General features: G+C 39.4%; 3 protein-coding genes and 1 pseudogene across 6 annotated transcripts; 3 read left to right on the plus strand and 1 right to left on the minus strand.

The window, feature by feature from the left end:
- Positions 1–22,006: 22,006 nt before the first annotated feature.
- Positions 22,007–23,359, plus strand: ERVS71-1 (endogenous retrovirus group S71 member 1, envelope). Its single transcript, XM_027053133.1, has one exon. The coding sequence runs from the start codon at positions 22,007–22,009 to the stop codon at positions 23,357–23,359; it is 1,353 nt and encodes a 450-aa protein (XP_026908934.1).
- Positions 23,360–28,945: 5,586 nt separating this feature from the next.
- Positions 28,946–36,252, minus strand: LOC106978563 (pleckstrin homology domain-containing family A member 1-like; annotated as a pseudogene).
- A 19,467-nt stretch (positions 36,253–55,719) lies between these two features.
- Positions 55,720–116,576, plus strand: MAGED1 (MAGE family member D1). 4 transcript variants are annotated; one of them, XM_053202334.1, is made up of 13 exons: positions 55,758–55,796; positions 110,521–110,594; positions 111,285–112,001; positions 112,658–113,326; positions 113,451–113,514; positions 113,738–113,817; positions 113,991–114,082; positions 114,306–114,385; positions 114,477–114,519; positions 114,783–114,845; positions 115,419–115,533; positions 115,779–116,164; positions 116,367–116,576. In XM_053202334.1, the coding sequence occupies exons 2-12, from the start codon at positions 110,550–110,552 to the stop codon at positions 116,154–116,156; spliced, it is 2,346 nt and encodes a 781-aa protein (XP_053058309.1). In that variant the 5' UTR covers positions 55,758–55,796; positions 110,521–110,549; the 3' UTR covers positions 116,157–116,164; positions 116,367–116,576. The 4 variants fall into 4 exon arrangements, with proteins under 4 accessions (XP_026908938.1, XP_053058309.1, XP_053058308.1 ...); XM_053202333.1 differs by lacking the exon at positions 55,758–55,796 and adding an exon at positions 109,809–109,969; XM_027053137.2 differs by lacking the exon at positions 110,521–110,594 and having other exon boundaries at positions 55,720–55,796.
- Positions 79,048–84,991, plus strand: LOC106988463 (uncharacterized). Its single transcript, XM_027053134.2, is given in 4 exon segments — positions 79,048–80,767; positions 80,770–81,246; positions 81,248–82,694; positions 82,697–84,991. Coding segments are annotated over 4 exon segments (5,313 nt in total). The 5' UTR covers positions 79,048–79,057; the 3' UTR covers positions 84,376–84,991.
- Positions 116,577–144,179: the final 27,603 nt, after the last annotated feature.

Genomic DNA, 144,179 nt, shown 5'->3' on the forward strand with positions numbered 1-144,179 from the left:
CTGTGATTGATTTATTTGGCTTGGCATTATACTCTCTAGCTTCATCTATTGTCATTGCAAATGGCAAGATTTCATTCTTTTTAGGTCTGAATAATATTCCATTGTATATATACACTACTGCTTCTTTATTGATTCATCTATTGTTGGGCACTTGAACTGCTTCCATAATTTGACTATTGTAAATAATGCTGATATAAACATAGGGGTGCATGTGTCCCTTTGAATTAGTGTTTTGGTATTCCTTGGGTAAATATCCAATAGTGTGATTGCTGGATCTATGGTAGTCTATTTTGAACCTTTTGAAGATCCTCCATGCTATTTTGCAGAGAGGCTGCTCCAGTTTGCATTTCCACCAACAGTGTAAGAGGTTTCTCCTTTCTCTGCATCCTCAACCAACACCTGTTGTTTCTTGTGGTGTTGAGTTTAGCCATTGTAACAGGTGTGAGCTGATAGCTCATTGTAGTTTTGATTTGCATCTCCCTAATGCTACATGATGATGAACATCTTTTCATGTGTCTGTTGGCCATGTGTATATCTTATTTGGAGAAACGTGTGTTCATATCTTCTGCCCATTTTTAATTGGATTATTCGTGTTTTGTGGTGTTGAGTTTTATAAGTTCATTATATATTTTAGATACTAACTCCTTATCAGATATGTCATTTGCAAATATATTCACCCATCCCATAAGTTCTGCCGTTTAGTTTTGATTTTTTCCTAAGCTGTGCAGAAGCTTTCCATTTTGATGAAGCCCCAGTTTTTTTTGCTTTTGTTTCCCTTGCCTCAGGAGACATTCTAGAAAGAAGTTGCCAAGACCAGTGTCAAAGTGAGTACTACCCATGTACTCCTCTAGGATTTTTATGGTTTCAGGTCTCACATTTAAGTCTTTCATCCACTTTGAATGTATTTTTGTGAATGCTTTAATAAACTTGTCCAGTTTCGTTCTTCTTCATGTTGCTGTCCCATTTCCCCAACACCATTTCTTGAAGAGGCTGTCTTTTTCCCATTGGATATTCTTTCCTGCTTTGTTGAATATTAATTTACCATACAGTTGTAAGTTCATTTCTGGGTTTTCTATTTTATTCCATTGATCTATGTATCTTTTTTGTGCCAGGACCATACTGTCTTGATCACTACAGCTTTGTAATATAACTTGAAGTCTGGAATCGTGATGGCTCCAGCTTTTCTTTTCTTTTTTAAGGTTTCTTTGGCTATTTGGGGTCTTTTGTGGTTCCATATAAACTTTAGGATTGCTTGTTTTAGCTCTGTGAAAATTTCTGGTGGTATTTTCACAGGAATTGTATTAAATGTGTAGATTGCTTCAGGTAGTATAGACATTTTAACAAGATTTGTTCTTCCAATCCATAACATGGAATGTCTTTTCGTTTCTTTGTATCCTCTTCAAGTTCTTTCATCAGTGTTTTATAGTTTTCAGAATACAGGCCTTTCATGTGTTTTGTTACGTTTATTCCTAGGTGTCTTATGGTTTTTGATGCAATTTTTAAAGAAATTTTTATGTTTATTTATTTTTGAGAGAGAGAGAGAGAGACAGAGTGCGAGCAGGGGTGGGGCAGAGAGAGAGGGAGATACAGGAACCGAAGCAGGCTCCAGGCTCTAAGCTGTTGGCACAGAGCCAGATGTGGAGCTTGAACCCACAAACCATCAGATCATGACCTGAGCTGAAGTCTGGCACTTAACCGACTGAACCACCCAGGTGCCCCTGGTGCAATTTTAAATGGGATTGCTTCCTTAATTTCTTTTTCTGTTATTTCCTTATTGATGTATAGAAATGCAACAGATTTCTGTACATTGCTTTTGTACTCTGTGACTTTACTGAATTCATGTATCAGTTCTAGCAATTTTTTGGTGTAACTTTTGGGTTTTCTATATCATGCCATCTACAAATAGTGAAAGTTTTACTTCTTTCTTGTTGATTTGGATGCTTTTATATCTTTTTGTTGTCTTATTGCTGTGGCTAGGATTTCCAGTACTATGTTAAATAACAGTGGTGAGAGTAGACATCTCTGCATTGTTCCTGACCATAGAAAGAAAAGCTCTCTGTTTTCCCCATTTATAATGATATTAGCTGTGGATTTTTTGTATATGACCTTTATTATGTTGAAGTATGTTCTTTCTAACCACACTTTTTTGAGGATTTTTATCATGAATGGATGTTACACTTTGTCAAATGCTTTTTCTGCATCTATTAAAAAGATCATATGGTTCTTACCATTACTTTTATTAATGTAGTGTATCACATTGATTGATTTGTGAATATTGAACCAGTCCTGCAGCCTAGGAAAGAGCCCAACCACCATTGCAATCCAGGAGTAAATCCCACTTGATTGTGGTAAGTGATTCTTTGAATGTACTATTGGATTTGCTTTGCTAGTATTGTATTGAGAATGTTTGCATTCATGTTCCTCAGATATATTGGCTTGTAGTTATCTTTTTTAGTGGAGTCTTTATCCAGTTTTAGAATCAGAGTGATGCTAGCCTCATAGAATGAGATTGGAAGTTTTCCTTCTTTTTCTATTTTTTTTTAATAATTTGAGAAGAATAGGTATAATCTCTTCTTTAAATGTTTGGTATAATTTACCTGTGAAGCCATCTCTTCCTGGACTTTTGTTTGTTGGGAAAATTTTCTTAACCAATTCAATTTCTTTCCTAGTTATCAGTCTGTTCAAGTTTTCTATTTTTCCTGTTTCAATTTTGGTGGTTTATATGTTTCTAAAATTTATCCATTTCTTCTAGGTTGTCTAATTTGTTGGCATATAGTTTTTCATAATATTCTCTTAGAATTGTATTTCTGTTGTGCTGGTTGTTATTTCTTCTCTCTCATTTGTCATTTTATTTATGTGGGTTCTTTCTCTTTTCTTGTTGATAAGTCTGGCTAGAAGTTTATCAATTTTATTAATTTTTTCTAAGAACCATTTTGTGGTTTCTTTGATCTATTGATTTTTTTTTAGTTTCTATATCACTTATTTCTGCTCTGATCTTTATTATTTCCTTCCTTCTGCTGGCTTTAGGCTTCATTTGTTGTTCTTTTTCTAGCTTCTTTAGGTGGAAGCTTGGCTGTTTATTTGAAATTTCACTTGCTTCAGGTAGGCCTCTATTTCTGTATATTTCCCTCCCAGTACAACTTTTGCTGCATCCCAAAGGCTTTGGACCACTGTGTTTTAATTTGTCTCCATGTATTTTTTATTTCTTCTTTGATTTCATATTTGGCCCATTCATCCTTTAGTAGCATGTTATTTAACCTGCATATATTTGTGTTCTTTCTAGATATTTTTTCTTGTGGTTGACCAAGTTTCAAAGCATGGTGGTAAGAAAATATGCATGGTATGATCAATCTTTTTGTGTTTGTTGAGACCTGTTTTGTGACCTGTTTGTGATCTATTCTGGAGAATATCCTTGTGCATTGAAAAGAATGTGTAGTCTGCTGTTGTAGTATAGAATGTTCTGAATATATCTAATTAAGTCCATCTGGTCCACTATGTCATGCAAAGCCATTGTTTCCTTCCTTATTTTTCTGTTTAGATGATCTATCCTTTGCTGTGAGTGGAGTGTTAAAGCCCCCTACTACTATTGTATTATATCAATTAGTTCCTTCATGTTTGTCATTAATTGTTTTATATATTTGGATGCTGTCATGTTGGATGCATTAGTATTCACAATTGTTATATCTTGTTGTGTTTTCTCCTTTATTATGATATAGTGCCCTAATCATCTCTTGTTACAGTCTTTGTTTTAAAGTCTAGTTTTTCTTATGTAAGTATTGCAACTCCACCTTTATTTTGATGTCCAGTTGCATGATAAATGTTTCCCCATCCCCTCACTTTCAATCTGCAGGTGTCTTTAGGTCTAAAATGAGTCTTTTCTGGCAGCATATAGATGGGTCTTGTTTTTTTCATCCATTCTGACATCCTATGTCTTTTGAGGGGAACATTTAGTCCATTTACATTTAAAGTAATTATTGAATTATTTGTCATTATTTCTGGAGATATTCTCTATTCCTTCCTTGTCTTTGTCACTTTTGGTCTGTCCTTTCCACTCAGAGTCCTCTTAATATTTCTTGCATTGCTGGTTTAGTGGTCACGAATTCATTCTCTTTTTGTTTGTCTGGGAAACTCTATCTCTCCTTCTATTCTGAATGATAGCCTTCCTGGATAGAGTGTTCTTGGCTGCAGATTCTTCCCGATTCAGCACCTTGAGAATATTATGCCACTCCTTTCTGGCTTGCCAAGTTTCTGTTGAGAAATCTCTAGCTAGACTTATTGGTCTTCTTTTGTAAGTTAAGGACTTCTTTTGTATGGCTGCTTTTATGATTTTTTTAAATTTATCACTATATTTTGCAATTTTAATTACAATATGTCTTGGTGTTGTGCTGCTTTGGTTGATTTTTATGGAGTTCTCTGTGCCTCCTGGATCTGGATGTCTATTTCATTCCCCAAATTAGGGAAATTTTCAGTTATTATTTCCTCAAAAATATTATCTGCCCCTCTTTTCTCTCTTCTTCTTCTGGGACTCTTATAACATGAATGTTATTATGTTTGATGGAGTCAATGAGTTCTGTAAGTCTATTCTTATGTTCCATAATTCCTCTTTCTCTCTTTTGTTCAGCTTCATTATTTTGTCTTCTATATCACTTATTTTTTCTCTGCTTCTTCCAGATGTGTGTTCATTTCATCAAGCTTGTTTCTAATCTCAGTTATTGCATTCTTCATTTCTGACTGATTCTTTTTTTAACTCATTTATCTCTATAGTAGGGGTCTCCCTGATGTCTTCCATTCTTTTCTCAAGTCCAGAGAGTATTCTTATGATCATGGCTTTTAAATCCCCTATCAGTTATGTTACTTATATCTGTTTCACTTAGATCTCTGACCCAGCCTTTTCTTGGTCTTTCATTTGGGATTAATGCCTCCATCTTGGTATTTTGTCTAAGTCTCTGCCTTCTTTGGTGTGTTAAAAAAGCCACTTATGTCCTGCTCCTGAGAATAATGGATTTATAAAGAGGAAGTCATGTTTGTCCAGAGCCTGGCACTTCACAGAGTGTCTCTGGTATGTGCTGTATGCACACTCTTCTGTTGTGCTTCAGCTGCTCTATCCTTTAAGCCAGTCATCCACAGAGCCTCTCTTTGCCTGCAGTGGCAGTGTTTGGTCCTTCACCAGAGTGTGATGAGTTTTAAGTAGCTGTGCTCTGGTCTGCTTGTTAAATGAGACCTGATACTACTTCCACTAGAACTGAAGCCCTGCTGAACTCTCTGGTCGGGAGACATAGTGTGTGCCAGAATCTCTGCTGGTTTTCTGGGAAACATGCCCGTTGCTCTGGGACTGAGGCAAGCTTGAATGAAAATGGCAGTCCCACCAGAGCATGAGGTTGCTGATCTTGGTGTAAGCATGTTAGGCAGCCAGTGTGGGCACTGCACTGCTTTCCACTGGTGTCTCTGTGTTTATGCTGAGGGTCAGGGGAGGGAAATGGTGCCAGTCAGCTCTTTTGTTCCCAGAAAGGCATCTCCATGAATGCTGCACTCCAAGAGGAGTGAATAGTCTCCCCACTGTGTGTCCCACTGTTTTTTCAGATCGTTTTTTCTGTAACTGTCTACCTTCAGCTTGTTTGCCTGTCTTCTCTCCAGGAGCAGCGCAGTTGCTTCCAGCCTCTATCCCAGCCAAGCATGCTGACTTTTAAAACTCTAGGGTTTAGGGACATGGTGTGGGAAGGGATTTGTGCCTGTCTTCTGGATGAGGGACCTGCTGTACTGGAACTGGGACAAGCTTGAGCAAGAAGGGAAGTTGGGTCAGAGGGCTGGGGTGTGGGTCTTGGTATAAGCAAGTTAGGCAGCCAGTGTCGGTGAGCCAATTCCTTTTAAGAAATCTCTGGTTCTGTTACTTGGAGAGCAGTTACAAATATACTCTGCAATGTAATTTTTGCACTCCTAACTTTATCTTAGCATCTGTTTTCTGAAATCTCATCTGTGACAGAGATTAATATTGAAGGAGATGAGAAGTGGACAGATTCAGGATACAGTTTGAAGGTAGAGTTGACAGAGTTTGCTGATGGATCACATATGCCATATAAGGCAAATACTTATTAATATTTATTTTAATTAAATATACAGTAAATATTACTACTATTCATTAACCTCAAATCTGAGAAATGCTACGCAATGGGGTGTGTCACATTTCCTTGCCCTCTCGAAATTAGGCATAGCTATGTTCCTTTCTCTGATAAATGAAATATAAAAGGAAATAAAAATTGTCACTTATTTTGGAGGCAATTAAGAATTGATGAATGTTTCTCATGCTTTCTTCTTTCTGCTGCTGTAACTGGTGAGGATTCAGAGGTTGTAGCCTCCATTATCTTATGTCCCCGAATAGGGATAATATAGAGAAAATATCCCATCTGATCCATGAAAAACATGTACAATGAGCAAGAAATAAATGTTAAACCACTGAGATTTTTGTGTATTTTATTACAACAATCTAATATTGCTCAGCCTGACTAAAATAGCTACTAGTACTGGAAGTGGATTGCCACAGAAACAAAACTCACAAAACCCTAAATATATGGCATTGACTTCACAGTCAGATGGTAGATGGTGAGAAAAAGTTGTTTAGAAGCTCAGAGGAGTTAAAAAAATTGTTTCTGTTCACACATTTGATAAATAGCAAAGCTGAATTTGAAGGTAATTTTATTTGACTACAAAATTTATGTCACTTACCAATATGTATAGCCCTTCATTTGCGGCTCAGGTGGTTGGATAGTGATGGCTTGTCTTTAATTGATGCATTTATCCTTTCAGCAAATATTGTATGCAGTAATACTGAGTAAGTACCAGTCATTGTGCAGAATGGGAATAGGAATACATAAATTAATAAGTCAATTTTTAGTTATGTTGCATTTAAACTAACTTTAGGACTATGGAGTGGAATGGTGCAGTAAAAAATAATTAATTAAACCATTCATTCATCCCACAAATCAGTGTCAAACACTTGCAATGGGCCAAAAACTCTGTTATATGTTGGGAATGCAATGATGAGTTGCATAATTCTTTTTTTGCATTTTTGATTTTATTTTCAATAGTTTGTTGTTTTATTTCATTTATGTTCATGAGAAATAATGCTCTGTAGTTTCCTTTTTTTGTACTGTTTTTGTCTTGTTTTGGAATTAGAGTAATAGTTAAATCATAAAATGATTATAGTGAGTCCCCTCTCTTTTATTTTCTGGAAGAGATTATGTAAATTGGTGTTAACTACTGTTTAAGTGTTTGGTAGACCTGTCTGGTGAAACCATCTTGGTGTAGAGATTCCTTTTTCTGGAACTTTTTCATTACAAATTCAAAATCATTCATGGTTATAGGACTAATCAAATGATCAGATTATGTATATTATCTTGGGTTGAGTTTTGGCAAGTTGTAATTTTTAAGGAATATGTCTTTTTCTTTTAAGTTGTCAAATTTATGAGTATAAAGTTGTTTGTAATATTCCTTGTTATGTCTTTAATTATGTAGGATCTGTAATGAGATCCCCTATTTCATTCCTGGTATTGGTGATTTGTGAGTTCTCTCATTTTATTTTTGCTCTTATACTGAAAGGTTTATCAATGTTATTGATTTTTTTTTCAAATAACTTCCTTTCATTAATACTTGTGTATTTTTTCTATGCTCTCACCTTAATGTACCTATGTCACTGATTTGGAAGTTTATTGTAAATAGTAGCATGTAGTCATATCTTTTGGTTATTGTGTCACAGATTCTTTAGGCTCTGGCTTGTTTGTTTTTACTCTATCTCTATGTCTGCATTGGATAAATTCTATTGATATGTCCTCAATTCATTGACTCTATGCTTTGTATTCTCCATTCTACTATTGAGCCTCCCCAGGCAGAGTTTTCTTATTTCAGTCATTTTATTTTATTATTTATTACTGAGAATTTCTATTTTTACATTTAAAAGAATTTTAAACTGCTTGTTGAAGCATTTTTATAATGGCTGCTTTAAAATTCTTGTCATGGATGTCTCAGGCCCCAGGGATGAAGAAGATTCCTGGGTAAAGCTCCTTTTTGTCCCTTATCTCTGGCAAAGGAGGGTAGCCTAGCACGGGAGAAAAGCACTTCTCCTGGCTGCTTATTAGCAACAGGTTTCCTGAAAGATCCTCCTGACCATTGCCACCAGGCCTCATTGGTGTTGGCGATGGTACTTCTATTCAATTCAATAGAGCTTTCTGCTGTTGATAAGTTGGGCTTTGGGAAATGCCAGGCCTGAGTTGCTTTAATCTGTTGAGTTGGGGGGGGTCATAAGACATTCTCCCCACCTTACAGGGTCTTCTTATATATTGTTTTATGTATCATGTGTAGAGTTTTTAGTTGTACTTGGTAGGAATAATAGGGGAAAGTGTGTTTATCTTGTCCCAGAACCATAAACCAATAGGTGATTCTTTTTTTTTTTCAATATATGAAATTTATTGTCAAATTGGTTTCCATACAACACCCAGTGCTCAACCAAAAAGGTGCCCTCCTCAATACCCATCACCCACCCTCCCCTCCCTCCCACCCCCCATCAACCCTTATTTTGTTCTCAGTTTTTAACAGTCTCTTATGCTTTGGCTCTCTCCCACTCTAACCTCTTTTTTTTTTTCCTTCCCCTCCCAATGGGTTTCTGCTAAGTTTCTCAAGATCCACATAAGAGTGAAACCATTTGGTATCTGTCTTTCTCTATATGGCTTATTTCACTGAGCATCACACTCTCCAGTTCCATCCACGTGGCTACAAAGGGCCATATTTAGTTCTTTCTCATTGCCATGTAGTACTCCATTGTGTATATAAACCACAATTTCTTTATCCATTCATCAGTTGATGGACATTTAGGCTCTTTCCAATTTGGCTATTGTTGAGAGTGCTGCTATAAACATTGGGGTACATGTGCCCCTATGCATCAGCACTCCTTCATCCCTTGGATAAATTCCTAGCATTGCTATTGCTGGGTCATAGGGTAGGTCTCTTTTTAATTTTCTGAGGAATCTCCACACTGCTTTCCAGAGTGGCTGCACCAATTTGCATTCCCACCAACAGTGCAAGAGGGTTCCCGTTTCTCCACATCCTCTACAGCATCTATAGTCTCCTGATTTGTTCATTTTGGCCACTCTGACTGGCGTGAGGTGATATCTGAGTGTGGATTTGATTTGTATGTCCCTGATGAGGAGCGACGTTGAGCATCTTTTCATGTGCCTGTTGGCCATCCGGATGTCTTCTTTAGAGAAGTGTCTATTCATGTTTTCTGCCCATTTCTTCACTGGGTTATTTGTTTTCGGGTGTGGAGTTTAGTGAGCTCTTTATAGATTTTGGAGACTAGCCCTTTGTCCGATGTCATTTGCAGATATCTTTTCCCATTCTGTTGGTTGCCTTTTAGTTTTGTTGGTTGTTTCATTTCCTGTGCAGAAGCTTTTTATCTTCATAAGGTCCCAGTAATTCATTTTTGCTTTTAATTCCCTTGCCTTTGGAGATTTGTCGAGGAAGAGATTGCTATGGCTGAGGTCTGAGAGGTCTTTTCCTGCTTTCTCCTCTAGGGTTTTGATGGTTTCCTGTCTCACATTCAGGTCCTTTATCCATTTTGAGTTTATTTTTGTGAATGCTGTGAGAAAGTGGTCTAGTTTCAACCTTCTGCATGTTGCTGTCCAGTTCTCCCAGCACCATTTGTTAAAGAGACTGTCTTTTTTCCATTGGATGTCCTTTCCTGCTTTGTCAACGATGAGTTGGCCATACGTTTGTGGGTCTAGTTCTGGGGTTTCTATTGTATTCCATTGGCCTATGTGTCTGTTTTTGTGCCAATACCATGCTGTCTTGATGATAACAGCTTTGTAGTAGAGGCTAAAGTCTGGGATTGTGATGCCTCCTGCTTTGGTCTCCTTCTTCAAAATTACTTTGGCTATTCGGGGCCTTTTGTGGTTCCATATGAATTTTAGGATTGCTTGTTCTAGTTTTGAGAAGAATGCTGGTGCAATTTTGATTGGGATTGCATTGAATGTGTAGATAGCTTTGGGTAGTATTGACATTTGACAATATTTATTCTTCCAATCCATGAGCAGGGAATGTCTTTCCATTTCTTTATATCTTCTTCAATTACCTTCATAAGCTTTCTATAGTTTTCAGCATACAGATCTTTTACATCTTTGGTTAGATTTATTCCTAGGTATTTTATGCTTCTTGGTGCAATTGTGAATGGGATCAGTTTCTTTGTCTTTCTGTTGCTTCATTGTTAGTGTATAAAACGCAACTGATTTCTGTACATTGATTTTGTATCCTGCAACTTTGCTGAATTCATGTATCAGTTCTAGCAGACTTTTGGTGGAGTCTATCGGAGTTTCCATGTATAATATCATGTCATCTGCAAAAAGCGAAAGCTTGAGTTCATCTTTGCCAATTTTGATGCTTTTGATTTCCTTTTGTTGTCTGATGGCTGATGCTAGAACTTCCAACACTATGTTAAACACAGCGGTGAGAGGGGGCATCCCTGTCGTGTTCCTGATCTCAGGGAAAAAGCTCTCAGTTTTTCCCCGTTGAGGATGATGTTAGCTGTGGGCTTTTCATAAATGGCTTTTATGATGTTTAAGTATGTTCCTTCTCTCCCGACTTTCTCGAGGGTTTTTATTAAGAAAGGGTGCTGGATTTTGTCAAAGACCTTTTCTGCATCGATTGATAGGATCATATGGTTCTTATCTTTTCTTTTATTAATGTGATGTATCACGTTGATGGATTTGTGAATGTTGAACCAGCCCTGCATCCCAGGAATGAATCCCACTTGATCATGGTGAATAATTCTTTCTATATGCTGTTGAATTCGACTTGCTAGTATCTTATTGAGAATTTTTGCATCCATATTCATCAGGGATATTGGCCTGTCATTCTCTTTTTTTACTGGGTCTCTGTCTGGTTTAGGAATCAAAGTAATAGTGGCTTCATAGAATGAGTCTGGAAGTTTTCCTTCCCCTTCTATTTCTTGGAATAGCTTGAGAAGGATAGGTATTATCTCTGCTTTAAACATCTGGTAGAACTCCCCTGGGAAGCCATCTGGTCCTGGACTCTTATTTGTTGGGAGATTTTTGATAACCGATTCAATTTCTTCGCTGGTTATGGGTCTGTTCATGCTTTCTATTTCCTCCTGATTGAGTTTTGGAAGAGTGTGGGTGTTCAGGAATTTGTCCATTTCTTCCAGGTTGTCCAATTTGTTGGCATATAATTTTTCATAGTATTCCCTGGTAATTGTTTGTATCTCTGAAGGATAGGTTGTAATAATTCCATTTTCATTCATGATTTTATCTATTTGGGTCATCTCCCCTTTCTTTTTGAGAAGCCTGGCTAGAGGTTTAACAATTTGCTTCATTTTTTCAAAAAAACAACTCTTGGTTTTGTTGGTCTGCTCTACAGTTTTTTTAGATTCTATATTGTTTATTTCTGCTCTGATCTTTATTGTTATTCTTCTGCTGCTGGGTATAGGCTGCCTTTCCTATTTTGCTTCTATTTCCTTTGGGTGTGCTGTTAGATTTTGTATTTGGGATTTTTCTTGTTTCTTGAGATAAGCCTGGATTGCAATGTATTTTCCTCTCAGGACTGCCTTTGCTGCATCCCAAAGCGTTTGAATTGCTGTATTTTCATTTTCGTTTGTTTCCATATATTTTTTAATTTCTTCTCTAATTGCCTGGTTGACCCACTCATTCGTTAGTAGCCTGTTCTTTAACCTCCATGCTTTTGGAGGTTTTCCAGACTTTTTCCTGTGGTGATTTCAAGCTTCATAGCATTGTGGTCTGAAAGTATGCATGGTATAATTTCAATTCTTGTAAACTTATGAAGGGCTGTTTTGTGACCCAGTATATGATCTATCTTGGAGAATGTTCCATGTGCACTCGAGAAGAAAGTATATTCTGTTGCTTTGGGATTCAGAGTTCTAAATAGATCTGTCAAGTCCATCTGATCCAATGTCTCATTCAGGGCCCTTGTTTCTTTATTGACCATGTGTCTAGATGATCTATCCATTTCTGTAAGTGGGGTGTTAAAGTCCCCTGCAATTACCACATTCTTATCAATAAGGTTGATTATGTTTATGAGTAATTGTTTTATATATTTGGGGGCTCCCATGTTCGGCGCATAGACATTTATCATTGTTACCTCTTCCTGATGGATAGACCCTGTAATTTTTATATAATTCCCTTCTTCATCCTTGTCACAGCCTTTAATTGAAAGTCTAGTTTGTCTGATAGAAGTATGGCTACTCCTGCTTTCTTTTGACTTCCAGTAGCATGATAGATAGTTCTCCATCCCCTCACTCTCAATCTAAAGGTGTCCTCAGGTCTAAAATGAGTCTCTTGTAGACAGCAAATAGATGGGTCTTGTTTTTTTATCCATTCTGATACCCTATGTCTTTTGGTTGGCACCTTTAATCCATTTGCATTCAGAGTTATTATAGAAAGATACGGGTTTAGAGTCATTGTGATGTCTGTATGTTTTATGCTTGTAGCGATGTCTCTGGTACTTTGTCTCACAGGATCCCTCTTAGTATCTCTTGTAGGGCTGGTTTAGTGGTGACAAATTCCTTCAGTTTTTGTTTGTTTGGGAAGACCTTTATCTCTCCTTCTATTCTAAATGACAGACTTGCTGGATAAAGGATTCTCGGCTGCATATTTTTTTCTGTTCAACACATTGAAGATTTCCTGCCATTCCTTTCTGGCCTGCCAAGTTTCAAAAGAGAGATCAGTCACGAGTCTTATAGGTCTCCCTTTATATGTTAGGGCATGTTTATCCCTTGCTGCTTTCAGAATTTTCTCTTTATCCTTGTATTTTGCCAGTTTCACTATGATATGTCGTGCAGAAGATCGATTCAAGTTACGTCTGAAGGGAGTTCTCTGTGCCTCTTGGATTTCAATGCCTTTTTCCTTCCCCAGATCCGGGAAGTTCTCAGCTATTATTTCTTCAAGTACCCCTTCAGCACTTTTCCCTCTCTCTTCCTCCTCTGGGATACCAATTATGCGTATATTATTTCTTTTTAGCGTATCACTTAGTTCTCTAATTTTCCCCTCATACTCCCGGATTTTTTTTATCTCTCTTTTTCTCAGCTTCCTCTTTTTCCATAACTTTATCTTCTAATTCACCTATTCTCTCCTCTGCCTCTTCAATCCGAGCCGTGGTCATTTCCATTTTATTTTGCATTTCGTTTAAAGCGTTTTTCAGCTCCTCGTGACTGTGCCTTAGTCCCTTGATCTCTGTAGCAAGAGATTCTCTGCTGTCCTCTATACTGTTTTCAAGCCCAGAGATTAATTTTATGACTATTATTCTAAATTCATTTTCTGTTATATTATTTAAATCCTTTTTGATCAGTTCATTAGCTGTTGTTATTTCCTGGAGATTCTTTTGAGGGGAATTCTTCTGTTTGGTCATTTTGGATAGTCCCTGGAGGGATGCGGACCTGCAGGACCCTTCCCCTGTGCTGTGGTGTATAACTGGAGTTGGTGGGCGAGGCCACAGTCAGACCTGATGTGTGCCCCCAGCCCACCGCTGGGGCCACAGTCAGACTGGTGTGTGCCTTCTCTTCCCCTCTCCTAGGGGCGGGATTCACTGTGGGGTGGCGTGGCCCGTCTGGGCTACTTGCACACTGCCAGGCTTGTGGTGCTGGGGATCTGGCATATTAGCTGGGGTGGGTAGGCAAGGTGCATGGGGGCAGGAGGGGCAGGCTTCGCTCGCTTCTCCTTAGGTGATCTACTTCAGGAGGGGCCCTGTGGCAGCGGGAGGGAGTCAGACCTGATGCTGGCGGGTTGGCTCCACAGAAGCACAGCGTTGGGTGTTTGCGCGGAGCGAGCAAGTTCCCTGGCAGGAACTGGTTCCCTTTGGGATTTTGGCTGGAGGATGGGCGGGGGAGATGGCGCTGGCGAGCGCCTTTGTTCCCTGCCAAACTGAGCTCTGTCCTCTGGGGGCTCAGCAACTCTCTCTCCCTTTGTCTTCCAGCCTTCCCGCCTTCTGAGCAGAGCTGTTAACTTATGACCTCCCAGATGCTAATTCGCGCTTGCTGTCAGAACACACTCCGTCAGGCCCCTCCGCTTTTGCAAGCCAAACTCAGGGGCTCTGCTTGGCTGGCAGGCTGCCCCTCTGCCCCGGCTCCCTCCCACCAGTCTGTGCAGTGCACACCGCCTCGCCGCCCTTCCTACCCTCTTCCGTTGGCCTCTCGTCTGCGCTTGGCTCTGGAGACTCTGTTCTGTTAGTCTTCTGGTGGTTTTCTGGGTTATTTAGGCAGGTGTAGGTGAAATCTAAGTGATCAGCAGGACACGTGGTGAGCCCAGCATCCTTCTACGCCGCCATATTCCCTCCCTCTCTCCAATAGGTGATTCTTAATGAAAATTTTAGTTTACAAGTGGACTAATGATATGTATCTTTGTGTCTGCATGTTCTCTCCCTATCTACACTGGAAAAATCCTAATGATAAGGTTCCTTGCCGCACAGTAAGCCATAGCTCTTATAAGTTATGATTCTTATGGGTTATGTCAATGACCCTAACATACTCATCACTCCTACCAAAAGTAATTAAATGCTTAAATTTTCTTCTTAATGCACCACTTTCTGGGCTGTGTACTGACAGTCCACTCCCTCTTTGTTTACTAATTTTTCTATAGTCTATGCACAATATAGTTTTTTTAAGTTTCAAGTTTCTTGGATTCCATTCTACTCCTTAAACATTTCACTCTTGTCATTTATATAGACCTATGTATTGCTAAGTTACCTCAGATACAAATTTCTAAACATGAGTGCAAATATAGTGTACATTGTAAACCATGGTATGCTATATAATAGCATCTTATATCTAAATAATTCATGATAAAATTGTTAAACTGAACTTAACATATGTTAGGGGCATTATAAAATGACTTTATAAGTTTAGAAAGAGATAGAACTAAATTATCTAAGTTCTTATGGTCACTAATTTAAAAATATTATAATATGTTAAAGACATAAAGAATATATACAGAGGGCTTGCTGTCCAGTACCACCTGCATCCATAGCCCTGCTCCACCAGCACTAAGAAATAGACCAATTTTGACAAGATGTAGTGCTGTAGTGTGCCTGATGGGATACATTCAGTCATGACATCTGAATTTTCCAAAACGCCTTGCTCAGAAGCTTCCAAACCTTGTGGAAGTGTATTTTCATTCAAATAACATAGTGGTGGTTCCAGAAGCCACTGGGTCCCCTGTAAAGCTCCAATGTTTGGATCTTACTGACAATGCCTTAAACATTACTTGCCCAAAATTTTGTCATAGAGCTTTGTGTCATTTTTGATTAGCTAATAACCAACTGCTACACCTACCTCTAGTACTCACTGTGAACCCAAATCATCTGTGGTGTGTGCCTCACCATCTCTTCCAGTTGCCTAGTCTCAATGAGCTCTTTATGGCTGGAAGCCATCTTGCATGTTTGCCACTTGGCAGGGACAACAAGAACAAAAATAAGCAAATGGGACTACATCAAACTAAACAGCTTCTGCGCAGTTAAGGAAACAAAATGAAACCAAAAAGCAACCTACTGAGTGGGAGAAGATATTTGCAAATGATGTATCCAATAAGAGGCTAACATCCAAAACATATAAAGAACTCATAAAACTCATATCAAATTAGTCAGAGAAAGACGAATATATGACTTCACTCATATGAGGACTTTAAGAGACAAAACAGATGAACATAAGAGAAGGGAAACAAAAATAATATAAAAACAAGGAGGGGGACAAAACATAAGGGACTCATAAATATGGAGAACAAACAGAGGGTGTAAGGGTTAAATTGTAGTGTAGGGCTAATGCTTAGCTTGAAAAATAATAGCTTTGTGTTGACATTGAAGGTTAAGAGATAACAGCCTTGCTTTACTCTTATAAATTACGCCTCATACTCTTGTAAATTAGACTTCACCAATTAAGGAAACAAAAGTTCAAAGAAAAGAGCATCAGAGGCAGGGTCAAGGAGATCCACTGGTTGCAACTTAGAGGCAGAAAGTCTAAAGTAAACATCTCATTAGGCAACTGTTTCTAACTCATCTGGAAACTGTTTCTTTGTTCTGTTCCAAGGTGATGATAAAACGATGTGATCGGTTATAAAAACTCTGTACCCCGGCTGTTCGAGGCCGCACTCTTATCAAGAGTGTTGGTCCTGATTGGTCGGCCTTGCCTCTCATTGTAATAAACTTTGTTGTGACTGTCACTGGTGCCCGTAGCATTCTGTTTCAGGAGTCGTGTGGATGCAACATTTGGTGCATTGGCCGGGAAAGTTAAAGGTCTGAAACAGGGCCCTTTCTGCGGATTGCTCTGCCGACCCCTGGGAAGAAGCTCGGGATTGGGAGAGGTAAGGAATTCTTGGGACGCGCCATTTGGATGACTCAGGAGGGTCTGCTGGACGCGGCTATAGACCCAGAGTCAGGGATCCTACCGGGACGCTGGTGGACCCCATTTGGTTTGGTTTTTGTCAAGAAGGATCCTATTTTCAGGTGGCTGCCACGGCCTACTGGCCTAGAGATCTCAAACTTGTGTTTTCTTCGTGTCTTAATTGTCTTCTTCCTGTTGACTGTCTGTGCGTCCTTGTCAGTTCTGCCTATCTTTGTCATGGGTCAAAATCAGAGTACCCCCACCCCTCTGAGTCTCATACTAACCCATTTCCAGGACTATAGGAGATCTGCCTCAGTTTTCGGCCTCCACGTTAAGAAGTCAGTCCTTCGAACTCTCTGCGAGGTGGAATGGACCAGCTTTCAGGTGGAATGGCCTCCACAGGGGACCTTTGACCTTACATTGGTATATGGGTTTCATGATATTGTCTTTTCTAGGCACGAAGACCAAATCCCATATATTGGGGCATGGAGGACCCTCATCAAAAACCCTCCAGATTGGTTAAAACTTCTCCTTCCCCTTCCCCCTTGCCTCCCTAAAGTACAGGCTTTACCACTCAAAGGAGCCCATCTGGAGCTCAAAATAAGAATCTTGACGGGACTAAGCGGCTGCCCCCTCTATCACCTGCACCAGAGGAAGAAGAAGAAACTTACCGCCCGCCGCCCTATAGTTCTCACTCAAAAAATACAAGTCAGGATGCTTCAGATCAGGAGGCAAGCCCGAGTCAGGACACTCCCCTGAGCCCATCTCATACCCAGTCAGGGACTCCCTTTCATCCCCCTCCCACTGCCCTACCCCTTCGTCCAGGGCCACCCCTGCAGGGTGAAGTCCGACCCTTTATGACTTATGTACCCTTCTCCACTAGCGACCTTTATAATTGGAAGCTTCAAAACCCCTCATTCTCAGAGAAACACCAAGCATTAATTTCTCTTCTTGAAACCATATTTGTGACCCATCAGCCAACCTGGGATGACTGCCAGCAGCTCTTGCAGGTTCTCTTCACCACTGAGGAGCGAGATAAGATCCGTCGTGAGGCCCAGAAATTAGTGATGGGGCCAAACGGGCAACCCACTGTGGATCCTGCTGTGCTGGAGGAAGTTTTTCCTTCCTCGCATCCTGAGAATTGGGACCCAAACACTCCTCACGGTAGGCAATCATTAACCCTATTTCACCAGACTCTACTGGGAGGTCTCCGAGCGGCCGCCCGCCGGCCCACAAACATGTCTAAGGTAACAGAAGTAATTCAGGGAGCTGAGGAAAGCCCCTCAGCCTTCTTAGAAAGGCTCATGGAGGCGTACTGCACCTTTACCCCTATTGACCCTGAGGCACCTGAAAACAGAAGGGCATTAAATCTGGCTTTTGTCTCACAGGCAGCCCCAGACATTTGGAAAAAGTTACAAAAATTAGATGCGTTTGAAGGAAAAAATTTATCTGAGTTAGTTGAAATAGCCCAAAAGGTTTTCAACAATAGGGATTCTCAGGAAGAAAGACAGACAAAAAAATTAAGCAGGGTGGTGGCAGCCGTCCTGGTTGCCTGTGAGGGAAGAGGACCCGGAACGCCCAAAGAATTCTGGTCTGAACAAAAGAAAAAAGATAAACAAAGGGTTAAAGTGTCACTAGGAAAAAATCAGTGTGCATATTGCAAACAAGAGGGACACTGGAAAAAGGATTGCCCCAACTTAGCCCAACGCAAAACTCGGCCACCCCAGGTATCTGTGATGGGAGTCGATTTCGACTGACAGGGCCGTGGCTCAGTGGCCCCTTCTGAGCCGTTGGTTACTGTTAATATAGGGGGCCAACCTAAGACCTTCTTGGTGGACACTGGGGCAACCTTTTCAGTTTTAAAACAAGATCCTGGCCCCACCAGGCAAGGGGCAACCCTGGTGCAAGGAGCAACTGGGTCCCAGACTTGTAAATGGACCACTGAACGACAAGTAGATTTAGGCCGTAAAACTGTTACACATTCTTTCCTAATCATGCCTGAATGCCCCTACCCTGGATTACTAGGTAGAGACCTACTGCATAAACTAACGGCTTCTTTGAAATTCACTGAAGGGGGTATGCATATTAAAGTCGGCCAGGATGGCCCAACAACAGTAATGGTGACTGTGCCACTTGGGGAAGAGGGCCTGCTCACTCCAGTGCCTAATGAAAATGTCCATGCAGTCGATCCCCTCCTTAAAAGCCTCCAGGCGGATTTTCCCCAGGTATGGGCTGAAACCAATCCACCTGGGCTGGCAATTCATCAAGCTCCCATAATAGTGGAACTTAAGGCATCCGCACTTCCGGTAAGACTAAAACAATATCCCATGTCCCGGGAGGCTAGGTGGGGAATCGCTATTCACATCAAGCGTTTGCGCGACTCTGGCATTTTGATCCCATGCAAGTCGCCATGGAATACTCCGCTTCTTCCTGTCCGGAAGCCTAATTCATTCGATTTCCGGCCAGTTCAAGACCTAAGAGCAGTAAACACCAGGGTAATGGACATTCATCCCACTGTACCCAACCCTTATACTCTCCTTAGTCTGCTTCCCCCTTCTCAGGTGTATTATACAGTTCTGGACTTAAAAGATGCCTTCTTTACCATCCCGCTGGCCCCACAAAGCCAGCCACTATTTGCATTTGAATGGACTGATCCTGAAGAGGGAAAAGCCGGACAGCTCACCTGGACGCGACTCCCCCAGGGATTTAAAAATTTTCCTACTCTTTTTAATGAAGCCCTGCACCAAGATTTAGAGCCATTTCAGATCTCCAACCCACAGGTAACTCTATTGCAATATGTTGATGATATCTTGTTGGCGGCCCCTTCTCATTTAGAATGCCTGAATGCCACCAAAGGACTCTTGAGTCTTCTACAAAAACTGGGGTACCGAGTGTCAGCCAGAAAAGCACAGGTCTGTCGTACTGCAGTGACCTATCTAGGTTACAACCTTAAAAAAAGTAAGCGCTATCTTGGTGAACAAAAAATTCAGGCTATACTCGATATTCCTCAGCCTAAAACTCGCAAACAAGTCCGTGAGTTCCTTGGGGCGGCAGGCTACTGCAGACTATGGATACCTGGCTTTGCTGAACTGGCAGCCCCTTTGTATGCCACCCTCAAAGGGTCTCCAGAATCCTTCATGTGGGGAGAGACTCAAACTAAAGCCTTCCAAGCCTTACGAGATGCTCTCATGACCCCACCAGCCTTGGCCCTGCCAGATCCCACCAAGCCATTCCATTTGTTTGTAGCCGAAAAAGGGGGGGTAGCCAAGGAAGTTCTGACTCAGCCCCTAGGACCTTGGCACCGACCAGTGGCTTATTTATTCAAACGGCTGGATCCAGGTGCTTCCGGGTGGCCCCCATGCATTCGACAAATTGCCGCCACTGCGCTTCTAGTTAAAGATGCAAACTAACCTTGGGGCAAGCATTTGTCTGTCACGGGGCCCCATGAAGTGGAAACTTTACTGCGGGCTCCCCCAGAGCGATGGCTGCCAAATGCTCGGATTACCCAATATCAAGCATTGCTACTCGACCAGCCCCGAATAAATTTTTGTGCTCCCACAACCTTAAACCCAGCCACTTTGCTGCCTGAAGGGCAGAATCCCCCTCTACACTCTTGCCCAGAAACCTTGGCAATGATCTCGTCCCTCCGCTCTGATCTTACAGACATTCCTTTACATGACCCTGATATCAGCATGTTTTCAGATGGCAGTAGTTTTGTGTTTCAAGGGCAAAGGTATGCTGGTGCTGCGGTGACGACAGACCATGAAGTTTTATGGCAACAGACCCTTCCCCCAGGAACTTCAGCCCAACGCGCAGAGCTCATCGCACTAACAAAAGCCCTAAAACTTGGAAGAAACAAGTCAGTTAACATTTATACGGACAGCCGCTATGCTTTTGCAACCGCGCATGTACACGGATCCATTTATCAAGAGCGTGGTCTCCTCACAGCAGAAGGCAAGGCCATCAAAAATAAAGCTGAAATTTTAGATCTTCTAGCAGCCATCTGGGAACCTGCAAGGCTGGCAATCATTCACTGCCCAGGACATCAAAAAGGCAACTCCTAGAGGCGGTTGGAAACCGCCTGGCTGATGCAGCAGCCCGAGAAGCTGACCTAACTAAAAGTGAAAGTGCCTTGGAGCTACCGATCTTGACAGAGCCCCTGCTTCCACTGGAGCCCAGTTACACTCCTAAAGATTTGGAGTGGATTTCCAGAAAAGGGGGAAGTAAGATGCCGGGACAAAAGTGGTTTCAGGATCCTGAAGGTAAGATACTCTTACCCGCGGCACTTGGGTGGCTCATGGTGGGTCAGCTCCACCAAGGGACTCATCTGGGAAAAACGAAGATGGTGGAATTAGTGCGGAAGAAGTTCAGGGCACAAGGGCTAGGAAAAGAGATTGAAGAGGTGGTTGAAAGGTGTGTAAGTTGCGCCCAAGTGAATCAGGGTGCAAATAGGAAGGTTTCAGAAGCTAAAAGAGATAGAGGAATTGAGCCAGGCCGCTTTTGGGAAGTAGATTTTACTGAGATTAAACCAGGGAAATACGGCTATAAATATTTGCTTGTTTTTGTAGACACCTTCTCCGGGTGGGTCGAGGCATTCCCCACTAAATCAGAAACGGCTCAGGCAACAGTTAAGAAATTATTAAATGAAATAATCCCTAGATTCGGGCTGCCTCTGAGCATAGGATCAGACAATGGCCCGGCCTTCACGGCGCAGGTGTCCCAGGGTCTAGCCCAGGCATTGGGAATAGATTGGAAATTACATTGTGCATATAGACCCCAGAGCTCGGGTCAAGTAGAAAGGATGAATCGGACCCTAAAAGAGACCTTAACCAAATTGTCCCTTGAGACAGGCGAAAATTGGGTTGATGTCCTGCCTTTTGCCCTTTTGCGAGCGCGTTGTACTCCATTTGTCAAGGGATTTTCCCCTTATGAAATTTTATTTGGCAGACCCCCACCTATCCTGCCGAGGCTAGGAGACGATGTAATGGAACAGTTGGAACAGGACCATTTGCTGGCTTCGCTCATGGCCCTGCAACATGTACAGAAGGAAATAACCAGGGCCTTGAGAGAAGCCTTCACTCATCCTCCTGTTCTTCCCCACCCCTTTCAACCAGGAGACTTAGTCTGGGCCAAAAGGCACGAGCCTAAAACCCTGGAGCCACGCTAGAAAGGACCACACACCGTGATTCTGACTACGCCCACGGCCGTGAAGGTAGATGGTGTCCGAACCTGGATTCATCACTCTCAGGTTAAGAAAAACTGCGTGAAGGCGGGAACAACCCAGACTGATACAGAACCAGATAACAAACAGCAATGGAAGGTTCAAAGGCATCCAGAAGATCCTTTAAAGCTAAGACTGATGCGGGAATAATAATAATTTTCTGGGTTTGTATGGTGATAAGTGTGGGGGACTGTATGGAATTGTATCCCCTATCTTTTTGGCCATACCAATGGGAACTCAGGGACACTGTCACGGGAAAGGTGATAGCATCTAATACCTCTTCCACTGTGCCTTGTTTTTTGTTTGATTTATGCGACTTGGTGGGGGACTCATGGGGGACTTTAGTTACTAATTATAAACAGTCAACGGGCTTTGTTCCTCCGGTCCCCGAAAACCCCTATATGGTTACCTATGGATGTGGACACAGGGATCAAGAACAAAAATTGGCTAACATACCAGGGTTATACAGTTGCCCTGCAAATAGAAAGGTCGAATGTGAAGGAAGAGGCCAATACCACTGTGCAAAATGGGGTTGTGAAACGCTGGCCCCCTGGCTGGCAGGACAGGGCCATGATCCCTTAATCACCCTCCTTAGAACTCCAGATCCCAAATGTAAGACTCAAGGAAAATGTAACCCAACAAAAATATGTTTAAAAAAGGTTTCTAGTTCCGGTACCTTTTCCTCTTCCTGGGACACTGGACACAACTGGGGTCTCAGGATGTATGCTCCAGGAGTTGACAAAGGCATTTCCTTTACTATACAACGGGTTAAAAGAAAAACTCCACCCAATCCAGTAGGGCCAAACAAGGATATGATTTTACACCCCCCACTCTTTCCGACTGTCCCTTCCCAACCTACCTCGCAATCGGGTGCCCCCACAAAGTTGGAATTACCAACTACAGGTCATATCCAGAACCCGTTCTCCCCTGAGACCCATTGGCTAGATGTAGTAGATTCTATGTATGCTTGGCTAAATTCATCTCACACTGAGATTGTACAAGATTGTTGGCTGTGTTTAAACCCTAAACCCCCATATTATGTGGGAGTGGCTACAAATGCTAGCATTGGACAAGACATAGAAAAGCATGTCGTGAAATTGCTAAATCCAAGCACGACATTGTGCCCTTGGGGTTCACAACCAATTTTAACCCTAGGAGACCTTCAAGGGCAGGGTTGGTATATAGTGTCCCCTTACAAAAACTCTTGTGCAGAAGTGTATATTCCAAGTAGTTCAGATACTGATAGCGCCCAAGCTATAGCATACCGAGCCCTTACTGGAGCCTGGTTTGCTTGCTCATCAAGAATTACCCCCTGCATTGCAGCCGCATACTTTGGGGTTGGCACCCAAGAGATTTGTATCCTAGTTCATATTCTCCCACAAATATACCTATATAGCGGAGAAGCGGGGAGAGAACATCTACGTCTATTTGAAGGACATTCCAGGGTAAAAAGGGCAGCACCAGTCCTCATTCCACTCCTAGTGGGACTGGGAATTGCGGGATCCACAGCTATTGGAACTGCTGGACTCATTGTGGGGGACCAAAATTTCAAAACTGTAAGCAAGCAAGTGGACCGAGACCTAGGCTGCTTGGAAACTTCAATTTCTCAGCTAGAACACCAAGTAGAGTCTTTAGCCGAGGTTGTATTACAAAACAGAAGAGGGCTTGATTTACTCTTCATGAAGGAAGGGGGCCTCTGCGTGGCCCTCGGAGAAACGTGCTGTTTTTATGCGAACAATTCCGGAGTAATCTGAGACACTCTCAGTTTGGTCAGGGATAATCTTAGGGCCAGGGAACGTGCCAGGGAAGCCAGCAATAATTGGTATCAGAGTTTATTCTCTTGGTCCCCCTGGCTCACATCACTGCTTACAGCCGTAGCTGGGCCACTGCTATTGTTACTTCTCGGGTTAACTATTGGCCCGTGCATTATCAATTGGTTAGTACAATATGTCAAGAAGCGAGTTAGTGAAATAAAAATTATGATGATCAGGTCCAATTATATCCCCTTAGTTCCTAATGATGAATCAAGGGATTGATTCACTGACAAGAAAAGGGGGAAATGTAAGGGTTAAATTGTAGTGTAGGGCTAATGCTTAGCTTGAAAAATAACAGCTTTGTGTTGACATTGAAGGTTAAAAGATAACAGCCTTGCTTTACTCTTATAAATTACGCCTCATACTCTTGTAAATTAGGCTTCACCAATTAAGGAAACAAAAGTTCAAAAAAAGAGCATCAGAGGCAGGGTCAAGGAGATCCACTGGTTGCAACTTAGAGGCAGAAAGTCTAAAGTAAACATCTCATTAGGCAACTGTTTCTAACTCATCTGGAAACTGTTTCTTTGTTCTGTTCCAAGGTGATGATAAAACGATGTGATCGGTTATAAAAACTCTGTACCCCGGCTGTTCGAGGCCGCACTCTTATCAAGAGTGTTGGTCCTGATCGGTCGGCCTTGCCTCTCATTGTAATAAACTTTGTTGTGACTGTCACTGGTGCCCGTAGCATTCTGTTTCAGGAGTCGTGTGGATGCAACAAGGGTTACTGGAGGGGGTGTGGGAGGAGGGATGGGCTAAATGGGTAAGGGGAATTAAAGAGTCTACTCCTGAAATCATCGTTGCACTACATACTAACTAATTTGGAGTAAATTAAAAAATAAAATTAAACAAAAGACAGTAAAATAAATAAATTAATTAATTAATTAAAAAATGGACAGAGGACCTGAATAGACTTTTCCAAGGAAGACATACACATGGTCAACAGACACATGAAAAGATGTTCAACATTACTAACCATCAGGGAAATACAAGTCAAAACCACAATTTGATATATCACCTCACCTATCAGAATGGCAAGGATGTGGAGAAAAAAGATCCTTCATATACTGTTGGTGGGAATGCAAATTGGTGCAATCACTATGGAAGACAGTATGGAGGTTTCTCAAAAAATTAAAAATAGAACTATATTACGACCCAGGAACTCCACTTCTAAATATTTATCCAAAGAAAATGAAAACACTAATTCAAAAAGGCATATGTACCCCTAAATTTATTGCAGCATTATTTACAGTAGTTAAGATATAGGAGCCACCTAAATGTCCATTGATATATAAATGAATGAGGAAGATGTAGTATATGCATACAATGGAATATTAGTCATAAATAATGAAATCTTGCTATTTGCAACATTGATGGACCTAGAGGGTATTATACTAAGTGAAATAAGTCAAATAGAGAAATTATGTATGACTTCACTTATATGTAGAATCTAAAAAACAAGACAAACTAACAATCTAACAAACTTACAAACTATCTAGGAGTTTTGGTCATAGATGCAGAGAACATAGCTATAGAGAACAAACTCAAACAATGGTTGCCTGAGTGGAGGGGATAGAAGGGCGCATGAAATAGGTAAAGGGGATTAAGGGGTGCATTCTTCCAGTTATAAAATCAATAATGCACAGTGATGTAATGTATAGCATAGAGAATATAGGGATAAAAGGTATAGATGTGAAATTTAGAAAAATAAATAGTATGAGAGCTAGATCTTTGAGCAGGATTTTGCCAGCTAAGTTTTTAATTTGGTTTTGGATCTCAAAGTTTTTAAAATAGAGACAAGAATGTGCAGTACTAGGGAAATCTGGAAGATGTTGTTAGTTGACTTTAAAGCAAAAATCTGGAGTTTCTACCAGTCATAGTTTTCAATAAAGTTCTTCAGTTTTGGGGGAGGGGAGAAAAAAATCAGGTATAAGTCTGGCTAGGCAACAGATCAAGATGAAATTCAGAATGAAGACATTGTGCTCTCCTTCATTTTGGCTATTACAGCACTGGAAGACATGCTGTTGTAATTCCTGAGCCTGTGCTTGATGGTCGGCATGAAGTCTCCTTCGCTAGGACCTTCTCTGAGGGATCTCTTGGTATTTCTTGAGATTACTACTGTAAATCTCTAAGTCAGAGCTACCTCACCAGTTTTTTGATCTTTTAAAGGAAGCACAGGGATATTTTGTTCATGTGTCTCCTTGGCAGTGTCTCCTGACATCATACCTGGATGCTTGGGCACAGCACCTGTCCTCTGGCATTCACAGCATCCATGCAGCTTGTTAGGTAGTATCACCTCCTACATTATGTGGGAGTTCCCTGCTGATATTGAAATGACGTGTTTTGAAAGACTAACATCATGGTGAACCAGGCCAACGTGCTTTTAAATTCCAGCTCTGCCATTCGATAGCTGTGTGATTTGGGGCTTATAAAGGTTATTTAATTTGTCTAAATCTCAGTAACAGGGTGAAATTAATACTAATTCATAGCACTATTGTGAAAACTAAATAAGGTCCATTTAAAATACATCTATCACTCATAAATAAGTCATAGACATGGAGTCAATGTGAATTATTTTTATTGTTTCACTAGACTGTTAGAAAAGGTTGGGACTATGTGTGTCTTCACTTTTGTACCCTAAGCATGTAGCACAATGTCTAGCCTATTGCTCATAATAATTGGTTTGTTACCTGAACTATGTAATAGAAATAGAGATGCTGATGCTTGAATATTTATGCCCAACAGAAAAGGAAGCCGGCATTCAAATTCATTAAAATCAATTTATTTTAATTTTTAAAAAATGTATGCAGAATTGTACAATGTAACCCATGCACCCACCATCCAGCCTAATAAGTTAAACTATATTTATGTTAATGTTTTGTGTTCTTTGAATCATTATTATGGTTCTGCAATTTTTTTAGTAACTCAGTGTGGGACTTTATTCTCTGAAAAACAAATAAGACATACACAGAGCAGAAGCATGAGCCATGCAGCATACATGTGAAAGTTCCTTCCTAAATCAATGCATTTTAATTTTATTGTTTTTTCTTTAAATTTTTTGAGTTTAGTTGACACACAGTTACATTAGTTTCAGGTATAAAACATAGTGATTCAAAAAGTTTTTACATTTTGTTATGTTCACCACAAGTGTAGCTACCATCTGTCACCATACAACACTATTATGATATCATTGACTATATTCCTTATGCTGTGCTTTTCATTGCCATGACTTATTCATTCCATAACTGGAAACCTTTATCTCCCACTTCCCTTCACCCATTTTGACCATTCCCCCCACCCTCCTCCACCTGGCAACCTTTACTTAGCTCTTTGTATTTATAGGTTTGATTCTGCTTTTTGTTTGTTTACTCAATTGTCTTTTTTTAGATTCCTCATATTAGTAAAATCATATGGTATTTGTCATTCTCAGTCCAAAACAATGAATTTTTAAGAGTGAGTTTAGAAGTCCAATGTGCTATCCATTGCGCTATGGAGCCTAGGAGTGAGTTTAAAGCAATGACAGTCAACAATCATGTCCACTAAGAAACCAGTTCTTGTCAACAAAGCCAAATTTGGCAACTTTGCCACCTGAAGATTCAGTCAGCCTAAAGTGGAATGCAATATTCCAATTCCAACTAAGCTGTGTTAAAAGGGGCCTACCCATTTTATCCCTTTATTTCAGTGTATATTCTCAATCAACACTAAGAATTATCCCACATATTTTTAAAAGATAAGAAAATTAAAATACAGAAAATAAAAATAAAGACCATATTTCTTTTTTAATTTTTTATTGTTTATTTCTGAGAGAAACAGAGAGAGACAGAGCACAAGTGGGGCAGGGACAGAGAGAGGGAGACACAGAATCTAAAGCAGGCTCCAGGCTCTGAGCTGTCAGCACAGAGCCCTATGTGGAGCTCAAACTCATGAACCATGAGATCATGACCTGAGCTGAAGTGACACTTAACCAGCTGAGCCACCCAGGCACCCCCAAATGTCATATTTCTTTTTTCATATGAAATTTATTGTCAAAATGGTTTCCATACAACACCCAGTGCTCATCCCAACAGGTGCTCTCCTCCATACCCCTCACCCACCCTCCTCTCCCTCCCACCCCCATCAACCCTCAGTTTGTTCTCAGTTTTTAAGAGTCTCTTATGTTTTGGCTCCCTCCCTCTCTAACCTTTTGTTTTCCTTCTCCTCCCCCATGGTCTTCTGTTAAGTTTCTCAGGATCCACATAGCAGTGAAAACATATGGTATCTGTCTTTCTCTGTATGACTTATTTCACTTAGCATCACACTCTCCAGTTCCATCCACGTTGCTACAAAAGGCCATATTTCATTCTTTGTCATTGCCACGTAGTATTCCATTGTCATATTTCTTTAATTAGCAGAACTCAACACTTTTCACACCTATTCTTTTGCCTGGCAGTCTGACAAACTTAGTTATTCTTCCCTGAATTTCATTGTAACCAATAATAGCATAGTCTTTTCACCTTTCATTTTAATTATATTTATTTAGTTTTGAATATCTCACATATTCACATGACTTAAGATTTTAAATGTAGCAAAGGGTACATATTTTATCATTTATTAAAACTGTGGTGAAAAAAACTTCAGTGAAATAACTATCAGTTGTAAACATTAATTTTAATTTGCTTCTAACTAAATCAAATATAAATATTTCCTTAAATATGACCATTCCAAATGCACTGTCATACAGTTCCTAGTGTATTGTATTTATTTAAGACACTAGTGACTTTGAAAACAAAATGGTACAAATTAACAAAACACAAGATTCCTATGAGGTGGCTAAATTTCACCTGAGATTTAAAACTCCATGCAAACTGGGCGCCTGGGTGGCTCAGTTGGTTAAGCGTCCGACTTTGGCTCAAGTCATGATCTCATGGTTTGTGAATTCAAGCAAGTCCTGTGTGGGGCTCTGGTGCTGACAGTTCAGAGCTTGGAGGCTGCTTTGGATTTTGTGTCTCCCTTTCTCACTGGCCCTCTCCTGCTCATGCTCTGTCTTTGTCTCTGTCTCTGTCTCTGTCTCTGTCTCTCTCTCAAAACTAAAATTAAAACATTAAAAATATTTCTAAACTTCCATGCAAACTATAGTAATGTAAAGTTTATCCAATGCTTATGCATGCATGAGTTTGCACATATTATTAGAACAAAGGTACATTACAAGTGGTATGGTATTAAAAACTTGAAAATACATAAAACATGGAAGTTGAAACTTTAAGGATAATTCAGTAAATTAATCTTTAGAAAACAGCCTAATGTGATTTTTCCAATTAAGAAAGTTGCATTTATTCATAATTTATATTTTTTTAAAAATATACATATACAACCTGATTACTGTAGCGAAATAGTTTGCATTAGTGTTAACAAAGTCAGTTACCATAACTGTTAAAAGGCAATTTGGTTAATTCAACTTTCTATGATCAGTTGTAAGTACTAAGTCCCAGATCTCTAGTAAGAAAGCACATTTGCATGACAACCCACATACATGCTTCCTTCATTTGTTCTTCATGTATAACCTTGTATGCAAGGATTCAACAGTGTCCAGTCTTCTGCATAGAAGATGCTGATTGGCAAGGTCCTTACTGTGCTACAGTGGCAACAGAGATTTTTTTTAATACAACTATGTATCTCTTCAGGGCTCTTAGCCTGCACATAGAAAGTTCAAGATGATATTACAATTTCAAAGAAATTGCCCCTTATCATTACATTGCTTTTCTTACATTCTTGTACTTCATGATCCTCTTTAAGTGGTATTGCCAGGAAAATTTCCTTCTCCAGTCAAGATTTGAAATAGCCTATTGTGTTTTTATCCAATAGAAAAAAAATCCTCTCTTCCAGTTGTTTCATCACTACTCCTTGCTTAACAAAATATTCAGCTTTGATAACTGCACTATCTAAAGGTGGTTTCAGAGTAAAGCAAAGAAAGCTTCATGACCACTTCAAATTATTTGTCATACTTTCACATTTACTTACTTCTTACTGAGTTGGAGTAACGATGGGTACATCACTAACATCAGTTTTCTAAGACACTTACTTCTTCCCACATTCACCCTGGCAACTTAGGTTATCAGAATGAAGCTGTGAATCTGACTGCCTTTGAAATTTAATTTTTAGAGTTTAGTTTAACACATTTACCCATTCTACTAGATCCTGCTGATTGTTAGCTTGTAAGGAAATATTTCCTCATCCGTGTATTTACAACAAAACAGAACTCGGCCTTTGATCTTAGCTTAGTTGCATTGCTAACATTTGAAATGTACAAAATATTAATGGTTCCAATGCATGATGATACAGAATATAGGTTGTGTGTATTATCCATACAAAACAATCTTCTCTGGACAGAGGAAGATGGTGATGGAGTAGGAGGTCACCTTGTCCATGAACACAACTAGATAACTATCAGTTTCTCCTACTAAATACCCAAGAAATAAACCAGAAAACCTACATTAAAAAACTCTACAAATAAAGGAAGAGAAGAGGCCACATAAAAGAAAGTAAGAAGTGTGGAGACCTGATTTAGGGGAGAAATGGATTGTGGGAGCTGCAGAGAGGAGGAAGACTAAGTTATGGAGAAGGCAAGAGATAAAGAGAGGAGCACATGGGGAAGCACATAAAAGGAATGTTTCTCCAAAGCCATTGGCTTGGAAAATGAGAAGGGCTAAATTTCATGAGTTCTTGCAACCAGCAGGGCATAAAGCCTGGAGTCTTAAAGGTCAGCATGTTTGGGGAGGATAGAAGCCAGAGGGCATGGTGATGTTCCTGGAAAGAAGGCAGGCAAACAACACATGGTCAGGCAGCATGGAAACAGAAATCTGAAGAATGCTTGAGAAACATAGTGGGGAGACTGTTCTTCTCATAGAGTGTCCCTGAGAGGCAGCATTCATGGAAATGCTTCTCCTGGAAAAAAGGAGCTAGCTGACACCATTTTCCTATCCTGTCCCTCAACATCAACAGAGAGCCATCTGTGGGAAAGTAGCACAGTATCAATACCCGATGCCTAACTGGCTTAAACTAAGCCTCATCACCCTGCATTCTGGCAGGACTGCCCTTTAAGTCATGCTTGTCTCAGGCTCAACATGGCAGGCCCCTCCCCCAGAAGACTAGCACGAACCACTACCCACACCAAATACCCCAACCAGAGTTCTGCAGGGCTTCAGTTCTGGTGGAGATGGGGCCAAATCTCTTCTCACAAGCAGACCAGAGAACACCTATTAAAACTTGCCACATTCAGGTCAGGGACCAAATGCTGCCTGCAGCAGACAAGGAGAGCCTCTGCAGATGATTGGCCTGAAGGACAGACCAACCACAACACAACAGCAGAGTGCACCCAACATACACCAGAGGCATTCCCTGAAGTGGTAAGCCCTAAGCATTACATGACCTCTTCTTCAAAGGCCATTACTTTCAGGAGCTGTAGACAAGACTGGCTTTTCAAACACAGAAAAGAAGACAGAGACTTAGACAAAATGTGAAGATGGAGGAATTTATCCCAAATGAAAGACTAAGATAAGGCCATTGTCAGAGATCTAAGTGAAACAGATATAAGTAACATGCCTGATGGAGAATTTAAAGCAAAAATCATAAGGATATTCACTCGAGAGAAAAATGGAAGACATCAGGGAGTCCCTTACCACAAAGATAAAAGAGTTAAAAAAGAATCAATCAGAGATGAAGAATGCAATAAGTGAGACTGGAAACAGGTCTGATGCAATGAACAGCAGGCTGGAAAAAACAGAGGAATGAATTATTGACACAGAAGACAAAATAATGGAAAACAACATAGCAGAACAAAGATAGAAAGAATTATGCACCACAAGACTAGACTTAGGGAATTCAGTGACTCCATCAAACATAATAATATTCGTATTATAGAAGTCCCAGAAGAAGAAGAGAAAAGGGGCCAGAAAATTTATTTGAAGAAATAATAGCTGCAAATTTCCCTAATCTGGGGAAGGGCACAGATATATAGATCCAGGAGGCACAGACAACCCCCACCAAAATCAGCAAAAGAAGGCCAACACTAACATATACTGTAATTAAATTTGCAAAATATAGTGATAAAGAAAAAACGTTAAAAGCAGGAAGACAAAGGAAGTCCCTAACTTACAAGGGAAGACCCATAAGTCTAGCTGGAAATTTCTCAACAGAAATTTGACAAGCCAGAAGAGAGTGACATGATATAGTCAATGTGGTGAATGGGAAAAATCTACAGCCAAGTACACTCTATCCAACAAAGCTATCATTTAGAATAGAAGGGGAGATAAAGAGTTTCCCAGACAATCAAAAACTAAGTTCATGACCACTAAACCAACCATGCAAGAAATATTAAAAGGGACTCTTTGAATAGAAAGGAAATACCAAAAGTGACAAAGACAAAAAAGGATCAGGGAAATCTCCATAAACAATGATAAAACAAGTAATAAAATGGCTCTAAATACATATCTATCAATATTACTTTGAATGTAAATGAACTAAATGCTCCAATCAAAAGACATAGGGTGTCAGAAAGGATAAAAAAAAGACCCATCTATATGCTGCCTACAAGAGACTCATTTTAGACATAAAGACACATGCAGATTGAAAATGAGGCGGTGAAGAAACATTTATCAAGTAAATGCATGTCAAAAGAAAGCCAGAGTATCAAAATATTTTTCAGACAAAGTAGACTTTAAAACAAAGCTGTAATAAGAGACAAAGAAGAGCACGATATAATCATAAAGGAGACAGCCCAACAAGAAAGTATAATAATTATAAATATTTATGTACCCAACATGAGAGCACTCAAATATATTAAAAAATTAATAACAAATATAAAGGATTTAATTGATAATAGTGCAATAATAGTAGAGGACTTTAACACTCCATTTACATCAATGGACAGATCATCTAAACACAACATCAACAAAGAAACAATGGCTTTGAATGACACACTGGACCAAATGGACTTAACAGATATATTTAGAACATTGCATCCTGAAACAACAGAATATACACTCTTTTCAAGTTCACATGGCACATTATCCAGAACAGATCACATAGTAGGTCACAAAACAGGTCTCAACAAATACAAAAAGATTGACAACACACCATTCACCTTTTCTGATGACAACACTATGAAACTAGAAGTCAATCACAAGAAAAATTTTGGAAAGACCACAAATATATGGAGATTAAACAACATGCTAAAACAATGAAGAAATAAAAAATACATACAAACAAATGAAAATGAAAACACAGTGGTCCAAAACCTTTGGGATGCAGCAAAAGCGGTCCTAGGAGGGAAGTATATAGCAATACAGGCCTATAAAAAGAAGTAAGTAAAATCTGAAATAAACAGCCTAACCTTCCACCTATAGAAGCTAGAAAAAGAACAACAAACAAAGCCTAAAGCCAGTAGAAGGAAGGAAATAATAAGGATCAGAGCAGAAATAAATGATATAGAAAGTAAAAACAAAAAACAAAAAACAAAAAACAAAAAACCAATAGAACAGATCAAGGAAACCAGGGACTGGTTCTTCGAAAAAACTTAATAACATTGATAAACCTCTGGCCAGACTTATCAAAAAGAAAAGAGAAAGGATCCAAATAAAGAAAATGACAAATGAGAGAGGAGAAATAACAACCAACACCTCAGAAATATAAACATTTATAAGAAAATATGATGAAAAACTATATGTCAACAAATTAGACAACCTAGAAGAAATGGATACGTTCATAGAAACACATAAACTACCAAAACTTAAATGGGAAGAAATAGAAAACTTGAACACACTGATAACCAGCAAAGAAATTGAATCAGTAATCAGAAAACTCCCAACAAACAAAAGTTTGGGGCCAGATAACTTCACAGGTGAATTCTACCACATCTTTAAAGAACAGTTAATACCTATTTTTCTGAAACTATTCCAAAAAATAGAAACGAAAGAAAAACTTCCACATTCATTCTATGAGGCTAGCATTACCCTGATACCAAAAACAGATAAAGACTCCACTGAAAAACATAAATATAGGTCAATATTCCCAAAGAACAAGGGTACAAACATTCCCAATAAAAACAGGGAGGGGGACAAAACATAAGAGATGCTTAAATATGGAGAACAAACAGAGGGTTACTGGAGGGGTTGTGGGAGGAGGATGGGGTAAATGGGTAAGAGACATTAAGGAATCTACTCCTGAAATCATCGTTGCACTATATGCTAACTAACTTGGATATAAATTTAAATAAATAAGTAAGTAAGTAAGTAAGTAAATAAATAAATAAATAAGTAAATAAATAAATAAATAAATAACAGAATCCAACAGCACATTTAAAGAATCATTCACCACAGGCAAGTGGGATTTATTCCTGGGTTGCAAGTCTGGTTCAATATTCTCAAATCAATCAATGTGATATACCACATTAGTAAAAGAAAAGATAAGAACTATACGATCCTTTCAACAGATGCAGAAAAAGCATTTGGCAAAGTTCAATATCCATTCATGCTAAAAACACTCAACAAAGTGTGGTTAGAGGGAATATACCTCATCATAATAAAAGTCATACATGAAAAAAAATCACAGCTAATACCGTTCTCAATGGGGAAAAACAGAGATTTTACTCTATGGTCAGGAACGTGACAAGGATGTCCACTCTCACCACTGTTATTTAATATTGTACTTGAAGTCCTAGCCAGAGCAATCATGCAAAACCAAAGGAAAAAAATGGCATCCAAATTGGCAAAGAGGAAATCAAACTTTCACTCTTCAAAGATGATATGATACTCTATGTGAAAAATCCAAAGATTCCACCCAAAAACTGCTAGAACTAATACATGAGTTCTGTTAAGTCACAGGACACAAGGTCAATGTACATAAATCTGTTGCATTCTTATGCACAAATAATGAAGCAGGAGAAAGGAAAATTAAAAAATCAACACCATTTACGATTGCACCAAAAACCGTAAGACACCTAGGAATAAACCTAACCAAACACGTGAAAGATCTCTATTCTGAAAACTATAAAACACTAATGAAAGAAATTGAAGAGGACACAAAGAAATGGAAACACATTCCATGCTTATGGATTGGAAGAACAAATATTGCTAAAATGCCTATACTATTCAAAGCAATCTACACACTGAATGCAATCCCTATAATAAGCAATCCTAAAATTTGTGTGGAACCACAAAAGACCCCAAATAACCAAAGCAACCTTGAAAAAGAAAAGCAATGCTGGAGCCATCGCAATTCCAGACTTCAAGTTATATTACAAAGCTGTAGTGATCCAAACATTATGCTGCTGGCACAAAAACAGATACATTGTTCAATAGAACAGAACAGAAAACCGAGAAATAAACCCACGACTATACAGTCAATTAATCCTCGACAAAGCAGGAAATAATATCTAAAGGGAACAGGACAATCTCTTCAACAAATGGTGTTGGGAAAACTGGACAGCAACATGCAGAAGAATTAAACTGGACCACTTCCTTACACCATACCCCAAAATAACTCAAAATATATTAAGACCTAAATGTGAGACCTGAAGCCATAAAAATTTTAGAGAACATAAGTAATGACCTCTTTGACATCAGCCATAGCAACTTCTTGCTAGATATATCTCCTGAGGCAAGGGATACAAAAGCAAAAATAAACTATTGGGACTTCACCAAAATAAAAACTTCTGCACAGCAAAGGAAATAATCAAAAAACTAAAAGGCAATCTACAGAATGGCAGAAGATATTTGCAAATGACATATCCAGTAAGGGACTAGTATCTAATATATATAAAGAACTCATAAAACTCAACACCCAAAAAACAAATAATACAATTTAAAAATGGGCAAAATACATGAAAAGACATTTTTCCAAAGACATATAGATGGCCAACAGACACATGAAAAGATGCTGAAAATCACTGATCAGGGAAATACAAATCAAAACTACCATGAGGTATCCCCTCACACCTGTCAGACTTGCTCAACACCAACAGCACAAGAAACTACAGGTGTTGGCGATGATGTAGAGAAGGGAAACCCTCTTGCAGTGTTGGTGGGAATGAAAACTGGTGCCCCCACTGTGGAAATCATTATGGAGGTTCCTCAGAAAATTAAAAATAGAACTGTCCTAATATCCAGCAATTGTACTAGTAGGTATTTATTCAAAGAATAAAAAAATACTAATTCAAAGGGATACATGTACCCTGCATGTTCTATGGTAAATGAAATAAGTTAGAGGAAGACAAATACCATATGATTTCACTCACATGTGGGATTTAACAAAATGAGCAAAGGGAAAAAAACAGAGAGAGGCAAACCAAGAGATAGACTCAATTATAGTGAACAAACTTATGGTTACCAGAAGGGAGGTGGGTGAGGTTAAATAGGTGATGGGTGAGGTTAAATAAGTTAAATAGGTGATGGGGATTAGGGAGTACACTTGTGATGAACACTGGGTACTGGATGAAGTTTTCAATCGCTATATTGGACACATGAATGTATTACACTCTACACTAACTGGAATTTTTTAATGTTTATTTATTTATTTATTTATTTAGAGAACACAGGCAGGGGAGGGGCAGGGAGAAAGAGAGACAGAATTCCAAGCAGGCTCTGCATCATCAGTGCAGAGACTGATGCAGGGCTGGAACTCACAAACCGTGAGATCATGACCTAAGCCAATCAAGAGTCGCTGCGCCACTAAGGAGCCCCAACTAACTGGAATTTAAGTAAAAACTTAAAAAAAAAATTCTTCTCTGATATCCATTATGAAGTACCTTTGAAGAAATTTCACTGTTATCATTTTCCTCAATGTCATATAAAATCACAAATGTGATTCTGACATTTCACTTACGTATTCATGAGCCTGAATATTACACTGGGTGACCTTGTGCAAGTCACTTTCAACTCTTGCACAGGTCATCTGCACCATTGAAGTATGATGATTCTATGGCACGGGGCAGAATCCACTTCTGACTCAGCGAGCCCAGTGCCCGCTGACTCCTCAGCAGACCCACAGTCACCTCACACCTTGCCTGTCTGCTCTTCATGTCAAACTGCATTGCAGTCCTCCGCCCATCCACAGGCTTCCAGCCACCACAGTTCCCATGCAGTTGTGGCTTCGCTTTCACAGGCATGAACTGCTGGCACTGCACATGCATTTCTGGGCTGCCTCAGCCCACACATGGTGACAGAGATTCTGGAGCCCGCATTCCCAGTTCATGGAGTCTCATGGTTCTGCAAATTTTGAGTACAGCATAAAGATCATGGATATTGATGTCAGGCCTAGGTTCTAGTCCACGTTTTACCTTTTAGTTAATTGACCTGGACAAGTCATTTAACCTCCCTGAGTCTCATTTTCCTCATCTGTACTACTGGAGTAAGAATAAGCGCCCATTGTACTAGGTAGTTGTGACAGTTAAATGAGATCATTTTGTTAATTAAGATGCTTTATAACAGTGCCTGGCACCCAATAAATTTAGTTTCTTTTTAAAAATTTTTTAAAATGTTTATTTATTTTTGAGAGAGAGAGAGTGGGGAAGGGGCAGAGAGAGAAGGAAACACAGAATCTGAAGCAGGTTCCAGGCTCTGAGCTGTCAGCACAGAGCCTGACACAGGGCCCAAACCCATGAACGGTGAGATCATGACCTGAGCCAAGTTGGATGCTTAACCGACTGAGCCACCCAGGTGTCCCTTAATTTAGTTTCTATTGCCATTTTTGTGTCATCCCAAGCAGTAGAAGGGAAACAGAAGTAAAACATAGTTCTTGTCTTCAAGGAGCTTGTCAAAACTTAAGAAGGATAAAGTGGATACACAAATAGCTACTCTAAGAGCTATAATATGATAAATGCCATAGGGGTACAGTTACCAAAATTCTCTGAGTTCAAAGACTTGAAATGTAGTAGCTGATGTCAGAATTTTGTATCTAATTGTTACATGTGTGATTTTGTTATGCTGATGTCTGGAAATACAGCGTTAAACCAAAGAGGGCAAGTATGCTACCACCCCCTTTCCCATATCCATTGGCAGACACTACTACTTTAAGATAGAGCCTTAAAATTTTTGACATACTGATTCAGATATCATTACTAATCAATTGAAATTGTCCTTGAAATAAAGTATGGTACCTAAAGTATGATGCTCCTGGGAGGACAGCAAGAAGGGGACATAAGCTCATTGTACCAAATAGTAGAGATAAAAGAGATAGAAAAGTATCAATTTTGAAGAAAATTATCACTGGTGAATGAGACAAATTAAATTGTAATATATGATTCATAGTAAAAGTCATAGAGTTGGAGCTTAAAGTGGATAGAATTTTAGCTGTTGGAATTGTAGGCATCAGGGAGGTTTGAAGCTAAATTTGGAGGGACAATCTAAAGAAATCTTGAAGTCACCCATGGTGATGGTAAAAATTGCGTGGAAAACAAGAACTGACTGCATGCCAAAGAGCAATGACAGAATACAGTAGACTATAACAAGGAAGATTTGTTAACATGTTCACTCCCTCTACGTGATTGTGGTATCTAAAAGCCAAGGAATTATATATATATATATATATATATATATATATATATATATATATATATTTTTTTTTTTTTTTTAAATCCCCGATCTAAATACAGAGTACAAAACATTGAATGAGTGAATGAATGAATGAGGGAATGTTTGGTGATCATCAAGCAAGTAGATGTAGACAATTTATTTAAGAATGAGTTGAAAATACTACCCTAAAAGAGATTAGATTGGGACTAAAGAGAAGTAATGAAAACTGAGTCCATTGAGCAAATCATATCCTCTTTTTCCTGAGTTTTCAACAGATAAGTTACCCTAGTGAGTATTCATTCTTATCTCAATCTATCCAGAGGTTCTTATTTTTGTCTGCAAGTTACCTTAAACTTGTAAAGTTGTAAAGTTGAACTTACAACCCTGAGATAGAGTGGCACACTCTACTGCCTGAGCCAGCCAGGTACCCCTCATCTTCTGTATTTTTAAAAAATCTCCCCAGGTAACTTGTGCTACTGAGATTGAGAACTACTCGGTTGAGATTAGCTAAAACAAGATGCAGGTGTATTAAATAATCTAATTACACAAAAATTCAACATTAAAGGCAGAATTAATTTCTAGTAATTTTCTGTAAGAAATGGAGTATCTCTGTTGTCAACTTCTTACAATGTTTATCCTACAATTACGTGGTGCCTGGAAGCCTACAGATGGTTTGTGTTTGGCCCTCATAATGCTGAAAATTTTTGAATTGACTGCCAAAATTTTAGAAAATCATATTTCACAAAAAAATGAGAATTCGCAACTTCTCTTGATAATTAGAAGCACTGGTAACATGATGTTTGCATTGCCTAGAGGAACAAGTCAAAATTCAGTAGTTGCTGCCCCATTTAGATAGAATGTTCTTTTTTTTTTCACTCTGATTAGAGATTTATCAATTTTACTGATCTCATTGAACCAGGTTTTGGGTTCATTTATTTACTCTGTTGTTTTAATTTTTTTCTCTTTTATCAGTTCCCACTTTGATCTTTATTATTCCCTTTCTTCTGCTTACTTTGGGATTAATTTTTCTCTTCTTTTTCTAGTTTCCTAAAGAGGATATTGATTTGAAACCTTTCTTCTTGTATAATATAGACAGATATTCATGAATTTAGGATAAATTTCATCCTAAGTACTCCTTTTTTTAGATATAATTGAAATATATAACATTATATTATTTTCAGGTGTACAACATAATGATTCAGTATTTAAGTACTTTAGGAGGATCCCACAAATTTTTACATATTTTGTTTTCATTTTCACTCAATTAAAATATTTTTAATTTCCTTTTTGATTCATCCTATAATCCATGAGTTATTTATAAGTTTGTTATTTAGTTTCCAAATATTTACATATTTTCTGGAGTCTTTCCATTATTTATTTCTAATTTAATACCATTGTCATCTGAGACTATGCTTTGTATGGCTTGATTCCTTTAAAATTTATTGGGACTTGTTTTTATTCCACAGAATATGATCCATGTTGGTAAATGTTCCATGTGTACTTAAGAAGAATATATATTCTACTTTTGTTGAATAAAGTGTCCTACAAATGTCAATCAAGTCTCCTGGTTGATTGTGTTGTTCAAGTCTGCTTCATATCCTTGATGATTTTCTGCTTACATTTTCTATCAGATATGAGAGGAGAGTATTGAAATCCCTGACTATACTTGTACGTTTGAATATTTCACTTTGCAGTTGTGAGACATTAGAAAATATATATACTGGTCTCAGCCCCCAGTTTCTGGCACAGAGCTCCTGAAACCATTGTGAACTCCCAAGTGATAAAATAACTAGGAGCATCTTTTGTTCCAATGAGGCGACTTTAGGTGGGATCCTGGATGGGGATTGGTCACCAGAAAGTCCAAGCCAATATTAGAAGCTTAGAGTTTTCAGCACTATCCACCTCCCCCTCCCCCCACTCTCCAGAAAAGGGATAGGGGCTGGAAATGGAGTTAATAATTGACCATACCTATGTGAGAAAATCTCCATAAAATCCCAATAATCTGGCATTCAAAGAGCTTCCAGGTTGTACACATCCATGTACAAAGAGGGTGATTCACCCCAACTCCATGGAGATAGAAGTTCTCATGCTCAGGACCATCCCAGACTTCCTCCTATGTATCTCTTCACCTGACTGTTCCTCTGTATCTTCAATCATATCCTTAATAATCCGGTAAACATAAGTGTTTCCCTGAGTTCTGTGAGACACTGTAGCAAATTAACCAAATCCAAAGAGGAGGTTGTGGGACCCTCAGATTTATAAGCCGCCAGTCAAAGCACAGGGTGCCTGGGTGGCTCAGTTGATTGAGTATCCAATTATTGATTTTGGCTCAGGTCATGATCCCAGGGTCGTGGGATTGAGCCCCACATTGGGATATGTGCTGATACTTGAGCCTGTTTAAGGTTCTCTCCCTCTTCTTCTGCACCTCTCCTCCACCCACTCTTAAATAATGATAAAAATAAGAAGCCCAGGTGACAACCTGGACTTCTGATTGACATCTGAAGTATGATGGGGCAGTCTTGTGGGCCCGGTGGACATGATGCTATCTCTAGGTAGATAGTGTCAGAACTGAATTGAACTGAGTTAAATTGTAGGATACACAGTTGATGTAGCAGAATTGCTTGGTGTGGGAAAATCCCCACACATCTGATGTCAGAAGGGTTGTGAGTGTGGTAGTACCATGAGAATAAAGGAGAAACACAGGAAGAGAATTGTGTTTTGTCCTAACACAGAAGTTCTATCAAGTTTTCCTCCATATATTTTGATGCTCTGTTATTGGGTATGTAGACATAATTGTTATGTCCTCTTATCCAATTGAAAAATTTATCACTATTAAATATCCTTATTTTAATGTGGTAATATTCTTTGCCCTAAAATCTACCTTGTCTCTTCTTTACACAAGAGTTAACATGGTATCTCTTTAACAAACCTTTTATTTTTATTCCATTTGTTTGTATCTTTAAAAGTAAAGTGTATTTCTTATAGTCTATACACAGTTTCACTTTGATCCAGTCTGCCAATCTATGACATTTCCATATTTGAATCTCTGGATCTCCAGTGTCTTGAAACTGATGTTCCATATGGTTTGAAACATTTTTTGGCTGTCACAACTATGAGGGTAAATCTGATTTTTTTATTCCATATTGTCCACCAGCAAAATTATCTGTTCTTTTTTTCTTAATGTCTTTTAAACTGAGGTATTGTACAAGCAATAATACACACTAACATGTGTTATTTATTTATATTATGTATTATTTATATATCTGTGCACTCTCAAGATCAAGATACTAAAATTTTCAAGCACTTCTACAAGGCTCACTCATCCCCCTTCATTGCTCTGTTTTATTGAGCGCTATCTACCTTGTATCTTCATTTTGACCTTGAGGAACCTTTTGCTACATGTAAGCCATGTAATTTTATTGCTGCCACACTTCAACTATCAATCTCTGTCTTCTAGAAGTAGTCTCATTTAAGATATTCTCTATTTTTTTAAATAAATGACCATTACAGAATAGAGTGGCTTTTTTTTGCTTTGTTTTTATTGAGGTATAATTAACATATAGCATTATATTAGTTTCAGGTGTACAACATAGTGATTCAGTATACATATACATGGTGAAATGATCACAAGTTTATTTAATATCCATCATTATACAGAGTTACAATTTTTTTTCTTGTGATGAGGACTTTTAAGATTACTCTTAGCAACTTTCAAATATCAAATGCAGTATTATTAACTGTAATCATCATGCTTACATTATATCCTCATAAATTATTTATTTTATAACTGGAGGTTTGTACCTTTTGGCTCCCTTCACCCATTTTGCCCACCCCTTACCCCCTGCCTCTGGCAACCAGTTTGTTCTCTGTGTCTGTGAGCTTGGTTTTGTTTTGTTTTGTTTTAAATTCCACTGTAAGTGGGATAATATGGTATTTGTCTTTCTCTGTCTGACTTATTTCACTTAGCACAATGCCCTCAAGGTCCATCCATGTTGTTGCAAATGGCAAGGTTTCCTTCTTTTTTATGGCTGAATAATATTCCTGTGTGTGTGTGTGTGTGTGTGTGTGTGTGTGTACCACATCTTCTTTATCCATTCTTCCATTGATAGACACTTAAGTTGCTTGTATATCTTGGCTATTATAAATTGTGCTGCAATGAACACAGGGACATTGATAGACACTTAAGTTGCTTGTATATCTTGGCTATTATAAATTGTGCTGCAATGAACACAGGGATGCATAGATCTTTTCAAATTAGTGATTCTCTTTTCTTTGTATAAATACCCAGCAGTGGGATTGTTGCATCTTATGGTAGTTCTATTTCTAATATTCAAGGAACCTTCATACTATTTCCCATAGTTGTGGCACCAATTTACATTACCACCAACAGCATAAGAGGGTTCTCTTCTCTCCACGTTCTCGCCAACACTTAGTTTCCCCAAATACTGGGCATAAGTATTCAGATTTTCCCAGTTTGATAATGAAATTCACACCAATCTCACTGTTACCAGGTGTTATCAGTCACATAGTAGAATATCAATAGATGGTAACAAAAGTGAGTGGTGCTAATGGAATTATGATTATGACTTTGATCAGGAAAAGCAGCATGATGCTGTGGAAAAAATAATTACTTCCTCTTTTTCATCTTTTTTTTGTCTACATGGTAAGTCAAAAACTTTATTTTTAAATAAGTGATATTCTTTTCTGAGTTTATTATTTTTGTCTGCCATTACCAATATTTCATGTTTCCCATACCTGAACAATTGAAAAATAAAATAATAATTAAAAATGAATATTTCTTTAATTCTGCTCTCATTTAGCCTTCATAAACTTGAGCCCTTGACAAATTCTACCTAAATGGCTTTGAATGAACCTAGGGAGGTTTCTTATGCCCCCAAGTTTTCTTGTCTTGCCCATTATAAAGATTATCTCAGAACTATCTGAGATCCTGTCCTCAGAGAACTGATGTGGTTCCTTTTGTTTTGCATCCTGTTTTATTACGATAACCTCTCCCTGAAACTCAATCTTTGGGTCCCTGGGGCATGGCTGGTGGATAGTCTGAATGACTGGCTGGGTCTTATTTATAATTCCTCTCTTCATGTCTTTGATACACATTCTCCTGATGGCTAATGATGTTGAGCATCTTTTCATGTACTTACTGGCGATTTGAGGAATGTCCATTTAGATCCATTGCCCATTTTTTAAGTTGAGTTGTTTGTCTTTTAATTTTTCCATTGTACAAGTTCTTTATCTATAACATATACAAGTCCTTTATCAGATATATGATTTGCAAACATTTTCTCCCATTTTGAGTATTTTATTTTCACTTTCTTGATGGTATCCATTGAAGCATGAAAGGTTTTAATTTTGGCGACTCCAATTTTACCTATTAGTTTTTTATTTTGTTGTTTGGACATTTGTATCATATCTAAGAGGGCTTTGCCTAACTCATAGTCACAAAGATTTACTCTTATACTTTCTTCTAACATTTGTACAGCTTCAGCACTTACATTTAGGCCTATGATCCACTTTTTGCTAATTTTTGTGTATAATATGTGGTAGGGTTCAGGAGGTTTCATTCTATTCTTAGTTTGAATTCTTTTATTATGAAAAGGTGTTGGATTTTGTCAAATGCTTTTTCTGTGTCTTTCCAGATGATTATGTGGTTTTTGTCTTTTATTTAATTGATATGGTGTCTTACTTTAATAGATTTTCAGGTGTTATTACAAATTTTGCATTTCTAAGATACATTCCACTTAGTCATGGAGTATAATTCATATATATCAGTGGATTTGGTTTCATAGTATTTTATTGAGGATTTTGGCATAAAGGTTTGTGGTTTTCTTGTCATGTTTTGTCTGCTTTTATTAGTAGGAAAATACCAGACCTATAGAATTTGGAAAATATTTCACTTCTATTTTCTATAACAATATGTAAAGAAATGGTATTGGTTGCAATAAGTTACTTAAAAGTTTGGTAGAATTTATCAGTGAATTTGGACATGGATTTTTTTCTTGTGGTAATTTTTTTTAAATTACAAATTCAATCTCTATAGGTGTAATAGGTCAACTTCAATTTTCAACTTCTTGAATTTGTTTCAGTAGTTTGTTTCTTTCTAGTAATATGTTCATTTCACCTACGTTATTTGATTTATTGGCAAACAGTTGTTCATAGTATTCTCTTATATTCTTTGTTTCTTTAATGTCAATAGTAATGCCCACTCTCCCATTACTCATTTTAGTAATTTGAATGTTCTTCTTCTTCTTCTTTTTTTTTTTTTTTGGTCAGTTTAGTTAAAGATTTATGAATTTTGTTGGTCTTTTCAGACAAGCAATTTTTTTTTGTTTTGTTGATTTTCAATTTATTGGGGCTTATTTTATGGCATAATATATTGTCTATCCTGGAGAATGTTCTATGTGCACTTGAGAAGAATATGTATTCTGCCTTGTTGGAGGGGAGTATACTATAGATGCTATTATGCCTAGTTTCTTTATATTGTTGTTCAAATCTTCTATTTCCTTGTTAATCTACTTTCATGTTCTATACATTCCTAAAAGTGGAGTATTAAAGTTTCCAACTATTGCTGAATTCCTTATAACTCTTTTCAATACTGTGACTTTCTGTTTCTTTAGTTTGGGGCTCAGTTTTTTAAGTGCATATGCACCTATGTGGATAATTTTACTTTCTTACAGATGGATAGACTCTTTATCATTATAAAATGTTTTTCTTTATTTGTAATAAACTTTTTGTTTTAAAGTCTATTTTTTCCATTATTACAGCCACTCCAGCTCTACTTAATAGTGAAAAACTGAATTCTTTCCTTTTATTTTCTGGAACAAAGCAAAGATACTCTACTCAGCATTCCTATTCAGCATTGTAGTAGAAGTCCTAAATAGTGCAATTATTCATGAAATACAAACAGCATTAATACTAATTGGAAGGGGGGAAAATCTTTCCCAACTTGCAGACAACATAATTGTCTACAAAAAAATTCCCAAGAAATCTACAAAACAAAAACCTTTAGGAATATCAAGTGAGTTTAACAAAAATTTGGAATATAAGTCAACACATAACATCTATTATATATCTATAAACCACTAATGAATTAAAAAAAAATTACAATAGTTCCAAAAATTAAAATTGAAGAAAACAATATAATTTATGATAACTCAAAATAGGAAAGCAATTAGGTGTGAATTTAACAAAAACATAAACAAGATCTGCATGTTGAAAACTATAAAGCACTGATTCAAGAAATCTAAGGAGATCTAAAGAAAGGAAAGACATCTAGCATTCGTGGATTTGTAGAATCTACATAGTAACATGACAAATATCCCGAAATTAATCTAGATTTAACACAATTTCCACCAAAACCCAATTTTTTTTCTAGTTTTGGGAAAACTGATTCCATAACTTATAGGAAAAATCAAAGGAATTAGAATAACCAAACCAATTTTGAAAAAGAGGAATGTATTTGCAAGAATCATACTACTTGAGATTAAGATTCAATTTATTTTAAAAAAATCTTTTTAATTTATTGATTTATTTTGAGAGGGGGGAAGGGAGAGGTGGAGAGAAATGAAGACAGAAAATCCTAAACAGGATCTGCAGTGTCAGCGCAAAGCCCAATGCGAAGCTCAATCCCACGAACTGTGATATCATGACCTGAGCCGAAATCAAGTCAGAGATAAACTGACTAAGCCACCCTGGCTCCCAAGATTAAGAAGCACTTTAAAACGACAGTGTCATTGACAGAGAGAAGATGGTGGTGTAGGAGGATGCTGGGCTCAAGGCGTCCTGCTGATCACTTTGATTCCACCCACACCTGACTAAATAACCCAGAAAACAGCCAGAAGACTAGCAGAACAGACTCTCTGGAGCCAAGCATAGACAAGAAGCCCAAAGAAGAGGGTAGGAAGGGCGGAGGGATGGTGTGCTCTACTCGGACTGGCGGGAGGGAGCCGAGGCAGTGGAAGGGCAGCCCGCCCTGCAAGGCAGAGCCCCCGAAGTCTAGCTTGCAAAAGTGGAGGGGCCGGAATACGTGAGTTCTGACAGCCAGTGGAACTTAACATCTGGAATGTCATAAGTCAACAGCTCTGCTCAGAGAGCAGGAGGGCAAGAAGACAATGGGAGGGAGAGTTGTTGAGCTCTGGAAGACAGAGTTCAGCTCGGCGGGGAACAAAGACGCTGGCCAGCGCCATCTATCTTCCCCATCCCCCAGACAAAATCCCAAAGGGAACCAGTTTCTGTCACCGAACTTCCTTGCACTGTGCAAACACCAGTGCTGTGCTTCTGTGGATCCATCCCTCCAACAGGTCAGCCTGCCTCCCTCCCAGTGCTGCAGGACCCTCCCACAGCAGACCACTAATGGCAAAGCGAGCTAAGCCTGCCCCTCCCACCCCTATGCACCTTGCGGATCCACCCTGGCTAATATGCCAGATCCCATCGAAGCAGCACCACAAGCCTGACAGTGTGCAAGTAACCCAGTCAGGGGCCACACCACTCCACAGTGAGTCCTGCCCCTGGGAGAGGGGAAGATAAGCTACACACCAGTCTGAATGTGGCCCCAGTGGTGGGCTGGGGACAGACATCTGGTCTGACTGCGGCCCCGCCCACCAACACAAGTTACTCCAGACAGTACAGGGGAAGTGCCCTGCAGTTCCCAAATATTCCAGGGACTACCCAAAATGATGAAAAGGAAGAATTCTCCTCAAAAGAAACTCCAGGAAGTAGCGACAGCTAACGAACTGATCAAAACGATTTAAGCAATGTAACAGAAAATTAATTTAAAATAATACTCATAAAATTAATCGCTGGGCTTGAAAAAAGCATAGAGGACAGAAGAGAATCTATTACTACAGAGATCAAGGGACTAAGAAACAGTCAGGAGGAGCTTTAAAAAATGCTATAAATGAGGTACAAATAAAATGGAGGCGACCACAGCTCAGATTGAAGAGGCAGAGGACAGACTAGGTGAATTAGAAGATAAAATTATGGAAAAAAAGGAAGCTTAGAAAAAGATTAAAAAATCCAGGAGTATGAGGGGAGAATTAGAGAACTAAGTGATGCAATGAAACGTAATAAGATCCTTATAATAGGAATTCCATAAGAGGAAGAGAGAGAGAAAGGGGCTGAAGGTGTACTTGAACAAATCATAGCTGAGAACTTCCCTGATCTGGGGAAGGAAAAAGGCATTGAAATCCAAGAGGCACAAGAACTCCCTTCAGCCATCACTTGAATCAATCTTCTGCATGATATATCATAGTGAAACTGGCAAAATACAAGGATAAAGAGAAAATTCTGAAAGCAGCTAAGGATAAACACGCTCTAACATATAAAGGGAGACCGATTAGACGAGTCATGGATCTATCTACTGAAACTTGGCAGGCCAGAAAGGAATGGCAGGAAATCTTCAATGTGATGAACAGAAAAAATGTGCAGCCAAGAATCCTCTATCCAGCAAATCTGTCATTTAGAATAGAAGGAGAGATAAAGGTCTTCCCAAACAAACAAAAACTGAAGGAATTCATCGCCACTAAATCAGCCTTACAAGAGATCCTAAGGTGGATTCTGTGAGTGAAATGTTACAAGGACCACAAAGTACCAGAGACATTACTACAAGCATGAAACCTACAGAGAACACAATGACTCTAAACACATATCTTTCTATAATAACACTGAATGTAAATGGACTAAATGCGCCAACCAAAAGACATAGGGTATCAGAATGGGTAAAAAACAAGACCCATCTATTTGCTGTCTACAAGAGACTCATTTTAGACCTGAGGACACCTTCAGATTGAAAGTGAGGGGATGGAGAACTATCTATCATGCTATTGGAAGTCGAAAGAAAGCTGGAGTAGCCATACTTATATCAGACAAACTAGACTTTAAATTAAAGGTTGTAACAAGAGATGAAGAAGGGCATTATATAATAATTACAGGGTCTATCCATCAGGAAGAGCTAACAATTATAAATGTCTATGCGCCGAATACGGGAGCCCCCAAATCTATAAAACAATTAACCGCAAACATAAGCAACCTTATTGATAAGAATGTGGTAATTGCAAGGGACTTTAATACCCCACTTACAACAATGGATAGATCATCTAGACACAGGATCAATAAAGAAACAAGGGCTCTGAATGATACATTGGGTCAGGTGGACTTGACAGATATATTCAGAACTCTGCATCACAAAGCAACAGAATATACTTTCCTCTCGAGTGCACATGGAACATACTCCAAGATAGATCACACTCTGGGTCAAAAAGCAGCCCTTAATAAGTATACAAGAATTGAGATCATACGATGCACACTTTCAGACCACAATGCTATGAAACATGAAATCAACCACAGGAAAATGTCTGGGAAACCTCCAAAAGCATGGAGGTCAAAGAACACCCTACTGAAGAATGAGTGGGTCAACCAGGCAATTAGAGAAGAAATTAAAAATATATATGGAAACGAATGAAGATGAAAAGACAACAATGCAAAGCTTTGGGATGCAGAGAAGGCAGTCCTGAGAGGAAAATACATTGCAATCCAGGCCTATCTCAAGAAACAAGAAAAATCCCACATACAAAATCTAAGAGCACTCCTAAAGGAAACAGAAGCAGAACATCAAAGACACCCCAAACCCAGCAGAGAAGAGAAATAATAAAGATCAGAGCAGAAATAAACAATATAGAATCTAAAAACCTGTAGAGCAGATCAATGAAACCAAGAGTTGGTTTTTTGAAAAAAATTTAACAAAATTGATAAACTTCTAGCCAGGCTTCTCAAAAAGAAAAGGGAGATGACCCAAATAGATAAAATCATGAATGAAAATGGAATTATTACCACCAATACTTCACACATACAAGCAATTATCAGGGAATACTATGAAAAATTATATGGCAACAAACTGGACAACCTGGAAGAAATGAACAAATTCCTAAACACCCACACACTTCCAAAACTCAAACAGGAAGAAATAGAAAGCTTGAACAGATCCATAACCAGTGAAGAAATTGAATCAGTTATCAAAAAACTCCCAACAAGTAAGAGTCCAGGATCAGATGGCTCCCCAGGGGAATTCTACCAGACATTTAAAGCAGAGATAGTACCTATCGTTCTCAGGCTGTTCCAAAAAATAGAAAGGGAAGGAAAACTTCCAGAATCATTCCATGAATCCAGCATTACTTCGATTCCTAAACCAAAGAGACCCAGCAAAAAAAAAAAAAAAAAAAAAAAAAAAAGAACTACCGGCCAATATCCCAGATGAATATGGATGCAAAAATTCTCAATAAGATGCTACCAAATTGAATTCAACAGCATATAAAAAGAATTATTCACCACAACCAAGTAGGATTCATTCCTGGGCCGCAGGGCTGGTTCAACATTCACAAATCAATCAATGTGATACATCACATTAATAAAAAAAACTGATAAGAACCATATGATCCTGTCAATCGATTCAGAAAAAGCATTTGACAAAATTCAGCATCCTTTCTTAATAAAAACCCTCGACAAAGTCGGGATAGAAGGAACATAGTTAAACAGCATCAAAGCCATTTATGAAAAGCCCACAGCTAACATCATCCTCAATGGGGAAAAACTGAGAGCTTTCCCCCTGAGATCAGGAACACGACAGGGATGTCCACTCTCACCGCTGTTGTTTCACATAGTGTTGGAAGTGCTAGCATCAGCCATCAGACAACAAAAGGAAATCCAAGGCATCAAAATTGGCAAAGATGAAGTCAAGCTTTCACTTTTTACAGATGACATTATATTATACATGGAAATCCAGATAGACTCCACCAAAAGTCTTCTAGAACTGATACATGAATTCAGCAAAGTCACAGCATACAAAATCAATATACAGAAATCAGCTGCATTCTTATACACTAATAATGAAGCAACAGAAAGACAGATAAAGAAACTGATCCCATTCACACTTGCACCAAGAAGCATAAAATACCTAGGAATAAACCTAACCAATGATGTAAAAGATCTGTGTGCTGAAAACTATAGAAATCTTATGAAGGAAATTGAAGAAGATACAAAGAAATGGAAAAACATTCCATGCTCATGGATTGGAAGAATAAATATTGTCAAAATGTCCATACTACCCAAAGCTATCTACACATTCAATGCAATCCCAATCAAAATTGCACTAGCATTCTTCTCAAAGCTAGAACAAGCAATCCTAAAATTCATATGGAACCACAAAAGACCCCGAATGGCCAAAGTAACTTTGAAAAAGAGGACCAATGCAGGAGGCATCATAATCCCAAACTTTAGCCTCTCCTACAAAGCTGTAATCTTCAAAACAGCATGGTATTGGCACAAAAACAGACACATAGACCAATGTAATAGAATAGAAACCCCAGAATTAGAATTAGTATGATCAAGTAATCTTTGACAAAGCAGGAAAGGATAGCCAATGGAAAAAAGACAGTCTCTTTAACAAATGGTGCTGGGAGAACTGGACAGCAACATGCAGAAGGATGAAACTAGACCACTTCTTACACCATTCACAAAAATTATCAAATAGATACAGGACCTGAATGTGAGACAGGAAACCATCAAAACCCTAGAGGAGAAAGCAGGAAAAAACCTGTCTGACCTCAGCCACAGCAATTTCTTATTTGACACATCCCCAACGGCAAGGGAATTAAAAGCAAAAATGAACTATTGGGACCTCATCAAGATAAAAAGCTTCTGCACTGCAAAGGAAACAATCAACAAAACTAAAAGGCAACCAACAGAATGGGAAAAGATATTTGCAAATGACATATCGGACAAAAGGCGAGTATCCAAAATCTAAAAAGAGCTCACCAAACTCCACACCCGAAAAACAAATAATCCAGTGAAGAAATGGGCAGAAAACATGAATAGACACTTCTCTAAAGTAGACATCCAGATGGCCAGCAAGCACATGAGAAGATGCTCAACATCGCTCCTCATTAGGGAAATACAAATCAAAGCCACACTCAGATACCACCTCACGCCAGTCACAGTGGCCAAAATGAACAAATCAGGAGACTCTAGATGCTGGAGAGGATGTGGAGAAACGGGAACCCTCTTGCACTGTTGGTGGGAATGCAAACTGGTGCAGCCACTCTGGAAAACAGTGTGGAGGTTCCTCAAAAGATTAAAAATAGACCTACCCTATGATCCAACAATAGCACTGCTAGGAATTTACCCAAGTGATACAGGAATGCTGATGCATAGGGGCACATGTACCCCAATGTTTATAGCAGCACTGTCAACAATAGCCAAATTATGGAAAAAGCCTAAATGTCCATCAACTGATAAATGGATAAAGAAACTGTGGTTTATATACACAATGGAATACTACATGGCAATGAGAAAGAATGAAATATGGCCTTTTGGAGCAACGTGGGTGGAACTGGAGCATGTGATGCTAAGTGAAATAAGTCATACAGAGAAAGACAGATACCATATATTTTCACTCGTATGTGGATCCTGAGAAACTTAACAGAAGACCATGCAGGAGAGGAAGGAAAAAAAAAAGAGGTTAGAGAGGGAGAGAACCAAAACTTAAGAGACTCTTAAAAACTGAGAACAAACTGAGGGTTGATGGGGGGTGGGAGGGAGGAGAGGTTGGGTGATGGGTATTGAGGAGGGCACCTTTTGGGATGAGCACTGGGTGTTGTATGGAAACCAATTTGACAATAATTTCCATGTTTAAAGAAAATAAACAGAAATAAATTACTTATAAAACTTAAAAAAAAACCTACAGTATCATATTGGTGAAAGGATGACATATAGATCAGTGGAAAAGAATAGCGTTTAGAAATAGACCAGTACAAATATGGTGAAGTGATTTTTTTTTTTACAAAGGTGCAGTTTCAATGGAGAAATAATGGTCCTTTTAACAAATAGTGTGCACACTACAGCCACAGATTCTGCTACATACCTATTCAAATAACTAACATTAAGAAAAGTGTGAAGGGGCACCTGGCTGGCTCAGCTGGAAGAGTATGTGACTCTTAATCTCGAGGTTGTGAGTTCGATCCCCAAATTGGATGTAGAGATTACTTAAATAAATAAAAACTTTAAAAAAAGTATGAAGAATGCCAAGTGCTTGCAAGAATGTGGAGCAATTATAAATCACATATTTCTGATGGGAATGCAAAATGGTTCAGCCTCTTTGGAAAACATTTTGGTAGTTTCTTATAAACACCCATATACGATAACCATTTATGAACAATCCTACTCCTAGGCATTTCTTTTGAGATATTAAAACTTATGTTCACACAAAAACCTGTACGTTAATGTTATGGCCTCTTAATTCATCCTCTATGAAAGTGGAAACTACCCAAATGTTTCAATTGGTGAATTGATAAACAGTCTGTGATACATCTATACAATTAAATACTATTCAGAAATAAAAACTAATGAACAATTGAAACATGTAACAATTTGGATGAATCTCAAAAGTGTTGTCCTAAGTAAAAGAAGCCTGTCTCAAAAGGTTACTTATTCTATGCTCCCATTTATATGACATTTTAGAAAGCAGAAACTAGATTGAAAGAGAAGAGTCTTTGTCAGACTTTGTGAGTGAGGAAGATTTTATGATGAAAACAGGATATCATAAAGACTTTTGGAAGTTATGGGATTGTTTTGTGTCCTGACTGTGCTGTGGTTACATGAATCTATGCATGTGTTAATACTAAAAGTACTTGTTTATACCGTAAAAAGTAATTTATATATGTAACTTTAAGAAATAACAAATATCCTTATGTAATAAGGTGAAACACATGGCTACATATATAGTTAAGTAAAAAAAAAATCCTGGTGCAAAATAGTTTGTATTATATGTTGCTGTTTGGTAAAAATGTAAAATATATATATACATGTGTTTGCTTGCATATGTATAAAATATCTATGAAAGAATAAGTAAGATGGCTCTTTCTTGCCCCTAGGTGGCTAGAGGCCAGGTACAAAATGAAAAGTTTTTACATACACAAACTTTTATTTACACAACATATAATTTTGTGTAAGTTTTGTGTAACTGTTTAAAATTACTTTTTATTTCTTTATTATAATATATGATATATCCAAAATAATGCATGTGGTTCTAATGGGCACCTAGAATGGAGAACTACTGCTTTATAAGTTCCATATTTATTGTTATTTGTTTATAGCTTGTCTTCCTCTCTAAAATGTGAGTTTCAAAAATGTGAGGATTTTTTCTACTCCTTTGTTTATGCATGTATTTCTACTGTCTTGAACAGTAAAAACCGCACAGTAGTTGACCAACAAATGTTTGTTGGGTGAATAAAATAAAGTGATAAGAACAGGGTACATGGTAGAAGCCGAGAAGAGGAGCAGCTGTCTGATTTTGGTTAAGGAGAGGAAGGAAGGGTCAGCAAGGTTTAATGAAAGATATAAAATAAGAGCTGATCTATGCAAGGTGAATATTAGATAGTAGGGTTTGAAAGTACACAGATTTGAGATCTCAGTGTACTTTCCAAATTGTAAGCACTTTTGTGATACTTGAACTTAGGGTGGGAAAAGCAGAGTGGTGAGAGATGGGACTAGAGAGAGAGAGACCAAGTTAGACAGACTACCAAGGTTTTTGTATACCATGGTAAGGATTGGGATTTGGTTAGAAACATGGAGGGTCTGAACTAAGTGATCCTGGTGATTGAGAGGAGTATATGAAGTCTATAAATATTCATACATCACCTTTTCAGTGAGCTTTTCCATAATGGCATTCTTCTCCCCCTCCCCCATGTACATTGCTATCCTACTTGCTTTATTTCTTCATAGTACTTGTCATTTTCTGGAACGCATTTTCTTAAATATTTTATTATCTGACACAAGAATTTAGTTCCTTTGAAGGCAGAGATTTTTGTCCATTTTGTTTATAGTTCTATCCTCAGAGCCTTATGTGTATTAACAGCTCAATAAATATTTGTTGTGTGAATTTGTCAAAATTTTGAATGTGGATGAAGTCAAGGAAAAATTATCAGGTTTCAATGTCTCTGGATTTATGATAATATACTGGCTATTTTTTCCAGTTCAATTCCTAAATACAATTCATTATTAATAGCATAAGCCTCTAATTTTCTGTATTTATTCATCGGTTAATACAATACACTCTAAATCAACCTCTCTGCGTCCAGATTGCAACAATACAACCTATTCTACATATTCTGGTTTTAAACATTAATATATACTTTATTGCTTAAAATTCTTCGACTTTCTGTTTTCCATGACATGGCTTGCAAGTTCCTTCCTTCTTTGGTCTCTTACGTTCAGCTTCATCTCTCATTAGTGTTGCTTTCACAGTATACTTCAATACTACTACCATTCTTCCCTTTCATTCATCCATTCAATAATGTATTCAACATCAAACAAGTCTTTATTGAGCACCCTCTAGGAGATGAGGTATATTTCATGTTTTTAGTATCCACCAATCAATGGGATAGCCATAGTTCCTACACTGTCTCTTCTACCTATTATTTTGTAACAGTATAGTGCTAGTAGTTGTTTGTGTTTATTTCCCCAACAGTTTCTAAGGCCTTGAAATCCAGGATTGTGTGTTATTCTTCCTCAGATGGGCACTATCAGGAACAGAACCTTACACTGAATGGTTGTTCAGAATCTGCTGGTTGAATGAGAAATTTGAGTTAAAATGTTGAAATGAACTATAAAAAATACCAGCAAAAGTAAGGACCTGTTTGCCTCTGATCACATTTTGGTTATTTATTCATTCAACAAACATTGATAATCACCTATTTTACGGTAGGTTCTTTCTTATGTTTAAAATGTCACCTTTAGCCCTTACACTGTGGATTCCTACTGTAATGTCAGTGGGTGTACCATAGTATTTGGGACATGGTGGATGCTCACTATATAATTGTGGATTGACTGAAAATAACCACAAAAGAGGAGAACTGGAGTACAGGTTTGGGGCCCAGAAGAGATTTCTGGAGATAGTGGCAATAGGTGATTCAACATTGAACTTAAAAAAAAAAATATGTTTATTTTTGAGAGACAGAGAGAGACAGAGCATGAGCAGGGGAGGGGCGGAGGGGGGAGTCTATGCAGAATCTGAAGCAGGCTCCAGGCTCTGAGCTGTCAGCACAGAGCCCGACTTGGGGCTTGAACTCAGGAACTGTGAGATCATGACCTGAGTGGAAGTCAGATGCTCAACTGGCTGAGCCACCCAGGAGCCCTGAGAACTTTTAACCAGAGTGAGGATTATTTTATTACTGAAACTTTTTGTCAGTTGTCATTTTCTTCGTTTTCTTGGGGTGGTGGTGTATAAGCATACAAGAATTCTTTCTAAATGAGTTTACCTTTATTTGTTTTGAAATTTGAATACAGCATGTAACTCTTTGGATACAATTCCGAGACAAAAATGATTCATATTTAAGATTTTTTTTAATCTTGAAATCAAAGTATGCCACTAATAAAAATAAACTTTTTTTTCAACATGGTATGCCAGAAAAACAGTAAACCAGTATAGCAAATATGTAACTATTGACATGCAAGAGTTAAGGGACTAAGGGTTAGGAATGCGAGATGACAAATTGGATAAGTGGGGTTTGACTGAAATACTGCAGTTCCTGGGATGACTAGAACTAGGATTTGTAAAAAGTTACCGAGTCCCCTCCCAGCCGGTTTACAATACTACCCAGTTTCTGATTTGACAAGAGAGCCATAGCGATAAAGTATTCCAAGAACTTGCTAGAGAGGCACGGGAAGTTGCTTGAGTAAAGGGGGCGTGGTGTCGGAAGTTAAATCTTCAGCTCAAAGAAAGAAAATAACACTTCCGGTCACGCCGTCGTTGAGTCGCGGTTTTCTTCACCAAGGTGAGTGTAAAGAAAGACTGATAATTTTCGCAAGTGAATCCCTAAACACCCCGGGGAAGCTTTCCTCCTTCCTACAACGTGGGATGGAACGAAGAATTCATCCCGAGTACATTCTGTGAAAGATGTTTCTGACGAGTATGGCTCTGCTCGCCAATCTTTTCTCCCTTACTCCTAAGATGGCTGGCTGTCATCCCCTCCCCTTTCTGACTCTTGTAGTCCTTTTTTCCCTGGTCATTATTCGCCTCTCTTCATTATTCCAGATCGTCTTCCTGATTTTTCTGAGCCTGAGTCATTCCCTCTACCACAGATTCTTATCCTACCTCTTACTCCCACCTTCTTCCCCGCCCCCCTTTAGCCTCAAAACTTTTGCAACCCAGTTCTGCCACTCTTAATCTACATTCTTCCTTTTCCTTCATCCCCAGTACTTTACTCCCCTCCTTGCTGCACAAGGTTTCTGACCCATTCTGTCTCCCTCCTGCAGAGGCCATTAAACTATATACTTTCCAAAACCAGGTGTGGCTTCAGTTTCAAGGTCAACGCTGTTTTTGTTCTTAAAAATAAACAGTGGCAGAAATTTTAGAGTCTTAAGAGACATAGGGTCTTGTTCAAATTATTATTATTGTGTTTATTTTTACTCTAAACAAAGTTACACATCAGATACTGCACTGATTTTTAACCGTCTATTCGTGACATCAAAAAAAAATTTTGGCATAGAACTGAATCCCCACATTTTTGTCATCTCTTGAGGGTGGAAGCTTTTCCATCTCCTTTAGAACTTGTCATAGATCAGAAATCATTGAAACATATGACATCCAATCATCCAATCTCAAATTTATTTTTTCATTTGAGTTATGCTTATTATGCAAATCCTTTTCTGGTCTCTGATAGCAACATTGAACAGCGAACTGGCAGATTTTTCAGTTTTCCTGGGAACTTTGCAAGTATTATCTATTTGGTGCAAGGTCAAATGTATTTTTCTGTTACATTTATCGTGTTTGTCTTGGGAGAACATTAGTTAATCACAATCTATTATTTCAATTTTTTTACCCGAGAGAGGGGGAATGATCATTAAACTTATAATGAGGGTCAAGGTTTTTCAGGCTCTAAAGAGGAATTTAACCAAGGATCTCCTTGAACAAGTAATTTATTCCTCCCTTCTCCTGTAGCTACTGTGTTACACTTGCCAAAATAAGTGTAAGAATAAGTAATTCATTTTTCTAGGCCAGGAATAGTTTTCAGTTCTTTTATAAAAAGATGAGGCAGAGATGTTGTGATACCAAAACACTTAGGAACTTTTGGGAAGGGTATTGCTGATGTCTCTGTATTCTCTATTCAAATCATAATTACACAGCATTTAAATGTCACATGGCTTCAACCCACTGTGCAACCATTATTCATGCAAGACTTTTTTATTGAATAACTTTTACGTGTCAGACAGTGTTAAACACTGAGAATACAAGTGTAAAATAAAAACTTTTAAAAACTATAATTGAGAGACATAAATGATTAAAATAAATATGAATAGGTTGTGATAGGGAGGGGATGTACTATTTTAAATTGGATGGTTAGGAAGACCTCCCTGGTAAGGCAGCATTTTGACTACAAACCTAAAGGAGGTGCGAGCACAAACTATATAGATGTTAGTGGGAAAAACAGGATGTATCTATGTCAGTGTCTGCATTTGTTGTTCATTTGGCTCCCCCCCCCACACACTTTGTGGTCACTTTTCTGCACAGCTTTAATGCAGCACTCTGAACACTCAAATGACCTAATCCAGTCACATAAACTTCTCGTTCTTTTTCTCCTGGCTAGCTTCTTGCTATCCAGTTAGGTATATTGTCAGTTACCAGCCCCTCTAGGAAGATATCTCTATATCTATCCTCACATCTTCCTCAATCTGTTTGTTTGTGGTGCACTGTGTGCTATCCTACAGCATATTTGCTTACCTTTCTCAGTGCTCTTATTGCTGTGTGTTCATGATATTTTACCCACAAATGTTTGATATGTTAAATTGGAATGAATTTAATACTTGTCTGTCTGTACAGGCAACCTTTTAAATATAGTTGGCCCCCAAATTTCAGAACCACCCTATAAGGTCAGTACTATCATTGTCATTTTACCGTTGATAAAACCAAGACTCAGAGGTGGATAGTAACCTGCTATTGGTGGTGGAATTCATGGAGGTAAGGTCTGTGAGACACTCAGTCCTGGCCTGGTTTTCTTTGTCTTTTGTTTGTGTCTCTTTAGCTGTTTATTAATGAGAAGTACAAAATATATGGACTATTTTATTATTTTATAAGACATAACCTGGGTATAGAAATTTCATTTTTAAAAATTTCCTTTAATAAATCAGATTATATCAGGAGATTGAATTACTTCATAACTATAAATATTAAGAGCTGAGAGGTGTAGTGACTCTTTTTACTTGAACATTTTTTAATTAATTTAAACAAGCATAAATTGAAAGAAGAGTACAATGAATACTTTTATACTCTAAACCTAGATTCAATAGTTGTTAACTTTTGCCATATTAGCTCACTTGTTCACTCACTTGCTCACTCTTAACCATCCATTCATCCATTTATTTAAAAAAAAATTTTTTTGCATTTATTTATTTTTGAGAGACAGAGACAGCATGAGCAGGGGAGGAGCAGAGAGAGAGGGAGACGCAGAATCAGAAGCAGGCTCCAGGCTCTAAGCTGTCAGCACAGAGCCCGATGTGGGGCTCCAACCCACGAACCGTGAGATCATGACCTGAGCTGAAGTTGGCTACTTAACCGACTGAGCCACCCAGGCGCCCCTCCCTCCATTCATTTTTAAAATTAAAGCATAATTGTTTATCTATTTTCTGATCTATGTATTTTGGTTGAACCATTTGAGATTTGCAGGCTTTATTATTTTTTATTTATTTATTATTTTTTAATTTACATCCAAGTTAGTTAGCATATAGTGCAACCATGATTTCAGGAGTAGATTTCTTAATGCCCCTTACCCATTTAGCCCATCCCCCCTCCCACAACCCCTCCAGCAACCCTCTGTTCTCTGTATTTAAGACTCTTATGTTTTGTCTCCCTCCCTGTTTTTATGTTATTTTTGCTTCCCTTCCCTTATATTCATCTGTTTTGTATCTTAAATTCTTCATAGGAGTGCAGACTTTATTTTTAAATAAACTTAAATATACACAAAAAGGTGCATGTATCAAAAATGTATGGCTCAAGGCATTTTCAATGTAAACACACATGTGTAACCAGCATCCAAATTAAGAAATAGAACATGATTAGCATCTGAAGCCCCTTGAATGTATTCCCTTCCAGTCACATCTAAACTCCCAATTAGCCACAATCCTTGCTTCTATCACTGTATAATAATTTTGCCTGTTTTTGAACTTTATAAAAATATGGTAGTAAATCATTATTTTTTTGGTGCCTGACCTCTTTGGCTTAAGATTTTGTTTTTGAGATTCATCCATATTATTGGGTGCAGTAGTATGTTTTTGAGATGCATTCATATTATTGGGTATAGTGGTAATTCCTTCATTCTCATTGGTATGTATTCCACTGTTTGAACATATCATAATAGATGGACATTTTGTATGTTTATATTTTTGGCTTGTAAACATTTGTGGACATTATAGTATATGACTTTTGGTGATATATGTACATATTTCTGTTGAGCATATACCTAAGAGAAGAATTGCTGAATTAAGTTATGTATATGATTAGCTTTAGTAGAGACTGTCAACTAATTTTCCACAATGGTTGTACAGGCATACCTTGTTTTATTGCATTTTGCTTTATTGCACTTTGCAGATACTGTTTTTTACAAATTGAAAGTTTGTGGCAATCCTGAGTCAAACAAGTCTTTCGGCATCATTTTTCTAACAACATTTGCTCACTTCATGTCTCTGTGTTACATTTGGTAATTCTTGAAATATTTCAAACTTTTTCATTACTATTATATTTGTTAAAGGTGATTTGTGATTAGTGATTATGACTTTCTGAAAGTCAGATGATGGTTAGCATTTTTTAGCAATAAAGTATTTTTTCATTACAGTATATACGTTTTTAGACATAATGTTATTACATACTTAATAGACTAAAGTGTAGTGTAAACATAACTTTTATATGCACTGGCAAACCAAAAAATTCATTTTACTTGCTTTATTGTGATATTCACTTTATTGTGGTGGTCTAGAACCGAATCTACAAGTTCTCTGAGGTATGCCTGTACTATAAAACTCTCAGTACAAATCTTTAAGAGTTCCACTTTCTCTAGAATATTGTCAACACTTGTCATTGTCTTTACTTTTTAAGGAAAAAAAGTAGCCATTATAGTGGTTATGAATGGTATCTTATTATTTTAATTTGCAGATCTGATGATAAATTTACATCTGTCCATGTTTGTTGGCCTGGATATCTTTTTATGAGATACCTTTTCAATCTTTGACCACTTTTTCTCCTGGACTATCTTACTGATTTGTTGAGATCTTTTTAATTAAGGATGTTAATATTTTGTTATATTTATTGCAGATCTCAGTTGCTTGCATTTTCAGTTTCTTAATGGTGTCTTTTGATGAACTCTCCCAATTTTAGTATTGTTGTTCAATTTCATAATGTTCCCATTTATGGCTGGTGCTTGTTTTGGTAAAAAGTCTTTGCCTTTTTCAAGGCCATGAAGACATTTTTCTGTGTTGTGTTATTGTTTAATCTCTCATTTGTATTCACAATTTATTTTTAATTGATTTTTGTGTATATTTTCAGTATAAGTTATGGGTATGAGTAAAGGTCCCCTCCCTTTTTTGTATGTCAAAATGGACATCCAATCAACCCAGTATCACTTACTGAAAAGATCATTCTTTCCCTTCTATAGCATCATATTTTTGATAAATCAAATGGTTAGGTTATATATGTGGGTTTGTTTCTGAATTCTGTTCAGTTTGGGTTACTTCTCTATCCTTGTATAAGTACCACTGTCATAATTAATGTCATTTTATAATATACCTTATATACAGTCATTTAGTTCTACAGTTTTGTTCTTTTTCTTCAATAATGCCAAATTGGTTTTTTGAATTTCCATTTGCATTTTAGAATCAGCTTGTCAGTTTCCACAAAAATTCTTCTTGGCATTTTGATTGAGATACCACTTAATATCATGGCATTTTACACCTAAATATCTCAGCGTTCATCTCCTAATATTAGGGACACAATAATTTCCTAATATCACCTAACACTTAATCCATTTTCAAATTTCTTTTTTTCCTCAATGACCTTTTTATAACTGGTATTTCTTTAAAAAAAATACACAAGCAGTGTTTACTGAGGTTCTGTTTTTTATCAGGCAATATATACATATTATTTAATTTAATCAAAACCAGAAAAAGAGTAATGATGTACATATTCTTCCATTTTACAGGAAAGGAAAGGAAAGGAATCATACTTGGTTAAGAAACTTGTTCAATCATAAAGCTTCAAAGACCATTCACATTCAAATGCGTAGTTCTATAATATGAAATCCCTTGCTCTTATCACTGTATCATATCAAATACAAAAGAATAAAAGTAAAACTCAAATCATAAAGAGATAGGGAGAGGAAGAAATTCTGCTGAGGGATCTATTAATTATAAAATGCAGAATATAGTTCTTATGGTTGGTATTCAAAAGCATCACCCAACCTAGATTAATGTATATTTATAGTTTTTGAGATCTTTTGTTGTCATTTTCCCTGTTTTGTTGAACTTGTGGATATTTTTATATTTGGTACTTTTCAATCCATTGCAGTCATTATTTCTTCTGTTGCTCAAACTTTCCAGTTTAGAATGAACCAGTTGGAACCTCTGATATTGGTTTCTTTTTTCCTTTATTACTGAAATTTTCAAATATATTTAAAGTAGGATATAGCATGTATCCATTCTCAGCTTCAACAATTAATACCATTTTGCTGATTTTGTTTGATCTTTTCTCCTCACCCACTTTTTCACTGGGGTATTTAAAAAAAATTTTTAAGTTTATTTTGAGAGAGAGACAGCATGAGTGGGGGAGGGGGAGAGAAGGAGGGAGAGAGGAAGAGAGAGAATCCCAAGCAGGCTCCACACTGTCAGGGAGCCCGACGCAGGACTTGAACTCACAAAACTGTGAGATCATGACCTGAGCTGAAACCGAGCGTGGGACACTTAACTGACTGAGCCACCCAGGCGCCCCTTCACTGGAGTATTTTAAAGCAATCCCAGACATTAGGTCATTACACAGGTAAATAACTCACTATACATCTCTTAACTCTTAAGTGCATTATATTAGTAACCAATAAGCCATTACACTTAATAAGATTAACAGTAATTCTCATACTATGTAATACCCAGTTCATATTCAAATTTCTATGATTTTCTTAAAGATGTCTTTGTATAGTTTCTTTGTTAAATCTATATCTAAACAAGGGCCACAAGATATTTTTGTCCTCAGTCTGTTTTCCTGTTAAAACCTTGTATAGCCAACCCCTCCTCCACATTTTAAAGACCATTGGTTTGTTAGAGAAACTAAGTCATTTATTGTGTCGACAAATGGATTTAGATGATTGCTTCCTTCAGGTGGTATTCATTTTGTTTTCCCATCTGCATGTTTCTGTTCACTGGCATTTAGAACTAGAAGATTTATTAGGTTCACTTTCAATTATTATTATATTTTGTATTTTGTTTTGCTTTAAAAAAATTTTTTTTAGTTTTTTATTCTCATGTTAGTTAACATACAGTGTAGTCTTGGCTTCAGGAATAGAACCCAGTGATTCATCTCTTACATATGACACCCAGTGCTCATCCTGAAAAGTACCCTCCTTAATGCCTAGCACCCATTTAACCCATCCTCCCACCCCTATCAACCCTCAGTTTGCTCTGTGTATTTAAGAGTCTGTTTTTATCTTATTTTTCCTTCCCTTACCCTATGTTCATCTGTTGTTTCTCAAATTCCACATAAGAGTGAAATCATATGATATCCATCTTTCTCTGACTGACTTATTTTTTAAGGGAAAAAATCATTTCAAGTAGTGATATGCACTTTCTATTGCATTTCATCATATCTGGTTTAAATTTTTAACTGATTCTGGGGTTCATTTGTGTTTTCAGGTGTTGTCAGCCTGATCTCCATTTTTTTTTTAATTTTTAAACATGTTTATTTATTTTTGAGAGAGAGCGCACGTGTGCACACACATGCACTCATGAGCCGGGCAAGGGCAGAGAGAGAGAGATACATAATTCGAAGCAGGCTCCAGGCTCCAAGCTGTCAGCATGGAGCCCAAAGCAGGGCTCAAACTCACAAACTGAGGTCATGACCTGATCCAAAGTCAGATGCTTAATCTGATGCAGCCACCCAGGCATCCCAACTCCATTGTAGCATCTCCTACCAACCTTTCTCCTGTTTAGCAGCCATTGAAGATAATTGTCTAAGTTCATTATTTTACTAATAGTTTAAAAAGAGTGGTCTAATTTTATCAATCCTTCTGCATTTATTAGCTGGAATTATTTCAGAAAAAAAGACCTCTTTATCAGCTTTTTTTGGGGGGGGGGTCCCCAAATGTATTCTATAAAAAGAAAGTCAGGATAAATGCTTTTTTTTTTTTTTCATTTATCAGAGTAATGGGTTCGTTCCCTAGAGAATTTCATTGTTTTCTTTAATATTATTAGGAATTCATGGATTTTTATGTATTTTAGGTACCCATTGTGGTTTATTTTTGATGCCCAAACTGTGTCATTTTAGAAATTAGGAGACTTTTCCTATATCCTTTACATGATCTCATTAGATCTTGGCTTCCTTGCTTTCTGACATAAGATATTTTAGGCTCATTCCCTGCCCCAGTCCTGACATCAGCCATTTTGCAAGGAGCCATGTATTCCTTCAATAGGGATTGGTACTTAGAAACCAAGATGTGAGTGCTCAGGGGATTATTACTATTTTTTTAGTAATGCTATGTGGCCTTTTGTTGTGACCGTTTTCCTTACTATTTTGAATATAAGTGAATGATTCCACCAGCATTACATTGATAATTAGCTAAGCATGGCTTTCGTTTGTTTATGTAGGCATTCATTCAGTAAAAATTTATAGACCACACTACCATGTATTTGATCTTATTCTGGGTACAAGGGATGTAAAGGTAAACCTGACATGTTTCCTGTCCTTGATGAAGATTCATTATAGTGGGGGTACGAGTAAATGAACAGACAGTGTCTAAAGAGTATGGTAAGTACTGTAGTGGGCATAGTACACAGTGGGGGCAAGTGATAAGCTGTGGGGTAGCACAGAAGGGGCATCTGAAAATGCTTTGGAAAGGAAAATAATGCTTGATACTGGGTGAATAGAGGAAGTATGAAGGTAGAAGCGCTATGAAGGGTGTTCCAGTCAGAGGAAACTGGAAAGAGGTGGGGGAGATCTTGATATATTCAGAGAAAAGCATATGTGTGGTTGGTTATAACTGGAATGTAAGTTTTATGTAGAGGAAGAGAAATGAAACTAGAGACATAGATAAGGGCCAGGATGTTGAGCGCCCCAAAAGTCAAGTCAGAGAACGAGGATTTCACTCTGAAGCCTGTGAGGAAGAAGCAATGGAATTGTCTTAAGCAGATGAGATACACAGTTCTCTTTGTAATGTACTGATGATGCACTGGGTGAATGGGTGGGAGTGAGACAGTAGGAGACTGATAAGGGGGGGAGAGGTGTATTGGTCCAGGAGAGAGATAATGTCATGTTACACTGCATTCTGCACTCTGTGTGTGTGTGTAGTGTATGGGAAAGTCATGTGTGTATGTATTACATATACTATAATCTATTATAATCCATAATATACATATACACACATTTGTAGGTTGCAGTGTAACATGACATTTTTTGTATATGATAATATAATATAGGCGACATATATGTATATAAAATAGATCTGTGCATACACATGTACATAGCTATATGTGCATATATATCCAGGGGCTGTCCCATTACAACAGGTCTAAAAGAGAGTATATTTCAGTGAAGAAGTATTGCCCAAGGACAACTGAAAAGTGGAAAAGGGCTAATAAGCACTCCCTCCTTGACCAAATGTGAGTCATGCCCCTCGGAGCCCTCTTTTCAACTAGATCTCATCCTTGGGCATTGTCTTTGGCCTGTCTGGTCTAGTTTTAGAAAGTATACTGCTGAATAAATTTAATGAGACTCCCCCCCCCCCAACATTTGATATGTGACCATCCTGGTTTGCCTTCAGCAAGAATTCTCAGTCTGTTTAGCAAGAATTCCCCTATCCTTATGTCTCCTCTTAATTTTCTGTCTACTGACCTCCTGCCCCCTCCAAATCTATTCCTTGGCTATAGATTTCCAGGTGTCCTTACTTAATTCAAAGTAGAGTCTATTTTCTCTCCCCTTTTACAATAGTCTTGACACTTCTCGAAATAGTTCTTATAATCTTACCATTTTAACAAGTGTCAGGATAATTTTTTTTTTCTTTTAACAGGCCACACGAGAATTTCGTTTATTGTGGTCTTCCTCTTCAAAGCTCCACTAGTTGGCACTGCGTCCCAGTTGTGTATCCTTGAGTAATCTGAGAATTCTACTTCCTCCTCTTCTTCCTGGGATTTAAGGGTATGAGGAGGAGATGATTGCTCAGTTTCTCCCAGAGGTTGGAATGTAGCCCTAACAGTTATCTCTGGCGGAGTGGAATGGTAATGAAGATACTCATCTCCTTTTATGTGTTTCTGTGTGCCAAGCACTGTCGTATACTAATGAACATGTATTGCGTTTGTCTTTTAAGACTACTATCTTAAACCTTTTTTAATATAAAACATGAAATTTCTTTACATGGTTATATAAGGTGTAGATTCAGAGGTTTCTGTTAGATTAGGGATTTAGGGGAAATGAGGGCAGTGAGTATGTATGGATTAGAGTTAGTGAAGGCTAATGTGCAGAGGACTAATAATGTAAATGGTGAAAGTGTTGATCAAATGAGTGTAGACTTTGGTGTCAAAGATCCTGTCTATGAAAAATATAATAAATAAGAGGTGGTACATGTATATTTTTAGGATGAGAGATTTGAACAGGTTTATATGTTCTACAGGGGAGGAGCTGATAAAACCAGAGGTTAGAAATAATATGACAGAGAGGGGATAACTGGAGAAGCAAAATGTGGAAAAGATGTGTTGAGAACATGTGAAGTACCAGCCATGAACATGAGAAGGGACATCACTTCTGACTTTGGAGTTACAGAGAATCAGAAGGGGATGTTTTTGAAGTTTTGGAAAGGCAAGAAACAGGAGGAGTTTCTTTCTTGGTGTCCCTATATTCTCTGTGAATAAGGTAGCGAGGGCATTCGGGAGTGTGAGAGGGGATGGCCAGGGCCAGAGGAAAGAGGAGAAGGTTACAACCTTCTTTACTGAATGAAAAAAGATTGATGGGCAATAATGAATACCTATCTAGGTTGGAAATTAAGTGTGTTTAGTTTAGTTTTTTTTTTCCAGATATATTCAGCTGCCAAGAAGTAGGAGCAAGGAAGGCAAACATTGGGCTTGATTTTAGACTTGTAAATGTGCTGGTGATAACTGAGGGGCTAAATAAGTAAGTTGTTGAGGTTACTGATGAGATTTGTTCAGGTTATAGACCATGGGATCTAATCTCATCAGGGAAGAATATATTCTCAGGAAGATTCATTCTGTGGATCCAGAGAAAGAGAAGCTGTGTGAATATATGGTTGGGTGTGGGAGAAGTTGTATAGAAATTTCAAAGCTCAAAGAGTAGAAGTTAACAAGGTGATATGGCAGACAAGAAATTGTGGTCAAAGTAGGTTATTGGAGCTTAAGATTTCAGAGGAAAGGTAGTTCTGGATGATGACAAGGTTTAGTGGGTGGGTGAGTTGGAATAGAAGAGGTCAAAGAACTGTGAAGCTGGGGTGATGGACAGGTTAGCCATGAGATCATCAAAGATACTGGGAAAGAAAAAGTTTAAGGGTTGAGAGGAAGACAAGGGAGATGTTACATTTTGTGGAAGGGGTGAGTATATGATGAGAGACAGATGTCATGGTAATCAAAGGAACAGAGATTTTCACAGCAGGGAGGAAGATTTAGGGAATGTGAGCAGCAATGGCTAGCATGAGTTGTTGCCCTTAACCAGTTTAGCAATAGATCCCTTGGATGGCCCTGGCTTTATTTGTTACATTTTTGTCTTTGTCTCTGCCTTTTTATTGGGGGGGGGGCAATTACCAGGGTTAGATGCCAGGAAAGGACTGGTAGTAAAATCTTGAATGTAAGGGGAGCTAAGATATCCCTCCATATTGATTTCTATTCTTGGAGGGACTTGAACAACTGCCCTTAGCAACTTTAAGGGAAATAATACTGCTGGTAGGACCCTGGCTTGCCCAGGTGTGTGTTTCCAAAAATCCCATTGCAAATGAATATGGATAGCCAATTCCATAGCTTTTACAGAAAGAGGTGGATGCTTTTTATATAATATTCCTCATGTCAGAAAGGTTGAGAACATATGCTTTAAGGGAGTTCCATAGGAAGGCCCTGGATTCTTCCTTTTAAAAAAATATTTCTTGGGGTGCCTGGGTGGCTCAGTTGGTTGAGCGTCTGACTTCGGCTCAGGTCGTGATCTCACAGTCGGTGAGTTCGAGCCCTGTGTCGGTCTCTGTGCTGACAGCTCAGAGCCTGGAGCCTGCTTCAGATTCTCTCTCGCTTTCTCTCTCTCTCTCTCTCTCTCTCTCTCTCTCTCTCTCTCTCTGCCCCTCCCCCACTCGTGTTCTATCTCTGTCTCTCAAAAATAAATAAACGTTAAAAAATATTTCTTAAATTGTGCAGTATAACAAAAATACTGAAAGTTGCATAAACTGTAAATGTACGCTAAAGTGAATAATTATAGGGGCACCTGGGTGACTCAGTCAGTTGAGCATCCAACTTCAGTATAGTTCATGGTCTCACGGTTTGTGGGTTCGAGCCCCCCACTGAGCTCGCTGCTGTCAGCCTGTCAATGCAGACCCCACTTTGGTTCTTCTGTCCCTCTCTCTCTGCCCCTCTCTTACTTGTGCTCTCTCAAAAATAAATAAACATTTAAAAAATAACAAAGTGAATAAATATAAACACCGATAAAAGAACCTTCCAAAACCAAAATAGAACATTGCAGGTTATCCAGAAGCCTCCATTCTTAATTCTGTCTCTCTCCCAGAGGTAACCATTTATCCTGACTTGACTTTTATGGTAATCACTTCTTTGCCTGCTTTGCCTGTGTGTATAGACATGTGTGCACATAAATACCTATTTATACATTTTACTGTTTATGAAAATTTGGATTGCCTTCTTTTTTTGGTTGTTGTGAATAGTGTTGCTAAGAACATTTTTGTACACATCTGTTGCACATGTACATGTGTTTCTCTAAGATATATATCTGGCAGACAGATTACTTGGTAATAGTTTGTGCATCCCTTCAACTTCATTAGATAATGGAAAACTGATTTCCAAAAGGATTGCACCAGTTCTGACTTTGAGATATATGTGGATTTATACTTTGGTATTTTCTCCCCCACAGTTTTGAGGCCAGAAAACTGTGGTTTGGAGTTGATCAGGGTAGCCAGGACCTGTGATTTACTGTGGATATGGGGGACTTGGTTACTGTTTCACATTTCTCCTGGAACAGTTACACTTAGCTGCATCAGAGGGCTTCCATAGGAGAACCTTGGTTTGGTCTTATCTTTCCCAGGATCTTAAGGTCCAAGAATTGGGCCCCAGAATTGAGTGTGTTTGCCCAGCCTCTGAGGCCATTTGAGAATGAAGGAGGCTTGATTATTATCCTGCAATGCTCCTCCTTCTTGGGAGGTCCAAACAATTGATCTTAGCAATTAGCCAAGGGTTGTATAGGGGGACTCTGAGTCAGTTGCCTCTTCTTCAGACTCCAGAGTCAAGAATCAAAACCAGGAAGTTACTAGAGATAACCAGCATCTGTGGATGGCAGAATATAAAGACTGGTTTAGTGGCTTAGATGACCCTGTGTCTTTGGAGGGTCCTTGAACAACTATCTTTAGCCATTTAGCCAACTCCTTCCTTGTTCTTTTTGTCTCAGAGTCTATCTGTTAGGGAGCCTTTTCCTTAGGGAGGGCCCTGGCTTGTTTATTTCCTTCCCAGAGTTTCACGGTTTGGTAGAAGTGCTTGTAGTGATTAAAAATTATGAGTTTATCAACTTTCAGAAAACTGACAAAATGTTCTATGTGAAGATGTGAAATATTATACATATGTATTATTGATTTTTTTATTTTGAAATAAATAATGGAATAACAAATAATTCTAAACTTTAATTACAATTAGTATTTAATGTACTTCTTGGGCCTGACTGTATTTTTTAGTTATTTCACAAAAAATAACATATTAGCATATTTACCGTTAGGAGATGCTTATTTTATATTTTATTTCACTGTTTCTTTACTTTTTACTACTGTTATTATTTTTGCTTTCTTTCTTCATGTTGAGAATTTGAATTTTCAAGATAATGTCATTGAAAACAGTGGCATGTTTGTTGTAGCTCTTCACTTGATATCCTTTCATCCTTTGGCTGCTATTTGTGTCAAGTGGTTTAATGCCTTGACTACAGTCCCTCACATATTCGCAAGGGAAAAATATTCTAGAAAACATGTCATCTTTTTTTATTATTATCATCAGTTGGGCACTATACGAGCCTTGTTACCTTTTACATGTTGTGCTCTGCTCTGTATCACATGGCAGCCTACCTGAGGATGTCCATCTCACAGATACTGCTTAAATAGTGTGTTACTAACAAGTTTGGAATACTAGTGTGCTGTGGTTTACCAGTTGGGAATGTTGACACCAGGGGTGTGGGAGAATCAGCAGGCTTATGAGAGCACTATCTCATCTATGGCTAGGTGAAGGGGGTGTTCTAAAAATCACTGAAGGATATAGGTAAGCTTCTTTTTCAAGGAAAGAGATTCTACAGGTCACAAAGGAAGGATTCCAGGTGGGAAGGAGAACGCTTCCAGGGGAAATGGGCATAGCTCACTACTTTTCATGCCTTCTGTTTGCCTTCTTGGCTATCAGGAAAATATTTTTCCAGGGCCTTGGTAGACAAGAAGTGTGCATGAATAAAGGGGGATGTCATAGAAAGTGAGAGGGGAAAGGTACACAGTCTGAGAATGTCAGAAGTGCTAGGACACTAGTGGGAAATATAGAGTAGCCTTAAAAAAAATAGATACACCATTAATTGATTAATCAATTAAGTAAGCAAAAATGTAGTGATCTAGACTCTGCTGGATACTGAGGACATAGTTAAATTAGATGTATTTTCTACTGAATCTAGTGGGTGAGATAGGCACAGACATTGCAACAGGGAATGCTATGATGGAGGGGAGACCAGGATGTGGTACTTTCAGTAGAAACATGAAGGAGGAGGGTCCTCCAATGCATTTTAGAGGCTGGGAGAAGGTCTCCTGGAAGGCACCAGGTTAAGAAATTAATTTTGCATGCAAGTAGCCATTAATCTGGCAGTGGATGAGAATCGTCTGAGTGTGGGGACCAGAGAGCAAGTGGTCATTAGACTATGTATAGTAGCTGCCTGGGTATGCCATCTAGCCTTGAGCTTGGGAAGTACCTGAAGAAATGGGCCGTTGAGAGGCCACTCTGATATAGTAGAGCTAAGGAAAAGAGTTCAAGTAGGAATGAATATTCTCACAAATGGTTACATTTAGATGTAATATTGATAACCTTAACCCTCATGAAAGAGCAGTCTCTTCCACTTTCCTCAGTATGCCATGAAATTATCATTTTCTACATATGCCATGTTTTCACCTTGTTTAAGGAATTCTTTCTTACCTTGATTTCCTAAAGGTATTCTAGTATATTCCCCTGTAAAACTTTTATAATTTGGTTTTCACAATTTTATGATCCACTTGGAATTTTATTTTTGTATATTGTATGATAAGGAGAACGTACTTAAATTTTTTTTCTGAATGATTTATCAGTGGTTTCAGGATTATTTACTTAAATTTATTCTTTCTCCACATATTAATGCTGTGTCTGACATATACCAAATTGTAATAGATGTATGGGTGTGCTTTTAGGCTTTCCATTCTGTTTCATCGGTCTATTTGTCTATATTTATACTAGTTCTACACTGTTAATTACTATAGCTTTGCAATGCATGTTAATATGTGATAGGGAAAGACCCTTTTCCTTATTCCTCTTCCTCAAAACTATACTTTTTGCTCTTTACTTCTCCATATGACTTTTAAGGTAAGCTTAACATGGTCTTTAAGAAACATGGAAATTTTTATAAGAACTTCTTTCTATATATCGATATGTAGATTTGGTTGCATCTTTACAACAATGAAGGTGGTTCATCTCCTTTTATCTAGGTATTTTTAATGTCTTTGAAAGAAAGTTTTATAGTTTTCTCGATAAGGGTCTCATGCATATTTTGTTAGACATATTTCTGTGTCCCTGATAAGCTTTTGTTCCTCTCACTGATATTTTTAAATTACATTTTGTAATTGATTGTGACTGGTGTATGGGAGTGCTTGATTCTGGTGTATCATTCTTAGATCCATTGTGCTTACCTCTTTCTCAGGTCCAATTGTTGTTTATAGGTTTTGTTGAGTTTTTATATAAATTTTATATAAAATATACTTAAAAGTATGTAAATCATAAGTGTACAGCTCAATGAATTATCACAAAGTGGTTTTGGCTTGTTAATGTGATTTGTGAATAATTGTAATTTTTCCCCCTTTCAATCCTTGTACCTCCAAAGATTGATATCATTCTGTATAAAATAAAATAGAATTTCTTTTCTGAAACAGTTTTTACTGAAGCATCTCTGAGGATTTATACTCTAAATAGTGGTGTTTTATGTATAAATACTGTTGAAGTTATCAAAGAAAGGAAATTACCTTTATTTGGAAATTCCAACAGAACTTAATAGAAGAGCCTTTAGGGTGGTGATATTTCAGTTAATTAACTGCAGTTCAGGATTTGGTGAAATGCTGAAATGAAACTTGGTGATAGACAAATATATACAAATTAATGTACTGAGACTAAAATAGATATAGAAAGAAAAATACACCCATCCTACACTAATACATACTTTCTAGTGACCAGAACACTCAGGTCCTCTCTCCAGGGCATGTCAGTTCCAATATTAGGATACTTGGGAAGCAAACTAAGAAAACAGCTTGTTGCTTACTACGAACATTGAATTAAAGCAAAGAAGGTAGGGAATCTCGCAAACATGGGGTCTTTGTGTCACTGTGGATCATTTGAGGAATACATTTGAATGCGTTGCCCTCTCCATCACACTCCAAGGAGTTTGAGGGACAGCAAGATGTAGTGGAAAAATATTGGATTTTGTTGACATTGAGAGGGACTTGAATCCTAGGTCTTTGCACATTATTCTTAGGTAAGTTACTTCTCAGAGTTTCATTTTTCTCACTGGTGAAACAGAAGTCATGACACTGTTAATTTAAAAGAAATATATTCTTTCAAATTATTTGTTATATAGTGAGTCCTGCAGAGTTGGGAGTTTATATTTGTTTATCCATGTCTGTGGGTGAAGAAGAAAGTGCCATTGATCCTTTCTAATTTGTCAGAATGATCTTAGCAGTATTAATCTGTTTCCAAATATAGAGATTGCAATTACAACTTTATCACCAGGTAATATTAGCTTCCTATTGCTGCTGTCATAAATTGCGACAAACATAAATAGTAAACAAATTTACTATCTTAACAGTTCTGGAGGTCAGTAGACCTAAAGTCAAGGTTGTTGGCAAGGTTGAGCTCCCTCAAGTGGCTCTCAGGGAGAATATATTTCCTTGCTTTTTTCAGCTTCTAGAGGCCACCTGAGTTCCTTTGTTCATGGTCCTTTTCTCTCTCTTCAGATCCAACAGTATAGCATCTTCAACTTCTCTGACTTTGACTTTCTACTTCCACAATTCTGTCTCTTTCTCTGACTTTGATCCTCCTGCTTCTTGTAAAGACTCTTATACTTACGTTGAACCCACCAGAATAATCTAGGATAACTTTTCTTCTTAAGATCCTTGATCACTTAATGCAAAGTCCCATTTGCCATATAAGGTAGAATATTCATAGGGTCAGAACATCTTGGAAAGGCTGCTATTCTGTCTACTACACCTGGTCAATGAGTTAACAAGTAAGATACCTAGTTAAAATTACACATTTCTTTTGTGGGTTATTTTCATTGAACAAAGCATTCATTTCTAAAGTTGTGGGAGTCCTACAAAATGTCTTTAAATAGTACTTCCACGGAATATTTGTATTAACAGAGAATATAACTAGTTGGTAGCAGTTATGATTATTCAAAAGTCTCCATATTGTAAAAGAGAGCTAGATTAACATTCTTGTTAAAATTCTCAATTTAACCTCTTTTAAATTTAGATTATTTGAAATAAGTGTGAAGCAAGATGGTTTCCACCCCTCCACACCTCCAGGAAAGAGAGTACAGAGCCTTCATGTCTCTTTGAGTTTCCTTTTGGTGATTGCAAAGATTTGTATTTGTAAAGTTAGGCTCTGGAATTCCATTAACTAATTTTAAGTCAAAAGCAGATCTGGAGCCCAATTTTGCTTGTGAGAGTAGAGAAAGGGCTGAAAAAATTTATTTGTTATCAATGAAATTGTATGTTTTGTGCCTTATAAAGTAATTAAGATTCAGTGTGATCACTTTCACAAGTCCCTGACACCTATTTAGTGAATGAGAGCAGTTTGAGTCTTTAATACTCTTTTCTGTACCTTTTTCTCATTTTGTACTGTAATAATTTTCACAAATTATTTTCTTAATCTGTTGAGTAAAGGTATTCCTTGGGTTTTTCATTTGATGCACTGTGTTTTTCTTCAAAAAGTTTGATTAGTTTTAATTGTGATATACCACTTGTTATAGTTTCCTGATGTTTGGAAATATTTTCAGGTTTGTTATTTACTTCTTTGTAGGAAAATAGGTATCTTATAGTTTGTGTTTGCTAACCCCAGTGTTTAAGTTTTTTCTATCATCAGCTCATCCTGCTGTTTGGCTTCTTTATCGAATTCAAGGCTCAAGGATCCCCAGGGCAAGTTATGTAATTTAGTCTAAGCTTCAAAATGACCTGCTTCCATTCATCCACCCCTTGGGAACGTAGGCCTTTTGAGGATCCCGCTTATTGTAGGAAGAGTCTCCTGTTAGTTTTCTTCTCTGTGTAGTTCTGGACTTTAATCTGTCTCCTTTGTCTTTGAAACAACTAAAATGAAAGTTAAAATTTTTTTGGAATGGAAAAATGCCTTCAGGACAGAAATGGCCTCCCTGCATATCTATTTCTCTAGATTCCCCTTTCCCTCTGCTGTTGTCCTGATGTTTCCATATTTTTATTTCCCTGTATTTTTATTGTTTTTAAGTAGATGTTGGTTTTTCATTAAGATTTTGTTTTGTTTTGTTTTCAGCTTGAGGGTTTGTCCAAACTACCTCATGGGCAATTACCAGAATTAGGAAAATTTCCTACAACTTTTTCCTACATTTTCTTTGAGATTAGGTTTAGGCTCAGAACCTCTCGTTAGCTTGTGGGTTTTCTTTTCTTTATTTTGTAGAGGAAACATCCAGTACTCAGAAAAGTAAAGATACTTGCCTAAGGTCACATAGCAAGTAAGTAGTAATATTGGAATATGAGCCCAGCTCTGTTCAACCCTGAAGCCTGTGTGCTTGACCCATTCAGTGTACTGCATCCTTTGGATTCCATTGTTTTGTTCCTGGAATATGGGACATTTTTCTTCTAGGAGGAGAGTAAATGTCTCAGTGTGTTTTTCTTACTCGTTTTTTAATCCCTCAAGATCAGCACCCTCTCTCTTGCTCCTGGGGAACACTGCATTTCTGTGTCTTTTTCAGAGATCCATGCCTATTTCTGAGACATCCTAATATATAAGAGACCCTCTTCTACCACCTACCCTGTGCCTTTCAGAACTGAATTTAGGGACAGTCAGTACCCCAGCTTTAACCACAAAGTTTTATTTCCTTTTCAACTGTGGGATTTTCCACAGTTGATCAAAATGCATTCCCAGCTGAATTTGGAAAGAGCTAAGGACAAAGGGATCCAGGAAGAAATTCTCTTAAGTGAGAAAAGAAGGGAGAATGAGACAGGTATGAGCTTGAGAACTTATAGTTTTGTTAGATAGTGTTAGGGTAGTTTTGGAATTTTGGTTGGTTGAATGCCCACAAGACACCTTGACATGGCGGAAAACACAGGAGCTTTGGAGTCAGACACACTTGAATTGACACTCAGTTCCCCTATTTAGTAACTCTAAAATATTGGGTAAGTCAGTTCTCCTCTTTGACATCAGTTTCTTCATGTATACAATTTGAATAATAATACTTACCTCTGTCTCAAGGTTTCCATGTGAAATATAGGTAATATATTTTGGTGAAGTGTATGTAGTTGGTATGTACTTGGTAGATAGTTGCAGTAATTATTATCATTATTGTTGTAACTGTAGGGGCAGAAAAGTGTCCCTTTTTTTCTAGGTGGGCTATTTCATGTATTTATTATCTTTTTGCATTTTTTTGTGAATGGTTCACTCATGTTCTTTGCTTATTTCTGTATATGAGCCTATCTATCATTTAGTTGATGAGATTTTGATGAAGAATAGTATCTAGTTCAAAGAGGGAAATTTCAGAAAAAGTTGAAATTCTTGGATGGAACTGGAAGATATTATGCTGAGTGAAATGTCAGAGGACAGATATTATATGTTTTCACTCATATGTGGATCTTGAGAAACTTAACAGAAGACCACGGGGGAAGGGAAGGGGAAAAAAATAGTTACAGAGAGGGAGGGAGGCAAACCACAAGAGACTCTTAAATACAGAGAACAAACTGAGGGGGGATGGGGGGTGGGGGAGAGGGGAAAATGGGTAATGGGAATTGAGGAGGATACTTGTTGGGATGAGCACTGGGTGTTGTATGTAAGCCAATTTGACAATAAATTATATTCATAAAAATTTTAAATCAAACAGCAAAAAAAGAGAAAGAAAGAAAGAAAGAAAGAAAGCCTAAAGAATGTTATAGATCCAGAATCCAAGGCCAGTTCGTCAGTCTCTTCTGTGGAGATTTGGCATGTGATGACATAGGCTGCAAGAAAGTTTGGCAGGCAAGAACCAAACACATTCATTTTTTTTCTGGGGAAATATGTTGCGGGTACAGTACTGCCACTTATAAAAGTAATCCTACCGAAGAGAAAGACTTTGAGTGCATTGACTGAGGAAAGACTGAGCTAGGTGTTTCTATATGAGGAAAACCCCTGGGAGAAAGATCATAGAGGTATGGTTTATAGGACCACAACTGCAAAGGTTTTAGAATTTGTGAGACACTGGAAACTTTCCAATGGGGAGAAGCCCTACGGGTATGATTAATGTCTAAAAGCCTTTTTGTCAGTGTTCAAGGTCAATGCCTCAGAGTGCCCATAGTAGAGAGAAACCCTGTGAAGGTAATGAGTATAGACATTTTTTGTCATGATGTCAGGCTTATTTGACATCTGAGGATTCACACCTGAGAATTTATTCATATGGCTATGAAAACATGAGGAGACGACCTTCAGGCATGATTTAATTCTCTTTCAACACCAGAGATTTCGTAGGGTAGGAAGACTTTCCCAATGTGAGAGAAATGGCAGTGGGTAATAAGGTGTTTTCAATTATATGAAAGTGCATAGTGGAGAGAAACCCTGTGAATGTAATGACTATAGGAAAGACTTTAGGACAAGCTCAGACTTTTTTAAACCTAGGAGAGTTCATAGGGGAGAAGAACTTTATGCTTGCAATGCCTGTGGGAAGGCTTGGAGATCAAGGTCAGACCTTACAAAGCATAAAAGAATGGACAGTGCAAAGAAACCTTATGGTATGTAATGAATGTAGGAAAGGGATTTTGGTGATATCAGTGCTTATTGAACATCAGAAAATTTGTAATGGAGGTGGAAGGAGACCTTTGTTTATCACTGTAAATTCATAGTAAAGAGAAACTATATCGTAATGAATAAGTCTTCAATTGGAGGGTAAGTCTTAGCTATTGTCAAATGATTGATAAAGACAAGATCTTCTGTGTACATTAAAAATGTGAGTATGCTTTCAGTATGATTTAATCTTATTTGACATCAGTGGGTCCATAGTGAATAAGAATCTTTCAGGTGCAGTGAATGTAGAAAGGCCTTCAGTTTGAACTGTAATCTTACTCAGCGTTAGACAGTACAGGCTTCTTAGTAATGTAATGATGTGGGAAGGTCTTTGTGAGAAAATCAGATCATGCTAAAAATAAAGAAAAGATTCATAATAAAAGTTGACTAAAATACTTTACGCTTATTCCATATAATTATACACCTACCATGTTCCAAGCAGTATAAGAACTTTATGTAGTTTGTTTCATCATTTAACTCTTGCAACTGTCATGTAACGTAGGGACTCTCATCCTTGTTTTACATGTGAAGAAACTGAAGAAATGAGATGGAAGAATTTTCCCAAGGTCACATAGCTATTACTGGAAGAACCAGGATTTGAATCCTAGATAATTTAATTGTTCTAGGTTTATAATGATAATGGCAATGTGTAAATCTTCAGAGATGTGTTAGCCTTTATTCATCATTAAGGAATTCATTCCAGAAATTGGAATTAACTCTTCAGTGCAATGACTTTTGGAAGCCTCTAGTCAGTTTTGGAATCTGATAGATACTCCCAGAAACTCCACATTGGGCTCCATAAATGGAGTAAAGATTATAAAGAGTTTATCCTGTAACTCCCTTTGAATAGGGATTACTGCTAATCTTGGAAGATTTTATTAATAACAAAATTATGCTCTCAGATGCCCATCCTAACCATTTCTTATGGCTTAGGCAATTTGGTGTAGTATGGAGAACACAGAGTCTGGGGTTGGCTAGGACAGTTCATCATCAGGAAGTAAGGAAGAGCGGTCTAATTCTAAAAATGACTGAGTAGGAATGGAAGACAGACAGATGTGCTGACAGCCTTAGAAACAGAGCCAGATCATTTTAGTTATTGTAACTAGACAAGCCAAAATAAGCAGACTCTAGTCCACAAGAAGTAGAGACTAGGGTATATGCTATGATTTTCTCCTTGGATGGGTATAGATACAGGTTGCTTGTCTATCACCCAGTATCCAGAAGAACTGCTACTTGAAATTGCCACAGGAATAGTCATTGTCCTAGCATTCAAAGATTGGTGTGACTTCCAGAAACTCAAGGTATAAAAAATGATAGCAAATTGATTTTTATATCCTCTGACTCTGAGGAGGCAGCATGGTACAGCAGAAAGTATCCAGGTTCTAGAACCAGATATACCTAGGTTTAATTCCCAACTTGACCACTTTCAGCTGTGTGGCCCAGGTTACATTAATAATCTCTCTGAGTCTCAGGTTGTTTTTTTTTTAGGTCAGGATATTAATATCACATGAAGTTGTAAAGATTCAAAGGATTATAAGGGATATAAAGTGTCTAGTACATTGTCTGCCACATAGCACACACTTAGTGAATGTTTGCTATTATTTTTGTTAGTTCTGCCAGGGCTACAACCCTCTACAATACAGACCTCCCTCACCCCAGTGCTTTACAGTGAAAGGGCGGGCCTACGCCAGCCGACTCCATCTTGTTCTGTGTCCTTCACCTAGACCACGCCTCCTCCCCTTGAGTAACCTCCCGCTCACCCATTCAAACTTCCTGATCAAAACACGCCCCTTCCCCAGCCAATCGGCCGAGGCCACGCCCCTTCCCCAGCCAATCGGCTGCCCCTAGACCCCTATAAAACCTTTGTGCTTTTGAAACTCGCTCTCTCTCCCTGGTATCTCACTGCTGCGTCGGTGCGGGTAGGGGATTGAGCTCGAGCTAGCTCGAATAAAGGCTCTTTTGCTTTTGCATCGGACTCGGCTCCCTGGTGGTCTTTGGGGATCATGAATTCTGGGCATAACATTTGGGGGCTCGGCCCGGGATCCCCAAGACCCCCGAGGGACCCCCGACCTGGAGAGCCTGACTGGCCACGGTTAGTGTCTGTTCTGTCTTTTCTGTGTGAGCTCATTTCTGGAATTCTGGTAGTGCCCGACGCGGTCTAAGTGGATGCACTGGAGGACCACGGGCCGGGAGTTTCAGAAGACGTTCCGATTCTCCCTTCTGGAGGGACATGGAATCCCCTCAAAGGTCTGAGATGAGGCGGGTCGCTCCCGCTGGTCGGCGTGAGGCCGTGGTCTGGAGGGACATGGAATCCCCTCATCGGTTTTGGAGGGACATGGAATCCCCTCAAAGGTCTAAGCTAGCTTGCAGTTTTGCTTCCATGGAATTGGAAGACTTTCTAGGGGCCCTCTGTTTGTCTGTTTTTGTGTTTCTCTGTTTTGTTCTGTGGACTTACTGGACGGATGTTATGGGACAGACTCAGACTACTCCTCTAAGTATTATGATTGATCACTTTAAGGATGTGAAGGGAAGAGCTAACAACCTCAGTGTGGAAGTCCGAAAGGGTCGGTTGCAGTTTTTTTGTTCTAGCGAGTGGCCAACTTTCAATGTCGGATGGCCACCAGAGGGGACCTTTGACCTCCCTACCATCCACCGAGTCAGGAGTATCATCTCTCGGCCTAAGACGGGTCATCTTGATCAGCTCCCTTACATTATCACTTGGCAGGACCTTGTAGAAGACCCACCCTCTTGGCTTAAGCCCTTCCTAGCCCCGCTCCCTCCGGAGCCAAAACCCATTCTTGCTTTGCAGGGGACAAAGAAGAAGAAAAGTCTTATCCAGCCTTCAGCACCCCTCTACCCTGTCTTACAGGGGGGTACTGAAGAAGAATTAATTTTTCCTCCCCCGTATAACCCCTCTAGGATGCCGGAAGAACACCATCCTCCCCCTCCGGGGGAGGCAGACGCTGTTCCGAGAGCAGGAGGTGGAAACGCTCCAGTGGGAAGCCCGCCCTTTACCAGACAAAGGGCTCAGAGGGAGCAATCCACCTCCGCCGCCGACTCCACTCTTCTGCCCCTGCGAGCCACCGGACCCCCAGACGCGGAGGGGAATCAGCCCCATCACTATTGGCCTTTCACCACTAGTGACCTCTACAATTGGAAAGCTCAGAATCCTAAGTTTTCCGAGAAACCGGCAGGGCTTATTGATTTATTAGACTCTGTTCTTTTTACCCATCAGCCCACGTGGGACGATTGCCAGCAGCTTTTGCAGGTCCTGTTCACGACTGAAGAAAGAGAAAGAATCCTCAATGAGGCCTGAAAACTAGTTCTGGGCGCAGACGGGAATCCCACCACCAACCAGGCTCAGATAGATTCCTTCTTCCCCTTAACTCGGCCCCAGTGGGATTTCAACACGGCAGAAGGTAAGGAGAGGCTCCGGGTCTACCGCCAGACTCTAATGGGGGGTCTCCGAATGGCTGCTAGAAAGCCAACCAATTTGGCCAAGGTAGGAAATGTACAACAGGGAAAAGATGAATCTCCGGCTGCCTTTTTAGAATGGATCATGGAGGCATTCCGTACCTATACCCCCATGGATCCAGAGGCTCTGGAAAGCAAGGCAGCTGTTATCATGGCCTTTGTAAACCAATCGGCCATAGACATTAGGAGAAAATTACAGAAAATAGATAGACTAGGAGAAAAAAGTCTGCAGGATTTACTGGTGGTAGCCGAAAAGGTATATAATAACCGGAAGCCTCCTGAGGACAAGCAGGCTCGCGTCATGGCGGCTGCCAGCAGTAAGCAGACTCGAGACCTGGCCAGAATACTACTAGCTACCACTGCTGACTTCCCCGAGGAACGAGACCGCCGTCTCCGGCAGCTGGCAGACGATGCAAGAAAAGGTAAAGGAACCACCAAGGGGGGGAAGCAGAGGCTGCAGAAGGATCAGTGTGCATACTGCAAGGAGATAGGGCATTGGGCCCGAGATTGTCCAAAAAGGGCCGGCAGGAAGGGAAGCAAGACTGATCGAGTAAAAGTCCTAGAGCTAGATGAACTAAGTGATTAGGGGAGTCGGGTTCGGACCCTCTCCCTGAACCCAGGGTAACTCTTAAAGTGGAGGGGACCCCTATTGACTTCCTTGTCGACACCGGAGCACAACATTCGGTCCTCCGCACCCCACAAGGAAAACTAGCCAACAAGAAGTCCTGGGTACAAGGGGCAACTGGTATGAGCCAGTATTCATGGACTACCCGAAGAACAGTAGATTTGGGAACGGGCCGGGTATCCCACTCCTTTATGGTAATACCAGAATGCCCCTACCCGCTGTTAGGACAGGATTTACTGACCAAGATTGGAGCTCAGATAACTTTCAGACAAGGGGGGCCTCAGGTCACCGATGGCAAGGGCCACCCCATCCAGGTACTGACCATGAAACTGGAGGATGAATACCTCCTCCACCAGGAAGCACTCCCGAGAGAGGATAATATAGACAGATGGCTACAAGAATTCCCCTCGGTTTGGGCAGAGACGGGGGGTGGGGGGGATAGGACTAGCCGCTCACACGACCCCAGTCCTGGTAGAGCTCAAGCCAGGAGAGAGTCCGGTAAGGATCAAACAATACCCCATGTCTCAGGAGGCCCGGAAGGGGATCCAGCCACACATCCGGAGACTACGAAGCCTAGGAGTACTAGTTCCTTGCCAGTCTGCCTGGAACACCCCCCTACTGCCGGTCAAAAAGCCTCACACAAATGACTATCGACCGGTACAAGACCTCCGGGAAGTAAATAAGAGGGTCGCAGACATACACCCAACTGTTCCCAACCCATATACTCTCTTGAGCTCCTTGGCACCCTCCAGGTTCTGGTATACTGTACTAGATTTAAAGGATGCCTTCTTCAGTCTGCCACTGGCACCCCAGAGCCAACCCTTGTTCGCCTTTGAGTGGCATGATCCGGAGGAGGGCTACAGTGGGCAACTCACCTGGACACGGCTACCTCAGGGATTCAAAAATTCATCCACCATCTTCGACGAGGCACTACACGAGGACCTGGGTGAGTACAGAAGGGAGCACCCTGGCCACACCCTCCTACAGTACATAGATGACATCCTGATTGCTGCCGACACAGCCAAAGACTGTGAGCGAGGGACCCAGGACCTGCTGGCTACCCTGGGGGCCTTAGGGTACCGGGCATCCACGAAGAAGGCTCAGATATGCAGGGAGAGGGTAAGTTACCTGGGATATATCCTGGAGGGCGGACAGCAGCGGTTATCAGATGCCAGAAAAGAAACTGTCCTAAAGATCCCTACTCCCACCTCCCGAAGAGAAGTGAGGGAATTCCTAGGATCAGCCGGCTACTGCCGCCTCTGGGTTCCAGGTTTTGCTGAGATTGCCAAGCCCCTATATGAAGCTACCAAAGAGGGGAAAACATTTAAATGGACTGAAAAAGAAGAAATTGCCTTTAATCAGTTAAAAAAGGCCTTCTTAAGTGCGCCAGCCCTGGGCCTACCAGACATTATGAAACCCTTCCACCTCTTTGTAGACGAACATAAGGGAATAGCAAAAGGGGTTCTAACTCAAGCCTTAGGCCCCTGGAACCGCCCAGTGGCTTACCTGTCTAAGAAACTAGACCCAGTGGCTGCCGGCTGGCCGCCATGCCTAAGAATTATTGCGGCGACAGCACTCCTAGTCAAGGATGCAGACAAACTGACCCTAGGACAGGAGATCTGGATCACGACCCCACACGCCATTGAAGGAGTCCTGAAACAGCCTCCGGATAGATGGATGAGCAATACACGTATGACTCATTACCAGAGCCTCCTACTCAACCCTCCACGAGTACGGTTCCACCCCAGTGCAGCCCTCAATCCTGCAACCCTGCTGCCCGACCCTGACCTAGGTGCTCCACTACATGACTGTGCGGGAATCCTGGAACAAGTACATGGATTCCGGACGGACCTGACCAACCGGCCCCTCCCCGACCTACTTGGTTCACTGATGGCAGCAGCTTTGTGCAAGACAGACACAGGTATGCGGGTGCAGCGGTGGTCACCGAAATGGACACCGTATGGGCGGAGGCTCTACCCTCCGGAACATCAGCCCAGCGAGCAGAGCTCATAGCCCTCACCAAGACGCTGATGATGGGAGGTGGAAAATGGCTCAACATCTACACAGACAGCCGTTATGCATTTGCCACAGCTCATATTCATGGGGCAATTTATCAGGAGAGGGGGCTACTGACGGCAGAAGGACGGACTATAAAAAATAAGCAGGAGATACTTAACCTGCTTACGGCCTTATGGCTTCCTGCCAAGCTAGCCATTATCCACTGCCAAGGGCACCAAAAAGCTGATAACCCAGTAGCTAGAGGTAATCGAAAGGCTGACCAGGCAGCCAAGGCAGTAGCCCTTACTCCAGTCCCCACCATGACCATACAACTACCAGACCCGGGAGACCCGGTTTTACCAAACCAGCCCAAGTACTCCCAGGAGGAGTTACAGCGGATCAAGAAACTCCCCATGGCCCAGGAGATAAAGGGATGGTGGTATACACCTAACAAGGAGCTCATGCTGCCAGACCAGCTCAGAGTCTCAATATTAGAGCACATGCATCGGTCTACTCACATGGGGGCCCGAAAATTAAAAGACTTAATCCGACATGCCGGAATCAAGATTCACCAACAGGACACCAAAATAGAGCAAGTTGTATCTGCCTGTAAGACCTGCCAACTCACCAACGCGAGAGCCACATCAAATAAAAAAGGAACCAGGCTCAGAGGCACCATACCGGGAGCCCAATGGGAAGTCGACTTCACTGAAGTCAAACCAGGAAAGTATGGTTATAAATATCTTTTAGTATTTACAGACACCTTCTCTGGCTGGGTGGAGGCATACCCAACCAAGCATGAAACGGCTCAGACGGTGGCTAAGAAGCTACTAGAAGACATCTTACCCAGGTATGGTTTTCCTGCCATGGTAGGATCAGACAATGGACCAGCTTTTATCTCGCAGGTAACACAGGCAGTAGCCAAGGCGGTGGGGGCAAACTGGAAATTACATTGTGCTTATAGGCCCCAGAGCTCATGACAGGTAGAAAGAATGAATAGAACCCTAAAAGAGACCCTTACCAAATTAACCATGGAGACTGGCGGGGACTGGGTGACTCTCCTACCGTACGCCCTTTACTGGGTTAGAAACACTCCTTACACTCTGGGTTTTACTCCCTACGAGATCATGTTTGGCAGGCCACCCCCTGTTATTCCCAGCCTTCGAGCTGAACTTATTGCTGAGTTTAAAGATCAAGAACTTTTTCTTTCCTTGAGAGGGCTCCAGAGGGCGCATGAGGACATTTGGCCGCGCCTCCGTGCCATCTACGAGGCTGGCCCGACCCCGACACCTCATCAGTACAGGCCGGGAGACTGGGTCTATGTCAAGAGGCACCACCGAGAGACCCTCGAGCCGCGCTGGAAGGGACCCTACATCGTGGTGCTGACAACCCCCACCGCTCTCAAAGTAGACGGCATCACGACCTGGGTCCATCACACCCACATTCGGCCAGCGGACCCCTCCTCGATCCGGAAGGACTTCGTCACGCAATGGGCCATCAGTCGGGACCAACACAACCCGCTCAAGCTCAAGCTACAGCACATTCGACCCACCTAATATTGGTAACTCTGTCAACTCTGCTTGTCATTGCTCATGCTGCCGGGAGTCCCCACGCCCCCCAAAACATCACCTGGCAGATCATAGACACCAGCTCGGGGACAATACTTAATCAGACCTCCCAGAGCCACCCCAGGGACACATGCTTCCCAGAACTTAGCGTAAAACCTCCAAACTCTGTTCCCCTTGTCACCATAAATTCAGCCAGTCCCATGATTGGGTCCGTAGGCTACATGACAAGGGGGGAATGAAAGGGCGGGCCTACGCCAGCCGACTCCATCTTGTTCTGTGTCCTTCACCTAGACCACACCTCCTCCCCTTGAGTAACCTCCCGCTCACCCATTCAAACTTCCTGATCAAAACACGCCCCTTCCCCAGCCAATCGGCCGAGGCCACGCCCCTTCCCCAGCCAATCGGCTGCCCCTAGACCCCTGTAAAACCTTTGTGCTTTTGAAACTCGCTCTCTCTCCCTGGTATCTCACCGCTGCATCGGTGCAGGTAGGGGATTGAGCTGGAGCTAGCTCGAATAAAGGCTCTTTTGCTTTTGCATCAGACTCGGCTCCCTGGTGGTCTTTGGGGATCACGAATTCTGGGCATAACAACAGCTGTGTTGAAATATTAATCACTTTGGACTATGGGGCTTCTGCTAACTCACGTGGTACCTTTGTGTAAATTGGAAGATGGTACCACTTTTTAAAAACACTTTATTACTACCTGTTGGAAAAAAAAGGTCATAATCAATACAAGTATCTATTGATGTGTGTAATGTGAATGATATTCTGCAGAATCATATGGTGCACCATTAGCACAATCTGCATTTGGTATGCTAAATAATGGACCTCCAAAACTGTCTGCCTCTTAATCCCCAGAGCCTGAATATGAACCTGATGTATCTGATGTGTACCTGAAATGGTAAAAGGGACTTTGCAGATAGATTAAGTGAAGGATTTTGTGATGCAGAGATTATTCTGGATTGTTAGGGTGGCCCAATGCAATCACAAGGATCCTTATAAGAAAGAGGCAAGAGGGTCAGGGTTCTAGAGAGAAGATGTGATGAGGACAGAAGCAGAGGTCAGAGAGGAAGGAAGATGCTAAGTTGCTGGCTTTGATGATGAAGAAAGGGGCCATGAACCAAGAAATGTAGACACTTGCTAGAAATTAGGAAAAGCAAGGAAATGGATTCTTCTTTAGAGCTACCAGAAGGAATCTAGTTTTGTGAACCCATTTTAGACTTCTGACTTCAAGAACTGTAATAAAGTAAGTTCATACTGCTTTAAGCCACTAAGTTTGTGGTAATTTGTTGTGGGAATAAGAAATGAATTCACTGTGCAGGCAGCCCAGTTTGCCTGGAACTTCCAGGCAAGTTATTTCTGGTCATGAACAATCTTATGCAGTATACCCCATGTGCTCTATACAAATAATCATTGTATTTATATATTATGGATTTTGGTACTTGGAAAAGTGCCCCTGATAGATTGTTTTTCATTTGAGAAAGGTTTTTAGTCTCTTCTATACTTTCCTGGAGGGTCTGGATGCAGAAGGAATGAAGACGATAAATTGATCCATTGTTTCTCCCAAGTGTGATAGGCCTGTTACCTGATTTCGCAGATGTAGCACTTTTCTTATTAGGTTTCTGATCCATAGAGATGAATATTTTCTGAATGAGTTGATAAAACTGAAGTATTAATCAGAATACCAATATGTGGGGTTTTTGTCTCCTCTTATGACACAATGTCTCTTCAGTGGACATTGATGGATGCACATGGACAGAATTTACCTCCCAATACCAATTTTTGCTACAACATTCCTTTGTTATTTGTGCCATTGCTATAGTTATACTGTTGCGAAGGTTGTTTAGAAGATAATGTACCTAATCCCACGTTAATTCTCTTAGATCAAGTCTGATTATTATTGAGGCATGCCATTGTGGCAGCTTACACTCCAGGAAGAGAAATAAATTTTATATCTGTGCCAATTCCAGCAGATTGAAGTAGGTTTTCATAGTATGCTGTCTTGAGAATGATTCTGAGGTGCAGGGGGACAATACTGTGCTTGATTAGTAATGTCTGCCATAGATGTGAGAATGACGTCAGACTAGCCTCATAACATTACATCCTCATGATGACTCTTAGTCATCAGAAACATTTATTTGTTAAGCATCTTCTCTATACGAGGCACTGTAATAGATATTTTGAATAGAGATATGAATAAGACATGCTTCTGGTCCCAAAGGAGCTGATATTAGTAGAAGAGACATGTAAACAAATTATATTACATGTTTGATTAAAAAAAAAAAAACAACAAATAGAATGTGTTAGAGACACAAAGGAGGAAATAGTTAATTCCAGTGAGGGAGAATGCTCCAGAAAGAAATTAATGCTTAAGTTAAATATTGAAAGGTGTGTTCATGTTGTCCATTTTACCTGCTGGGGTTGAGGAATAGAAGAGAGTCAGTCATTCCAAGCAATGATGGTAGGAGCAAAGAAACATTAAATGAAACAACTCTGTTGTTTACAGTATGTTTATGGTATGTTTAAGAAGCTAAGTATAGTTGGAACATAGAAAGTGAGAGAGGATGTAATGAAAAGGAGCTCATGGTTAGATCAGGGAGATCCTTGAATGCTATACTAAGAACAGTGGGGAGACATTTGGAGATTTTAATCAAGGGATTAACAGGATCAGATTTGCATTTTAGAAATATCCAGTGGAGGGGCGCCTGGGTGGCTCAGTTGGTTAAGCGTCCGACTTCGGCTCAGGTCATGATTTCATGGTTCATGAGTTCGGGCCCCGCGTTGGCTCTGTGTTGACAGCTCAGAGCCTAGAGCCTGCATTGGAACCTGTGACTTCTTTCTCTCCCCTCTCCTGTTCACACTCTGTCTTTCTCTCTCAAAAAATAAGTGTTAAAAAATTTTTAAACAAACAAAAAAGAAATATCCAGTGGATGAGAATGTAATGGATAGACTGGAAAAGACAGAACTGGGTACAGGGAGACTAAATCAGAGGCTATTACAGAAGAGGAGAGGTGTTGAAGCCTGAATTAAGGCAATGTGTATACATATGAGAAATTAAGAACTCAGGATATAGAGGGGACAGTGGAGAAGAAGGAATCTAGGATGATCCTAAATTTTCTTTCTACCTTAGGTAGTTGAGAAGATGTAAATGCCATTCCATGAGCTGGAGAACTTAGAATGAGGAGCAGATTTGGGGGGCAGGAGGTGGGATGATGAGCTTAATTTTGAACAAAGTCTCGAGCACCTTCAATGTGTCCATGAGGAATTATCCAGTAGGCAGTCAGAAATTTATTCTACTGCTGTGTGGCAAGTGAGATTACAGATAGACTTGGAGGTCATCAAGCATAGAGGTGGTAGTTTTAAGGTATGAATGAGATTGCTTCAGGGAAGTTTGTGGAGTGAGGGGAAAAAAGGAGAAGGAGGGTGGGGGAGTAGTGCAGAATCCCAGAAACAGGCATTTTAAGGGAGTGTAATCCTAGCTGAAAAAGATGTGGGAAAGGTAGGAGGGGAACCAGAGAAACTATTGCATTCTAGTGTGCCCTCTTGTGGTGGTCTGAGTTTTTTTCCCCCAGAATAAATATCCCCTTTGCTCTCTTCAGTTTCCAGTCTTCCCTGTCCCTGACTAATTTGGATTCATAATTCCCAGCCTTACTCTATCTGTAAAACTGGGGCTACCAGGTTCTCTGGCAGTCACTTCCAAAGTGTAAAACACCCCATTAATTGCTACAATGTAAGAGCGATTTGGAACACCCCCCTGCAAAAGAGCAAACATTGGAGGGTTCCTCAGTTTCTACATTTATATGTTCCCCACCTCTTTTGTCTGTTCTACTGGCCATATTAATTTCAGTAAATCCAAGTTCTCATTACATCCCCTTCCTTTACAATTAAATAGCTCCCTTTATAACTAAAATGTATTTATTTTATATTTTTAGTATAGAAGGTATATATTCTATATTATAGTAAGACCTATATATGGTTTAAAAACCAAATAGTAACAAAAAATTATAGTGTTCAGCTTCACCTTTTTTCACCAACCAGGCTCAAATACCTGAAGTAGCCAGTTTCGAAATATATTAGCTATTTATTTTGCTTTTTTTAAATCTCAATAATGCTAAACAATATGGCTATACCGGCATGGCTTGGAGATACTGAGGGTTCAGTTCCAGACAACTGCGACACAGTGAATATTGCAATAAAGTGAGTCAAATGAATTTTTTTTGTTTTCCCAATGCATGTAAAAGTTATGTTTACACTATACTGTAGTCCATTAAGTGTACAATAACATGTCTACAAAAACAATGTACAGACCTTAATTGAAAAATACTTTATTGCTAAAAATGCGGACCATCATCTGAGCTTTGAGTGAGTTGTAATCACAGATCACAATAAATATAATAATAATAAAGTTTGAAATACTATGAGAATTACCAAAATGTAACACAGAGACACACAGCAAATGCTGTTGGAAAAATGGTGCCAACAGAATTGCTCGATGCAGAGTTGCCACAATTCTTCAGCTTGTAAAAAATGCAGCTCTCTGTGAAACTCAATAAAGCAAAGTGCAGTAAAACAAAATATGCTATATAGTGTTTCTTGAGTTATTTCAGATATTAGCTGTTGATTTCCCATTATGATAGATGAAGATTAAACTCTCACTCTTTCTCTTCCACTTCTCTTCTTCATCCTTCTAATATAGTTATAGCATGTATTTTGGTTAATGATAATGTTTATATTGTGATTGTGCAAACACTGTACACTAAAGAGACAAGTAGTTAATTGTGATTACATTTCTCTTGTACACTTTTTCGTCATTTCTAGAGATAATAACTGCTTTTCACTTCCATATTTTAATATATTCCTATCTTTTCCATCATATCTATCATGTCTGGGTTTTTTTTTTTTTTCAACATGCTCAAGTAAGTTAGCTTATCTAAAAAATGCTTTTCTGGAAATCCCCTTTTTTAGAGCTTTATGTTCTGCTCCGATCTTCTGGACTATTTCCATTCCTGGTTCCTAGAAGCTTTTAGGCTTTCCACTTTATCATCGATATTCTGAAATTTCATAGTGATGTGCGGACTTTGTATCCTATTGTGCTGGACACACGGTAGACTCTCAGGCTCTAGAAATTTTTATTATTTCTTTTTATAATTTCTGAGCTCCATAAGGACAGTGATTTTTATCTATTTTATTTATTTCCGTGTCCCCAGCACCTGAATAATAACAATGCCTGATTCATGATAGGCACATATTATTTTTTGAATTAATTAATTGCTATTTACATTTAAAATAATATAAAGTAATGCCAATAAATCCCCTAGCCAGGGCAAGTAATAGAATATTAGTGGTACCTTAGTGCCCCCCCTCCCCAGCATATGCCTTTCTCCAGTCATACACCTATCTGCCTCCACCTAGAGGTAGCAACTACTCTGGCTGTTGTATTAATAACCCTCTTGGTTTTCTTGTAGTTTTATCACCTATATGTGTTATAGATGATATTATAAATGACATATTGTTCAGTTTTTAGAAACTGAAAAGCAAACACAAATCTAGTTGCATGAGGAAAAGATAATATTGCCCCTGTTAAAAAGTCTTCCGGGAAAACAGGTTTTGGGTCAAAAACTGACTTCAGCTTCTCTGAGAATTTAATAAAGCCATTTCTGGGAAAATGAATGAATTATATCATGAAGTTTGGTGTTACTGATGAAAATCCTATGGTCCATCTAATTTACTTTTTCTATTGTAAGTAATTTTTTCTTTCTATCTGTTAGTTTGTAAAATGCTTTCTTTATTCTTTATTTAGTTCAGGAATTTGATCAGGGTATGCCTAAGTGTTTCTTAGAATATAAGCTCCATGAAGGTAGGGATTTTTGTCTGTTTTGTTCACTGATATATCTAAAATGCCTAGAACAGTGCCAGACACATAAATAATAGATCCTTGTTAAATGTATTGATTAAATTAATATGTGGAAGCATAAATTAATAGATGTATGGGTGGATGGATAAATAAATCAATCTTGTCTGCAATTCAGAGGGCCCTTTCTTTAGCTTAGGGAAATTTTCTTCTCTCATTTTCTTAATATGACTTCTCTTCCCAAGTCTTTTTTCTCACTCCACAATCCACCCACCCATATTCACATGGTAGGTCCCTAAATATCTTGTCCCTCATTGACTCTGTTCCTTTATTATTATTATTATTATTATTATTATTATTATTTTATCATTATTTCAGTGATTTGGTATAAATCTTGCATTTAATTTTCTAGTCCAGTAATTCAGAGCTCATTCGTGACCCATCATTTTTCATTTTATTATTTATTTAAAACGTTTTAAAACTTTGAGCTTTCAGAAAGTTTTTGATATGTGTGTGCCGTACTTGACTTTCTTTAGGTGGTTTTTATTACCCTTTAGTCAGGTCTTCACATATCTTGTCTAATAGTTTTATTTCCCTTTGACTGCTGAGATATAATTTTGTTTATATGTTTGTTTTTATGAATGATAACTTTGTAAGCCCTGATATAGATTGAAAAAGGCGTATTTAGGTCAGTACCGCTAGAACACCAACTGTATGTAAGTATGAAAAGTGTTCTATACAAAAGATATCACATGTGAATTTTGAACCTCACACCATTGTATTTCCAGAGAACAGTTGGCATTTCTTTACAACACTGATTGTCCCAGTGTAGAACTGAAAATTCCAATATTTGGGTCTAGTCACCTTGGACACAAATTGTACTCTGAAATGCTGTTCTTTAACTGAGAGCAGACAAGCACAATATTTAAGTTTGTATGCAAGGGCTCAAAAGCTAGCACAAAGCTAATGAGCAAAAAAGAAAGAATTGAAATGACTGTTAGATCTAAATTTTCGGAGAACCTGTTAACATGAGTATCCTATCAAACTAAATTCCAGTTTTTTATTAAAAGATTTTTAACCCCAGGGCACATGGGTGGCTCAGTTGGTTGAGCATCTGACTCTTGATTTAGGCTGAGGTCATGATCTTATAGTTCATGGGTTTGAGCCCTGTGTTGGGCTTTGCGCTGTCAGCACAGAGCCTGCTTGGTATTCTCTGTCTCCCTCTCTTTCTGCCCCTGTCTTGCTAGCTCCCCCTCTCTCAAAAATAAATAAACATTTAAAAAATAAAAGGTTTTTTACGCCTTAAGAAATGGTTCACATTGATCTTTCTTTAATAAGGCTTCCATACATCTGGATGAATATCTAAATCCCGATATTCCATATAAAGATTTGCCGTCCAATCCCATGACAGAGCTCTTGGCTTCACCCTCCTAGGACTTAACAGTATGGCCAAGGAAGATAAGTCCAGTTGGTGCCTGTTCCCCACCATCCTCATTAATTAGGTAGCACCTACTGTACAATGGTAACTACTTCACATTCTGGACTCCCTAATCCAGAGGAATTGGGAGCCTCCAGGTGGTGGACATACAGTTTCTTGCTTAGACCTAATCTTAATTGCTGCCAAGTGTTTGTCTAAGTGCTAATCAAAAACAAACTTCACTTGGAAACTCCTCTGTTAAAACCTGGATAAAGCCAGTAAAGAGAATTTCCATGATTTCAATGGTCCACATTGTGTGGGAATTATAAAGGACCAATAAAAAACACTTGTCTTCCCTGCCTAGGTTCAGAACTAATTGAAATATAAATTTAAGAATCAGATAGATGGAGACCGAAGTATCATCTTCATTACTAATAAAGATGGTTGGAGAAGATGGTTTTAGTGTGGACTCTCTAATGCTGGACTCCAGAATTAGGCAGACTTACCTAGGCAATTACAAGCAATGCTGAAAAACAGAGACTCCAGGCCAAAAGTAGGCCCCTTATTGCATGGCAAGGAGCTGATCAGAATGCATGTTCTCTATAGGCATTCAGACTCCTGGGAGAAAAGCAGAGAGCAAGGACCTGAGCCAAGTACATTCAGATATTTCTCTCAAACATACTAATCTTACAACTCATTCTTCCTCACTTGGGCAGAAAAGAAGGAGTGCTAGTCTACTTGAAGTTCTTCCACATGGAAACATGAGAAGTAAAGATTAAGTGTTCCCTCTAACACAGCTCAGTGATAAATTCAGTATTGCCATTTGCTTGAAGCTGTCTGTCTCTTCAGGACCAAAAATATCACAATTTTGCTATAACAAAAAAAGCTATTAGGATATTTTAGGAAGACTTAAGTACAGTGCAGATAGCTTAATTGCATAGATCATAATTAAAGATACATCAGCGAAGTATTTAAAAAACCTCATCTAAATGCTGTAACAAAATATGAATAAATTCTGCTTAAAGGCAAATGTACCAAAAAGAATCCATTCACAACTATTTGCCAAGTAGGAACACTAAATATTGTACCTTTTGAGCATGATATGTGCCTCTACTTACTAGAGTTCTGAAATGAGGCTTCAGGTTAGAAATTTCTCTATATTATCTGAGTTCATGTAATATCCACATGTTGGCGACAATGGAAGGGAGAAAAGAGAAAATGAGGAGTTTTCAGGGATGGGCACAATGTGTAAAATTGTAGATGATCTGGGCCATGTGTTTGATGCAGAGATAGGGAGAGTATTGAATGACAGTGGGATAGTGGGAGTGATGTGAGCAAGGTATGTGTGATAGTCATGGCATTGGGGACAGTGTGAATAATGGGGGAGAATAGTATGAAGTCACTTTGAAAATGAAAGGGGAGCAATGTGAATAATAGTGACAGGACAAGATCTGAATGTATGTGATAATGGGTAGTTATGGTCAGTGTTGTGTGTCATACTGTGGAAGATGAGAATTGTGTGTGCGTGTGTGTGTGTGTGTGTGTGTATGTGTGTGTGTGTGCTTGTGTGAGAATGTGAGGAGGGAGAGAAAATAGTGGGAAAGGACACAATGAGAGAGTGGGATTATTGTGTTTAAAAATGTTGATGGGGTATTTCAAGTAGTAATAGGAGGATTTATAAAGACGGTGGAATGGGGAAAGTTTATGGGTTGGTAGAAGACAGATACATAGTGGAAGTGATAGGGTTAGTGTTTGTGTGTGTGATGCTGGGGAAAATGAGAAGTGTATCTACTTTTGGGAGCAGATAGGTGCAGTGAGTATGAGTGATAAGGGGAAATGGAAAAGCGTTACAATAATTTGGAATGTGGACATCATGAGTGTCTGGGGTTGTTGAATAAAGTATATGATGGGAAAATGCAGAGTTTCGTATGTCAGTGAGGAACAGGAAGAGTATGTGTGTGACAGTAGAGGTGACATGGGTATTGGTTGTGAGTGTGTATGATAGGGAGATGGCATGAGCATGTGGGAAAAATTTGGTAGATGATGAAGGTTTTATAGTGGGGATATGGACTATGTATGATAGTGGGTGTGGTTAGAAACTGTTAGTGTAGGGATTGAGTGATTGTAGGTGTGATTGTGAATGATGTTGGTATGTGTGACAGTGGGGGGATGATTAGAACTAGTTGTATTTGACAGTGAGAGTCACGGTACTGTATAGACATTGTGTATGTGATAGTACAGGATAGGACTGTACATACAAAAATGAGAGTAATAGAGATAGTGTGCATGCTCGTGGGATAGTTTGGGGAATTGGGACAGTGTGGAGAGATCATAAGTCATAAATCATAGTCATTATAAGTCATAGATGGAATCATGTATGAATAAAATAGTCTGTTAAAGACCGTGTGTGTGAGAGAGAATGAGACAGAAATTTTTCATGTTTTGTGATGGGCATTTAGAATTGCATTTGGATATATAAGTAACAAATCTGAAAATGAATTGTTTAAAATGATTAGGGGATATTTTATCTTATCTAAAAACCAGTGAATTGAAGTCCAGGGCCTCCATGATTTCATCAATGTCTCAGGCCTCTCACACATGGTTTCATGATCTTTAGCATGTGGCTCCCATCTTTCAGGTGCCTCATGGTTGTAGGATGCCTTCTACAACTCCATCCGTCATTTCTGTGTTCCAGATAGGATAAGGAAGAGGAGAGGACAAAATACCTTGTCAGTAGAATTAGTCTCCTTTATATGGAGCTTTCCAAAAAATCTTACCCAACAATTTCCACTTATATCCATTGGACAGAAATGTCACATATGGCCACCACTGTCTGCAAATGTCACATATGGCCACCACTGTCTGGGAAATGTAAGTTTATGGCTGAGAATGTTGTCACCTATAATAAAAATCAAGGTTTATTTCGTAAGAAAGAACGTTGGGTAGGATGCAGCCAGTAGAAAAGGAGAATGTTTGCAAATATGGGAGAGAATGTACAATTAAAAGATCAGAATCCCATAGGTAACAGATAAAGGCAGGATTCAGGGTATAGGGGCACTATAAGACTGGCACAGTTTCCGATGCTGGTGATACCATGGTAAACAAAAATAACCATGTTTTCTCTGCCCTCATGGAGCTTACTGTCTTGTGATTAAAGACAGACATTAATCACAGACCCAAACATTTGTGAGGCTGACATTGTCAGAAGTGTTGTGAAGTATATGGTTCTGTGAATAGATTTAAAGAGGGTTTGACCTACCCTGGAAGGCCAGTGATGGAGGAAGTGACAATTGAACAGAGACCAGAGGGCAGATTCAGAATTAACTGGTGGAAGGATTGATGGATGGTTGGGATGGAGGAAGAATATTCCCAGAAGAGGAAATGGCATTAAAAAAGCACTCATATGCTCTATTTGTTTTTAAAATGTATTTTATTTTTATTTCATTTAGAATATTTGCTGTTGTTATGTGTTCTTCAAGTTCACTAATCTTTACTAGTTAATTCCATCCAGAGAATTTTTCATTTTGAATATTATGGTTTTTATTATTAGACATGATTTGCACCTTATTAAATATGTCTCATTTCTCTACCTAACATGACCATTCTTCTAGTTTTTTTGCATATAAGGAACACAGTTGTAGTAACTTTTTAAATGAGTTTGTCTGCTAAATATAACCTCTATGTAAGTTGTGGATCAGTTTGGATTTATTTATTTATTTATTTATTTTCCTTACGATGGGTCACATTTTTCTGTTTCCTCACAGGCCTGGTTATTTATTTACTTATTTATTTTTGAATGCCAGCCATCATGAACTTTACCTTTTGAATTTTACATTTTGGTGAAATTTTGGTAAATTTTTTACCTTTTGGTGCTAGATATTTTTGTATTATACCTCGTCTTGAGGTTTATTATGTGATGTAATTATTTGGTAGCAGTTAAATCTTTTTTGAGTCTTGCTTTTAAGATTTGTTAGGCAGGGCCACAGCAGTGTTTTGCATAAACCTAATTATTCCAGACTACTGAGGCAACGCCCTTTTCAATACCCCATACCTCATGAATTATGAGTTTTTCTGTGCTGGATGGTGGGAACAGGTGGGAATAGGCATGATCCCCAGACCTGTTTGATCTTCTGACACTTGTTTCCTCTAATCTTTTCAGGGGGTTCTTTCCCCAGTATTGGATAATTTCCTTATATGTATTAAGTGATCAGTTTTCTGCTGAATACTTGATAGCAATCTTTCAAAATTCTCCAGAATTCTCCTTAAGTGCAGCTCTCTGCTTTTTGGTATTCTGTTCTCTGAACTCTAGCCACCTTGGTCTTTCTGATCTCATCTCTGTCACTTCAACAAAGGAAATCCTCTGGGTTCTGATTGCATTCTCCTTCATTGTACCACAAACTGGAAACTCTCCCAAGTTGTAAAGGCTCACCTCATCTCCCGCCCCCTTCATCTCTCAGGAATCACTATTTTTCACTGACTGATGTCCTATGTCTTAAAAACAATGATTTCATATCTTTGTTCCTTTGTCCTTTTGTCCCTTTTTTCGTGTTTTTGTCATGTTGGAGGGTAAATCCAGTCCCTAGCTTGCCTCTTAGGAAGATATGTGGTGGAAACTTGTTAGAAAATCCTTTCCTTTTCTTTTTCTTTTCCTTTTATCTCCTCCTCCTGTCTTTTCCCTTGAGCTTGCAGATATAAGTGACAGTTTTACTTCTAAAAATTTCATTATCAAGATGAGGAGGAAGAGTCTGAACAAGACAAGAAACATTCAAAATCAGGGATTTGGAGAAGATTTTGGATCACAGGGAGTATGAACACATATTCCAAGGGTAACTCTTCATGACTTCATACTTAAGAAACTTCTGAATATAAAAATAAAGTTAAAGAGGAGATTAACCTCCTTTCAAAGGATGGATGTTTAAGGCTTGCAATAGATACAGGACTTGGCTCCAAGCCAGGGAGCTTCCAAGACTAATAGTAAGTGTTAGGGTAATTGTGCTCTAATCTCCGACAATGTCCTACATGAGAATGAACCCATACATAGGACAGGCAGCCCATGGTGTGGATCACAGGCTTATAGCTTTACCCAATTTCAGAGATTATAAATCACTAAGAAGGTTATGATGGTGAGAAAACATGTATAAAGAACAAAAAGAGCTTTAGCCAGGCTTCATATTTTGTTAACATCAGAAAATTCATCAGTAGAGATAAACCCTACAAATGTAGTGATCGTGGGTCTTTGAACCAGAGTTCAAATGTTAATTCAATATAGTTGAATAAATGGTGAAGGGAACCTATAGGAATGCAGTCAATGTAGAAAAGCCTTTAGGAGCAAGTGAGACTTGAGTTTAAAAGTCACATTCAATATCCTGCTAAATTTGTATTGTTTCTTCATGCTGCAATGACAGAAATAGACTTCTGCCATTGTTTAAACATCAGAACAATTTAGATTTGCATAATTCCCCACTAAGAACAAAATCTTCATAGGTAAGTTACTGAGGAAGCATAGATTATTTTAGGCACTAAGTATGCATTTCTGAATTACTTTCCATAAAAATGAATATTTATTTGGCTTTTGAATAGGTAAGGACACCCCTAGCATTTTTTAAAGAATGGAGTAAATGACAGTGGAAAAGAAAGTAATAGTTTGCATGTTTTCCTTGATCAAGAATTCATGAACAAAATTAAGAGGCAAGCCACAACCTAAAATAATGTATTTGCAACAAATATGATAGACGGAAGGTTAATATCTTTAATATTTAAAGAACTCTCACAGAAATAGAAATGACTAAAGAACATTGTAAGTGTGTTCCCCTTCATTAATCATAAAATACAGTTTAAATCAATTAAATATTTTGCCTATCAAATCAGAAAATATTTTTTTAATTTATTTAAAACATTTTTTTAACATTTATTTATTTTTGAGAGACGGAGAGAGACAGAGCATGAGCGGGTGAGGGGCAGAGAGAGAGGGAGACACAGAATCCGAAGCAGGCTCCAGGTTCTGAGCTGTCAGCACAGAGCCTGACGTGGGGCTCAAACCCATGAACTGTGAGATCATGACATGAGCTGAAGTCAGACGCTTAACCAACTGAACCACCCAGGTGCCCCAGGAAAGATATTTTTAAAACATACTTAATATGATCAAGGGTACATGAGAACTCATATGCATTACTAGTGCTGATAAAACTTTCTGGAAAGCATTTTGGTATTGAATAACAGCCTTAAAATAGTTTATACCCCTTTGACCTAGTAATTCCATTTCTAATAATATGCTATAAGGAAACAATTGGAGATATGCACAGAGCTTTGTGTGGAAAAAAATCACCACAGTGATAATCTAATGAACAAAAATAAATGGAAGCAACACCCTGTTAATCAGCTGAGTAGGTAAATTTATATAATGGGATATTATATAATTATAAAGAAGTTTGCAAAGGCTTTTTAATGTCTTGGGAAATCTTATGTCTGAATAATTGTTATGTAACATTATCCGCTAAAAACAATCTCAGGTGCAGCATATTAATTATCATTGTCCATGTGGAGGTGTGTGTGTGCAATGTTGGAATTGGTATGGACCATTTTCCCAGTGTTTTTCAGTTGATCCTCGTTTCATAAAATGAAATCAGAAAATGCCATAAGCTGAAGTGTGTGATGACTTAAGTCCAGCTCCCTACCTGTTACAGTTGTTGGTAATGTTTCATGATTCTCAATTTAGGTTGTTTATAAATTTTATATTGATGGTGAGCATTGAAGATACATATGGAGCTAAGTCATAACCTAGGTATCTAAGAACATTCAGATATACCTGTGGATTTTCCAGTGCACATGACAGAGGGCCTCTAAGTCACAAGATAACAAAGGCTTATATGGTAAGATTTGAAATATCAAACACCCTCAAACTGCATGGAGGTTCTACTTGCAGGCTTCCTCCTCTTGTCTCTTCTGATAATCTGCTTTTTAATGGAATGTTAATTGCTATAGGTTATGGGAGTGAGGAATTAACTGGAAGGGAACAAGGAATTGTTCATTGTGATGGAAGATGTAACCTATTTAAGTTTATGCCAAGATAATTTGATGTAATCTTGAGATGTTACTTTCCCTGCTCTCATGTTGCAAATTGGCATCGAAAACTCAATAAAGTATCTTAAACTTGTGCAAGTCTAACTGGACTCAGTTTTGTTTCCATTTGACTGAGATGCATTAGTCCTTGAAAATAAGTAATGCACGTGTTTTTGCTCATCATTGTTTCCCCAGAATTTATCACAATGCATAGCCACTTAGTAGGCATACTTTAAAATTTCTTTTAAAATTCTTACACATATACAAATAAAGGAGATAAAGTTAAGTTAGATCCCACCCAGAAAACGTGAAAGAAGGATTTAAGAATTCTGTAGTGCTCACTTTGAACCACCATAATGTTTTTGTAATTTAATTTTTTTTCATTTTAATTCCAGTATAGTTAACGTACAGTGTAATATTAGTTTCAGGTGTACAATATAGTGATTCAATAATTCTATACATTGTCTGTGCTCATCATAAGTATTTTCTTTAATCATTATCACCTATTTCACCCATTCCCCCACCTACCTCCTCTCTGGTAACCATCAGTTTGTTCTGTATAGCATAAATATATATATACTGCATCTTCTTTATCCATTCATGTATTGATGGACACGTGAGCTGTTGCTTTCATAATTCGGATATCTGCAATAAGCATAGGGGTGCATATATCCCTTTGAATTCGTGTTTTTGTATTTTTTTGATAGATACCCAGTAGGAAGCACCATAATGTTTTATGTTTGGGTCTCAATGTATATAGTACCTATGCAGAAGTTTCAAGAAGGACCCATTATTTCATAGGATTATTCTATCATTGACTTAGAAAAGGGTGTTGTAGTCTCATGCTATGATTTTGTTTTTATTATTTCTTCTTGCATATCTGTTAAATTATGATTTTTATATTATTTATATTATCCAGTGAACTTTTCATCTAAAGTAATGTTTTGGCTTAAAGTATTATGTCTGCTCTTAATACATCATCTTTTGTTTATTGTATGCCATAACTTATTCCATCCTTTTGTTTTTATCCTTGATATATGTTTATGCTTGAGATACTTCTCTTTTGTATTGCATGCAATGGAAAAATGTATTGCATAAATTTCCTTTGATTAAAGCACCACAGAATATCGGTAATTGCAGTTTTGATTTCCTCTTCGAAGGAAAGCTTCATTTATTCCCTCTCCAATGTGCTTCCTGTAAGCTTCATTTATTCCCTTTCCAATGTGCTTCCTGTCTATGTAGTTCCAAGTTTCTGCCCTATACCATTTTCATTCTGCCCCAAGAAAATCTTTTAACATTTCTAGTAGGGTAGATCTACTGATGGTGAATTCCTTCAGTTTTTGTTTGTCTGAGAAAATATTTCTCCTTCACTTTTAAAGGATACTTCGCTAGATATAGAAATGTAGGGGCACATGGGTGCCTCAGTCAGTTAAGCATCCGACTCTTGATTTCAGCTCAGGTCATAATCCCATGTGGTTTGTGATCAAGTCCCACATCAGGCTCTGTGTGCTGACAGTGTGGAGCCTACTTGAGACTCTCTCTCTCTCTGCCTCTTCCCCACTCATGAGGCTCTTCTCTTTCTCTCTCTCTTTCAAGATAAATAAATAAACTTAAAAAAAGAAGTGTGCATCAGTGTGTTTTTTCTTTAATGTTTTAAAATATTTCCTTCCACTCTCCTTGCTTACATAATTTCTGATGAAAAGCCTTCAGTAATTCTTATCCATGTTTCATTATAAGTAAGATACTTTTTTATTCTAGTTTCTTTCAAGATTTTCTCTTTGTCATTGGTCTTCTACAGTTTGAATATGATGTGCCTCAGTGTAAATCTTTTAGTATTTACCTATTTGGTGTTATTTGAGTTTCCTGGATCTATGATTTGTTGCCTTCATTAATTTTGGAAAATTCTTAGCTATTATTATTTGCAGTATTTCTTCTGCCCCATTTTTCTCCCTCTGCATTCCATATATGCATATGTTGCATCTTTTGAAATTGTCCCATAGTTCTTAAATGTTCTGTTTTTTAAAGTTATTTTTCCTTTTTAACTTTCAGTTTGGGAATTATCTCTTAATCTACCTTTAAGCTTTCCTCAGTTGTGTCATCTACTAATGAGTCCACCAAAGGCATTCTACACTTGTTATGATTTTTTTTCTAGAATTTCCTTTTGATTCTTAGAATTTCCATCACTCTGCTTACTTTACCCATATCCTTGCATGTTTGCTTTTTTATTATTAGATCCTTTAACATATTAATTACAGTGTGTTAAATTCCCTGTCTGATAATTCAAACAGCTCTGTCATATTTGAATCTAATGCTTCCTTTGTCTTTTCAGAATTTTTCTTCTTGCTTTTTGGCGTGCGTTCTAATTTTTTGTTGAAAGCTGGACGTGAAGTATTAGGTAATAGGAACTGAGATAGATTGGTCTCTAGTGTCAATCTTGCTAGCAGCTGGGCTTTGTTTAAAGTTTCTTTTAGTATTAGGTGCCAGAGGTTCCATATTCTTCTTGGATCCTTCATTTTGTTTCCTTTCCTGAGTTTGGGCTTCCTTAGAGAGTCTTTGTCTTGCAGCTCATTCAGCTATAACCCACTGTTAATACACTTAAACCCTGTTGGTGTGGTGGTATGGGATGGGATAAAAGGGAGTGTTTTATAATATTCCAATTAAGTCTCAGAGTTCTAGTGGGCCTGTGACATTTACAGGTATTTTTCTTGTGTAGTCCCCCTCTCTGTGCCCCTACCTTAGGTGAGATAGGAAAGCTAGAGGGGGCTGGAGTGAGAAGGATGTCCTTCCTACATGACTCTGGAACAAGACTCTGGTGGTCCTTTGTCCTGGGAAGTAGGCTTTTGTTATGGAAAAGGCTTTAGGCATACTTCATAAGGATATTCAAAAGGACTCTTTCCCTCTTCCTGCCAGGGCCACAAGGGTGTCTTTTTTGGATCTGCACTGTGAGAACCTGGTGAGATTCCTGGAAATAAAGCCCGTGAAAGTGTGTCTGCCCCTAAGACTAGCACTCCTGAGAGTTTCTCACTTTCACTCTAGTCCACATTCAGCCTCCAGCAGCTTGTCAAAATTATCAGTTAGGTGTCCCTACAAGTTTATAGTTCTAGTGGCTTCTGTTTCAGGTAAGCATATCTCATTTGTGACTCTGGATTTACCTATCCCTCATGATTTCAGGACGGTGGTTTGTTCTGAAACCTCATTTCCCTGTTGGGTCCAAGAAAAGTCATTGATATTTAGTTTGTTTAGCTTTTTGTTGTTTTAGTACTTCTTTTCAAGGCTGTTCTTCACATTGATTGTGTTGAGAAGAAAAGCAGAGACGAAACAAGGAGTCAGTAGATATTGTGGATTCTTGAAAACCAGAGAAACCTAGGCCCTGTATTTCAGGGGTGGGAAGAAACCCTAGGTAGGTTTGCCAAGATCTTCTAGCAATGTGGCCTAGTGCTTCACTTCCTGGGTAAGGCCAGGAGAGATCAAGACTACAAAATAAAAATAGTTGTGTGGTGTCTATAAGGATTTTGAGCTTTAGGCCTCCCCGCATAGTCTCTCTCAGCTCAGGGTATCATAGGAGTATAAGAATATGTTAGACAAAGACAACATCACAGAGATAAACAGTCCCCAGCATATGATAGGAGCTGCAGAATATTTCCCATGTATACGAATGGTATATGACACTCTCAGAGAGTAAGACCCCAAGAGGGTTTTGTAGTAATGAATGATGCTTAACTCAACAGCTACCTGGTTGGACAGACATTGGTAAACCAGAGATGACATGAATGCCAGAATGGATATAATATACTCAACAGTTATCACCCATTCTGATGTTTTGACACTAAGGTCCCATAACTTAAGACACAACCCCAAAGAAAGGGTCGTAAGGAGAACTCCATACTGCTGAAGATTGAGTTTTAACCACTCAATGGATTGGGAAGTTGAAATAGAATTTATAAATTGAGTTACAGAGAAAAACAAAACATATTTCCTGTATACCTGAATTCATCAGATAATATCCATACCTGATGAACGACCAGCAGCAGAGAGTACGTGATAAATGCTGAGTATTCCAAACAAATATATCTATTCAAAACATGGGACACATGGCTCTTACTAATTGAAAACCACAGTGGTCTTACCTCAAGGCAAGAGTGACATCATGTGAGAAATGACTTCTGGCACTTTGATGGGTATCAGATATAAAGAGAACTGGGTATTTGAGGAGAAAAAAGAGGAACTCCTTACATTCAACATTCTTCTCTCTGCAGAATGAAATCTGCCACTAATGAGGTGTCATTCCACATCATTTCTTTTTCTTATCTCTGTCCCTCTTATTCAAACACTTCTCTTTTCTCCCTTATTGTTTATTTCCGCTACTCCCTTCTTCCTCATTTTCTTCCTTCTCCTTTCTTATGTTCCTTTCTTCATCTACTTATTAACCTCTCTATTTCCTTCCACCTCCCTCTCATGCTCTTCCATCCTATGTCTCTTCTTCCTTCTACATTCTACTTCCTTATTCTCTTTCCTCCTACTTTTTCTATTTCAACTTAATATCTATTCTTTGTCTACTCTCTTATTTCTCCATATCTTCATTATTCCATTTACTTGCAACTGCTATTTTCATTCATCTTTTCTCTTATCCCTGTTTTCTTCTTTCCTTCTTCCATCTATTCCTCTTCCTCCCCTCTTTTCAACTTTTCTTTCTCCATTTCTTCCTCTTTTCATGCTCCCTTCTAACAATATGATTGTAGAATAGAGTGGAATTAAAGTATACTTAAAATGGTAGAGTCAACAGGAGTAGGTGATAGATTAGATTTGTGAATGAGGCAGAGGAAACATTATGAATAACTAAGTAAAATATAAAGAGAAACTACTAAATAAGATTTTTAAAACTACTTGTAAAAAAGCAATAAACATTCTTAATGGTGAAATGGTAATCATTTCAGGAAAAAGGAAAGGATGTTCCTTATTGAGATTATTACCCAAAATTGTTCCTTGTGTTTTAGCAAATCATATAAGACAATAAGTGCTGTATATATTGTAAAATAAGAGATCAAGTTATCTTTCTTACAGTGTGATTGTACATTAGAAATTCCAATAGTTGTACTTTTCTAAAAACACCAGAATTGAGGACTTCTACTTCCAGCAGGAAGGGGTAAATGGCATAGATGTACTTTCCCCTGGGCATTATATATAAACCAAACACAAGAAGACCTTGAAAGTTATAGATAAGATGGCATACTCTCCAGGGAACTTGCATTCCAAGGAATAACTTGGTGGTGAGTTCCCTGGGTTTTCTTTTGGCCTCATATAGCCCAGATCACCTCCTGAAGAAGCTTGCAAACTGGAAACACCAAAGGACATAGACCAAAAAAAAAAAAAAAAAAGAAAAGAAAACCTCAACATACCTCTGTTCTTTCCATATCTAAAAGACAAAGACAGCACAACAAGACAAAAACAAATTAGACAATAACTGCTCTACTCTAGCTAAATATTAGAGGGAGAACTGTGGCCCTATCCCTGCCAGCAAAATCCAATTTACAGACCCTATACTTCCACCCTTGCCAGCCTGTAATGGGGTCTCTAATCTTCTGACAGAGTGTCAGAGAAGGGCAAATGGGGAGTGGGAATAGCCCAGTGACCACAATGCCAGAAACCATGTGGGAAGCTTCGATCTCCATCCCTAAAGATGATAATGAGATGCTTCTGCCCCTAGCCAATGAAGTCATGTCAAAAAAAAAAAAAAAAGGCCTAGTGGAAAATCACCACCCAGCACTAAAAATGATAGACATTTACCATGTAATTAGGTACCCAGGTCTCTTGCAGTCAGGCTGATACTAGTAAAACTTTAATATGGAGCTGGAACTTAGCCCTCAATAACAAAGAGCCCCTTGCTCTCAGGTGTCAATGGAGGCTGAGTGGGAATGTGGACTTCCACCCACATGTGATAAAAGAGAAGATTTAAACAAAATTCAGATCCTCATAGCATACTATGCAAAATATCTAGGTTCAATTGAAAATGACTCGTTATATTAAGAACTATGATAATCACAACTTGAATGAGAAAAGACAGTCAATACACACCAACACCAAGAGGACACAAAAATTAGAATCATCTAAAAAGGATTTTAAATAGCCATCCTAAAAGTGTTTCAATGTGCAGTTTGAGCATTCTTAGAACTAAAGGAAAAATAGAAACTCTTTAACAAAGAAACAAAATCTTCCAGGGTGCCTGGGTGGCTCAGTCGGTTAAGCATCCGACTTCGGCTCAGGTCATGATCTCATGGTTCATGAATTTGAGCCCCGTGTCGGGCTCTGTGCTGACAGCTCAGAGCCTGGAGCCTGCTTTGGATTCTGTGTCACCCTCTCTCTCTGCCCCTCCACTACTCACGCTCTGTCTCTCTCTCTCTCTCAAAAATAAATAAAAATGTTTAATAATTTTAAAACAAAGGAAACAAAATCTTCCAAAGAAATAGAAGATATAATGAAGAATCAAAAAGAAATTTAAGAACTGAAAAATCCTGGGCGCCTGGGTGACTCAGTTAAATGTCTGACTTTGGCTCAGGTCGTGATCTCACTGCTCATGGGTTTGAGTGCCATATCAGTCTCTGTGCTCACAGCTCAGAGTCTGGAGCCTGCTTCAAATTCTGTGTCTCCCTCTGTCTCTGTTCCTCCCCCACTCATGCTTTCTTTCTCTCTCAAAAATAAATAAACATAAAAAAGAACTGAAAAATCCAATAAATGAACTTTTAAAAAACCTCAGTAGATTACTTCAACAGCAGAACAATATGATGTAAGAATGAATCAGTGAACTCTAAGATAGAGCACATTAATGGCTGCTAAGGGTTAAGGATAGTGGAGGGAAGGATGATGAGTGTGAGTGTAAAGGAGTAGTACAGGGAAATCTGTGGGGGTGGAATAGTTCTGTATCTTGACTGCTGTGGTGATTACTATAGAAACCTCCACATGTGATAGAATTAGACATGTATATCATACCAATGCCAATTTCTTGAATTTGATATTGTATTATAGTTATAACTGTGCCCATTGGGGAAAGTGGCTGAAGGGGTACTCTTTACTATCTTTGCAATTTCTTGTGAATCTATCATTATTTCAAAAAGTTAAAAAAAATAGAGTAGAATTGATAAAATAATTTGTTAAGAGCATCTGGCCCAGCCGTATTTCAAAAATCATGCCATGAGTATTAGCTGGTGGCTCTCATTACTGCTACCACTGACACTGGATACTAGATGCTGCCCTTGACCCTGCTACCAATGCCGCTCCTAGAAACTGGATTTTCTTGTGGCTACAGATATGGCATTGAATTCCATCATTGCATCTTTGAATCACTCCTTACAGACTAAGTGTTAGGTTGGAGTTGTGACTATTTATGCAGTAAAAGAATTGACTCCACAGGTGTGTGGGGTATACAAACCCTGGCATTCCAAAACAAAATTGTCTGTACATTCCAAATAAAGGTCTGGCTCTTGACAAGCTCCTGGGGGATAAACCTCTAAGTTTGTAATATCCTGCCTGATTAGACTTTTTGTTCACCTGGGGTTTGGGCCACACCAGATAGTTTACGTTAACAATGTAATTTATAGTGGGCCTTGGCCCTTGTGGTATTATATATTGGCTTGTGACCTTGTGGTACCTCTGCACAGGCTGGAGACTGAGTAACTAAGGTCAGCCACACAAGTGTCCCATGCCTACCTGACCCCCGCCCCCTTAAAATCCCAGCTCAGGCAAACTTCCCTGGTTGCCACATACCTCACTGGGAGATTTGAGCATGGGCCATACAACTCCACTGAGAAAAGACAACTGGAATCTTATGCCTGGTTTCTCATGGAGTCTTTCCTGTGCACTTTTTAGTTTTGTTGATTTAAAATCAGTATCCTTTCACTGTAATAAATAAATAAAAATTTCAAGACCCTACCACAGTGGTAAATCCTACACCACGTTCTCTTGGCTGTTGAGAGAATGTGAAAAAGTGAATATCTGGCCTTTATGTCGAACTGTTATGTAATATAAATTATATACATAGTATTTCCTTACTAAAATGTGAAAAAATAATTGAAATATATCTAGTCCTAAGGGTTTTCAATAAGCATCTGTAAGGCTGTATAAAGAAGTCCAAAAAATAAGACAGACAATACAAAATAAATAGGTAAAAGACTTGCACAGTTACTTTACAAAAGAAATCTAATCAGTCCACTAATATATGAATATGTGTTTCACTGCTTACATGAGAAGTGTAAATTAAAACCAGAGGAGATACCAATAAAATACACATCACATTGGCAAAAAGTTGGAAAAGTCTTCATATTACCAAGCACTGTAGAGTATGCCAGTCTTTCTCCCGGGCATCTGGTCACAGGAATGAAAAACATTAAACATAAAATACAAGAATATATGTAACAAATATCTAATTGCAATGTTTGTATGTATGTGCCCCTGAAACCTGAAACTAGAATGACCATCAATGGGGAAATGGTTGACTACATTGGAGTACATCCCTGTCATGGAATATTATGCAGCAATGTAAAAGAATGAATTTGGTAGATTAGCATTAACTAATAAAATAACTCTGATGCATTTAAAGTGTATAGGATCTTAATTTTGTAAAACAGTAAAAAATGACTTTTTGACCATGGAAAAATATAAAAATGGCTGTTAAAATGTATGTTTAGCAGATGAAGGTAGAGGTGAAAGGAATGGGAGGCAATAAGCAAAAGAATGCAATTTAAAACATTTATAGCATACATATAATCCCATTTATGTAAATATATACGCATGGAGTGTTACATGAAAAGGTAGCATCAAAATCTTAATAGCAGTTATCTCAGGGTGGTGCCATTGGGAGTGATGTTTACTTAATTTCTAAAATATTTGAGTAATGTTTAAATTTTTAATGACAAATATGCATTATTTGTATAATGAGGAAAAGTAAGTGAATTCATCACAGGAAAGAAAAAAAAATGCCTCTCAGGTTTCTTGCTTGAGCAACAGGGTGGATGGTGGGATTTATTCATTCATTAACAAACATTTTTTAGCATACAAAATATACCAGTTATCATTGTAGATACAGGGGATACAGCAATGAATAAAACAAAAATTCATCTCCCTAAAAGGCTTTTATTCTAATTGGGGGAGTGGCATGACTAAAGGAGAAACACATTGTGTTTGAGGAAGAGGATATATGCAAAGGAATCAGTTTGAGACCTGTTCAATTTGAAAATATTAAGGGTTATCCAATTGCAGAAGTGAGGCAGACAGTTGGATTATGGATCTAGAATTCATAGGCCAAGTCAAGACTGGAGATACAGATACAGAAGCAGATAGCATTCAAAATGGTGTTTCAGACCTTCTTTCCTGAGTCTGATCACGTACCACTGCAGACACTTTACAGAGGAAGTGCTGAGAAAAAACAGGCAGCTGACAGGGGAGGTTGCTATGCAACAGATGAGGAAAGTCATCCAGCCAGGCAGAATTGATGTTGGCCTTTGGGGACCAAATGCTGCCATCCTTTCTAGCATTAGCTTTCTTTCATATGCAGACTCCTGGCTGGAGCTGATGCCAGAACAAATGTGAAATGTACAAAGATCTGCCTTGGATTTTTGGAAAGTTATCAGTTCAATTTGAGTCATTTCACATCTGTATATGATTTTCTGACTCTCCATTCATCTGGAAGCATAGCAGCATGTGTGTCCTTGGGTCGGACTCCAGTCAGTGCTATTTGTGCTTCCCATTTTGCATGTTGAGAAGCTGGCTCAGAGAAGTGGAATGACCTGAGCAGGCTCACACAGCTATGGATAGAATGGCACAGCAGTCCATCCCAGGAATTGAGGACCCAAGCCTGGAAAGAACCAGGGTAAACATTTACTCTGAATCCAGGCTTGCCATGGGTCAGGCACACAAATGCCTGATTGTCCTGGCCGCTCCAGTGGGCACCAGCAAGGCCTCATGGGCAGTGTGTTTGTGCCACTCACAGGGAGAGGCCTGACAGAGTAGGGAGTGAATCCTGAAGAACAATCCCCACACCTGGATGGAACCACATAGAGGGGGTGGGGACTAAGGGCCTCTACCTGTGTTCTGTGTGCAGAGCATGAGCTTAAGTCTTGGAGAACACAAACCTTGCTTCTTTGGGGCAGGTGTTGACAGGGCAGGGAGTGTGTGTGTGTGTGTGTGTGTGTGTGTGAAAGAGAGAGAGAGAGAGAAATCTGTCACTCAACCTGAAGAGGGGAGGGTGCCTCAGTTCCCAGGCCAAAACTAGTGGAACGTGGGTTTTGGAGTCAAGAAGGCCCTGGCCCGCGTTTTACATTTTCTGTTTATTGGCTCTATAGCCTTGTCTAGTTTATACAGTGTATCTGTGCTTTAGCTTCCTGACCTATAAAATAGGGATGCTGACACCCACCTCCCAGGGCTGCTGTGAGAAGACAAGCCCCAGCACAGACTGTGCTGTGATGTTGAAGCTGTGCCCTTCCCTCCCCATCTCACTAGCACACAAGATAAGCGCATGGTTGGAGCTGCACAAAGTGCTGGAAAGAATCCAATGTTTAGGAGTCTGGGATCTGTTGAGGGGGATCATATAGATTTGTGTGTCAGGTGCAGACTTGTTCTATCTCCAACAGTGTATTCTCTCTGTCTGTTCCTTTTCCTGGGTCCCAAAGTAGGTAAGCTTAGCAGGAGCCTAGCACTTGTTGCAGTTAGAGACCCCACACAGACACCTCCTTAACAGTGACCTAAGTGGTGCTAGGCAAGGGGGTGGCGATGCATGCCGACCCGACGGGAGGGGCCATAAATGGGAAGGGATAGAATGGAGACGCATTGCGGAAAAGGTTGGGGGCCGGTGTGGGGCAAGGGGTGGGACCTAAAGGCGCCGCGCATCTGTTTGGGGGAGGGGATATTGAGGAAAGAGGTGGGACCCTGGTATACTGTCGACCTGGTTGGTGGTGGGGTGGTGTGTTGGCAAAGGGGCGGGATTGCTTGCCACTGCACATGCGCATTGTGATGTTCAGGACGAAGCTTTTGTTGGGGAAGCGGGCGGGACTTTTATTTGCTCGGTCAGTTCTTGCGCATGCGCACAACTATCTGAGGCGGTGGGTGGTATATTAGGCGGAGAGGCGGGGTCTTCTTAGCTGCCGCGCTGGCATTTTCTCCTGGACAAGGAGAGGGTGCGGCTGCCGAGAGCCGATCACTGCAATCCCGATCCTCTGAGTCGTGAAGAAGGGAGGCAACGAGGGGGTTGGGGTTGGGGCCTGAGGCAAGGTGAGAATTAGCCCCCAGACAGGGCATCTGCCCCCTGGTGCGGGCCCCCCATTTTTCATTTCGATCCCTTTACCCCGGATTCTGATTCCCTTTCCACTCCCCGAACCCCGATTCACACCCCTTACCCGACCCTCCTTTACTCAGAACCTCTGTTTGCTCTCCGAACCCCTCCCATCGTTAAAAATCTCCACAGATTTCTCGACCTCAATCTGTACTGTCATACGATTCCTCCTGATTCGAAACCTCCATTCAATTTTACCATATGCGAGTCCTAACCCATTCCCCTTGGATTCAGAACTGTTACTGGTTTTCCGAACCCTGATTTGAAGCTTCTTTCCGGCAGTAGCTTCTCAGGATTCAGAACCACCATCCTGACACCCATTCACTTTTCCCACCCCGATCCAGCCCGTTCCCCTCACATTCAGCGCCTCATTCACCCCCACAGTCAACCCCCAGACACCCCCCCCCCCAGTTCGGTCCTTCGTATTTGTCCTCTGTAGTATAACGCCCAGCTCCCCCCCTCCCCCCCCCCCCCCCCCCCCCCCGCCCAGGCTCTGCTCTTGCCAGAGGGACAGGAGCCATGGCTCAGAAAATGGACTGTGGTGCGGGCCTCCTCGGCTTCCAGGTGAGATCTCCACTCCCCACCCCACCATTTCCCTAGCCGACAGTTCCCTGGGGCCCCTTTGGCTGGATCTGATTTTTACCTCTTCGTGCCTAGACTCCGTCGTCTTTCAAATTCCCATGGTTTATTGAGGGGGGAGGGGCATCCCTTTTTCAGCCCTCAGTCCCTGCTTAGAGAAAGGGGAGACCCTGTTAGTAGTCAGGGCAATCTGCCCAGAGAATGCGGGTTGGGTAAGGAACCATTTTTTTTCCACAGTCCTGACGCTTGTAGAGCAGTCTGCCACCCCCTCCCCCAACCTCCTGACGCCACCCTCCGTCTGTCTTGCTTTACCCATCCCTGCGACCGACCCCCCTTATTCTCCTCAACTCCTGGAGGCGGCACCCTTGCTCTGCCTCACCTCTTGTCCTGAGCTGCCGCACACCGCATTGCTCTGCTGTAACCTCCTCCATCACCCCCCACCGCCCCCTTCATTCCATTTCGACCCCACTCCTCATTCTGCCCCACCCCTCATTTAGTCCGTGCCCCACTCCATCCCTGCCACACGTTTTGTTACCACTCCGCCTCCCATCGCCCCTTGCTGATGGTCTGGATCTGTGCCTCCCCCTTTTTGCACCATCCTCCTGCCTGCACCTCCCCTGCATTGCTCCCCCTACCCTCCCGCTTCAAATTTAATTTTTCCCCCTGTATTTGCAGGCTGAGGCCTCCGTAGAAGACAGCACCTTGCTTATGCAGACCCTGATGGAGGCCATCCAGATTTCAGAGGCTCCACCTACCAACCAGGCCACAGCAGCTGGGCCGAATGCTAGTCCCCAGAGTTCACAGCCCCCAACAGCCAGTGAAATGGCTGACATTCAGGTTTTAGCGGCTGCCGCTAGGCCCAAAACAGCCTTTAAGGCTCAGAATGCCACCACAAAAGGCCCAAATGGTGCCTATGATTTCTCTCAGGCTCTTAATGCCAAGGACATGCCCAATGCACCGACTAAGGCAGCCTTTAAGTCCCAGAATGCTGCTCCTAAGGGCCCAAATGCTGCCTATGATTTTTCCCAGGCAGCAACCACCAGTGAGTTAACTGCTAACAAGTCTGAGATGGCCTTTAAGGCCCAGAGTGCCACTACTAAAGTGGGCCAAAATACCACCTACAGTTTCTCTCAGTCTCTCAGTGCCAGTGAGGTGGCCAACACTCAGCCTAAGACAGCCTTTAAGGCTTGGAATGACACCACTAAGGCCCCAGTGGTTGATACCCAGATCCAGAATATTAACCAAGCCAAGATGGCCACTTCCCAGACTGAAGTAGAGACCAACCCAGGTATCCCTGAATCTGATGGTGCAGCTGCACAGACATCAGCAGATGGTTCCCAGGCTCAGAATCTGGAGTCCAGAACTATAATTCGGGGCAAGAGGACCCGCAAGGTGAGATCCCTCCTAGCTCCACTTTGCTTTGGGCTCTCTCCTTTCTTCTCTGAGGTTGTTCATTTGTTCTAAACAAAACAAAACATATGTATATAATGGCCTGTATTCAGCTAGGTTGTAGGGGATAACAAGATAAATGTGATCATTTCTGCTCTCTGAATATCCACAGACTGATAGGGAGATGAGACATGGACACATAATATATGCACCCCGCATGCAATTCAGCTTAACACTTTTCATAGTAGCCACCATGTGTTAGGGTTGAGCTGGGCACATTCACACAGGTTATCTCATTAAATCTTCAAGATAATACCAGGTAGGGATCATAGTCTCAGTTTTACAGAGAAGGAAACTAAGTCCCAGAGAGGTGAAGTGACTTGAGTGATTTGTCCAGGGTGGTACAAGCAGAGCCAGTGGTGGACATAGGAAGAGGAGAAGCCTCAGGCCCCACCCTTGGGTTGCTCCTGGCCTGGTTCAGAGATGAAACTCCTGCCTGGAAGACAGTGAAAGACAAGCCCAGGACTCAGGGTGACCATTGGCTAGTGGGTCAGGCTGTCACTACAGGTGAGGGTTTTAGGAGGCCTTCCTGGAATAGATAGGGTGAGGCCACAGAAACAGCTGGTGACCCTGGACTTTCCTTCTCTCTGATGATGCAGATTAATAACTTGAATGTGGATGAGAACAGCAGTGGGGATCAGAGACGGGCCCCACTGACTGCAGGGACATGGAGGTCTGCACCGGTTCCAGTTACCACTCAGAACCCACCTGGCGCACCCCCCAATGTGCTCTGGCAGACCCCATTGGCCTGGCAGAACCCTTCAGGCTGGCAAAACCAGCCAGCCCGGCAGACCCCACCAGCACGTCAGAGCCCCCCAGCTAGGCAGACCCCACCAGCCTGGCAAAACCCAGTTGCTTGGCAGAACCCGGTGATCTGGCCGAACCCAGTGATCTGGCAGAACCCAGTGATCTGGCCAAACCCCATTGTCTGGCCTGGTCCGGTTGTCTGGCCGAACCCACTAGCCTGGCAGAATCCACCTGGGTGGCAGACCCCACCTGGATGGCAGACCCCACCAGGTTGGCAGGGTCCTCCAGATTGGCAAGGCCCTCCTGACTGGCCGCTACCACCCGACTGGCCTCTACCACCTGATTGGCCACTTCCCACTGACTGGCCACTCCCACCTGACTGGATCCCCACGGATTGGCCAGTCCCACCTGACTGGCAGAACCTACGACCCTCACCAAACCTGCGACCCTCTCCCAACTCACGTGCCTCACAGAACCTGGGTGCCTCACAGCCCCGAGATGTGGCCCTTCTTCAGGAAAGAGTAAGAACTATTATCCCTAGTCACTTTTCCCTCTCTTCCTCTTGTCTTTGTCATCCATCTGTAATGTAATCAAGTTTTCTATAAATATCTTAGTAACTTTAATGATTTCCTTTTCCCCTCCCAGGCAAATAAGTTGGTCAAGTACCTGATGCTTAAAGATTATACCAAGGTGCCCATCAAGCGCTCAGGTAGGCACCCAGTGCCCTCCCCCGGCACCCTGCCCTTCCCCTCACCGCATGCTCTGTGGACATCCCTTTGCTTATAGTCCCCTTCCCTTGAATCCCCTCTTTCCATGGCTGATTCTTCTTGTTTCATCCTTGAGGGCCCTGATGATTTTCCCTTTGGTAGGGCTGGCAAAGGGGTTGTAGCTCTGTGGCGCCTGCTCAGCTCAGGTACTCTCTTCTCCTACAGAAATGTTGAGGGATATCATCCGTGAATACACTGATGTTTATCCAGAAATCATTGAACGTGCATGCTTTGTCCTGGAGAAGGTGAGAAGGCAGCCCTGAGGAATAGGAATAATGAGGGAAGGTCTTGATATCAAAGATTCATGGGATTCCTACTGGGCATTTAGGGCTGAAGTATCACAGGGAGGTGAGCAAGTGAGTATGGGTAGCTTATGCTAGATTTTGTAATTTCATAGTCTGTTTTCTTGTCCCTGTAGAAATTTGGGATTCAGCTGAAGGAGATTGACAAAGAAGAACACCTGTATATTCTCATCAGTACCCCGGAGTCCTTGGCTGGCATACTGGGAACGTAAGATGGGAAGGGAGATGGAACATTGCCTTTATCAGTGCTTTTTTTCTGGGAGTGTCAAGTAGGTCAGGGTCCAAGATTCAGGGTCACATACCAGGTCATGGTCAGAACTGGGGTAGAATTATCCCCTTGCTGAGGAATGCTGGGTAAGCTATATGGTTAAGCTACCTGGGGTGTCTCATACAGATGGCTGCTGAAAATATAACTTTCTGTACTCTGTTAGGACCAAAGACACACCCAAGCTGGGTCTCCTCTTGGTGATATTGGGCGTCATCTTCATGAATGGCAACCGTGCCAGTGAAGGTGAGTGGCTGGATCTGCAGCTGGGGGTTGGCTACAGCCTGATTTTCATGCTCATTTTCCGTCCCTTGTCTCCCCTTGCCTCCCATTGCAGCTGTCCTCTGGGAGGCACTACGCAAGATGGGACTGCGTCCTGGGTATGATTGGGCTCTCTCATCTCTTGCCTGTTTATATCATCCTTTGGCAACAGAGGATGGTCCCAGGATTGCATCAGCCTAGTGGTCTAGGGGCATTGGTTTGGGGAGGTACAGAGCCCAAGGATGTGACCTGGGTGGATGGGGAAATTGTCCTGAACTCTATGCTTCTTCTCTCATCTCTGACCTCTGTTTTTGAAAGCTCTTTTCTTTTCTTTGGGCAATCTCATAGTCTCTGATTATGGGTTTCTTTTTTATATTATCAGGGTGAGACATCCTCTCCTTGGAGATCTGAGGAAACTTCTTACTTACGAGTTTGTAAAGCAAAAGTAAGTGATGTCTAAGGGCCTTTGTTTGGTCCTCATGAGTTCTGTGTGCTGGTCAGCCTCAGACAGTCCTTCCTGTGCTCATTTCTTACACTATACCTATACATATACATAGAAAAACACACATGTACTTGGAAGTGTTGATTGAGTGGACTGCTCATGGTTGGATTTTTCTGCAGTATAATTATCTTGCATGTGAAACCTGTCCAGTATACCCACAGTAGACATTTCCAAGGCTGAGGTTTACACCCCACTGTAATCATTGCAATGGTCCAACTATGACTTAATAACAATATTACAAGAATGTGGAGCTAGAGCTGTGATGGAAAAGGTGAGATTAAGCATTGTCCTTTCTATGACCCTATATAAGCCACCCTGAAGTTCTAGGTGATTACTTAATGTAGAAGCACTGGTACAGGAATTTGAAGGTCTGACTATTAGAATATAATTATGCTAGGTTTAGGAATGAGTCTGGGGGAACTTGCTACCTGAAATTGGGGGTGTCAAAATATAGTATCATTCATTGTTGGACTACCATTCTTGCCCGGGTGGAAACAAAGACCTTTCTGCTCTAAGGTACCTGGATTACAGACGAGTGCCCAACAGCAACCCTCCTGAGTATGAGTTCCTCTGGGGCCTCCGTTCCTACCACGAAACTAGCAAGATGAAAGTGCTGAGATTCATTGCAGAGGTAATAGAGGAATTGCTCTAGAGCTGATAGGTCAAGGGATGAGGTATGACTGGCTGGGAAGGGTCCAGAGCAGGAATGAGACCTTAGATATCACACATGGTAGTGCTGCATTACTGGTGGCATTTATTGTCGTTGTTATGTAAACGGCAGCACAAAGTAGGGCACTGAATAAATAGTAGGTACTTCATAAATATTAACTCATAAAATTAGGGATTTTTTAATTTATTTTCTGTTCCTCATCTCAGGTTCAAAAGAGAGATCCTCGTGACTGGACTGCACAGTTCATGGAGGCTGCAGATGAGGCGTTGGATGCTCTAGACGCTGCTGCAGCTGAGGCTGAGGCCCGGGCTGAGGCGAGAACCCGCATGGGGATTGGAGATGAGGCCGTATCTGGGCCCTGGAGCTGGGATGACATTGAGTTTGAGCTGCTGACCTGGGATGAGGAAGGAGATTTTGGCGATCCCTGGTCTAGAATCCCATTTACCTTCTGGGCCAGATACCACCAGAATGCCCGCTCCAGATTTCCTCAGACCTTCGCTGGCCCCATTATTGGCCCTAGTGGTACAGCCAGTGCCAACTTCGCTGCCAACTTTGGTGCCATTGGTTTCTTCTGGGTTGAGTGAGATGTTGGGTAGGTATATCACTTTGTATTGGGCAGTTAGGGTCATTGGTAGATACAGGATCCATGGGAATGTATTTATGTATACCATCTGGGAGTCTTAGGAAACCCATGGTGGGAAGATGAAGAAAGTATAGGGAAACACTATTTGGTGTTTATATTACTATTTGATATATATCATTGATTTTATTTTTTTTCTTTCTTATGTCCACAGATATTGCTAATCAGTTGCAATAGTCTTTCCCCTGAGTGAGGCTGAAGCCTCAGATTCCTTCTAAACACAGCTATCTAGAGAGCCACATCCTGTTGACTGAAAGTGGCATGCAAGATAAATTTATTTGCTGTTCCTTGTCTGTTGCTTTTATCCCCCTTGTGTGCTGTCAAGTTTTGGTATCAGAAATAAACATTGAAACTGCAAAATGAATGAGATGTGCTCTGTTTTTCCCATGTTTGAGGAGTGATCAACTTGTTTATATGGGAGAGATAGGGCCTCAGTGCTAGCCTCAGGGGCAGATTAGCTTTCAACTGATAAAAATATGGGTAGACCCTGCTTATGGATTAGGAAACAAAGGAGGGAGTAATGAACACAGTGTTAATCAAGAACTACTATGGTCTACTTTATAAGTAATACTTAAGTGAATTATATGTGATAGACATGCTGCTAGGTGTCCTGGGGTGACATTAAAAGAGATGAAATAATGGGAGAGGGTATAGGTGGTCAGACAGTTGCAATTAAGAAGACAAAAGAGGTAGAACTCCAGGTAATGACAAGGTCCAGAGAGGGTGGTTGAAGGGGAGGGAAAATAACTGTTCCTGGAGATGATGTTCCTGGGATTCCAGGTTGTTGGTTGTATTAACCATGTGGAAAGTGAAATAGCTCCAGGATGGGGGCAGGAGTAGGAGCAGAGAACACTGTGATCCAGGTACCTGAGTTCTCCTATGTGAGTAGGAAGATATCATACCCTTAGCCACATTGCCTATAAAGAGGTGGATTCATAAGGCACCCCCTCCTCATCTCTGGATATGCTTCCCAGGAACCTGTCCCTCTAGAAAGTCCTCCCAGCCTCCCATATCCAAAGGATCAGGGCCTCATCACAGAGACAAGTTCTTATGGATAATAATGGAGGCCTCACATTGGCCTCTTCTCCCCTCCTGCAGGGAGAAAGAGGAAACTTTGTTGCTTAGAGAATAAGAATTGAGAAAGACAAGGCCTTGTGAGAGCTAGCCTTCCTTTTGGTGTGACTGTGAACAAGAACCTGGCTTGAGCTGCTGAGGTCTTTGCTGGAAGCAGAGCTCTCAGGGTGAAACTAGGCCTCGGCCATAACTTCCTCAGAGGCCTGGTGGTACCTACACATGTGGGCAAGGGCAGAAACAGGAGCTATCAGGGTAGAAAACAAGAGCAAAGGCAATTTAGCCTCCTGGGAAGGGCTCAGTAGTGGGTAGGGACAGTGTCCAGGGCTTCCTCAGGTTCTCTGGAGATGTCCACATTCTGGGGAGAGCCCAGGATTAATAGGAAGGAGCCAACACTATGGAGACCCAGCCCCTCCCCTGCCTCTTGTCCTCACTGCCAGGCTCCACTCAGCCAGGCCTGGATCCTGACCCTTTTCTCAGGCAATACTCGGGAATTTCAGCATAAGGTCTTTTGGGTAAGGGGTGCTCTAGCCCTGTATCTCTATGTCACCTCAGGCCTGGGCCACGGTTCCTACATTTTTGGGTGCTGGTTATTCTACCTGTTGATATGAAACACCCAAACTCTGTGGGATTGAGGAGGCATTTCTGCGCAGGTGGGTGATTTCACCACGTGCCAGCATATGCCATGGAATCCCTCACCTACCTCAGGTTTCTCCCGTTGTGTGTTTACAGTTTCCATATTCAGGTAGATGGAATCCACTTTGCAGCCTCAGAAAAGAACCAATCCATCCACAAGCCCCCAAGGTAGGCACAGGTCTTTCCTGAGGTGTCATTCACTCCCATACCCATCACCACCCATACCCCCAGCTCCACGCTGTGTGCAGATTGTGACTGGGCTGTAGGGAGGGGAATGTAGACCAGCTGTGTAATGTGTGGGGAAGACATCAGGTCTAAGAAGAGCCAATTGGTGTCCTCCCACCTGCCCCTAGTAGTTTCAAAGTTCTCTGAGCCTCAGTTGCTCAACTGGGAATGGGAAGGACATGAGAACAGGTGATCTCTGGGGCCTCCCCCAACTCTTGTGATTTGTGAGGCAGCAATCTAATCTATACAATAATGATGGAGCCCTGTGGATCTTCTAAGCTGTGTTAAGTGCTGAGTGGTGGAAAAGTCTTGGGACAATCAGTCCCAGGTAAAGTTTAGGGAACAATGTGGTTATGGCAACACTAGAGGTGTGGAAGGTCACAAGGAAATTCTGGAAGCCTGAAGAGAGGAAGGGTTGGATCATTGGAGCCTGGGGATAGCAGAAGAGGCCCAATATCTGTGGAAACCCCCTTAGCTCCATCCCTGTGGATTACACACCCTACTCGGGGCTTCAGTGCACTGTCTGCCCTGTTCACACCACAGAAGAGATTTAATTCTGTCCCTCCCCTGCTCATGAAATTTTGGTACAATTTGGACAGTTGACAAAATCTACTGAATAATGTCTCCAAATTAAATAACAGTATTATATCAATGTTAGTGGTCTGATTTTGATTATTGTACTGTTTTCTGAAAGAGAATACCTTTGTAACTTACACTCAAAATATTTTAAAAAGTGTGTGTGTGTGTGTGTGTGTGTGTGTGGATACAGAGAGAGAGAGAGAGAGAGAGAGAGAGAGAGAGGATAAGACATACAATAAAATGTCAACATTTTATTGAATCTAGGTTAAGTGTATACAAGAACTATTCCCCATTATATCATGGAGAAGTTAGTTGGCTTTATGATTTCTCTGGAATAAATGAGTATTTTAGATATGGAATTGCCTTTTCTGCCTACAAGTACTTCTGTCTGCACCATAACATGTGATCTTACAAAGAATTCTTCACAGTTTTTAATTTTATGCAACATTGCTTCTGATCAAGGGACTCACTTTAAAACTCAAAGTGTGGTGATTGGCTTATTCCCATGGAATTCACTGGTTTTATCATGCACTGCACCACTTAGAAAAAAGTTGTCCTTATACAATGGAATAATGACTGTATTGAAGAAAGACAGTTATGCCACCAGTTGAGAGACAACACTCAATGTGTTAGAGGTGCTGTCCTACAATATATAGTATATAGTATACATTGTGTGTGTAATAAAAATATATAATAATAATATATAGCATATATTCTAAACTAGTCACCAATATATTTAATGCCATCTAGTCAACCAGAATTCCTAGATTTAAGAACTAAGTGATGGAACTTAAAGTTGTCCTTGTGACTTTGGGCTCTACCAGTTTAGAGATTTTAATACCCAAGCAAGGCATTTTTCTACCAGGTTACTCAACAATGATTCCATTGATTTGGAAGTTGAGATCTCCACCTGGCAGTTTTGTAATAGTCATGCCAATGGACAAATAAGTAAAAAAAATGAAGCGTTTGTACTGGCTAAGATGATTGATTTCAATTTTCAGGAGGAAATAGCGTTGCTGCTACATAATGGGGGCAGAATGGGGGGGGGTGTCTGGGGACTAGGAGATCTTCTAGGGTGACTTTATCACATCCCAAAGTGGTTAAAATTCTTAGGCTACTACCGCAATCCCATGCGGGCAAAGCTAACAACTCCTCAGACTACACATAAACAAATATTTGAATCATTTCTCTAGGTAAAGAACCCATCTGACTGAGATGGTGACAGACTGATGATAGAAAAATGACATGGGGAGTAAAGAAAATGTTTATATCAACTTTGACCTGGTAACCAGTTTTAAAAATGAAGGATAGGGGGACTTTCTGAGGGGAGAAAAGATGGAAAAAAAAATATATATATATATAGCAACAAAAGATTAGAAAGGACCAGAAAACATCGCCAGAAACTCCAACTCTACAAACATCATAATGGCAATAAATTCATATCTTTCAGTACTCACTCTAAATGTCAATGGACCGAATGCTCCAATCAAAAGACATAGGGTAACAGAATGGATAAGAAAACAAGATGCATCTATATGCTGTTTACAAGAGACCCACTTTAGACCTAAAGACACCTTCAGATTGAAAATAAGGGGATGGAGAACCATCTATCATGCTAATGGTCAACAAAAGAAAGCCTGAGGAGCCATACTTATATCAGACAATCTAGACTTTAAAATAAAGACTGTATCAAGGGATGCAGAAGGGCATTATATCATAATTAAGAGGTCTATAGACCAAGAAGACCTAACAATTGTAAACATTTATGTGCCAAATATGGAAACACTCAAATATAGAAATCAATTAATCACAAACATAAAGAAAGTCATCAATAGTAATACCTTAATAGTAGGACACTTCAACACCCCACTGACAGCAATGGACAGATCATCTAATCAAAAAATCAACAAGGAAACAATGGCTTTGAATGACACACTGGACCAGATGGACTTAACAGATATATTCAGAACATTTCATCCTAAAGCAGCAGAATACACATTCTTCTCCAGTGCACATGGAATATTCTCCAGAATAGACCACATGGTGGGACACAAATCAGCCCTAAGTACAAGAAGATCGAGACCATACCATGCATATTTTCAGGCCACAACGCTATGAAACTTGAAATCAACCACAAGAAAAACTTTGGAAAAGTAACAAATACTTGGAGACTGAAGACATCCTACTAAAGAATGAATGGGCTAACCAAGCAGTTAAAGCGGAAATTAAAAAGTATATGGAAGCCAATGAAAATGATAACACCACAACCCAAAACCTCTGGGATGCAGCAAAGGCGGTCACAAGAGGAAAGCATCTAGTAATCCAGGCCTTCCTAAAGAAGGAAGAAAGATCTCAGATACATAACCTAACCTTACGCCCTAAGGAGCTGGAAAAAAAAAAAAACAGCAAATAAAACCCAAAAACAGCAGAAGACAGGAAATAATAAAGATTAGAGCAGAAATTAATGCTATCGAAACAAAAACAAAAAAACAGTAGAACAGATCAATGAAACCAGAAGCTGGTTCTTTGAAAGAATTTACAAAATCGATAAACCACTAGCCAGTTTGATCAAGAAGAAAAAGGAAAGGACCCAAATAAATAAAATCAAGAATGAAAGAGGAGAGATCACAACCAACATAGCAGAAATAAAAACAATAATAAGAGAATATTATGAGCAATTATACGCCAATAAAATGGGCAATCTGGAAGAAATGGACAAATTCCTAGAAACATATCCACTACCAAAACTGAAACAGGAAGAAATAGAAAATTGGAACATACCCGTAACCAGTAAGGAAATCGAATTAGTAATCAAAAATCTGCCAAAAAACAAGAGTCCAGGACCAGATGGCTTTCCACAGGAATTCTACCAAACATTTAAGGAAGAGTTAACACCTATTCTCTTGAAGGTGTTCCAAAAAATAGAAATGGAAGGAAAACTTCCAAACTTTTTCTATGAAGCCAGCATTACCTTGATTCCAAAACCAGACAGAGACCCCAGTAAAAAGGAGAACTATGGACCAAGTTCCCTGATGAACATGGATGCAAAAATCCTCAACAAGATATTAGCCAACCAGATCCAACAATACATTAGAAAAACTATTCACCACGACCAAGTGGGATTTATACCTGGGATGCAGGGCTGGTTCAGTATCTGCAAAACAATTAACGTGATTCATCACATGAATGAAAGAAAGGACAAGAACCATATGATCTTCTCAATAGATGCAGAGAAAGCATTTGACAAAATACAGCATCCTTTCTTGATAAAAACCCTCAAGAAAGTAGGGATAGAAAGAGCATACCTCGAGATGATAAAAGCCATATATGAATGACCCAACGCTAATATCATCCTCAATAGGGAAAAAGTGAGAGCTTTCCCCCTAAGGTCAGGAACAAGACAGCGATGTCCACTCTTGCCACTGTTATTCAACATAGTATTGGAAGTCTTAGCCTCTGCAATCAGACAACACAAAGAAATAAAAGGCATCCAAATCGGCCAGGAGGAGGTCAAACTTTCACTCTTCACAGATGACATGATACTGTATATGGAAAACCCAGAGACTCCACCAAAAAACTCGAATTGATTCATGAATTCAGCAAAGTTGCAGGATATAAAATGAATGCATAGAAATTGGTTGCATTCCTATACACCAACAATGAAGCGACAGAAAGAGAAATCAAGGAATCAATCCCATTTACAGTTGCACAAAAAACCATAAAATACCTAGGAATAAATCTAACCAAAGAGATGAAAAATCTATACACTGAAAACTATAGAAAGCTTATGAAAGAAACTGAAGAAGACAAAAAAAAGAAAAGAAAAGAAAAAGATTCCATGCTCTGGATAGGAAGAACAAATATTGTTAAAATGTCGATACTACCCAAAGCAATCTACATATTCAATGCAATCCCTATCAAAAGAACACCAGCATTCTTCACAGAGCTAGAACAAATAATCCTAAAATTTGTTTGGAACCAGAAAAGACCCCGAATAGACAAAGCAATCTTGAAAAAGAAAACCAAAGTGGGAGGCATCACAATCCCAGACTTCAAGCTATACTACAAATCTGTAATCATCAAGACAGTATGGAACTGGCACAAGAACAGACACTCAGATCAATGGAACAGGATAGAGAACCCAGAAATGGACACACAAACGTATGGCCAACTAATCTTTGACAAAGCAGGAAAGAATACCCAATGGAATAAAGACAGTCTCTTCAGCAAGTGGTACTGGGAAAACTGGACAGCGACATGCAGAAGAATGAACCTGGACCACTTTCTTATGCCATACAAAAAATAAACTCGAAATGGATGAAAGACCTCAATGTAAGACAGGAAGCCATCAAAATCCTCGAGGAGAAAGCAGGCAAAATCCTCTTTGATCTTGCCCGCAGCAACTTCTTACTCAACACGTCTCCAGAGGCAAGAGAAACAAAGGCAAAAATGAACTACTGGGACCTCATCAATATAAAAGCTTCTGCACAGCAAAGGAAACAATCAGCAAAACTGAAAGGCAACCTACAGAATGGGAGAAGATATTTGCAAATGACATATCAGACAAAGGGTTAGTATCCAAAATCTATAAAGAACTTATCAAACTCAACACCCAAAAAACAAATAATCCAGTGAAGAAATGGGCAAAAGACATGAGTAGACACTTCTCCAAGGAAGACATCCAGATGGGCAAGCGACACATGAAACAATGCTCAACATCACTCGTCATCCGGGAAATACTAATGGAAACCACAATGTGACACCACCTTACACCTGTCAGAATGGCTAACATTAACAACCTAGGCAACAACAGATGTTGGCGAGGATGGGGAGAAAGAGGATCTCTTTTGCATTGTTGGTGGGAATGCAAGCTGGTGCAGCCCCTCTTGAAAACATTATGAAGATCCCTCAAAACTCTAAAAATAGAACTACCCTATGACCCAGCAACTGCACTACTAGGCATTTATCCAAGGTACACAGGTGTGCTGTTTTGAAGGGACACATGCACCCCTATATTTATAGCAGCACTATCAACAATAGCCAAAGTTGGCAAGAGCCCAAATGTCCATCGATGGATGAATGGATAAAGAAAATGTGGTATATACATATATATATATATATATATATATATATATACACACACACACACACACACACACACACACAATGGAGTATTACTTGGCAATCAAAAAGATTGAAATCTTGCCATTTGCAACTACATGGATGGAACTGGAGGGTCTTATACTAAGTGAAATTAGTCAGAAAAAGACAAAAATCATATGATTTCACTCATATGAGGACTTTGAGAGACAAAACAGATGAACATAAGGGAAGGGAAACAGAAATAATATAAAAACAGGGAGGGGGACAAAACAGAAGAGACTCATAAATACGGAGAACAAACTGAGGGTTGCTGGAGGGGTTTGGGAAAGGGGATGGGCTAAATGGGTAAGGGGCATTAAGGAATCTACTCCTGAAATCATTGTTTCGCTATATGCTAACTAATTTGGATAAATTTAAAAAAATATATAATTAAGTTATAAAAAATTAAAACAAACAAACATTAAAAGAAGGAACAAAAAAAAATCTGAGCCCTTAGTTTTGGTCTTGCGTACTATGTCAGACCAGACTTACCGAGGTCTTGGTACTAAGTGCCATTTATATGGCTGTTCAGAGCGCTAAAAATGAGAGTGTCCTCAGAGGGGACAACCAAAATGAAAACTCCATAAGACATGCCCCTTATGTGGAGACAATCATTGGAAATCTGAATGCCCTCAGTGACCTCAATCTGTGAGGTCTCAGATAACCAATGTCTCTGGAAGGGACTAACTGGGGCCTGGGGCCCTTCGCGGTGGCTCCCCTAAACCAACTTTCTATCAGAAACACAAAGCCTAAGGTAACTATAAATATAGAAGGAAAACTGGTTGATTTCCTTCTTGACACCCGGGCTACCTTTTCTGTCTTCTTTTCCACTCCAGGCCAATTATACAAATGCAGCATGTCGATTAGAGGCATCTCCAAAAAACTTCTAACTAAATTTTTCTCTCAGCCCCTGGGATACATATGGGTAAAACTATTTTTTTCTCATTCTTTATTGATAATGCCAGATAGCCTTACTCCCTTGCTAGGAAGGGACATTATAATTGAATTAGAAACTATGGTACTACTAACTCCAGAATAAGCAATTGTGTAAGTTTTGAGGGATTACTGGATATTGTAGGCTGTACATACCAGGGTTCAGGAAAATAGTTCACCTGGTATATCAATTATTAAAGGACACTCAATCCCACCTACTCCCCCCCCCCAAAAAAAATAATAAACTAGGGTGTGATTCATAGACACTGACTCCAGTCCTTGGAATGGTTACAAACAGAACAGGGCAATTACTATTACTGACCTCACAGAGCTAAAAGATCATTAAAACACAGCATTAGGCCTTTCATTTAGGGAAGGACAAAACTTATCAAATGGCCCAAAGGATGTTTACTGAAAAACATTTGTCAAGGAAAGTTTAGCAACTAGTATCAGCCTATGAAGTATGTCTTAGAAGCAATCCTTCCAACCACAAACTTGCTGTCTCAGGCAATCAAGAAACTGGATGCTACCCAGGAATGACTGACAATTAGGTTTCACTCATATGCCAAGGTCAATGGAATTCCAACATCTGTTTGTATGGGTTGATATTTTTACTAACTGAGTAAAGGCCTTCCCCTAGAAGACAGAAAAGGCACAAAAAGCAATAAAAGTTCTGTTTTATAAAATAATACCCAGGTTTGGCTTAGCTAAAAATTTGCAAATTAATAATGGTACATGGTTGCCTTGACTCTTTCTCCAGTAGAACTCCTGGACCTTGGAAAAGTTTCACATCTCAAAATAAAGCGAACTGTCTGCTTATACTCAGCAAAACTGTAGATAACACCTCATAAGCATTAAGTCCTTTAAATTTTTTTTTTAAATTAAGTTAGGGCCAAACTCTTGGAAATAGAGCCACCATTGATTACGTACTGCTCTTGCGTCTCCACCACCTGGGTTATGGGAGATTCCCTGATATATGTTGTTTACAAAGTCAGGGTCTCTCCTAGATTGTTTGACAGGTTTGGGAACTAGGGACATTATCTTAAGATGCCATCTTGTTGGTCAATATAATCTTTACTTTGTATTTTTCTCTTTGTGTCTGCTAATGTTTATCCCATTTCATGCCTGCCAGCCTTCCTGTAGAACCATACTTTGGGCTTTGTCCACCCATACTGCAGTAAAGTAGCTGAAGTGGGTCCCTGGATTCACTACAGCAGAATGAAGCTGGTATTTCGAAATTGGGAGTGCATTCATGATCCATCAATGCTTTGCAAGCTGACCATACAGAAGAAGTAATCTGCAACTCCAGAGGCTCCAGGTGACTGCAGCCTTGCTTTAGTAACTCTAGAAGCTGACTAATCTACGTACATACAGCAGAAGCTTGAGGAATTGACGGTCCGGTGAAACAAAAGACTGCCCTTATTTTCTATATCTGTTTCCTTACTGTGATGCACTGTTATGCCTTGTTTCTCACTATCATTGTGATTCTTGCTCTACTCTTTGCCATAGGATTGGCTGAGGCCACCCTGGCTGGCTGGAAATGTGGTGAGAGGTTTCTGTTACCACTCACCTTCCTTTTATGGATAGGATACTTCGTTGGTACCAACATGGGGAACCAATGGCCATAAGAGACTAAAAAATTAGATCCCCATAAATCTTATAGTAGAACAAAATACCATCATCCTACTCCTGGTGTTTGGCTCCTCAAAAGCTCAATTACTGGGAAAAACTGTCTTGCTTGTTGGGAAAAAAGTTCATCATCGTCTCTGTTAAAAACTTAACATGCCTAGGCCAAAGATTTTATATCTCAACTTCCCAGAAAACCCCATTGTGGGGGATTCCAGATCACCTTGAGCCAGATCCCCACCCCTTGTCTAACTTCTCTCATCTTTGAGAGGCCTGGAACAAATTCAACACAGCCATCAAATGGCAGGCCCCAGGTGCACTATACTAGATATGTGGAATATCAGCCTATGTAGTACTTCCCTCAGTCTGATCAGGGTCATGTGTACTGGAAAGTATTTGTCCATCTTTCTTCCTGCTCCCACTTGCCAGAAGGAAACATTTGGAAGTACAAGTGTATGGGGACAGAGGGACTCAAAGAAAGTGGCATGCCTTATAAACTGTAGATTAGAAAGATGATAAAAGGCCTCCCGAGCATATTATCAAATATTATGGCCCTGCCACCTGGGCAGAGGATGGGTCCTGGGGCTACCACACTCCCATTTACATGCTAAACTGCATAATCAGACTATAAGCAGTTCTAAAAATTATAACCAATAAAACTGCCAGAGCTTTTAACTTACTTGACAAGCAGCAAAACAAAATGTGCAATGCTATCTATCAAAATTAGTTGACCTTAGATTACCTGCTTGCTTCTGAGTGAGAAGTTTGTAAAAAGTTTAACCTGAGCAACTTCTGCCTACAGGTGGATAATGTGGAAAAAGTCAGAGGAGATCACAAATTTCAATGAGAAGGATGGCTAATGTCCTCATCCACACCTGAAATGGTTGAAACCCCAGGGAGTTATCTGGAAAATGTTTTCAACTTTCAGGGGATTCAAAACTCTCATAAAAATTATCCTCCTGATTCTGGGAGGTTATTTAATCCTGCTTTGCTTAGCTCCCCTGATTGTATGCTCTGTCTCCAGGCTCATTGAGGCCATGATTTAAAAGAAAGAAAGAAAGAAAGAAAGAAAGAAAGAAAGAAAGAAAGAAAGAAAGAAAGAAAGAAAGATGGCCACTCATGTAATGATGTTATAGAAATACAAACCTCTAAACCAAGATGATGCTCTTTGACCCAAAATAGAGTGGTACAAGCATCAAAGGGAGGAATGTGGTAGAGTCCCCTCCTTAAGGAAAGAAAAAAAAACCCTCAAGGTAACCTGACTATGTGTGTATGTGACAACATCCCTCATGAGACCACTTGATCAGAATGCATGTTTATGTGTGTTACCATATGTGGGATACAAAGTAGAAAACATATTAAAAAACTACACCACATGGTGTTTGGGGGCTCGGTTTTTTGGGTACTAACCCAACTGAGCAGTGCCGGCACAAATAAAGTTGCTTCCTGGAAAGAAAAGCCTTGATGTCATGACTCTCTGTGCAAGAATCCTGCTACACTCACACATGGACTCACTTGTTTCAGGACTCAGCTCAAAGTCAACAATTTGAGAAATCATTGGATTGCATATAAAGGAGATTCATTTGGAATCCCAAAGCATCTGCCAGAGGGACAGGAACAAGTTGGGACTTTCTACAGGGACAGAGGCAGTGGCAAGTGCCATTTTTGCACTTGCTCTTACCTTGCTAGTGCTTGCAGATCCACATGGACACAGCCTCACTAATGCCACTGGTGTGATCTTCTCACAATGCTCTTCTCTCACATCGACAAAGCCGTAAGCATATCCCACCCCTAGAACCCTTTTCTGGCTTCAGTAAAGCCCCAGAGATGTAAGGATGATTCAACATCTACAAACTAATGAACATGATACACCATATTCACAAAATAAAAGACAAATTCATATGATATCTCAATACATGCAGAAAAACATTTGACAAACATCCATTTATGATAAAAACTCCCAACAAAGTTATGGGATAACTATAACAAAGTTATAGATGGAACTTATGTTGACATAATAAAGGCCTTATATGACAAACCCACAGCTAGTACTCAATGGTGAAAAGCTGAAAGAAGGCATCCACATTGGTAAAGAAGAAGTAAAATTGTCACTGTTTGCAGATGACATGATACTATATATAGAAAACCCTAAAGGTTCCACACACAGACACACACACAAAAACCCTGTTAGTCCTCATAGATTCAGTAAAGTTGCAGGATACAAAAACAGTATAAAGAATTCTGTTGCATTTCTATACACTAATAATGAAATATAAGAAAGAGAAATTAAGAAAACAATTTCACTTACAATTGCACCAAAAATAAAATACCTAGGAATAAATTTAACCAAGGAAGTGAAATACCTGTACACTAAAAACAATAAGGAATTTGAAGAAGGCAAAATAAATGGAAAGATGTACCATGCTCATGCATTAGAAGAACCAATATTGTTAAAATGTCCATACTACCCAAAGTATCTATAGATACAAAGCAATCCCTATCAAAATGCCAATGGAATTTTTCACAGAGCTAAAATAAACAATTCCAAAATTTGTCTGGAACCACAAAAAACTGAATACCCAAAACAACCTCGAAAAAAAGAACAAAGGTGGAATTATCATGTTCCCTAATTCAAACTATATTACAAAGCTATAGTAATCAAATCAGTATGGTTGGCACAAAAACAGACACAAAAGTCAATAGAGCAAAATAGAGAGCCAGAAATAAACCCACTTATATATGGTCAATTTTCAATTAAAAAAAAAAACCTATAGATAGATAAGAGATTGGAGGTTATCAAAAGGGAAGAGGGTTGAGGGATAGGCAAAATTGATGAAGACTGTCGATTGTATTGTGAAATCAGGGAGTATGAGCCTCCAGATTTGTTATTCTTTAGGATTTGCTATATAAAGTTATGTCATCCACAAATAGTGACAGTTTTTACTTCTTCCTTTCCAATTTGGATGCCTATTTTTCCTTGTCCAATTGCTGTGCTTAGAACTTACAATACTATGTTGAATAAATCACTTAAAATAATTTGAGCTGAATGAAAATAAAAATATATCAACATTTAGGGAATATAGTTAAGTCAGTGCTTACAGGGAGATTTAAAATCTTTTAACTATATACAATAAAAAGAAGGAATATCTAAAACCAGTAATCTAAGTTTCCACCCCAAAACTGTAGAGAAAGAAGAACAAATTAGACCTAAAAGAAGCATAAGTAAAGAAATAATAAAAATTAGAGTAGAAATCAATGAAATGAAAAACAGAAAAACAGAGAAAGTCAATGTGATAAACCTCTAATGAGGTTGAACAAAAAAATGGCTCAAAATCCAATATCAGGTAGGAAAGAGGAAGAATTACTACTGATTCCACAGGATATTAAGGAGATACTGTCAACTGCCCTATACCAATAAGTTCAAATAACTCTATGAAAAAACTTGACTTTTCAGTTAAATACTTTCTGAAAAATATTTCTTCAAGTCCAGATTATGTTACTGGGTAATCCAACCAAACTTTTAATGGAGAAATAATACTAATTTTATGCCTTATTTTCCAGAAAGTAAAAGAAAAAGGAACACTTTCCAAAGATTTTTTTTGTACCTACTATTGCAATAATAAAAAGCCAGACATAATATTGCCCAGGAATAAAAAAAGTATAGAATAGTATTTATCTTCAACATACACACAAATATCTTCAACCACATATCTGGAAATCAAATCTTAGAATATACAAAAAGATAATATACCACAATCAAATATGATTTATCAGAGGAATTCAAAGCTGGTTCAACATTTGAAAATAACAAATATAATTCATCCAATTAAGAGACTAAAAAGGAAAAAAACTATTATTTCAATAAAAAACACAGAAAAAAACAATTATCAAAGTTAAATATCGGAGGGAAGATGGCGGCGTAGGAGGACGCTGGGCTCACCGCGCGTCCTGCTGATCACTTAGATTACACCTACACCTGCCTAAATAACCCAGAAAACCACCAGAGGATTAGCAGAACGGAGTCGCCGGAGCCAAGCGCAGACGAGAGGCCCACGGAAGAGGGTAGGAAGGGCGGTGAGGCGGTGCGCGCTCCACAGACTGGCGGGAGGGAGCCGGGGCAGAGGGGCGGCTTGCCGGCCAAGCAGAGCCCCCGAATCTGGCTTGCAAAAGCGGAGGGGCCTGACGGACTGTGTTCCGACAGCAAGCGCGACTTAGCGTCTGGGAGGTCATAAGTTAACAGCTCTGCTCTGAAGGCGGGAAGGCTGGAGGACAAAGGGAGGGAGAGCTGCTGAGCCCCCGGACGACAGAGCTGTTTGGTGGGGAACAAAGGCGCTCGCCAGCGCCATCTCCCCCGCCCATCCCCCAGCCAAAATCCCAAAGAGAACCAGTTCCTGCCAGGGAACTTGCTCGCTCCACGCAAACACCCAACTCTGCGCTTCTGTGGAGCCAAACCTCCGGCAGTGGATCTGACTCCCTCCCGCTGCCACAGGGCCCCTCCTGAAGTGGATCACCTAAGGAGAAGCGAGCTAAGCCTGCCCCTCCTGCCCCTGTGCACCTTGCCTACCTACCCCAGCTAATACGCCAGATCCCCAGCATCACAAGCCTGGCAGTGTGCAAGTGGCCCAGACAGGCCACGCCGCCCCACAGTGAATCCCGCCCCTAGGAGAGGGGAAGAGAAGGCACACACCAGTCTGAATGTGGCCCCAGCGGTGGGCTGGGGACAGACATCAGGTCGGACTGCGGCTCCGCCCACCAACTCCAGTTATACACCACAGCACAGGGGAAGTGCCCTGCAGGTCCTCACCACTCCAGGGACTATCCAAAATGACCAAGCGGAAGAATTCCCCTCAGAAGAATCTCCAGGAAATAACAACAGCTAATGAACTGATCAAAAAGGATTTAAATAATATAACAGAAAGTGAATTTAGAATAATAGTCATAAAATTAATCCCTGGGCTTGAAAACAGTATAGAGGACAGCAGAGAATCTCTTGCTACAGAGATCAAGGGACTAAGGAACAGTCATGAGGAGCTGAAAAATGCTTTAAACGAAATGCAAAACAAAATGGAAACCATCATGGCTCGGATTGAAGAGGCAGAGGAGAGAATAGGTGAACTAGAAGATAAAGTTATGGAAAAAGAGGAAGCTGAGAAAAAGAGAGATAAAAAAATCCAGGAGTATGAGGGGAAAATTAGAGAACTAAGTGATACACTAAAAAGAAATAATATACGCATAATTGGTATCCCAGAGGAGGAAGAGAGAGGGAAAGGTGCTGAAGGGGTTCTTGAAGAAATTATAGCTGAGAACTTCCCTGAACTGGGGAAGGAAAAAGGCATTGAAATCCAAGAGGCACAGAGAACTCCCTTCAGACGTAACTTGAATCGATCTTCTGCACGACATATCATAGTGAAACTGGCAAAATACAAGGATAAAGAGAAAATTCTGAAAGCAGCAAGGGGTAAACGTGCCCTCACATATAAAGGGAGACCTATAAGACTCGTGACTGATCTCTCTTTTGAAACTTGGCAGGCCAGAAAGAATTGGCACGAGATTTTCAGTGTGCTAGACAGAAAAAATATGCAGCCGAGAATCCTTTATCCAGCAAGTCTGTCATTTAGAATAGAAGGAGAGATAAAGGTCTTCCCAAACAAACAAAAACTGAAGGTATTTGTCACCACTAAACCAGCCCTACAAGAGATCCTAAGGGGGACCCTGTGAGACAAAGTACCAGAGACATCGCTACAAGCATAAAACATACAGACATCACAATGACTCTAAACCTGTATCTTTCTATAATAACACTGAATGTAAATGGATTAAATGCACCAACCAAAGACATAGGGTATCAGAATGGATAAAAAAACAAGACCCATCTATTTGCTGTCTACAAGAGACTCATTTTAGACCTGAGGACACCTTTAGATTGAGAGTGAGGGGATGGAGAACTATTTATCATGCTACTGGAAGCCAAAAGAAAGCTCGAGTAGCCATACTTATATCAGACAAACTAGACTTTCAATTAAAGGCTGTAACAAGAGATGAAGAAGAACATTATATAATAGTTACAGGGCCTATCCATCAGGAAGAGCTAACAATTATAAATGTCTATGCGCCGAATACCGGAGCCCCCAAATATATAAAACAATTACTCATAAACATAAGCAACCTTATTCAGAAGAATGTGGTAATTGCAGGGGACTTTAACACCCCACTTACAGAAATGGATAGATCATCTAGACACACGGTCAATAAAGAAACAAGGGCCCTGAATGAGATATTGGATCAGATGGACTTGACAGATCTATTTAGAACTCTGCATCCCAAAGCAACAGAATATACTTTCTTCTCGAGTGCACATGGAACATTCTCCAAGATAGATCATATACTGGGTCACAAAACAGCCCTTCATAAGTGTACCAGAATTGAAATTATACCATGCATACTTTCAGACCACAATGCTATGAAGCTTGAAATCAACCACAGGAAAAAGTCTGGAAAACCTCCAAAAGCATGTAGGTTAAAGAACACCCTACTAACGAATGAATGGGTCAACCAGGCAATTAGAGAAGAAATTAAAAAATATATGGAAACAAACGAAAATGAATATACAACTATGCAAATGCTTTGGGATGCAGCGAAGGCAGTCCTGAGAGGAAAATACATTGCAATACAGGCCTATCTCAAGAAACAAGAAAAATCCCAAATACAAAATCTAACAGCACACCTAAAGGAAATAGAAGCAGAACAGCAAAGGCAGCCTAAACCCAGCAGAAGAAGAGAAATAATAAAGATCAGAGCAGAAATAAACAATATAGAATCTAAAAAAACTGTAGAGCAGATCAACGAAACCAAGAGTTGGTTTTTTGAAAAAATAAACACAATTGACAAACCTCTAGCCAGGCTTCTCAAAAAGAAAAGGGAGATGACCCAAATAGATATAATCATGAATGAAAATGGAATTATTACAACCAATCCCTCAGAGATACACACAATTATCAGGGCATACTATGAAAAATTATATGCCAACAAATTGGACAACCTGGAAGAAATGGACAAATTCCTGAACACCCACACTCTTCCAAAACTCAATCAGGAGGAAATAGAAAGCTTGAACAGACCCATAACCAGCGAAGAAATTGAATCGGTTATCAAAAATCTCCCAACAAATAAGAGTCCAGGACCAGATGGCTTCCCAGGGGAGTTCTACCAGACGTTTAAAGCAGAGATAATACCTATCCTTCTCAAGCTATTCCAAGAAATAGAAAGGGAAGGAAAACTTCCAGAGTCATTCTATGAAGCCAACATTACTTTGATTCCTAAACCAGACAGAGACCCAGTAAAAAAAGAGAACTACCGGCCAATATCCCTGATGAATATGGATGCAAAAATTCTCAATAAGATACTAGCAAATCGAATTCAACGGCATATAAAAAGAATTATTCACCATGATCAAGTGGGATTCATTCCTGGGCTTCAGGGCTGGTTCAACATTCGCAAATCAATCAACGTGATACATCACATTAACAAAAAAAAAGAGAAGAACCATATGATCCTGTCAATCGATGCAGAAAACGCCTTTGACAAAATCCAGCACCCTTTCTCAATAAAAACCCTTGAGAAAGTCGGGATAGAAGGAACATACTTAAAGATCATAAAAGCCATTTATGAAAAGCCCACAGCTAACATCATCCTCAACGGGGAAAAAGTGAGAGCTTTTTCCCTGAGATCAGGAACACGACGGGGATGTCCACTCTCACCGCTGTCGTTTAACATAGAGTTGGAAGTTCTACCATCAGCAATCAGACAACAAAAGGAAATCAAAGGCATCAAAATTGGCAAAGATGAAGTCAAGCTTTCGCTTTTTGCAGATGACATGATATTATACATGGAAACTCCGATAGACTCCACCAAAAGTCTGCTAGAACTGATACATGAATTCAGCAAAGTTGCAGGTTACAAGATCAATGTACAGAAATCAGTTGCATTCTTATACACTAACAATGAAGCAACAGAAAGACAAATAAAGAAACTGATCCCATTCACAATTGCACCAAGAAGCATAAAATACCTAGGAATAAATCTAACCAAAGATGTAAAGGATCTGTATGCTGAAAACTATAGAAACCTTATGAAGGTAATTGAAGAAGATTTAAAGAAATGGAAAGACATTCCTGCTCATGGATTGGAAGAATAAATATTGTCAAAATGTCAATACTACCCAAAGCTATCTACACATTGAATGCAATCCCAATCAAAATTGCACCAGCATTCTTCTCGAAACTAGAACAAGCAATCCTAAAATTCATATGGAACCACAAAAGGCCCCGAATAGCCAAAGTAATTTTGAAGAAGAAGACCAAAGCAGGAGGCATCACAGTCCCAGACTTTAGCGTCTACTACAAAGCTGTCATCATCAAGACAGCATGGTATTGGCACAAAAACAGACACATAGACCAATGGAATAGAATAGAAACCCCAGAACTAGACCCACAAACGTATGGCCAACTCATCTTTGACAAAGCAGGAAAGAACATCCAATGGAAAAAAGACAGTCTCTTTAACAAATGGTGCTGGGAGAACTGGACAGCAACATGCAGAAGGTTGAAACTAGACCACTTTCTCACACCATTCACAAAAATAAACTCAAAATGGATAAAGGACCTGAATGTGAGACAGGAAACCATCCAAACCTTAGAGGAGAAAGCAGGAAAAGACCTCTCTGACCTCAGCTGTAGCAATCTCTTACTCAACACATCCCCATAGGCAAGGGAATTAAAAGCAAAAGTGAATTACTGGGACCTTATGAAGATCAAAAGCTTCTGCACAGCAAAGGAAGCAACCAACAAAAGTAAAAGGCAACCAACGGAATGGGAAAAGATATTTGCAAATGACATATCGGACAAAGGGCTAGTCTCCAAAATCTATAAAGAGCTCACCAAACTCCACACCCGAAAAGCAAATAACCCAGTGAAGAAATGGGCAGAAAACATGAATAGACACTTCTCTAAAGAAGACATCCGGATGGCCAACAGGCACATGAAAAGACGCTCAACGTCGCTCCTTATCAGGGAAATACAAATCAAAACCACACTCAGATATCACCTCACGCCAGTCAGAGTGGCCAAAATGAGCAAATCATGAGACTATAGATGCTGTGGAGAAACGGGAACCCTCTTGCACTGTTGGTGGGAATGCAAATTGGTGCAGCCGCTCTGGAAAGCAGTGTGGAGTTTCCTCAGAAAATTAAAAATAGACCTACCCTATGACCCAGCAATAGCACTGCTAGGAATTTATCCAAGGGATACAGGAGTACTGATGCATAGGGGCACTTGTACCCCAATGTTCATAGCAGCACTCTCAACAATAGCCAAATCATGGAAAGAGCCTAAATGTCCACCAACTGACGAATGGATAAATAAATTGTGGTTTATATACACAATGGAATACTACGTGGCAATGAGAAAAAATGAAATATGGCCTTTTGTAGCAACGTGGATGGAACTGGAGAGTGTGATGCTAAGTGAAATAAGCCATACAGAGAAAGACAGATACCAAATGGTTTCACTCTTATGTGGATCCTGAGAAACTTAACAGAAACCCATGTGGGAGGGGAAGAAAAAAAAAAGAGGTTAGAGTGGGAGAGAGCCAAAGCATAAGAGACTCTTGAAAACTGAGAACAAACTGAGGGTTGATGGGGGGTGGGAGGGAGGAGAGGGTGGGTGATGGGTATTGAGGAGGGCCCCTTTTGGGATGAGCACTGGGTGTTGTATGGAAACCAATTTGACAATAAATTTCATATATTAAAAAAAAAAGTGCCTCAGCAATCAAAAAGAATGAAATCTTGTCATTTGCAATGACATGGATGGAACTGGAGGGTATTATGCTAAGTGAAATTAGTCAGAAAAAGACAAAAATCATATGACTTCACTCATATGAGGACTTTGAGAAACAAAACAGATGAACATAAGGGAAGGGAAACAAAAATAATAACAGGGAGGGGGACAAAACAGAAGAGACTCATTAATATGGAGAACAAACTGAGGGTTGCTGGAGGGGTTGTGTGAGGGGGGATGGGCTAAATGGGTAGGGGTATTAAGGAATCTACTCCTGAATACATTGCTGCACTATATGCTAACTAATTTGGATGTAAATTTAAAAAAATAAAAAAAGTTAATAAATAAATAAATAATAAAAAGTGCCTCAGTTGATCCTAGTGAAGACTATTTCTCAAATCTGGGCTGCATGTTATAGTAATCACCTGGAGAAACTTCAAAACATTACTGATATCAGGGGCCCCACTACATACCATTGAATCAGGTACAAACCTCCAGTTATAAAATAAATCAGTCCTGGAGACGTAATATACTGCATGGCGACTATAGTTAATAATACTGTATTGTATACTTGGAAGTTGCCGAGAGATATTAAAAGTTCTCATCACAAGGAAAGATTTTTTTTTTTTTGGAAAAGAAAATCTGTGGGAATGAGATCTGGAAATTGGTACCTTTTAGAAGCCCCCCATATATCTTTCATATGTAGTCAGCGTCAAGAATCATTGCTCTACCAGAAGCCATTTAGAATGGATTAAATGAACTCTCTAGGTCTATTCTCTTGATGCAGTTTATTTTATTTATTTTTTTTAGATCATGAATTATTTTATTACTATTACAAATAATGCTGCAATAAACAATGTTGAATTTTGAATTTTGTTCATAGATCCATAAACACTTATTATTTGTAAGGGACAGAGACCTGAAAGTTAACTTTCTGAGACAGATATTGACACAATTTTTTTCTCCCCACATTTCTGTACTACTTTACACTCCCCTGAAGAACATACATGGCATTAATTTCACACTATTCAACAGTGGATGATATCAGCCATTACTGTTATTTAACTTTAATTTTGCAAATGTGATGGGTGAAAATAATACCTTGTTATCTTAATTTGCATTTGCCTTAGCAGTGTGAATGAACTTTTTAAACAAAATTTACATCCAAATTAGTTAGCATATAGTGAAACAATGATTTCAGGAGTAGATTCCTTAATGCCCCTTACCCATTTAGCCCATCCCCCTTCCCACAACCCCTCCAGCAACCCTCAGTTTGTTCTCCGTATTTATGAGTCTCTTCTGTTTTGTCCCCTTCCCTGTTTTTATATTATTTCTGTTTCCCTTCCCTTATGTTCATCTGTTTTGTCTCTCAAAGTCCTCATATGAGTGAAGTCATATGATTTTTGTCTTTTTCTGACTAATTTCACTTAGTATAAGACCCTCCAGTTCCATCCATGTAGTTGCAAATGGCAAGATTTCAATCTTTTTGATTGCCAAGTAATACTCCATTGTGTGTGTGTGTGTGTGTGTGTGTGTGTGTATATATATATATATATATATATATATATATGTATATACCACATTTTCTTTATCCATTCATCCATCGATGGACATTTGGGCTCTTGCCAACTTTGGCTATTGTTGATAGTGCTGCTATAAATATAGGGGTGCATGTGTCCCTTCAAAACAGCACACCTGTGTACCTTGGATAAATGCCTAGTAGTGCAGTTGCTGGGTCATAGGGTAGTTCTATTTTTAGAGTTTTGAGGGATCTTCATAATGTTTTCAAGAGGGGCTGCACCAGCTTGCATTCCCACCAACAATGCAAAAGAGATCCTCTTTCTCCCCATCCTCGCCAACATCTGTTGTTGCCTAGGTTGTTAATGTTAGCCATTCTGACAGGTGTAAGGTGGTGTCACATTGTGGTTTCCATTAGTATTTCCCGGATGACGAGTGATGTTGAGCATTGTTTCATGTGTCGCTTGCCCATCTGGATGTCTTCCTTGGAGAAGTGTCTACTCATGTCTTTTGCCCATTTCTTCACTGGATTATTTGTTTTTTGGGTGTTGAGTTTGATAAGTTCTTTATAGATTTTGGATACTAACCCTTTGTCTGATATGTCATTTGCAAATATCTTCTCCCATTCTGTAGGTTGCCTTTCAGTTTTGCTGATTGTTTCCTTTGCTGTGCAGAAGCTTTTATATTGATGAGGTCCCAGTAGTTCATTTTTGCCTTTGTTTCTCTTGCCTCTGGAGACGTGTTGAGTAAGAAGTTGCTGCGGGCAAGATCAAAGAGGATTTTGCCTGCTTTCTCCTCGAGGATTTTGATGGCTTCCTGTCTTACATTGAGGTCTTTCATCCATTTCGAGTTTATTTTTTGTATGGCATAAGAAAGTGGTCCAGGTTCATTCTTCTGCATGTCGCTGTCCAGTTTTCCCAGTACCACTTGCTGAAGAGACTGTCTTTATTCCATTGGGTATTCTTTCCTGCTTTGTCAAAGATTAGTTGGCCATACGTTTGTGTGTCCATTTCTGGGTTCTCTATCCTGTTCCATTGATCTGAGTGTCTGTTCTTGTGCCAGTTCCATACTGTCTTGATGATTACAGATTTGTAGTATAGCTTGAAGTCTGGGATTGTGATGCCTCCCACTTTGGTTTTCTTTTTCAAGATTGCTTTGTCTATTCGGGGTCTTTTCTGGTTCCAAACAAATTTTAGGATTATTTGTTCTAGCTCTGTGAAGAATGCTGGTGTTCTTTTGATAGGGATTGCATTGAATATGTAGATTGCTTTGGGTAGTATCGACATTTTAACAATATTTGTTCTTCCTATCCAGAGCATGGAATCTTTTTCTTTTCTTTTCTTTTTTTTGTCTTCTTCAGTTTCTTTCATAAGCTTTCTATAGTTTTCAGTGTATAGATTTTTCATCTCTTTGGTTAGATTTATTCCTAGGTATTTTATGGTTTTTTGTGCAACTGTAAATGGGATTGATTCCTTGATTTCTCTTTCTGTCGCTTCATTGTTGGTGTATAGGAATGCAACCAATTTCTATGCATTCATTTTATATCCTGCAACTTTGCTGAATTCATGAATCAATTCGAGTTTTTTGGTGGAGTCTCTGGGTTTTCCATATACAGTATCATGTCATCTGTGAAGAGTGAAAGTTTGACCTCCTCCTGGCCGATTTGGATGCCTTTTATTTCTTTGTGTTGTCTGATTGCAGAGGCTAAGACTTCCAATACTATGTTGAATAACAGTGGCAAGAGTGGACATCGCTGTCTTGTTCCTGACCTTAGGGGGAAAGCTCTCACTTTTTCCCTATTGAGGATGATATTAGCGTTGGGTCATTCATATATGGCTTTTATCATCTCGAGGTATGCTCTTTCTATCCCTACTTTCTTGAGGGTTTTTATCAAGAAAGGATGCTGTATTTTGTCAAATGCTTTCTCTGCATCTATTGAGAAGATCATATGGTTCTTGTCCTTTCTTTCATTCATGTGATGAATCACGTTAATTGTTTTGCAGATACTGAACCAGCCCTGCATCCCAGGTATAAATCCCACTTGGTCGTGGTGAATAGTTTTTCTAATGTATTGTTGGATCTGGTTGGCTAATATCTTGTTGAGGATTTTTGCATCCATGTTCATCAGGGAACTTGGTCCATAGTTCTCCTTTTTACTGGGGTCTCTGTCTGGTTTTGGAATCAAGGTAATGCTGGCTTCATAGAAAAAGTTTGGAAGTTTTCCTTCCATTTCTATTTTTTGGAACACCTTCAAGAGAATAGGTGTTAACTCTTCCTTAAATGTTTGGTAGAATTCCTGTGGAAAGCCATCTGGTCCTGGACTCTTGTTTTTTGGCAGATTTTTGATTACTAATTCGATTTCCTTACTGGTTACGGGTATGTTCCAATTTTCTATTTCTTCCTGTTTCAGTTTTGGTAGTGGATATGTTTCTAGGAATTTGTCCATTTCTTCCAGATTGCCCATTTTATTGGCGTATAATTGCTCATAATATTCTCTTATTATTGTTTTTATTTCTGCTATGTTGGTTGTGATCTCTCCTCTTTCATTCTTGATTTTATTTATTTGGGTCCTTTCCTTTTTCTTCTTGATCAAACTGGCTAGTGGTTTATCGATTTTGTAAATTCTTTCAAAGAACCAGCTTCTGGTTTCATTGATCTGTTCTACTGTTTTTTTGTTTTTGTTTCGATAGCATTAATTTCTGCTCTAATCTTTATTATTTCCTGTCTTCTGCTGTTTTTGGGTTTTATTTGCTGTTTTTTTTTTTTTCCAGCTCCTTAGGGCGTAAGGTTAGGTTATGTATCTGAGATCTTTCTTCCTTCTTTAGGAAGGCCTGGATTACTAGATGCTTTCCTCTTGTGACCGCCTTTGCTGCATCCCAGAGGTTTTGGGTTGTGGTGTTATCATTTTCATTGGCTTCCATATACTTTTTAATTTCCGCTTTAACTGCTTGGTTAGCCCATTCATTCTTTAGTAGGATGTCTTCAGTCTCCAAGTATTTGTTACTTTTCCAAAGTTTTTCTTGTGGTTGATTTCAAGTTTCATAGCGTTGTGGCCTGAAAATATGCATGGTATGGTCTCGATCTTCTTGTACTTAGGGCTGATTTGTGTCCCACCATGTGGTCTATTCTGGAGAATATTCCATGTGCACTGGAGAAGAATGTGTATTCTGCTGCTTTAGGATGAAATGTTCTGAATATATCTGTTAAGTCCATCTGGTCCAGTGTGTCATTCAAAGCCATTGTTTCCTTGTTGATTTTTTGATTAGATGATCTGTCCATTGCTGTCAGTGGGGTGTTGAAGTGTCCTACTATTAAGGTATTACTATTGATGACTTTCTTTATGTTTGTGATTAATTGATTTCTATATTTGAGTGTTTCCATATTTGGCACATAAATGTTTACAATTGTTAGGTCTTCTTGGTCTATAGACCTCTTAATTATGATATAATGCCCTTCTGCATCCCTTGATACAGTCTTTATTTTAAAGTCTAGATTGTCTGATATAAGTATGGCTCCTCAGGCTTTCTTTTGTTGACCATTAGCATGATAGATGGTTCTCCATCCCCTTATTTTCAATCTGAAGGTGTCTTTAGGTCTAAAGTGGGTCTCTTGTAAACAGCATATAGATGCATCTTGTTTTCTTATCCATTCTGTTACCCTATGTCTTTTGATTGGAGCATTCGGTCCATTGACATTTAGAGTGAGTACTGAAAGATATGAATTTATTGCCATTATGATGTTTGTAGAGTTGGAGTTTCTGGCGATGTTTTCTGGTCCTTTCTAATCTTTTGTTCCTTTTGGTATATATATATATATATATATATATATATATATATATATATATATATATCTCCATCTTATCTCCCCTCAGAAAGTCCCCCTTAAAATTTCTTGCAGGGCTGGTTTGGTGGTCACAAACTCCCTTAGTTTTGTTTTGTCAGGGAAATTTTTATCTCTCCTTCTATTTTGAATGACAGCCTTGATGGATAAATAATTCTTGGCTGCATATTTTTCTGATTCAGCACACTGAATATATCTCGTCATTCCCTTCTGGCTTGTCAAGTTTCTGTGGATAGATCTACTGCAAACCTGATCTGTCTTCCCTTGTAGGTTAGGGACTTTTTTCCTTTGATGATTTCATGATTCTCTCCTTGCCTGAGTATTTTGTGAATTTGACTATGATATGCCTTGTTGATGGTCGTTTTTTTTTGAATCTAATGGGGGTTCTCTGTTCTTCCTGGATTTTGATGTCTGTTTTTCCCCAGGTCTGGAAAGTTTTCCACTATGATTTGCTCACATAACCATTCTACCTCTGTTTCTCTCTCTTCCTCTTCTGGGACTCTTATGATTCTGATGTTATTCCTTTTTAATGAGTCCCTGATTTCTCTAATTGTTAAATCGTGCTCTTTTGCCTGAATCTCCCTTTTTTTCTGCTTCATTATTCTCTATAAGTTTGTCCTCTATATCGCTGACTCACTGTTCTGCCTCATCCATCCTTGCCGCTACTGCATCCATCTGTGATCGCAGCTCAGTTATAGCATTTTTAATTTCATTCTTGCTGTTTTTTACATCTTTTATCTCTGCAGAAAGGGATTCTAATCTATTTTCTACTCCAGGTAGTATTCTTATTATCCTGATTCTAAATTCCTGTTCAGACATCTTGCTTGTATGTGTGTTAGTTAAATCCCTGGCTGTAGTTTCTTCATGCTCTTTCTTTTGGGGTGAATTCCTTCGTTTTGTCATATTGAAGGGAGAAAAGGAATTAATGAGGTAGAAAAATTGAAATAAAAAAACTAAAATTAAAAAAATATTAAAATTGAAAATTTAAAAAACACACAAAAATCGAATAGATGTTGGTAGATCCTAGGTGTGTTTTCGTCTGCGTGTTGAAAGTCGTTTGACAGATTACAGAAAAAAAAAGGGGGGGAAAGGAAGTCTTTTGAGAATTGGAAAAAATGAATACACTGAGGTAGACTAAAATGAGATGATGCGACTAAAATAGAATTTGAGGGGCGCCTGGGTGGCTCAGTCGGTTAAGCGGCCGACTTTGGCTCAGGTCATGATCTCACGGACCGTGAGTTCGAGCCCTGCATCGGGCTCTGTGCTGACAGCTCAGAGCCTGGAGCCTGTTTCCGATTCTATGTCTCCCTCTCTCTGACCCTCCCCTTTCATGCTCTGTCTCTGTCTCAAAAATAAATAACCGTTAAAAAAAATTTAAAAAAAATTAAAAAAATAAAATAGAATTTGAAAAAATATACACAAAAGTAAAGAATATAGTAGACAAAAATTAATGAAACATATTTTCAATAATAATTAAAAATAAGTATAATTTTTTTCATTTTCTGTGTTTAAGAGAAAAGAAATGAAAAAGAAAAAAGATTAAAAAAAGAAAAAAGAAAAAAGAAAAAATAATTTGAAAAAGTGAATACAGTGTAGTAGACTAAAATAAAATGATGGAAGTAAAATAGAATTTGAAAAAATTTACATAACAGCAAAAAATATACTAATAAAAATTAAATAAAAATATTTTTATATAAATTGAAAGTAAAAATGAAGTTTTTCTCTTTCTTCATTCATGAAAAGAAACAAAAAAGAGGAAAAAAGGAAAAAGAAAGAAAAAACGGAAATTGTTTGAAAATTTGAAGAGGTGAGTACACTGACGTAGACTAAAGTAAAATGATGGAAGTAAAATAGAATTTGAAAAAATGTACACAATAGTAAAAAATATATTAATAAAAATTAAAGAAATAGTTTTTAATAAAAACTGAAAATGAAAATGAATTCAAGAAAAAGAACAGAATTGTAAAAGAGAAAAAGGAAAAAGAAAAAAAAATAGAGAAAGAAAATTGAATAGATGAACCTGCTAACAGATTGAAGTAGGACCGAAATTGCTACGTTTTCCCCTAGAGGTCAGTCTTTGTAGCTCTTTATAGTCCATAAGTTAAGCCAGCAGTGAGACTTGTGTTCTTGAAGAGCAAAGTTGGACCAGTTGGGCAGGGCTCATTATAACGGCTCCGCTTTCCACTAGATGGCACTGCTAGCTTACTGGGGTGGATTATTGCAGGGCTTGTAGTTGCGTATGCGTCTACGCAGAAGTGGTGAAAATGGCGCCACCCAGCTACCCAGTCTGTAATCCCGGATCAGTAATCGTGCACCCGTCCTCCGTCTTCAGCTCTCGTCCACTCCCTGTTCTTCACTGTCTGTGACCAGGTCCCAGGCAAAACCTCTCTCCCAAGATTTGTCTTGATGCAGCTGTTTTCCCCAGCCCCTTCTGAGGTACTGCAGTTTTAACCTGTTCTGCCCCTCCGCTGGAGGGTCTCACCAAGCAGTGGCCAAATGAGCAATGGCCAAATATCTGCTGCACTCAGGTATGGCCGCTGGACCCTGTTGTTACTGGTGCCCAG

This window comes from Acinonyx jubatus, chromosome X (assembly GCF_027475565.1).
Source record: "Acinonyx jubatus isolate Ajub_Pintada_27869175 chromosome X, VMU_Ajub_asm_v1.0, whole genome shotgun sequence".
NCBI lineage: Eukaryota > Metazoa > Chordata > Mammalia > Carnivora > Felidae > Acinonyx > Acinonyx jubatus.

Excerpts from the sequence above, each read along its gene's own strand:
- ERVS71-1 (XM_027053133.1), top strand. The coding sequence starts at position 22,007 with ATGGTTACCTATGGATGTGGACACAGGGATCAAGAACAAAAATTGGCT.
- MAGED1 (XM_053202334.1), top strand. The coding sequence starts at position 110,550 with ATGGCTCAGAAAATGGACTGTGGTGCGGGCCTCCTCGGCTTCCAG. Across the intron at positions 112,002-112,657 it reads GGGGCAAGAGGACCCGCAAG|ATTAATAACTTGAATGTGGA; the intron begins GTGAGATCCCTC and ends CTGATGATGCAG. Across the intron at positions 114,520-114,782 it reads AAGATGGGACTGCGTCCTGG|GGTGAGACATCCTCTCCTTG; the intron begins GTATGATTGGGC and ends TTATATTATCAG.